The sequence below is a fragment of the Elgaria multicarinata genome, chromosome 8 (genome assembly GCF_023053635.1).
Source record: "Elgaria multicarinata webbii isolate HBS135686 ecotype San Diego chromosome 8, rElgMul1.1.pri, whole genome shotgun sequence".
Taxonomy (NCBI): Eukaryota; Metazoa; Chordata; class Lepidosauria; order Squamata; family Anguidae; genus Elgaria; species Elgaria multicarinata.
In genome coordinates, this window is record NC_086178.1 from 72,319,810 (window position 1) to 72,463,676 (window position 143,867).

The following is a 143,867-nucleotide window of genomic DNA, read 5'->3' on the forward strand; positions in this document are numbered from 1 at the left end:
GGTGGCCATTCTGCTTGTCAAGTTCAGCCCTTGCCCCTACCCTGCATTCCTCCACTTACCCAGAGCTATGTCCACTTGTGGATAAACTGAACCAAGGTCACCAGACACAAGAAACAATGTGGAGACCTTGGAGCAAATCGAAAAGTTGTGGTAAATCGACACCTTGAAAATGCACAGTTTGGGGTTGAAAAGCCCAATGTGGATGTGATATGGCAGCTGTGTCATATAAATAACACAGCTCCACTGTGCAGCCACTACGGAGTTAATTGGGCATACAGACACCCCCTCAGAAAGGTGCTGGAGAGGAAACAGTTCCAGGTAGAACATGTAAGAAACAAGCAGTACATTTCAGAGAACCCAGAAATCTGACCTAACAGATTTTGTTTTCCCTGGTTCTAAATTTGGGAACCAGTCATGCCTGAATGTGAGTAAAATCTATTCATGAACATTTCTGGATTGTCCCAATATGGGAACTCCTAGGACTAAGAGTGTAACAGATAAAGCCAGTAAATATAAAACATAATTGCAAACTAGTCATTGGCAGTTGATTCATGAGGATGTCTGTTTTAGACTTAAAGGTAGTCAGAGGGCAAAGTTGCAAAGCATGAAAGCTCCTTCAACTTTGTCATGCTTATTCACGTCATACAATCCAATCATATGCATCTGAACGTCAATTTTCCCAAGGCACTATTCATGTTTACACAGCTGCATGTAATGTTCTAATCAGAAAACCTCTCAATCTCCCATCACACCACCTTGAATATTTCCCTTGAATATCCACACAAGTGCGTGTGTTTGCATGTACACACACACATTAGCTATTGCAGTTTAGTTCAGAACTTGGGTAATAACGCATCTGTGGTTCTAGCAGGCTAATTGGTTAGCGTTACGGAAAAATGAGTAAAAATTATCTTTACTATCATAACAGTGTTCTCCCTGCAACACCAGTATTCTTATTGCTTTTTTCTTTAGTCTTTCTTGCCTTTTGCTCTTGATTCTTTTTCAGTATACTTGTAATCTCTGGTATTTCATAGATTTGTTGTCGGTTTTGCTACTTTTTTATGAATTCAATTTCCCCCTCACTTCTTGTCATTTATGGCCACGTTGTATTTTACACACACGCACTATCCAAAACAGCTTTTGTGTAGTGGCAAGGGCAGTGGGTTGCACTGTGATGCTTGCAAACCTTTTGCAACTTGTGACAGCCTGGGTGCGTACACAACACCACACTTGTCAGTGGCCATAAAGGGTATGAGCAATGCCATGGAGATTTTCCACAAGATGGAAGTGGCAAATGGGGAGAGGGGCCTACAAACAACAACAACAATTCTTGACCACTTTTCAGGGGCTTTTGTAGCCCATTGTGTGGAGTTCCACCATGAAAAAGGAAGCCTTCAATTGCATTAAATCTATTGTAATCTTGTAGGCCTTACGTCAAATCATATACAACACATACAAGATTGTGAGTGCTGCTACATAAACAGTATGTGCTAATGGGAGTGATAAGGGACTTCAAAATCCAATATAAACTTCTCCTGTTAACCTTCAAAGCTTTTCACGGTCTAGCTCCTTCCTATCTCTCCTCTCTCATCTCACACTATTGCCCCGCTCGTGCTCTTCGCTCCTCTGATGCCATGTTTCTCGCCTGCCCAAGGGCCTCTACTTCCCTTGCTCGGCTTCGTCCATTTTCTTCTGCTGCCCCTTATGCCTGGAACGCTCTTCCAGAACACTTGAGAACTACAAGTTCAATCGCAGCTTTTAAAGCTCAACTAAAAACTTTTCTTTTTCCTAAAGCTTTTAAAACTTGATGTTGTGCGGACTTTATACTGTTAGTTTTACCCTACCCTGTACCTGCTTACCCTACCCTGTACCTGTTGGCATTCTCTTCCCCTCCTTATTGTTTTACTATGATTTTATTAGATTGTAAGCCTATGCGGCAGGGTCTTGCTATTTACTGTTTTACTCTGTACAGCACCATGTACATTGATGGTGCTATATAAATAAATAAATAAATAATAATAATAATAATAATAATAATAATAATAATAATAATAATAATAACCAATGAGGGGTGGGGAATAAGAGTCAATTGCATTGTTCTTTTAATGCCATGGGAGCACAGGAGCTTCAGGATAGGCATGGAGCTCCCCTCATTCACAAGATTATTTCTGTTCTTTTCATTTCAGTGAATTCATGTTAAAACAATATTAAAACTATTTTCAAACAATTCAACCTAAAATCTAAAATATGCAGAACAGTGGCAGTAAACAGCAATTTAAATATGGCAAGCAAATCCATATCATTCGCTTTCAAAGGTTCAGGAGAACATCAAGATATTTTCAGCTTGGCACTAGAAGATTACAATGTCAGTACCAGGTGAATATAACTGATGAGGGAATTCCATAACTGGGATGCCACCAGAAAATGCCACAAGGCAGGAGTACCAGTAGCAGATTATTTTCCGAGCGGACAGGTGGCTTCATACGGGAGAACCCTCAAATGTTTGCTCTTGAGGATGTAGGTCATTTGTCCAGCCATAAAATTCCGGTGGCAGATGCTTATACCCCTCCTGATTCTCTACTGTCCCACCAACTGTGTTGTGCAAGCAGAATCCGCTGCTTGAGCAACGGATTCTTGGTTTATGGAAGGAGGCAGATCAGCAGAAGGAGCTCTAGTGAAGCGCTAAATCTCCCTTGCATAAGTGGTGGGTTCTGCTCGCGCAATGGAATTGGTGGGACCCATCGCTTGTGGAAGGGAATAGGTAGGGCAGAAAAGAATCAGGGGTGGGGGTGTAAGCACCCCATTGGATCCTGTCCAAGTTCTGTAGACAGTTGGGACAAGCATTTATAAAACTATCTGCTTATTCCACTCACTGAGCAAATATATAGCTGACTCAATACAGCATGAAACACCTGCAGCTTTCTCATGTATATCTCCCACTTAAGCTCAAAGACATTTCCAAAGATTACGCAAACTGTCATAGAACCATGTGGACTGGGATGATTACAGAATGCATAGAGTTATAAAAGGACCTGAAAAAGTGGCAATCCATTTTCATCAAAATGAAAGCATTCAGAGGATGTGTTTTCTTGGCATTTTTCTTTGGTTCGATTCTTGCAGAAAATAACCTGGTAGAATCTCAAGGTATGAATACAATACATGTTAACAATTTAAAACTAGGTATCATTAATATGCAACTGTTTTTAAATCACAATAATTGCTTAAGACATTAAAATATTAGGGCATGCCTAGACACAACTGATTACACTGGGAGTGATTTAAGCGTGTGATTTACTTTCAGATTGATAACAATGGAACCTAAAGTTACTTAAGTTCAGATGGATCCTAAGATGTTGTATAAAGGGTAACTTGGGGAATAATATCCAACTGTTTATATTTCATGTATGTTAAAACTTAATACTTTACTTTGGCTTGAAAGCTTATGCCACAATAATTTATTAGTCTCTAAGGTGGAACAAGACTCCTTTTCGTTTTTGTTGCAAGAGACTAACAAAAGTATACCTTTGGGAATTAAAATATTATGATTTATTTATATTTAAAATTATTTTAGGCTACCTTTGAAGGTAAAACTCTCATTTTAAATTTTCAATCTTGATTGTATTTTTCCCAAAGTTTCACAAAGCACGCCAAAAATATAAAGTAAATTGCCAATTTGGAGAGTTATGCAGTTATACCCAGGAACAGGAAAAGCAGCTTAAATTATACTTGGCTGCAATAGTCCATAAAGATTTTGTTTAGAGGTGAAAGCCACAAGGATGGAAGTACTACTGTTTCATTCTCTAGTCTGAAACATATTATAACATTTGCAAATCAAATAGTTAAATGGTTTTTTTTAAGATCTGTGAGATCTACCTGTTGTGTTCTTATTAGTGATTGGTTTCTAGATGGATTATGTCACGGCTCATCCATAAAATCCCACTAATAAATCATTGCTGATTTTCCAAAAACAGGGGATACTAAATGTGGCACAAAACTGGAGAGCGACTATAAAGCACTGATCCTTCCACTTGATGCCAATGCAAATTGTATCTGGCAAATAGAGAGAGACCTGAATGCAACTGAGAATAGTGGAAACCAAACAATCCGGCTAATCTTCTCTTATGTCCGGTGAGTACCTTTTAAATGGATTTTGGACAATGTAGCAGTAAAATCATAAAATAGACATCTGGGATTTATTTTTTTATTGTCAAGGAAAGCCTTCAAATACAGCCGAAGATACTTTGTGAAAATTGTGTGTAAGATTATATTGACATGGAGGCCTTAGCTAGACCTAAGGATTATCCCAGGCAAATGGAGGGGTCGTCCCTGCCTGCTCCCAGTATCCCTGTGTGTCAGTTGGATGTACAGGGATGATCCCGGGACAATCCCAGGATATAGGCCTGGTCTAGCCATGGCCGGAGATAGATTTGGAAGATATGCTTTGAAAGTCTGGTTTAGTCCAACCGCAACTGGTTTAGTCCAACCGCAACTGAACAAGCAAAAGAGAAAGATGGTTGAAATAACATAGAAAATTTGTTTACTTAAATATTGCTAGATTTTATTAATATACAAACACACATTTTCAATAGTTGTCATATATTATTCTCATTGCTGATAGAAACATATATCTTCAGGTGTGTGAGAAATTTACTCCATTGCTGTTGTGTTTGCTTTTCATTATTTTTTTTACAGATTTATCAAATTCACACCTTCTGGACCCAAATGCAATTTGCAGATGGAAATCCATACATTTCCAAGCTTGCAATGCTTTTCACAAAACAAAAACAAAATGTGTTCAACAACATGCACACATTTGAAAAAATGTGCAATGAAAAATGAATACATTTCCAAAATGTACATGCAAACCTTTGACGATGGGTGCATGTGTTTAAAGATTCATGCATTTAAAAATGCCAGCAAAAGTTGTGTCAATTAATGCGGATATTACAAAAAATGCATATGTTTCAGTGGTAATTTTTCTTTTAAATGGCAAGTTCATGCAGAAATGGGATGGACCAAGCTTGATCTCAAAAACCTATCTTGGCAAGACTGAGATTCATAGATCCATCCAGCCCTGCTTCTCCAAGAGCCAGTGTGGTATAGTGGCTAAGGTGTTGGACTGGGAGTCGATAGATCTGGGTTCTAATCCCCACTCAGCCATGGAAACCCCACTGGGTGACTTTGGGCCAGTCACAGACTCTCAGCCCAACCTACCTCACAGGGTTGTTGTTGTGAGGATAAAATGGAGAGGAGGAGAATTATGTATTTGGGATTATGCCTTGGGTTCCTTGGAAGAAAAAAGGAGGAATAATAATAATAATAATAATAATAATAATAATAATAATAATAATAATAATAATAATAATAGGAAAAATGATACAGCTGGCCTTTGTTTACCAGTTTATTTCTAACTAGACTGTGAATCAACAAGGTAAAGTTCTAAGCAGGTTTGTTGGAAATGAATCTTTGAAATATGTCTGTAAAATGTGTGCATGGTCCTTTTATTGCCTGCTATATTGTATGAGAAAGCAGGCAAACAACAGATGAAATGCTTTTTTTCACTTCCTGGGTTGGATTCAGGATCTGCTTTCATTCAGAGGAAGGGTTCTGCTCATGGAAGGTCCCTCTGCCTGCTTTTTGGGGACCCTCCGACATCCTACATAATTTCCATCCTGCCTGTAATCCATGTGTAAGATTGCCCTGTAATGCATAACTTTATGAATGCAAGTCAGATCCATTGCCATAATTGTACATATAATAACTAGTGAGGTCCTTTTTTCTGCTAGATTTAATCCGTCATCTCCATGTGCAAGAGAAAATATTGAAGTATATGATGGTCCTTCAACTAATGCACCTCTCCTGGGGCGAGTATGCAATAACGACAGCTCTGTTCCAGTATTTCACTCATCCTCGAGAACTTTAACATTCCGCATATCAACAGACTCCGCAGTTTTCTCACGAAATATCTTTGCATTTTATTACTTTATTGCACCAGAGTCAGGTAAGTCATCATCAGACAAACTTCCCTCACAGAACCACTCATCAATCACTTTTCTGGAAATAAATGAAACTTACTTGAAAACTAATCAGATTTAAAAAAAAATTAAAAAAATGCTCTGGTGTTTGTTTTAAATAACTTTCAGCATGGGAAGTGTAAAAAACTAAATAGCTGTTACAGTGGTACTCAAATTTTGTCTAGCACTTATTCATTTCTTGAGGATAAAGTAGTCCAATACTGGAAATTGAGCCATCTACCCAGAATTTAGCTAGACCTCTGACTATCATTATTGTCCTACCATTGTTTTCCACTCACATACAGGGGCAGCCATTACATAACATTAGGCAGAGTGAGACAATGGCCTCAGGTAGCAGATGGTGGGGTAGTGGTGGCAGCCTCCCAACTATTTCTCCTGAACTTCTCAGCTATTCCCTTCTGAGGACAGAGCTGTGTATGGCACACAACCTGTGCTGGGGCTCCTGAAACTAACCTCCTGCCTCAAGTGTGTTGGAGGACATTGTCCCATTGCCAGTATTGAAGAAAGATCCAGCTGTCAGTCCAGCTGGCTTCTGTATAGCATATGGAAAGGAGGCACCATCTTGTCCATTCCCTCAGGCAGCAATATATCGTGGGCTGGCCCCACTCACATACCGCTGAAGAGTCTAGTTTGTCATGTTTGATGTGAAGGACTAACATGGCCACTCCTCTGAAATTTGTACATTTCAAGTGAGACATCACATATATGTCAAGTATTTAGGGGTTATGGGTTGTTATGATGTTATGCTAATGAAGAATGCCAAAGCAAGTTTAACAAAGGTAACTATCATGCCCAATATCTGTGGGTCACAGAAACTCAGGAGAATGGCCTGCTTCTGATCAAAGTTATTTTGTTTTCTTGAAGATAACAAAATAACCTATTACTTATTACATATACAGATGCTATGAGAGCTTCTCTGTATATGAATCTACAAAACAGTTTAATATAGTACAACTTCCTCAAAGTACCGATTTTAAACTAAAGAAAAATCTAACCTGCTTATGAGGCTTTCTAAAAACTCTGCCTCAGGGAGCAACTTCAGAACACAAATTAGGAGTGCCAAATTTGGGAGATTATATTCATTTTATTACTCAAATGTATATACTGCTTTCACAGAAGTATCAAAGTGGTGAACATAAAATGCATCAAAACAACAATAATAAAATAGCATCATACCAAACTTATCAGCAGTAAAACTGCAGACTCTGCTGTGTGTTACAAAGCATAGCTGTCTGGGTCACACTTCAGGGAAACCCTGTGTGGAGAGAAGGGTTTTAAGAAGACATCTAAACATCAGATCTGTGTCTAAGGTCAATTGGTAAAGGGTTCCATATATTGCCCAAAATATGTTGTTCTTGGGCCTTAAAGGTACTGACTCCTGTGGTGACAGCTGGCAGAAAAACAGCTCTAAGATAATACCTCACATGTATATTGCACATACAGCAGTTTCTTTGTGATTGTGCCATCTTATCCAAGATGGCTCCAACCTTGAGCATCCAGTCTAAGAAGCCTGCACATAACACATGCGTGTGAGGGGGGAGGGACAAAGAGAGAGTTTTGCTGGTGTTCTGTGCTGATTACACCCTCATCTTCAGTTTGCTGTGTTTGTGACATGTAGAGCAGGTTCCAACCTAAAAGAACTTCAGTGAGCGTCTATGAGGTCTAACCTTTCCTTCTTCACATTAGCTACTGGAGTCTAAACCCTTAGGATTAAGGAACAGAGCACTGTGGATAGATGCCATGGTCTCCAAGCAACTGTGAGTCCCTGCACTGGCCAAAGGTGGGGATGGGTAGGAAAGTGAGCAAACCAGTTTGGGAAACTTCTCGATTACAATTGCTGTTTCTGCTCATTGATACAGCCTTTTAAAAAGAAAATGACTTTTCTTTTAAAGCCAACATTCCAAACTGCGGGGGCTACCTTACTGGATCAGCTGGAACATTCACCAGCCCCAACTACCCCCAGGCACACCCACCATTTGCCTATTGTGTCTGGCACATAGAAACCGAAGCAAAATCCATGATAAATTTAACCTTCAGTGACATTTTGTAAGTATGTTTGTGTATAAAAACATTTTTTACATTTCAGATTCACTTAGCTACTGTATGATATTGTATAGGTCAACAAGCAAGGGAAGAAAAAGTGGGCAGGGGGGAGTTTATTATTAGTTTTTCTGTTAAGAAAAAAACAAGATCATAAGATGAAATTTCAAAATACTAACGGCGAATGCAAAGTAAAAGTATAGCCATTGGTGTCCAAAATGCTTGGGTGTTGTTCTTCAAAATGAGTAGGACAGAGGGTGGAGCGGTCCGTTTCTGACCCTCTTGGGCTTCTCTAAATGAGCAATTTATAGCACACAAATGGAAGTTTGTGGGTCGATTAGATGGCATCATCAACAGCCAGGACGTTTCCAGTGATTTCCCCTGGAAATTCGGTGTTTTTAAAAACACAGAGATAATTCAGTACGTATGTAATTTATGATAGATTTATTCCGCCACTAGATGGCGAAGTTTCATTGAAAAGAATAGGCTGCAATAGCATTCCCCTTTCAATTCAAAACCATGTGGCCACTGCTGGTTGCTGCTATTGTAAATGCAAAAAGATCTGAGACCTGGTAAGGGTATGTTTTTTATATATAATGTAGAGAAGCCCCTTGCCTCAGAAATGCCTTGCTGAACCAGCTTCTGATTCCAACAGTGACCAGCCAGATGTTTCAGAGAACTGGCAACAGGGCATGGAGGTCACGGCTGACCCATGTTGATTGTCACCAGCATTTGGCATATCCCTCCCACTGAGGGCCAAAATGGATGCAACATGAAATGCATCTTTTCATGTATTGTTGCAAGTTTTAACTGTAAGGGTGCAAACCCATACATGTTTAGTCAACATGGCTGTGAATGCTGGAAGGTGTAGAACTTTATTTTTCTGTCAAAATGTACATAGGATTGCTCCCTTGGTCACTTTGGAAACTCAATTTGGCAGAAAGGTGACTCATATATTTTATAAATAAATAAAAAGTAACATTTAATAAGCATAGTTTGTTTTTAAAAATGTAAATAAACATCTGCCAGGGAGAAGCACCAATGAGGGAGTAGCTCCTAATGAAAACTGCAGCTTCAAAGGAGGGATTTTTCTCAGGATCACAGCAGAGGAGGAAACTATTAAATTCCCCCTCCACTGCTTTGATATCCATAACTATCATACTCCCCTGGACTCCCCTGTCCAAAAGATGCTATTTACATTTTTAACAGCTGGGCATATTAGAGGGAAAGACACATCATGTCTACATTGGTCCTGAAATAAGTGGAATTTAAAAGAGATTACATCATACCCTTAGATTCCTCGATAAAAACTCATGAGAAAATAACACCTGCTGGAATGGGAGCACATGTTTACACTTTCCATGGTAGTTTCTGTGAAGACATCACCTCTTATGGGTAAATTCATTATTTCTGAAATAAAGGCTAACATCCAAGGGCCTAAAGAATGATTCCACGAGCCCAAGAAAGCTTTAGATTGGTCTCCCCCACCCCTCTCCCAACATGGCAAATTACTTTGCAAGTGAGCAAACATGCAAAAGCAGTTTGTGACATGGAGTTTCCATGGAATGGAAACCACTTGCAGAACAATTTCCCCTCCCCGTGCCCTTGCAAATTCTAAATTTTATTTTTGCATAAAGCTCTCACTGCCAGTAATTATGTCTTAGGAGAAGCATTTCAACCTTTTAGAATGGATTAAAAACACACATGTGGACAATAGCATCACAATATAACAGAGAGAGAAATATCCAATGCATTACAAAAGTAAAAGAGAACAAATTAAATATAGATCAAATAAATCTATTATGACTTGCCCCTTCCCTGGGTGCAAGAGTGGACACATCTTTGAGAGCCAGTAGCCTGGTTCAGGTATTCCACTTGTTTGTAGAATCAACATATGACAGGGGAAAAGAACGTGACTTGGAGGGCAAATGTCTGCAGTTGGGACGCTTTTTTACCCATGTAGGTTGCCCAAGTGATTTAGACCTCTGATTTTCCAGGCTTCTAAATTGCACAGGGCATCTCCATGAGTAGAGATATCGTCCTGCTGCAGTTATTTACCTCTAACTTGTGGAGGGAGACCAGGACAGCAAAGGAGGGATAAAACTAACAAGACTCCTCATCCCTGTTCTCCCCTACACATAAGCAGAATGCCTGAACAGGGATGGTGTGGTGTGGTACTTAGAATGCCAGACTAGAACTGGAGCGATCCAGGTTCAAATCCCTTGTTAGTTAGAATTCTTACTGGGTGACCTTGGGCTAGTTGCTCTTTCTTAGCTTAAACTATTTCATAGGGTTGTTGTGAGGGCAAAATCAGGTGGAAATAATTATCTATGCTACCCTGCATCTATGCTATGCATATAATTGTTTTATAATTTGGAGGAAGGATGGGGAGGAACATAAATTTGGCTATCAAAAATTATTCTTTTTTCTCTGCATCTCTAGTCTAGAATTAGATGAGAATTGTCGATTTGATTTTCTTGCCATCTACAATGGTCCAACGACAGACTCTGGCTTAATCGCACAAGTGTGTGGCCGTACGAGCCAAACATTCCAATCTTCTTCCAACGTTATGACCGTTGCATTGTCTACAGACTATGCCAACTCATACAGGGGCTTTTCTGCTCGCTACACAAGTATACCAATATTGGTTCCAGAACCCAACAGTAAGTCTCATTTCTCTAGTGTATTGTATTGTATTCCTTGATCCAGAGGAAGAGGCAGGTAAGAAATAAATAAATATATTATTATTATTATTATTATTATTATTATTATTATTATTATTAATTAATTAATTAATGTGATATTTGACTATTTTTCATCTGTTTGCTGAGAGGCTGAAAATTAATTACATGGAAGAAATGCCAGCCTTTTCAATGGTGCAAGATGCACAGAAGAATTTGCTCACTGCATCTTCTCTGGCCTCTAAAAAATGGCAGGCAGTCCATCCTCATTTCCTCTTTCATATTCCCCATTCAAAATGGTGGATTACATTCTATCCAATGCTGTTTATTTTTACAGGAAGTTAAGAAGGGGTTCCCTCAAGTGACACAGAAGAAAAAGAGAGAGAGGGAAAATAAACTAGACACAAACAATAAATTCTCTGATGCCCTTATATTAAAAGGATGACATAGATATAATTTAAAATGAGTAAGCGTGCCAATGAGAAAGCTGTCCAAAAGATGCAGAAAGGTCCCCAATTGTTCTCGCGCTGAAGATTTGAACAGTGGGGCAGTGCAGAAATTGATTTATAACTGCAGAATATTTGTGCAACCTATGAACACAGTTTACTCATTTGCACAGCTGCTTATTCTTATTCCTTTAGTAGAACCATAAGAAGAACTCTTCTGGACCATACGAGACAGAGTATTATGAGACGGAGAGAAAAACTTCTCTCTTTCCACTTTTTCCACAGCATGCATATAATACACTGAAAACACATTGTATGCATTTAGGCAGTCCGCCCCCTGCCTCCTCCTCACCCTTCTTATTTAACAGATAACCACAAAAAGTATTTACTTGTCCTTTTTTCAAGGAACGGGCTTTGATCCTGCATCGAGGTCCCAGCTTTGTCGACACTGAAAAGGGAGGCAGTGCTGGTACCCACTAAGAATAAACAGGACGTAAACGGAGTGTTTGTGTTGCACCGGTCTGTATTGCTTGCATGGTTATTCTTTGCTTCCCCTCTTTTTATTGTCAGCATCCCTCAGTTGTTCTTCAGACATGATGACAGTTACTCTCAACAAGTCTTTCTTGGATTCACATGGCTATCATGGAAATGACTTGTCACTAAATGACCCAACTTGCAAACCTACTGATTTAAATCCAGTGACTTTTTATTTTCCACTCAACAGCTGCGGAACAGAAAAAAAGGTAAAAATAAGCAAACCAAAACTGAAGCCAATCCAACCCAAACCAGAGGGCTGTGAATCTTTCCTTCAAGCCTCCAGTCTGCCCAAAATCTTGTTTCCTATCCTGTCTGTCTCCTGCCAGTTTATTCTACTATCTCTGGATCTGAGCCTATCTAGCCCAGCTCATTCTCCCTATTTCCTGATCTACCTATACCAAATCTGCCAATAACACTCATACCAAAGCTAGCCAGACATGTTTTCATCTTGAGTATTGTGGCCTCAACTTGAGTATTGTGTCCAGTTCTGTGCACCACACTTCAAGAAGGATGCAGACAAGCTGGAGGGGGTTCAGTGGAGGGCAACGAGCACGATAAGGGGTCTGGAAACAAAGAACTGGGCATGTTTAGCCTTGAGAAGACTGAGGGGAGACATGATAGTGCTCTTCAAATACTTGAAAGGTTGTCACACAGAGGAAGGCCAGGATCTCTTCTCGATCACAGACTAATGGGATCAAGGTACAGGAAGCCAGATTCCATCTGGACATCAGGAAAAACCTCCTCTTAGACCAGTATGACAATGGAACCAATTACCTAGGGAGGTCGTGGGCTCTCCCACACTAGAGGCCTTCAAGAGGCAGCTAGATAGCCATCTGTCAGGTATGCTTTAAGATGGATTCCTGCATTGAGCAGGGGGTTGGACTTGATGGCCTTATAGGCCCCTTCCAACTCTACTATTTTATGATTCTATGAACTTCTCTTCATAACCATTCTCATACAAACACACACACAAATTATGCAGTCATTCTCTGTATTTGGGGAAATCACAGGTGTCTACACACTCAGTTCTGGCTGCTTAGAAAAGAGCAGTATTGTAAGAACTGTGGGTAGGTAATAAGAAAGTATATCATGAAGAACACCATAAAGATACTTGAGAAACATGAATGTCACTGAAGAGATGGAGCTAAAAAATACTCCTTTCTTTTCTTCAGTATAGAAAAGATGTTTATGAACCTTAAGATGTACATCCAAGAACATTTACAGTAATATCCACTGATATTAATCAGACTGAAGTTCTAAGTCCATGTGCTTAGGTTCCCAATGTTAGAGACTTAGGGTGTAGCTGGTTTACTGTGATAAGAGCTTTCATTGTTAGCAACAGCCTGCTTCAATGAATGCATTAGTGAACACATTTTTAGTTGTTTCTGTAATATTCAAATACTGATTTTCAAGAGACCTTCTTTGTCTTCAAATGCAGAAATGGCTAAATATTCAACAAGGGGCTAAATTTAAAAAGGCTAGACCATTCCTTAAAAAATTAACAAAACATGTGTCTAAATAATGCTAGCTTCTCCAACTTAAGCTAAGGCCCATTATATATGTTTAATTTTTACAACATACTTTCTTCTTCTAAAATGGAAGATACTACAATATTTACATGTTTTACTCCTGTCTTATGCAGAGTGAAGATAACACCATCACTTACAGTAACACTATCAATGCATCCCCAAGGGGTGATGTGATCACCCGTCAAAAACATGTCAAAATTACTGTTAAGTGTATAATGGAAAACAATTCAACTGTAGAAGTCATGTATATAACGGAAAGTGATGAAGTGCATAATGCAACTGCCATAGGTAGATACAACCTGAACATGTCCTTCTACGAATCCAGTACTTTCTCCAAACCAATAAATCAGTATCCATACGAGGTAGATTTGAACCAAACTCTCTATGCACAAGTCAGCCTACATTCCACTGATGCCAATCTGTTAGTGTTTGTGGATACCTGCACAGCATCACCAAATGCTGATTTTGGATCACCAAAATATGAATTAGTAAAACATGGGTGAGTAATTTCACTATTCAGTAAGATTCTCTTTTAGCATTAATAGAATTCTGGGTAAATGATAATAGAGAGAATTGACATAGTTTCTACCCACAGAGAAAGAGAGGAGAGGTGGACAAAGGAATAGTGGGAATAGCTGACCGCAGAGGAGCAAGCAAAGCAAAAATACGAAAGTCCAAAAAAAGACTTTGTTACGGAAGTCATTTTGAAGTTCCGTGGAAGAGAGAAATGGCTTGATGAATAGAGGTGGCTGGGGCCATTTTGGCTATTGGAAGCAGCATACCAATAGGCATGTAAAAAATATGGGTTGGACAAGGAGACAAATGGGGTTGATTCTAGATCAGGGGGGACAACATCAGTGGGTCTAGTACCCATTAGGGATTGCACCCCTCTGCCCTGCTGCACCACCAATTTGGTGGAGGTACTAAATAATTATTCTGTGTGCACTAATTGGGGTTGTTAATTAGAAGTATTCATAATTATCAATAATTGGGATGAATTACTTTTATCTCTAATAGAGAAAGCAGCATTAGGAGAATAGTCCATTAAAGTCTATGTTCTTGTAACAGATTCCTTTATAATAGCAACATCATTTCCAGTAAACATCTATTACTACTGGGAATGGACTCAAGCTACTGTTGATCCTTGAAAAACAACCTGGCCCTTCTATTACAGCTGTGCTAAAGATGACACTTATGTGGCCTATTCAGTCCTTGAACATTACGGGAGGTTCAGGTTCAATTCCTTCAAATTCCTGGAGCATGAGCCATCAGTTTACCTCCACTGTGAGGTTTTGATTTGCGACAGCACCGATTCTAATTCTCGCTGCACTAAAGGCTGCATCACTCGGAACAAAAGAGCGATTTCTTCCTACAAATGGAAAGGAGTTGCTATGGTGGGACCTCTCCGCTTGAAAAGAGACCACAGTTCTAAGGATCGCTCAGGTAGGTAGAATACAAAATGACCGCTTTCTTATGTTACTTTGGGAGGGGTTACATCTGCAGATTTCACTGATTTTAATAACAATTAAAATGATTTAGAAAAAAAACGGTAGTCAAAAGGATGGTTAAGATAATGGGCCAGCTCGCACAACTGGCATCAGTATGTGATGGATGCCATTGTGAATATTCAAGCTGTGGCGGGCGAGCATGTGGCTTAATATGATGTGTAAACCTGGGTAAGGTGGCTTGTTGCTGTTATGGGTAATAAGCCACCCAGAAGCCATGGGCTGTTCTTGGGTTCTGGGGTGGGTTGTAAACCATGGAACAAGCAACCCTGCCCAGGTTTGCATATCACAATAAGCCACAATGCTCACTCACCGCAGCTTGAACATTCGCAGTGGTGGCCAGAACCTATCTTGTGAACTGGGTCACTATCAGGCAACCAGTGTTGCTTCCCCTCCACAAATTCCCAATCAATCCTAACAAGCTGATGAAATTGAAGGGGATGTATTGCCAATGATTATTCAGATTTTAAAAAGTTAAATGCTAGTATATAGCCATGGAATCTGTGACCCACACTCTAACCCTCCATTTATCTTCTGCTTTATATGTTCAGATTCTTCCATTGAAGTTTATCCTGAAGAAAGCCAGAACACACAATCCAACAGCCTCTATGTTCTTACATTCATTGTATTGGCTGCAAATGTTGTTGTTCTGGCTGGTCTGGCAGCAAAGCATCTCATCAGTCGAGAACCAGGATTCAGATACCAGAAACTGTAGAGCTCGCAATGAGGATCTCCAGTTAGCTGTTTGAAACCCAAGATTATGTAGACTTGAGATGGAAGAGTATGCTTTTAAAACTCTTTCCTTTAAATATTACTTATTTCAAATAAAACAGGTAAACTTCAATGTACAATAACATCACAGTGGTTTTGGCTGCCAGCAGTTTTCAGGGAAATTGAAGATATTTGGAAGGATAATTGAGCCAGAAACTACAAAAAGACTTTGGCTTGGATACTAAGAGAGCAATCCTATAGGTCCTGGGACAGCATCCTAAGGATCATAGGATTCTTGTAAAAACGTTTCCAGAAGTGGGAGTGGGAAATCCAACTTCCTCCCCACTGCCCTCTGAGGTTGGATCAGCGACCTCAGAGGAGGGGGAAAGGGAGTGTTCCAGTGAGCAAGGGAGGAGACCAGAGAGGCCAGGAATCTGCAGGTCAGAGCCACAGAAATCCAAACTCATTTGATTCCATTGCAGATTTCTCCAACATCTTTAGTAATAATAAATAAGAACATAAGAAGAGTCATGCTGGAGCAGACCAAGGGTCCATCTAGTCCAGCACTCTGTTTAAACAGTGGCCAACCAGCTGTCAACCAGGGAACTACAAGCAGAACATGGTGCAACAGCACCCATCCACCCATGTTCCCCAACAACTAGTGTATACAAGCTTACTGCCTCTGATACTGGAGGTTGCACTTAGCCATCAAGACTAGTAGCCATTGATAGCCTTCTCCTCCAGGAATGTATCCAAACCCCTTTTAAAACCATCCAAATAAAACACAGATGGCTGCAAGGGGAAGGGCAGGACAAGAAACTTTCTTTCCACAAACTTTCTTACATTAAACTCATTTTAGGATCTAAGGCAGGGGGTGTTCAACTTCTTTCAGCCTGAGGGCTGAATTACATTTCGGAGCAGCTTTCGTGGGCTGCCTTTCAAAGGTGTGTGGGGCTGAAATTAAAAGGGGGCGGGCCCAAAATACCAACACATTGTAGCTTCAAGTTCTTGCTGCCAATAATTAAGCCTTAGAAAACTGCACGAAAACTGGGAAACCACCAAATCGTAAGTTATTATTATTATTATTTGGAGTAAAGGGGGAAAAGCCAATGGAAGGGGCATGTTCCCCTGGGGAACCCCAGAAGATGCATTTGGACTTATGGGCCTGAGGTTCTGCACCCTTGATCCCAAAACTTTATCTTGTGCATTAATATACGGGAGCCTGATCTTCTAAACTTCTAAATGGAGTGTGAATTAATGTCCCTAAACACAGAAGAATGAAGTATCTTACTCTGGCAAACTCTGGAGGTACCTGTTACTATTTTGCATAAACTGATATCAACTTTCATATAGTATGAACTCTGGAACAATGTCCTCAAACATAGAGGGCATATTGCAACTCTGGGATAAGAGATGAGTGGATACAGAACAAGAACTGGGGTAGAAATCTGTAGGAATGCTGCGTGGTGGACAAGCCAAGCTAAATAGGAATGTATCCATAACTGAAATACACTCTTCCTTTCCCCTACCGCATCTGCATTTCTTCAAAGAACATAGGCCAGTAGTATCCAACAGGGTGTTTACGCTCCTGCTGATTCTCTTGTATCCCGCTAATTCTGTTGCACTTCTAGAGGCAACCTGAAATGAGCGGAAATGCACACTTCTGGAACTTGCATACAAGAGCTCCACTGACCTGCCTCTTTCCAGAAATGAGTGTTTCCATTCATTTTAGGGTTTCCTCTAGAATGAGCTAAATCTCCCTTGCGTAAGCAGTGGATTGCATTTGTGCAATGGATTTGGCATGACCAACAGCTTGTGGAAAAGAATCAACAGGGGAATCAACACCCTGCTGGATACAGCCCATAGTCTTTTTACAAGAAAAACCCCTCCCCACAAAAGGATGGAATTTGATTCCTCTCTGTTACATTAAAACCTTAAAAACTGGTCAGATACTAATAAAGCTGTGAATTGCTTTATTTAAAGTACTTCTCCATAATTAAATATGAGAATAACATCCAAAAAGGTAACATCTTTTAAATGTTTATGAATAAATAAGTTATATGAAGATGTAAAAAATTATCTGAACTGTAAAAAATATTGGTTTGGTATTTTTGCAAGTTACAGATATACAAACACTAACATTAGTGTACAATACTGGGAAAATTACAGTAACAGGTATAATTTTTGAGGTTTTAAATACTTACAAGCTTGTACGCATACAGCTTTCAAAAACTTGCAAAATAAATACTTGCCCTTGGAAAACACATACGTTGAGGTTTTCCATTTCTCAATGATTGTCTACCTCTTCCCATTTGAGGTTTCTTCTCTTAAAGGATTATGTTCTTGTGAAACATTATTGGAATTCTGAACAAAATCCATTATTGCAGCAATTTTATTATCTACGTGTTCCTGAAGTTTCTGCATATGCAGATCAATATTCTCCATTAATCTCTTCTCCATCAGTTCCATGTTTTTGGAGATGAATTTTTCCAAGTAGAGGCAAACAGGTTGCTGTTCTGCACTGCTGGAAACAAATACACAAGAAATAAGCTAAGCTGGCCAAAATATAATTGTGCACCTTACTTAGCTATGAGTTTAAAAATGCCTCAATAGAAAGTTCGGCACTGAAAAATCAATGAGTTCAAGAAGTACGTTGTGAAACACCTAATGTTGCTTAGTACTCTGTATGCTAAGTTAGAAATCATAACTATTTGTCTCAGCACCAATTAAGCACAGGTTTCATGAACTCACACTGGAATCAAACCATAAAAATGTAAGATCAAATGTATGCTGGATCAAACCAAAGATTTATCTGGCCCAACACCCTGTTCCTACAGTGACCAACTAAATGGCTCTGGCAAGCCCACAAGCAGGACATGAAAACAATAGTACCTCCTGCTTGTGTTCCCCATCAACTAGTATTCAGATGCATACTGGCTTTGATGATGGAGGTAATATATAGCCATCATGACTAGTATACAGCAGTAACCTTATCCACCATCTTTTCATTCCAGTATCATATACTACATGGCAACTCTGATAATTAAGATTAGGGTGCAAATATAAATAAAAGGGACGTAGTAGGTATTTATACAAACAAGTATTTAAATGTTAAAATGGAAACATATAAAGCCTGCATAATGATGCATTTCCACCTTCAGTAAGTACAGGTATGAGTCATGTTCAATCCTTAGGCTATCAAGAACAACCTCCTCTCTACGGTCCTTAAAGGATGCCTTTAACTATGGCCATAATGCAGCCTTTCTGGAGTCCTTGCCATCAGAGAGAGATGAATTTACTAGAATGATTCCTGTGAGCCTGAGTTGGACAAGTCAGCATTTTCAGAGTCTGATCAGCCAAATAAATGAGTGCCCTTAGTTCCAACATGTTCAAGAGTAAAAAATAAAATAAAAAATCACTTGTAAGGGGGAGGGGGGAGTTGCGACCTATTAGTTATCTGGTCCACTTGCCTGGTGAGGCCAGATATATTTTTCCAAGGAAACTATTGTCAGGGTAAAAGAAGTTTATAACATAATCCAGCCAGAACTCACCTAACAGTTTGAATCCCCTGATCTTCAGATACAGAATTGTTCTCACATTGTTTACTCCTTTCGTCTATTCGTAGACGATTGACTTGACCGCATACAGTCTGAAGCAATGGAAGCAGCAGCGTGGAATTGGGCATATCTGAGTTTTCTTTTCCTTGCTGTTGTAAAAAAGACGACACCAAGCCTTTAAAGTTATTTTGAGAAACTACAGCACTGGGCTGTGGAGTCTGAAGCCCTGGAGGCTCAAACATAGGCTCTGTACCAGGAGCCTGTTTGTTCATATCGGTGTGTATCTTTAAGTCTTGTAGAAGTGTTCCAGCTGCTGAATTAGCTTTTAGAAAAGAAGGCCCATTGGGCACGTGGTCTAATCTCCCAAAATCAGGTGATTTTTTCAATCCATCAATGGCATGGTTATTTTCAGATACAAGTCCATTTCTCCCGAGTATATTTTGTAACTTGCCTCCAAAAGGAAGTCCATTCTAACGGAAATAAAATGTATGGATACATTAATAAGTTATATATAAAACCCCAACATTCAATAAGCATCTCCATGGACCTGCCCATCTTGAACTGGCACCTTGGGGTTGATTACCATTTCCCTTGCTGCCGTGGCACCCTATCTTACGCTGCCATCACTACCATCTGCTGAATGCTCTGCTCATTTAACTATATCATACTGAGCTCAAACATGCGCTACTCATTGGCTCCTGGCCGCCTATTATTGTTTACAGAAATGTAGACTCCATTCATTATAGTTTTATTTTCAACATAATAATTGACACAGGGAGACCAACAACTACGTTAGGAGCTTCTAGGGGAGTAGAGTAAATGTAGGAATGAAGCAGAACAGTGCCCTGAATATGGGATTGATGAAGGCAAAAGAAGAGGAGACAGCTAGGAAAGAGGAGAATATATGGCATTTTCACTGCAATTTCCTTCATTGTCTATTTGCTCTAGGATCTTAGAGGTGTTTTAAAGAGGTAACACAATTCAGAGTGGCACAATCCCACCGTGACTACACATACAATTTATCTATGTGGGCCGAGCACGGAAAACTCACAATATATAGGCCCTCCCTTCACCACCTTATACCCCAGAGGCCCTCCAGAGCTCCCCAGAGACCACATCCCTTCCTCTGGCCCTATGCTCTTTCCCCTGACCATCAATCATGTGGTAGTTCCCCCAGTTTTTCTGCATTGCTCCCCATTCTAAAAGGTTGAAATTCCTTTCCTAATCTTAAATTACTTACAGTAAGAGCTTTAAGCTAAAATATGACAATATTTTTGGCCCCACCCACCATAGAATAAAGCCCCCGGGGGTTCTCTGAAATGGGATTTGGCTCTTGAGCTGAAAGAGGTTCAACACCTCATTATACACCATAACAATGGTCATTTCATATAGTGTTTTATAAACAGTAACTCACCTTCTGTTGAAAACGAACCATATCCAGAAGCTGTTGAGCACCAGGTGATAGTTTTGATCCCATGGATTCCATTATAATTTGTACTTTGTCTAGGTCTATTCCTGATCCTAGTCCAGCAAAGGCTGGCATAGGTTTTGTACAAACTAATTTGACTTGGACTATGATTTTACTGAGGAGTACTCTTTCTTTTTCACTGATGGACAGTAGCTAGTGAAAAAAATAAGATGATAATTATGTTAATGTGTTAATTATTCTGACAAAATAGTATGAATTCTGAGTATGAGACCTGGTATAGAAAAATCTCTTTTTGAAAGGTGATTATTAAGGAGCTGCAATATCTGGCTGCATTTGTATGATGGCTAAGCGATAATTTAGTGCGACATGAACAACTATAATTTAGTGCGACATGAATAACCCACAACAAACCTTGGGCTCATGCACTCCCTACAATGTCTTCCACCTGCGCAAGTGGGAGGAGATGTTTGGAAGTGTATATTCCCATGTATATATTGAGGAGGAGGAGGAGCAGTTCCAGTTCCTCCTCACAGCCTGCCTTCTGTCACCATGAAGAGCAGGCAACTGACATTCCTCTCTGATTTCTATGCCTTTCATAGCTCATGCTACTTCCTGGTATGGAAGTGGGACTGAGAAAGAAAGTGAACACGGTAACATGAAAGCGGGAGTAGGCCCTGGCTGCTGCTGCTCTTGCTCCTCACAGCTGCCTAGCAGGGCAACAGGGTCTTTATTCATATAGAGCTCTCAAGCTTGAGGGGCAGAGTGGTAAAACACTGCATGCAGAAGGTCCCAGGTTCAATTCCCAGTACCTCCAGGTAGGGCTGGAAAAATTCCTGCCTGAAATCCTGCAGAGCCGCTGCCAGTCAGTGTCAACAATACTAGGCTAGGTGGACCAATGGTCTGATTCAATATAAGGCAGCTTCCTGTGAGGCATTCCTTTAGGAAAAGAGACACCCACACACACAATTGAGAAAGGGCTCAGTTCCTTGTTTCAGGCCTAACATCATTGGTCAGCTCTGGTCAATAATTGGCCCCCTTGTTAACAGACTGGAACCCGCCAATTTCTGACCATACCAGTTATTGACATCAGGTCTGGCACAACTACAAACATGCAGGCATTTAAGTGCTATATTAAAGACATTGCTGGGAAGACTGCAGTTTTGAAAGTTAGCTAAGAAATGCATTTAATTTAATAAATAATACTAATGGATCCATCGTTTTAATATCTGTTAATGTAGCACTAGTATGGTTTTCCAAGTGTATTCTGTGACAGAACATGGAAATATACATCACGTCAGCAAACATGGGTCTCCAACCATGTGTCTGCTGAATGAGGAGAACATCTCTCCAGACCAGATTTACCCCAGCTAGGTTGATCTGGTTTCAAAGCCCAAAAATGGGGGACTAAATAGTCAAGCAGGGGTTGGGGACTAAACACTGTAGAGGGGTAAATACCCACCCAGCTTGCCCGCCATTTACTTTCTTTAGGAACCTGTGCTTGCAGTAACCCCTATTTGGAATCAGGAAGGAATATTTCTTCAGAACAGACTGCTTGGAAATTCTGAATATTATCTATCTCTCCCTGCAGCATGTCTTGCTTATACTATCTTGTTCACTAAACTTTAATGAAAGTACTTTTTGGTCCTACCCAAATTCTCTGATTTACAAGAGAAAAACTTCAATTAAAATTCAGGGTTTTTTTATAGACACAAACACATACACACAAATCTATTTATTTTATCAGCAGGAATAAGAGCTCCATTTGAAAATGTACCTCCTTACTACATTTCCTCCTTTTATTTTTTACAATATTCAAACTGAGCAAGGCATGGTGTTTTTTTTTTCTTTTATTGATCACCATCTTTTTTAAACAACAACAACAAGAATAATTTAAAAAATAATTTGACTTCCTACCTTAATCTTACAAGAGGCTGTGGAGCACTCCAATCTAAGATATTTTTTGTATAAAGTAACTTGGTCATTTTTGCTAGAAAAATAAAATAAGTGAGCTGTGAAAATTCTATATAACAATGATACATAAACTTAAAGAGCTTTTTGCAAAAAGTACTAGATAGATAAGTCCACTGGTCTCGTTCTGAAAACACTTGTCTAAGGCCCAGTAAAAAGGCAACATTTACAAATGCCTAAAAATGCATTAGGCCAGATGAGATTTAAACATCATAGAAAAAATTATTTACTTAGGCCACAAATCCAGAGAACCCTGTGCATGTGAAAAGCACTTTCACAGATGCAGACTGAATGTTGCCCATTTCCCCTTCCAGTGGCATCCCCTCGTACCATGTTGAATCCTGCTCTAGAGGGTCCGCTGACCTTCAGGAGCAATTTTGGGGCAAGGAAGGGAAAGCCCCAGTGTACACACAGCACTTTGGGGCCCTGCCTTTGCTTACAATCCTGATATTCAACTCAAATTCATGTTAAGAACACTTCAGCAGTATAGAAATCTAATTAATAAATCTAGGTTCTTGAACTGGTCTTCTTTGTGACTAAAAACTAACTTGAGACCTGACCTTAAAAATGATCTCCTTCCAAAGTAAAATGCCAGGCTTGTGATGCACAGAAACTACCTCATGATCAGAAAAGGAAAATTGTGTGAACTAGATACACAGTTTTTTCTTTGAGCCTATCACTGTGCCACAGATGATGAACATATGGAAAATCTTTGTGAACTAGTAATACCTGGAGACTTATTTGCAGGCCTGACTGTCCCATCACTAGTTCGTAGATTGATTCAGTGATGTTGAATTCAACAAAAAGGACAAAACTACTGACCTGCCATGTTCAATGGTAAAGATTTTCTCTCCCCTCCCAGTTGCACAGTATTCTTCTCCTATGTAGACTTCCATGTTCCGCGCCTCACTCACAATACCAAGACCAACAATTTCTTCAGATCCATGGGGGTCACAGTGCAAGTACAGTAAACATGGAGCGATACTGTCATTGTTTAAGCGTCCTTCAAGAAGCACAACATTCTCACTAGATGAGGTGGGGGGAAAGCTCAGTTTACATTATGCACTTTAAAGCATCAATAACTCCAGGATAGTAAACTTGTTAAATCTAATTCGCAACAAATAGACTGTATATGACAACAGTCTGAAAATATTTAACCAACAGCTCAACATTTACACGTATTTTAAATTATTCACCTTCCAACGGTTAACTGGTGGGCAGTGCTGTATTTTAAACTGAGATTTGAATCTGTGTGTCTCAACTTGACTATGGGCTCATAGTAGGAAGTAAGTCCCACTAAAATCAGTACGATTTACTCCTAAGAAAGATGGAGAAGCAGTGGGAACATGGGGGATCCATTATGTCATTGTCTGGACCACCGTAAAATTCCACGAACGAGGCAGTGCAATTAAATGATAAAGGTCTTGTCTGGAAGCACCCAAAATCCAACTATTTTTTGAAAAAGATGGAAGAGTAATGCAATCTCCACACGTGTAGATGTCCTTAGTGCTATTCTTTCATCTTTGTTTGAAACCTTTGTTTCATAGGTTTGCACAGCTATGATATGTGCAAAACTATCATAGCTGAGCACATATTCAGTATAAACCGTTGCAATTGGTGCCATTTTTTCAACTCTTTATTGGTTTTTCTAATTGATCTTTCAAGTAGCACTAAAACAGTGTTCTGGCTGTATATATGAATAAAATATTAAAATAGCAAACACTTTAGTGTTATAGTGCTTTAACCCTATAATACACACACAGACACCCCCATATAGCCACCAGCAAGTTGGCTAATGGTAATGACCAAAAAGGTCTTTTAAAACGATTTTTTTAATGCTATGCCCCTATAATGCTGGCTTTTTCTTTAAAAAAAAATTTTTTTTTAACAAGTCATTGCCATTAACCACCTTGCTAATACAGCAGTGAACTGAAATGGCTGTCCTTCCACACCATCATTTTAGATTTATATATTGCTTTGTTGAAGCAGATTCAATCCATGAATCTTACACATGTCTACTCAGAAGTAAGTCCCACCAAGTTCAATAGGACTTACCTCTCAGTAATTGTGCTTACGACAGCAGCCAACGGGTTGAATCCAATGGCTCCCATTCATTTCAATGGCTCTACTCTAAGGCTAACATTGGATTCAACCGTAAAACAGCTAACCTTTCGGGGGAGGGGGGGGGCACAAGACCCTGCGGCTCCTTTCGCTTTGCATTTGCTCAGTTTGAAGGGGGAGACGGGGAGGGGCGAGTACAAACCTTTGGCAGGGCAGCGTCGCCGTGGGGACGAGGGCCCTTCACCTGGCTGCCATCCGCCAAGGCAACCGAGGGCATTTCCCACCCCGCTCCCTTCCACCGAGCGCCACACTGTGGCCTCCTCTCCAGCCGCCTGCGCGCCCGCTCACCTGGGTTGCCAAAGGAACGCAGGCCCTGATCCTGTGGCGCCCCCCCCTCCCCGCCCCACATCTCCTCACATCTTCCCCGGCCCCAATCCAGGGCGCCCTCCTTCCTCACCCGTCCGGCGGGGGCCCCAAAAGCTCCCAGGCGCCGCCGAATTCCTCTTCCGAGACGAGGCGCACGACGCTCGCCAGCTCCGCCCGACATTCCCATGAGCAAGCGGCTGAGATCCGGCGACTGCCAGCGACGAGAGCTTCTTCGCCCTGAGAGGTCGCCGTCAAGCCGCTACTGCTCGCCATCGCAAGTAAGAGCAGCCCCGACCCTTGGTAGGAAGCTGCCGCTTGCCTGGACCAAGGTCAGGCAACGAGGACCTTTGCGGAAAGAGGGAGGTGGAACTTAACTTCGAGAGAGCGCGTTGCTCGCCGGACGCTACTCCCGACTGGAACTTCCGCCCTTCTGCAGCTTCAACCATAGATATTTATTTAATTCTAGTTCCCTGCCAGAGACATAGGAAGCATTTGGCTGACCATAGAGAGAAGGACCCGTTCTTCGTCACTTCTGCAGCCTGGATTTCCTGGTTGTTTTTGTTGCCGTAAGGAAATGGCACCAGGGCTTTATCGTAGCAGTGATTTGGCAGCGGCGTGTTCCCACCTCCCCACCCCAAAAAAGTAGAAGCAAAGACAGAAGTTCTTTCAAACTCAGGTCTTCTTGTGTGGGGAAAGTGTGATTCGTTAATTATTTTATTTTTAGATTTTAATGTTGTTTTAAATGCGCAGCAAATGCTTGCTGCGCTAGGAGGGAAGAAACAAACTGTTCAGTATTACTGCCGCCCCCCAAAACGGGGAATGAGAGTGCTTTATAACAACCCTACAAGGTAGTCCAGTTTTATTACCCTTCCCCCCATTACAGGTTGAATGGGGAAGACTTGGTGTGAGCTAGAGAGGACCTATTCAGGCAACACACTAAGCCATGGTTAGGCTGCTTACCCTTTTGCAGCAAATGGTTCGTGAGCATGTTTAAACCGTGATTATTTATTTTATTTATTTATTTAAGGATTTTTATGCCGTCATTCAGCCAACAAAGGCTCTCACAGCGGCTTACAAAAGTATTTCTTGACAGTCCCTGCCCACAGGCTTACAATCTAAAAGACATGACACAAAAGGAAAGGGGATTGGGAGGAGGGAGGAGGAGGAGGGGGAAAGGAAAGCAAATTCAGGCACTACATTCTTAGTTGCAAAGTTCAGCAGTGACAGTTGGTAGCAGGAGGGAGGGGGCTCTCAGCTGGAACTGGACCCAGGCATGATGGAGAGGTGCCTGGCTGCTGCTTCCTCCCTCATTGGAGGCCTCTGCAGAGACAGTTGGCAGCAGGAAGGAGGGGGCTCTCAGCTGGAACTGGACCCAGGCACGGTGGAGAGGTGCCTGGCTGCTGCTTCCTCCCTCATTGGAGGCCTCTGCAGAGACAGTTGGTAGCAGGAGGGAGGGGGCTCTCAGCTGGAGCTAGACCCAGGCATGATGGAGAGGTGCCTGGCTGCTGCTTCCTCCCTCACTGGTGGCCTCTGCAGAGACAGTTGGTAGCAAGAGGGGGGCTCTCAGCTGGAGCTGGACACAGGCACGATGGAGAGGTGCCTGGCTGCTGCTTCCTCCCTCACTGGTGGCCTCTGCAGAGACAGTTGGTAGCAAGAGGGGGGCTCTCAGCTGGAGCTGGAGCCAGGCATGATGGAGAGGTATATGTAGCCACCGTGGTTAGGAATAGTTCACACAACACACCATAATATTTAGCTCAAAATGCTTAACCACCATGGCTTAGCATATTGTCTGAACAGGGTCAGAGAGAGAATTTGGCAGCCGTCTCCAACCCTCATGCCCTCCAAATGTTTTGGACTTCAGCTTCCATCAGTCCTAGCCAATATGACCAATATTCAGGAATACTGGATATTGTAGTCCAAAGCATATGGAGGTTAGTAGGTTGGAGAAGGCTGGGCTAGGTCAACCCTGTAATGTAATCCACTGTTAAACATCTCTTTTGTAGTCAGAAGTGTGGATTACAACAAATCTGTATTATGAGTTTGAGATTTCAGATGAGGCACTGCTGAATTCTCTAATAGAATCTTTAAAAACTCCACACTATATCTATTTATAAATACATAGTCACTGGTAGAGGTCGGCGCTACAGTACACATATTATAGAACAATTGGAAACAATAGAGCAATTATGTGGGATAGTTTAAGTTAACTCATTTTGCTAATAGTGTTAGAGGCTATAATCCCATGGACACAATTACCTGGGAATACGGGTGCTTCCAAGTGCAGGAGCCCTAGTGCTAACATTTAGAAAGAATTCTGTAGCTCTTTCATCTTTTTCCCCTTAATGGATTTCTGTGGTAAGAGAAAATGGAAGAAAATGTGGGAGAGTTACCAGGGGAAAATGACATCATCTGGACAGCTGCAGTAAAATTCTTTGAATCAGATATGACGATGTTGCAATAAAAGCTTCCTCTGGAAGTCCCAATGCATTTAAGATGACTTACTTTAACTCAGCAGACTAGCCAGAATTTATGCTATATGAATCAACGGGAATCATCACAAGGTCACTTTGAAAACAAGCTACAGTAACAAAGATCCTCTACAGAAATACTCCTCCAATTTTAGTAAAGTGAAATCAAAACTGTCAAACATATCTTGACCAAGGAGCCCAAAGGCTGTTCATTTGGCTTGAATGTCAAGAGATCTGAGTACATTGTTACACAGCAATGGTGAGGCATTAAGCATTGTGACCCCAATCCTCAGGTTTGTCTTCACAAGATTTGCACATCTACCTAGTGCAGGATTGGGAATCTTCAGCCTGCAGTGGTTTCTTATCTGACCTTTCCTCAGATCTCCTGCAAGGGAAAGCTCATATCTCTGATCAGAATAATAGTTGTTCCTGCTGTGCATCAAGAATGGTAGCCTTTATCAGCTGCTGGTTGGAGATAACAGCTTTTTCTGCTTATATCTGAGAAGACGTGTTGCGCATGCTTACTTCTGAGTAGACATGAGAAAGTGCTGCTGAGTAATTCAGTCCTGCTTATTTCTGAGTAGTCATGCAGAAGCCATGCCCTGCTTATTTCTGAGTAGGCTTAACAGCATTAATAATAATCACATTTTGGCCCTCTCCACTCTGCCTTTGGTCATGCCCACAAACAAAACGCAGACCTGAGACTTTTCTCCGATTGGAATTCAGCCCTCAGGATGAAAAGTGCTCCTGACCCGTGACCTAGTGTTTCCCTTAAGTTTTCCCTTGATACCTCCCATCCTCCTCTCCAGGATCTCTTGCCTTGCACTCTGTTGAGGAAGGAGTGAAGGTACTTCCAGACAGCCAACTCTCAGCACTACCAATCAAAAGGCATTGTGCAGCTATGCCATCTCCCCCCCCCCCAACAGATTTATTTTTTCTGGTAAGAAAATTTGTGGAAAGTGTTGGGGTAAAATGGGAGTGTTACAAATTGAAGACTTCCTGAAAAAAATCTGTGAATGATGCATAGCACAATAAAAAAACTTATCCAGAAACGCCATGCTAGTATTAGAGCTTCATGTGTTGCACCAGTACACACGTCAAACTGGCTTGTTGCCTCCCATTCCTTCATGGATTTGATTTTGGATGTCCTCTTTACACACATTGTTCCTATAAGAGTGCAGGAAGAAAGTGTTATTATTGTGCTTCCAAACGTAAGTATACATAGAAAAATAGGCACTTGCCTGATACTCAGGACAAGTGCATATGTTTTCCCTACAATTGTGCATACCTGCATATGAAAAACAGCACATCTAAAGTGGGACATTGTTTTCAATGGTGCTAACTTCATGTTGGCAGTAATTCTACAAGGTAGGAACCATAGCTATAGTATTTAAAGTGGAAGGTTATACAACCCACATGCCATTGAAATGTAATGAGCTTGCATTTCAATTGGATTGCTCTTTTGTTGCTGGCAATAAGATAGTCTACAGGTGCTTCCAGACCAGGCTTTTACTGGGCAATTACCCTAGTGCATTCACAGAATTTTACAAAGGATCCAGATGACGACAACCTCCATTTATAACCCTCCTGTGTTTTCCCACTACTTCTTCAATCCTTTGTCTTACTATAGAAAATCTGGTAAGGAAAGAAAGAATATTTTGAGTGGTAGAGCTAGAAGTTTTCTGTCTAAAAAAAGGTTGGGTCTCTAGAGGTTAAATTTCAGAGTTCAAATACGGATGCATTTTGGTTATAGTGTACATGCATAAAATGCCAATGCATGGCTTGCCTTCCACTTTATTTATTTATTACATTTCTATAGCCGAAGCTTATTTGCTCCCCAGTAACCAACTATCTAGATTCTAGATAGTAAATGTTGCTGACTCTGTTTGGGGTTGCAGCTGTTTTATAACTTGATACATTGTTACATTAAACAATGTTATTGTTTTTGTAAGCTTCTCTGGAAGAGGTTTTTTTTTCTTTTTGGCTGAAGGGCAGAATAAAAATACTATAAATACATAATTCTGTTAAGACATTCTGAAGTCTTTTGTTATTTTGAAGGCAGTTTGGGTCAGTTAAGGGTGTAGTCCTATGTAGATCTAGACAAAAAACAGTCCATGCTGGCTGGTGAATGATGAAAATTGTAGGACTTTTTTTTCTGCCTAAATGTGCATAGGATTGAACACTTAGCGCACCATCCTATCCAGATGCCAATCCAGCATCCAGTGCAGAGTAGGAGGAGCATAGAGGTGATTGTTGCCTCCATGCTTCTTCCACACTGCATTTTAGTTGAACAGGTGTTTTTTGCCTCTATAGCTAGGGCTCTGCAAAGGGGGAGGAAAGGAGGCTGGGGACAGCTCATATCCCTGCCCACAGTACTGCCCCTTTCCCTCCTCTCCAAGGTTGCTTTTTACCCAATAGTTACAGCAGCATGGAACTCCGAGAGGCAGCCAAGCCCAGTTCTCTCCACATAACCTGGAGGAGGAGGGGAGCTCAGACTCCTGGGTCCAAGGTCAGACTGCTGCCTGCGAGCTCAGATCCAGGATTCCAAACTATCCTGTGGTCCCCACCCCCACCCCCTGTCTAGGGCCAGCCATAGGATTGAACTCAGCTATGGGGCAAGGAGTCTGTGTATTCCTGTTTTCATCTTTGAAATATTGGGCTGCAGTCTTAAACACCCTTACTAAGGAGTAAACCCCATTGAAGATGGTAGGATTTACTTCTGAGTGGAATGCATAAAATTGCACTGTTACGTTGTAAGGTATTATGGCTGCCTTACACTCTTACTGCTTCCATATCATATTCTTGTAGTAAGCTGGAGGTTTGAGTGAGGCTTTCTTTTGCTGTGTTGTTTCTTCTGCTGTGCTTGTATCAGACTATATATCTTATTTAACTAGTATGTGCTTTTTAATTGTACTCAAAGATGTGATGGTTACGCATTTTATAATCAAATCCCCACTCAGCTATGAAGCTCTCTGGATGAGCCTGGGCCACCCACTCTCTCTCTTTCAGCCTTACCTACCTCTCAAGGTTGTTGTGCAGATAAAATAGGGAAACAGAAACCTTATAAACATAAGTATAGATGTACATTCTTTTTTCTTTTCATTTTTGAAATGTATGTTTCATTTCCCCAAACTTGGTATAGTCAGGGAATCAATAAAAAATAACAATGGAATTCTTAGTAGATTTTTGACTAAAGCTACCACATATTAATAAGATGTTTTGTGCTAAGAAAACTATATACCTTTTGTTCTGAAATTCATTGAAATATTTCCACTTCTCAACCATTTTTCTGAATTATACTTACAAATAAACAAAACAATAAATTCTGGACAAAAGGTTTTGTCCTTAAAAAATGTTACATTCTGAAAGTTTGGCATTATTTTAGAAAACTTATGAGATCAAAGGTTCATCTACTTCTGAGTAATTGAGATGTTATTTCTGTCAAACTTGTGGTTAGCAAACGGAAGTAAGAATATTCCATGCTGCTGAGCTATTGAGTAAAAGTCTCTGTTTGCATCTTAAAATACTGGCAGAAATGCTAAGTACGTTAATATGCCTGGTTTTTGAATCACAGTGAAAGTGGGTGAGTTGATGTCACCAAGTCTTTTGCTGTACCAGCTTCTACTGTTGGTTCCATGTGGCTACAATTTGGAAACCAGGTAAGATGGAGTACTTGGACTAAAATTGCCTTAAACATACTCCAGTTTGCCAAATATATTGAGCTACGTGTCTACATATGTTCCAGTTGTCTTCATTTACCACAGATAACCTTTGTTTTCTAGCAACAGTTCCCAGTAAAACATTGATTGGTTTTGCACAATCAGTGGAGGAAAAGAAGCCAGTGTGGTTTCTTTCCCCCACCCAGCGCATGCTGCTTGTTTGCCTCCTATTTCCCTAATTACTCTTGCCATGTTGTGGGTTGTCGTGTCATCTAGACTCAGTGAGGTGTGCAGTGGAGGTGGTTTCCAAACCAGCCCATCACCCATACAACAATCCTTGGTTTGCAGGGCAGTTTGGAAGCCACTCCTGCTGCACATCTTATCACATTAAGACAACATCTCAACCCTTGCTGTGGTGAGGGTAATTAGAGAAATGGTTGATACGAGAGCTGGATGTTGAGTTATGGCTTTAGAAGCTGATTAGTTATGGCACAGACTGGGATTCTGGCACATAACCTTTTGTGTTAAGTCTCTGTCTGGGCCTTCCAGAGACTAGCAGAGGTTGCAGCGGTTCTCAGCCAAGTCAGCAAAGACGTGAATTAAGACAAAGATTCATGTAGGTTAAAATAAACCTTTTACTGGCAAATAAATATATAATTTAGTTATGGCAGTACAGATACAAATACTTACAAACAGTCAGTCAATACAGCTCACATCAACTTGGGTAAGGGACATGGATGGAATGAACATGAAAACACATTTACTTTTATAGACAACCTGTACAATGATGCAACTCCTTGCAACCCTTAATTGAAGACAATCAGTTAGACAATTATTCAATTATGACACTCAATGTCCAGGTGTAGAGTTGACCTTTAAGTTTCTGCTGAGTCTTCTGTTCTTCCAGATCCTCAGCAATTAACAAAGCAATGGAAAAAATAACCAAGATCCATTCCAGGATCCAACACTTGATGGCTTCTTTCCCCCTCTGATTTTCTAAACCCAGCCACTGTCTATATGTTGTCTTTATTGCACCTCTGGGGAAGATATTGGGACTCTAAAATTTAAATTTTAAGCCTAATGCACATAAAGCTTTAAGATGTAAATGCACAAAATATCAGTGTTTGAGAGTTTTTTCCTTCCCCCCCACAAAAAAAACCTTGAAAATATGCAATCAAAAGTTCATCTACTTCTGAGTAATATCGGTGTGATTTTCTTCCAACTTGTGGTTAGCAAAAAGCGAAGCAGAACTAACTATTCAGTTCTGTCCTGCTGCAGCCATTAGGTAAAAGTCTTTGTGTCACAAAACGGCAAAACAATGAAGTTTTCCAGACTACTCGACGCCCCCAGCAATCCCTAGATCTCAATGGGCAGAGAGGGGAGGTTTAAACCATCCCACCCCTTCATGCTGAGGTATGTGTGTGTGTGTGTGTAGCGTTGGAGAGTGTGTGTGGGAAGTGTATGTGAGAGAGAGTGAGAGTGAGAAAGTGAGAGAGATTGTGTCTGTGTCTGCATGTGGGAGAAGTGTGTGTGTGTGTTGGGGGAGAGCGTGAGTGTGGGAAGAGAATGTGTTTGTTTGCATGTGTGCTTCTGCAGCCCCACCTGCTGCTGGATATGGCCCTCAGGGCCAAAAAGGTTGTGCATCCCTGCTTTAGGGAGGGGTGCAAACCCCTTCAGAACAGGTTGAACACGACTTGATTGGACAGACTCACCACCCTTATCTTGTCTGGACTGAGTCTCAATTTATTGGCCCTGAATCTACTGATTCAGAACACTCATTACCTCACTTGGATTAGACAAAAAGGAGAGGAAGAACTGAATGTCATCTGCATATTGGTGACACTTCAGCACATTGCAGCTCACATCCCCAGATAACCTCTCCCAACAGTTTCTTATCCAGAGGTGCCTTTGAACATAATGGCCAAGGTACAGAGCAATAATTCCCCACCACTACCTTCTAGAACTGGCCATCCAAGTAGAAGCAGGACCACTGCAATACAGCAGAGGTGGGCCAAGGGAAATCTGGATCTCTGGGTGATTTGCAATGGATCGACAAGTATTTATGACTCCCAATTGCTTAACAATGGTAGCAACAAAATAACTCTCCCTCTCTCGCTGCCTTCTTGAGGCCCTGAATTGTACTGCTGAATTGAAGAAAGGAGTGGAAGGGCTGTGAGATCTGTTCAGACAAATTACCAGGCTAAGAATTCTTTGATTCTAGATGTATTTCTTTTGTACCATGGACTGGTTGGTGGATTTCGGGGCTCTAGTAAAAGACACGCACACGCACACACACGAGAGAGAGAGAGAGAGAGAGAGAGAGATGATCCCATAAACCTGAAGTCTGCCTACCCTTGCAATATGTTATCCCCAATCCAAGCAGCCTGTCTGGAAGGATGCCCTGGCTGGTGGTATCAAAAGCGACGGAGGCTACCCATTGATACCCTACTACTGTATCAAAGTAATTCATGAACCTGTTGATAGCCATCAGATTCTATGCTGGCCCTTAGAAAACACTGCCGATGCCTCTTTCCAATCCAAATGTAATTCCATTTTATTGTCTGTAGTTGGTGCGTTAGTACTGTTAACCTGTCAACCAATTTCAAAGTTCCTACCCTCAGGGAAACCATATTCCACATTCATTTGTTGGCTGAAGAATCCCTGTACACTGCTGAGGATTCTGGGGGGAAGTGGTGGGAGGGGGAACCCCAGTTTGCCGTGCACAGAGTTTCCTGTCAGGCTGCTGGGCAAATGGTTGTCCTACGTGAAGTGACAGCGCACCAAATAATGCTCTTGCCTCTCCTTTTTTTCTGTGCCATTGCAGCTAAAATTCAGTAGTGATGGGCAGCCTCTTCCTCAGACCTCATATCAGCCATGATCAGGTTCCTCCTGAGTAGACTTTGAAATGCTTCTAAGAAGCCAGGTTTTTTAGAAACACAGGTTGAAAAATGCTATTGCTGTTGTGTTCAAGTGGTTTTCTGCATATATTAATGTAGACTTTTAGTCCACGTGAAGTTCCAGAGCAGGAAATAAACTTAGAAAAGATATATATATATATAAAACCTAATGCAAAATATATTAATAATAATCCTCAGCCTACTTTTGGCCACTTATTTCTGTGTTGCAGATATCAAACTTCCAATATCAAATCTTACTTTTCAAAAGAAGAAAAAACTATATAATAAGTAACGGGGTGGGGGAAATTTCACACAAATGAAATCATTCTGAGGCAATTTGTGCTCAGCTAGGCACTCCTGCTATAAATATTTAACCTTTTACAGTGACCTGAACAACAGTACTGCTGCAATACCTTGTTTACTTATGTCATATTAAAACGAAGGCTGCTGGGACTGGAATGGTGGCCTTTCAACAAAAGCCCTCTCCACAAAACAATGTCGTGTTCCTGTGTTTCGGTTTTGAAATATACATTGGTTGGATATACTGTTTCTGTATAAATGGCTCTTTTTCATTTGCTTGACTGCATTTACAACAATCAGAAGTGACGCATTTCAGACTAAAAGGCAGATGTTTTGAGCTTTAGATTTAAAAACACCCTAAGGATTTGTAGAATATTTTCGAAGGATCTAATTTTTGCCCTGTCATTTCTGCAAAGAGGTCAACAGACAGCCGGATGTCTTTCTCCAATCATAATGCTTGTATGTGGTAATTTCCAGAGGGGTAGCCGTGTCTATAAGTTGTCTAACCAGTTTTTGCAGGGTTGGCACAAATAACACTTCCCCTTTTCGGGGCCGTGTTATCTGCATTCCTTTGTTACTATGTCTGTCATTTGGCTTTCTTCGATTCAATGTTGGTGTTTTCTAGCCTGTTGCTGAACTTGCTGTGGCATTCCGGGTTGTAACATCTTTGCCAGTGAAGTTGGAGGAACACACCATGCTAGAACTTTACCTATATTTAGTCATGTTGGGACTAACCGGCACTGGAAAACAAATGCTGGCAATGGGTGAGTGTTGTTTATTTCCCTTATTGTTTTAGAAGCCCAGCTCAGGCAAGCCAAAGTAGTGGGAGACCATCTTAAGCACTATAACAGGGAAGGAGGTTCCAGGAAGAGGCACTTGCTTCCAAATAAGCTTCTTTCAGATCAGAGTATTAAAAGTTTAGATGCAAATATTTATTTATTTATTTATTTATTACATTGCTATACCGCCCAATAGCCGGAGCTCTCTGGGCAGTTCACAAATGCTTTTCTTTCTGTCTGTGTCTCAAATGGAGTTGCGAATTAGTCATTTACAGCACAATCCTAAGCAGGTCTACTCAAAGCAAGTGCCATAGAGTTCAGTGAAATGGTAGGTGGGTATAGGATTGCCGCTGTAAGGACACTGATTCAGTTTTCCAAATTGAAATGGGCATAGTCTAAAAGGGGGGAAAGACACAGCAATGTAAGTTCTCTTTCTCCCTCCCTTCCTCCCTCCGTCTAGGTGGCCAGTCTTTTCATGTGTTCATCACTAAGCAGTGTGAGATAGTGATTCCAAGGATGAAACAGATGAATTTGGTCCTGGTCAATTTTTGCAATGTGTATTGAATAGTGGATTCTAAAGAATCACTTTATTCAAGTTTGGCATTGGTCAAGGTGAAACAGGATCAATTAAATGGTTCTAGTTCTGTTATAGGCCATGCTGCTCCTGAAGAAGGGGAGGGGAACCAAATGGGCCTCCAGTGAGAGGTGACTTAACTTAAAATACTGGGACATTTTGATAATTTGATAATTTGGGCTGTTTATCAGAGACATTTGGGCTGGTTTTCAGAAAAGTGACGTTAGGATTAATTTAGGGCCGGGCCGGGGTGGGTGGGGATCTCTATGTACAAGAGAATATATGTGCCAAAATTACAGTCTTTTTTTTTTAAAGTATGTTTTTTCAGTGTCAGTACTCATCTATAAAATCGGTGTGTGTGTGTGTGTGTGTGTTTAAATGAACCTTACTGATTCGTGTATGCTCTGAGCCCCAAAGTGACAATGTGGAATGCTGTGCATAGTTAAGGGGGAGGTATTTTCTTTCATGCAGTGGACCCATGAGCATAACAAGTGTAGACAATATGGGAGATAGGTTTTGTATCAAATTTGAGGTCTTTGGGAAGGGCATTTTGGAGGTCAGTTCAAGAAGAGGTGGAAGAAGCTCTGTTTATTTTAATTTACTTTTGTAATTATTTACTCAGGTGGGAGCCTTTTTTCTTTTCTTTTTTCCCTTTTTTGGAATGCTGATGAGCAGGCTTTATAGAGCACCATAAAGGGGGAAGAATTCTTCAAACGATGTTGCCTTATGTTTTAGCAAGTACAGAGGCCAGTGAGTCAGAGCAGTAATTCAGTTACAATGTCCTTCCTTTTATCAGTAGGCCACACACACACACACACACAAGAGGGAGGAATTATGTGCAAGAGGGAGCCCCAAATTGGTAGAATTATCTCCCTCCCCTAAAAAAAGGCTTTAGAAAAAATCTAAGGGTGGAAATCCCCCCAAAGACCCCAATGGAGACAGCCCCCATCTTTACGGCGGTGCTTTGGCGCTGTGAGGGAACTTGCGCCTGCACTTGCATTCCTTCCTGACATCTGCACAGGAAGGCACGCAGGTGTGAACTTTTCCAGTCCTTAAAAGTAAAAAAGGGGGGGTAGTAGAGGAACGGGGCTGTTCCTCCCCCCTTTTTAAAATTTATTTTATTATCTGTATCTCTGCAGGTGTGCAGATACAGTTAATAAAAAGAAAAAGAAATGGGAAGGGGGAGTGTGACGCCCACCCTCCACTGGGTTTACTTCTGGATCACTTTACTTCTTTTGTGACTCCAAAGGACCCAGCTCAGGTGCACTCCTCAGGGCTAGAGATGCCAACTCTGTCCCTGTGGCACGCCTATTATTATTATTATTATTATTATTATTATTATTATTATTTATTTATTTATATAGCACCATCAATGTACATGGTGCTGTACAGATGCTTAGGCCCCCACAGCAGCACAGATCAGCACCCTTCACCCAACCTTCTCCCTTCCGCTGCCACCATATGATTCCTGTACCCTTCCCCAGGTACTCCAATGTCCACAGCAGGTTTAAATGAACATTATTTATTTAATAAGATGATTATGCAGGTTCAAAGCTTTTTGGTTTCTCTCAGTGACAAGCGTATGGTTTCAGAGCACAAAGCGTAATGGTTTCTTAGGTTACTTCACTTTAATGTTTCACAATATATAATTTCAAGTACTCCTACCTACTCTACCCCTTTCTAAACTACACTGTTCTCATTCCCACACTCTAATCCACCAAAACAACAAACACGCAGACCCTTCCTATCTCTATCCCAAAACATTCCATTCTTTCTCTCCTCAGAAGCAGCCTATATATTCTCCACAGTCCTCCAACTCCTACCTTTCTCACAGCCAGTCCAGACACTTTACACAAACATCCAATCAGCACTCTCCCTCCATCCAGCACTCATTCTCCTCTCTATGGTTCATACTTACCAATCTGCAATGACCATACAGTGAGTACTTACTTAAAACTTTGCAAACCTTAATAAATTCTTATATTTTATACTTAATAACATATTCATAAGCAATAAAACATCACTGGGAGGAACCGGCAGCCAGAGGAAGGATGCAAGGAGAGGGGGCAGGGACTCGGGGTGAACCTCCTTTCCTCCCTCTGGCTGCCCATTCTTTCCCCACATTTCTTTTTATTTTTATTATCTGTATCTGCACAGCTGCGGAGATACAGATAATAAAAATAAAAGTGGGGGAGGAACGGCCCTGTTCCTCTCCCCCCGCCTTTTTATTTTTTACTTTTAAAGGTGCAGGGCCACCCATGGCGACCACTCAGGGGTGCCATGGGCTCCACTGCCAAAAAAAGTTGGGGTAAGTGACCAACTTTTTTGGAGCAGAGTTTCCAGGGTATGCCCCTAGATGGCTTCGCAATGGCGGCTGCATCATGTAGATGATGTGCCGCTACTGGGAAGCCACCCTGGGGCAAACCGTTCATGTAGACATGCCCTGAGTGTAATCAGCCATCATGGAATACTGACTGGTTGGAGGGGCAGGGGAGGGGCCAAAACCAATGCAGTGGCTGGAATGCGGTATAGCAGTGCCATTTTCACTGCTGTGGTTTCTCACAATTCCCACCTGAATCAATTCAGAACCACAGATGTTGTTTTGACAGGTCTTGCAATAACAGACTGAGGGTAGGGGCTGCCTGGAATTGTTACAGAAACCTAGGGAAGGGTTTTATTTATTTATACATATATGCATACATACTATATATATATATCGCTTCGTATCATAAGATCTCTAAGCGGTTTACATAAGAAATTCATAAAATGCAATCTAAAAACATTATAAAATAATAAATACATTAAAATAATACATTTTATTAAATGTTTACTACATTTACTACTAAATGAAGTAAACATTTAATTTACTAAATGTAATAAATTAAATGTTTACTACAATAAGAGAGCAATCCTATTGTCCATGGGTGAGAGTTGGTTCAGAAACACCTCATGGTTGGATACAGTGCTCTTACCTCAGATGGGGGAGTTGGAGATCCGACCCCAAAGCCCCTCCCCCTTGCAACTGGTGTGGAGAACCATGCCTGCTGCTTTTCCAAGGTTGGAAAAACAACCTCGGAGAAGGAAGAAAGAGGGTGTTCCAGTTGGCAGGAAGGAGAGTGGAGAAATCAGGATAGGAGTTATCCTGAGGTGCCTCCAGCTTCCTTCTCTCCCCTTCTGAAGCACCCTTGCTTGATGGGTGGATCAGTGCATACATGAAGGAGCTGATGAGGCAGTCTACTCAGCCCACCTGTATTTTACAAAGGTCTAGAGCTGTGTTGCGTTGGCAGAAGATGAATGATATCTTAATCCCTGGGGACAGTGATTGCTTGCCTCCCATCACAGCCTAAGATCCTTTTCCCACCAGAGAATTCTTCCTGTACGGTATTCTATGTTTTAAACACACTGAATGGCTCCAACAACACTGCAGGAATACAATTGTGTTGGCTTCTGCTGTCCTGATGCTAAAAACATTCACTTGGGAGCAAACACCATTTTGTTATAGAAAGTGAAAATATATTTCTAAAGTAAAAATAGTAAAATAAACATCTAGCTATACAATGTTTTTAAAAATGAGTAGAAGCATACTGTGACAACCAACATCAGCCCTAGTGAGCTCTGGCAGGTCCATGCTGACCCAGGTGCTGATGCCTGGCCTGTTTGCCACTACCCTCATCATCTGCTGCTCCTTGGGTGTTATTTGGGGCTCCTTCGGCTGTGTGGGGCCCTGGACCTCTGCTTAGCGCTGGCAGCAGCAGCATGTTGGCTGGGCTTGAGCTCATGATCTTCCCTTTCCACCTGTCTATCCATCCTTCTGCTCTGCTCCTCTTCCTTCCTCCCCTTTCCTCATGCAGTTGCTAAAACATTAAGAGAGCTATGTTATGATTCCTAGGCAAGTGTCCCAGGAACCATAGGATGGTGTCATGATCCCCATCACCACCTGGGGACTCCTTTTTACCTTTTCCTTAGAAGGTTCCCAATGATGAACATGATCGGTTTACGGCTGCCCACTCTGTGAATTATTTTTCCCCCAATGTCCTTTTTTCATTCCCACCTCTGGGCATTACGATTTACTCTCTTACTGATACTGTGGCCTCTGACCCTTTTTTGGGCCTACAGCATACAGCTTGGTGCTTCATACACAACTAGTGTCCCTTTTTCACTGATCACACCAGTGTCACTTGATGCAGCGTCTCACCTGAGCATCTAACTCTTTTAGACCCCAAAGCTGAGCACCCCTACAACCAAAAGCATTTTGGAATTCACCTTTCACTTCACCACTGCCACCATACAACTCAGTACCTTCCTCCTAGTATTCAAAGAATCCAGTCCAGGGAGGGGGGAATAACTTTTTATTTACAAGAAGTAAGTTCATTAATTTTATCAAGCTTATGGTTATGTTTAGTTCAGTGCTTAATTGTTGCAACAAAGATCTCATACCTCTCTGCCTACTCTACCCCCTAAAATCCTAATCTACCTCCTCCAGCTCCCTCTTATTCCCAAAACAATAAACTGCAGACCCTACTCTCATCTATCCTTTTCAGCAGACTAACTCCAACTGATTTTTACTGTCCTTCTCTTTCACACACTCAAATCCAACAGCCAATCAACATTCACTCCAACATTCCATTCACTCACTCCCCCTCCCCACAGAATTATCCACTAACCAGCCTTATCATACAAAGTCTAAACAGCCTTTACATAACAGGCAAACAGCATACAACAGTAAAACATCACAGATGGCTTATAAAATCCCCTCTGAGGTCGGAGCCAGCGCTCCAACTTTGTAAGGGAGGACTCTGAGATCTGTCCCCTCCTGCTCCCACGCAGTGCAGAAAGAACAGCACCAGCTGCCCTCCGTGGTCAGAATAGTGACCTCGGAGAGAAGGGAAAGGGGGCCTTCCATTGAATGGAGAGGGAAGGAGACCAGAGAGGCCAGGATATGAGATATCCTGAGCCTCCTCCTGCATCCTTCCCTCCCACTCCAAAGCGCCCAAAGAATCACCCAAGACTGAGGACAGGGAGGCAAAGATCGCCTCCATTGCACCTCCCTCCTTGTCTGCTTCAGCCCATCAGGGCATATGAATCTTGGAAGCCTCCAATAGGATTGCACCTTAACACAATTTTGAGGACTCCAGTTGTTTGTGGGGGCCCTGTTAGTGCATGAGTCTTAACAGATGCCAAACTTTGCTGACTTTTGATGCCAGGTCAGGAGTCTGAAGAAAATTCCCACTTACATAGTAAGCATGTAAACATTTTGTGTATTTTCTGAGGGAGTCCAGTAAATCTAGTGTTGTTTTCTATAATATATTTAAAGGAAAATTCCAGATACCTTGGACTCATATGAAATAAATTTCATTATGACATCATTGGAAAATCTTTCTACAAAAATTGAAAAAAAAATAACCTTACTTTTAGGCGGGTCTGCTCATCAGATCTCCAGGCATTCAACACATGAGATTATAATTCCGCGAAGACTGATAGACAGGGAGAAGCGCTGGACACTTTTTCATGAGGTTTGTTTCTGTCTCAGATTTCTCTTTGATGCTCTTAATATGTTATCCTATCCAACGAAGTCTCCAAATAAACAAGACAGGCATTTTGGATTAGAGATCCAATCTATGGCCCACTGTTCTGGCAAAACATAAAATCAGATTAAAGTACGGCTGCACCAGCATAATATCATTATCCAGAGCATATTGTTGGTGTTGCCAGCTAACTTGGGGCGTTTGTAGCACAGAGGCGTATTTTAATAAAGCAATTGCCCCTTTTGCCTGATACTGTGCTGTGGTCAAGTGATAAGTAGCCTCAATGAGTGAAAAATGATTGGTGAGTAAATGTTCTGTGTACTATTCTGATGGGTTTACAGAGCCAGCTACATATCCCACAATGGAATTTTAGATGACAAAATAGCTAAGCTGAAATGGCCTGCCCAGCAGAACATGCTGTTGTAGCTGTGTCAACACAAGCCACACTGTACACCAGTCACAGCTACGCAGGTTTGGGATGTAAAATTCCTCCCTCTTTTTTTTTAATGCAGAAGATCTGTTATAATGTGCATAGCTGAATAACTATTTGGTAGGAGTTCTGGAAGAGTGCCAAACAGCTGGTTGGATTGAGGTCTGTGGATTTGTTCTTTGTTCAAAGTCTGAACAAAGCTATAGCAGCATGTTTTTGATAAGAGACAACACTGATTTTAGGATGAATTAGAGCAGTGGTCTTCCACTGGTCCAGACCTGAGACCCACCTTGAACTCCCAACCTGCAACATGGGACCCATTTTCACAATTTCACAATTGCGCAACATGGCAACAACAGCTTTGCCGCAAACCATCTGGACTGATCTTGCTACCCGCTTTAGGGTTGCGACCCACCAGTTGTAAACCACTGAATTAGAGCACTGCATGTCATATGATGTATATGGTTTATTTTTCAGGAACATTCAGATAACCAACTGTCTTATTTGATTCAAACTGGAAATGGAACACATATTCTGAAGCTAAAGAAAAATAAGTATGTTATATACCATTCAAAGATCTTTGAGTTGATCTAATTTTGTTGTTTTAAAATCTAATTGGTATAAGCACTCTAAACGAAGGAATGCAATTGAGGGGAAGGTTTAAGGAATAGCACTTACTAAAATGGGGAGGGGGAATGTCCAGCTATCTTATTCTGAATGAGACAGAAGGAGTTGCAGCTGAGAAAATTTTATTCATATTTGTAAGAAATACAGTAATATAGAAGCAGACGATGGCTGTCTCTGCATGAGCGATTCATTGCATGCTTGTGATTGGCCACTCACAGAAGTATGCAGGTCCATTACATGACATCTTCAACCTCCAGGATGTCTCCCATGCCTTCCCCTGGTAATCCTATTCTATCCACCCCCTAATATCCTGATTCTTCTGAAATATCACAGATTTCCTATCATGTGCAGCTGAAGTTGCACTATAAAGCACATACTAGAGGGGATGTCCCATTCAAGTATATGAGCACTGAGGGGAGAGGAAATTTTCAATTTCACACTGTCAGCAATTCAAACCACGTGGTCGCCCCTCTCCACCTGTGTAATGCAGCCCATTAGAATCATGCAAAAGAAGCAGGAGTAACAAAGCCCTGGTAAGGCAACACAATTTCCCCTTAATGTAGAGACACTCAGTATTCTTACTGATGGATATCTTAGTCTTATTTTTAATTAACCCTATTGAAATGCCCATTTGGCATTCCAGGTATGGTAGGATATTGTAGATCTTGGGAGGGGAAAATCTAAGCCCCCACACCCCCTCACAACTGCCATAGAAAGCACTACAATTACTCTTCCTCCAAGGTTGCAACAGTGGCCTCACAAGAGGTTCAAGGAGGGAGAAAAGAGGGTGGGGCGATGCAAAGGGATGGGAAGAAGAGATGTGGATCCACTGCATCCACAAGTCTCTCCAATCCGATTCCTGCCCACCAAGAGGTAAGTGTATTACACAGCCTCAGAGGCCTGCCTAGCTGAAAATAATGAAATAGGAGGAACTGGAGGTTACAAAAACCTTTTCCTGTTCCTGCCCTGCCTGGCTCTTGCCAGCAGGGTGTTGTATAGATGGAGAGCCCTGAAGCACTAGGTTGAGGAAGACTAAGAGGATGCTAATGTATGCTCTTGAGTGATATATTGAATATATTAGGGTGAACATATGGAAAGGAGGACAGGGCTCCTGTATCTTTAACGGTTGCATAGAAAAGGGAATTTCACCAGGTGTCATTTGTACGCATGCAGCACCTGGTGAAATTCCCTCTTCAGTATAACAGCTAAAGCTGCAGGAACCCTGCTGTGTTTCATATCTGGTTAAGCGGGCAGGGCTCCTGCAGCTTTAACTGTTGTGATGAAGAGGGAATTTCACCAGGTGCTGCCTGCATACAAATAACACCTGCTGAAGTTCCCGTTTCTATAAACTGTTAAAGATACAAGAGCCCTGTCCTCCTTTCCATATGATTACCCTAGAATATATACATACGCTTTTGGTAACTATTAAGCAGTTCAACCAATTTTTCTATTTGTAGCTGTTAATGTAAGAAAGAAAAATGATGCATTGGATATGAATTGTGGCCAGGATCCAAAGTGCCATGCACGATGTTCAGCCCATAGAAAGGAGGCTTTTCATATACTTCCTTCCAGAAAGAGCATTATTATTATTATTATTATTATTATTATTATTATTATTATTATTATCATTATTATTATTATTATTATTATTATACACATGATAAATCATATACATAACATAACATAACATTCCTCTTATTTCTTAGCTATACATTCTACTTCTTAACTAACTCAACTAACTCACATTAATAAGTGCCCCCCACCCTTGGGATCTTATTCTAGTTTCCAAAATTGCATTGAATCTTCTGGAGGTGTTCTTCCTCTCCCTTTTAATAATACATGTTCTAGGAACAATTTCCATATCTCTTCAAAATCTTTGTTTTTTGTTATTCCCCTTCTAAATCTAATATTACATGTTAATTTATCATTTATAGCAGTATCCCATATTTCTTTATACCAATCTTCTATATCATAATCTCCTTGAACCTTCCAATTTCTGGATATCATTAACCTTGCAGCTGTTAACAGGTTCGTTATTAATTCTTTTTCCATCTGATTACGTTTGAGATTTCCATACAGTGATAATAATGCTACACTTGGTGTTTCTTCTAAATCCATTCCAGTCATTTCATTTATTTCTCTATACATCATTTTCCATAATTTTTGTACATGTTCACAATTCCACCACATATGTATATACGTTCCTTTCTCCTGACATCCTCTCCAACAAAGTATCGAGTTCTCTTTATTTATTAAGTTAAATTTTATTGGAGTTAGATACCACCTCCATATTATTTTATAATAATTTTCTTTTATCCTTACAAACACATTTTTCAACACTCTTTGTTCCCATATCCTCCTCCAGTCCTGTTGCTCTATTTTCTCATTCAAATCTGTTTCCCATTCCATCCTAACAGAATCTTCTTGAGTTTCCATTTCCAATAATATCTTATATATTTCACTCATTAATCCTTTTATCGATTTATTTTCTTCTTTTTCTTTCTCTTTTTGTAAGATCAAATCCTCAAATTTAGTATTCTTTCTGCAATCTCTATTATCCTTTAGCCATTTTTTGGTCCATTGTTCCATTTGGATACAATTGAACCATAATATATTTCCCCCTTTTAATTTTTCTTTTATTTTTTCCTTAGTTCCCATCTTCTCCATCCAATCTCTTATTTTAAGTACTTTCTCATATTTTAATTTCTTTACCAACCCCTCTTTTAAATTTTCAGGAAACTCCCTCATTACCACCACCGGTGTTATTGGGGAAATGACTGGAACCAATTTCTTTTTAGTTATTCGCCATATTTCTAACACATTCTTTAAAAGAGGGTTCTCAATTCCCCTCCTCCACTTTGAATTATGGTCCTTAAAGAATATATTTTCTAACTTTCAATCTAACTCTTTCCCCTTTTTTTCCTCTACCAATTTAAATCTCCTATTCCTATTATTTTCTCTATTACATATCTCAACTGATTTGCTACATAATATAATTTAATGTCTGGGAACCCTAATCCCCCTGTTCTCTGCATTTTGTACCATATTTTCTTATTAATTCTTACTTTTCTATCTCCATTACAAAAATTGTTAACCATAATTTGCCAGCTCTTTATTTCCTTTTCCAATACCTTAACTGCTAACATTCTAAACAAAAAATAAAATTTTGGTAAGATCCTCATTTTTATCAATGCTATTCTCCAAAACCATGATGGTTTTATCTTTTTTATATTCCTCTAACTTTCCTCTTACTTCTTGCTTTAAACTATTAAAAAATTTCTCTTCCATATCTTCCCAATTTTTTGTAATCTTAATTCCTAAATATTTAATTGTTTCTTTTAATTTAATATTTATTTCCTCTTCCCCCCCCCCATTCCTTCCTTCCAGAAAGAGCTTTCAGTGCTCTTGGGAAGCCTCTCATTGGGAGCCCTCCAGAGTAGCAACCATGAGGAGCGAGGGGCTCTGCCAGAATTTTTGCCCCCTGGACCTCACCAGGGGCTTCACACACACTCTCTCAGCAAAATGTCTGCCACTGTGCTACCGCAATGGTGCAAAGTTTTAGTGGCAGTAAAAAAATAAAACACATTTCTGCTTTAAAACAATGTTTGTGGTGCTCCATGGAGACCCAGAAGAGTGACAGTTGGCTATTAAAATAAGGAGTGTGCACACTTTGATTTAAAGGAGTAAGGCATCTTTTTGTTGTCACTGTCCTGCCAAAATTTGGCAGTGTAGTGAAAGCAGGGCAGTGGCACTCTGGGGGCAGTGATGGTTGCAAAAACAGAAAAGGCTGGAGCTATGTTGTCCACCTCTGGTGTAACAGGATATGACTTTGCTGCTGTCTAAAATTGGCTACTGAGTGACATAGAAATAAAATAAATAAATAAAATATTTAATGTAAATGAGGTTTCATATGAATTGCTGAATAATCTGCTGGTTGACGTAAATTTTAGTTCATGCCCAATGAAATAAAAAAAATCTTTCAGAAACCTCTTTGGTGAAAATTTCAGAAGATATACCTACAGCAAAGATGGTAAATTGGAAACCACTCCCTTTGAAGCTAAGGTATGGTGTCAGTGAAAGACCCCTTTCCAAGGGAGGGATCCCTTGTGTTATTTTATAAACTAGATAGCTATACATTGCAAACTGGTTGCTTTAGAGGAGTCTTCTCCAACCTGGATGGGTTGGATGACAACTCACATCATTCACAGCCAACGTGGCCAATTGGAACATGACCAGCACGGCCAACCTGGTGCTCTCCAACACACCTAAAGGGCACCAGGTTGGGGAAAGCTGAGAGGATGCTGACATCATCCTATTCCAGGAAACCACAGTGCTGTGGGGCGTAGTCTGACACTCTTGAAATACACTATCCTTCCTCCTAAGCTAGAATGATTTATACCCATTTAACTGTGATAGATAAGGAACATGTTTGTCTTGACAAGTAATTCCTTTCTTCTCCATGTAATTACCATACAATTCACATGGGCCACTTTCAAGGATATCTTCCATTGGCCAATCCAAAATTGGTAAATGAATCCAAATCCCCCAGGCCTGATTGGCCAGGTCTCCATCCCCCAGAGTCTTCCTTTGACATTCTTTCAGTATAGTTTCCAGTACAGATGGTGGGCCAGACATAACCCATCTGAATTTTATGTCTGGCCCACCACCTATACTGCTTTGATTATTGATTGATTTCAATACTATGAACACTGACTTAGAAATATGTTTGCACCAGAATCCATATATTTACATAGTAAATGTGTTTAAGACTAAGGTGTCAATTTGAGTAAACATGGCATAGTTGCTTCTGTTAAAGTACATCTGAATCTGCAATTTTCACAAGAAAGCTGAGATTAATTATTTGGTTTCAGAACCACTGTTATTACCATGGCGTTGTCAAAGGGGTTGAGGACTCCCTGCTTGCTCTCAGTACCTGTGATGGGCTTAGGTATGATCCTTCCTTTTCATTCTGTCTGTGACTTAGCTGACTTGTACAGCATTGTGACGTAAGGATATGAACTGAGTGCTGTAGGAGCAGAGCTTGGGCAAAGAAGATAAATCGTTATACTGGCATATTATTTGAGTGCTCTTCATCCATATAAAAGTATATGGGGATTGGGGTAGAGTAACTGGCGTTTCAAAATTTGTGTGCATGTAGATATTTATATCAGACATGACTCTGATATTAAAAGTACTTCATCTTATTAGCCTGTTGAGAAACCAGCAGTTTAAACATATAGTTTTACTAAAAGCTAACTTAGCTAAATGCAAAGGCTTTTGCTTAGCAGTAAATTCTCAGGGTTATCTTTATTTATTGGGTGGGGCTTGATAACATTTCTTGCTTTTATGGTTTAGGGGAATCCTCCATATTGTTGGCAAGAGGTTTGGCTTGGAGCCAGTCATTGGATCAGATAAATTTGAGCACTTCTTCTATGCATTAGAAAATTCTCACCAAGACCCCTTTTTCTGTGGAGTGCCAAACAACGACCCATATGACGAGCAGAGCACAGAGACTTTTTTGAAATATACAAATATATCACATAGTGCCTTCAGTAAAGATACAATTTTAAGGGTAAATGCATTTCTATCATATTTTTCAAAAGTTATATGCCTTTATTAATCTATTTATTCTACCTTTTAACAATTATCCCTTTAGTTTTTAACAAAGATTTATAACTTCTTTCCAACTAGGGTTCTCTCTCTGTTACTTCTGTAGTTCCCTGACTGTTGCTTTCTGTAGTTAAACTAATGCCAAGAAAAAGGGACTAATGATCAAATTAAAACTGACTTGCTCATCTTGATCTGTCCTCCCTGAAGTCAACTTCAGGTAATTTAGTTCAGAAAAGTTACAGGCTCAGTTCAGACAACATGTTTCTTAACAGTGGTTTTTGAACTCCACTGCGGAGTTTTTATACCACCGTTAAGAAATATGTTGTCTAGAGGAAAAACTCCACCCCATAGTGGAGGTTTTTTTTAAGAAAACACTCCACATTGAATATCCACACTGTGCAGAAGAGAGTTCCTGCACAACCACTGTGTTGTGTGGAGGGCTCTGTGGAGTTTCCGGTTGCGTTGAGTGGACTTTTCCAACTGGCTACAGAGTTCTCTGGCAAGAGTGGCGAAAGGAGTGAGTGCCACTCTAGGAGAGCTGCAGGGATTGTTTTTTTTTTTACAGCAGTGGCTGAAGGGATACCATCAGGAGGTCTAGGGGATGAGAGAGGGTGGAGGAACTGTTAATCAAAATCACGTTGCCTTTTACTCAACTCCACGGTAGCCCACAGTCACACAGTGGTGGAATTAGAGCATGCTGTTTGGTGAGCATCCCCTACAAACTCAACCGTTGAGTGTAGTTTTCCCATTGCGCCAAGAAATGTGTTGTCTGAACTGAGCCACATTATAGCCTGACAAACCCCAGTTGAGTCAAGTTATTTGATGTGAATGGGATTTAAGGTGGGATTTATTTATCTTTTATTTTTTCATACAGAGGACCATTGAATCTTTTGAGAACATGCATGAGTTGTTAATCATGTAATACAAGTTCAGCTGGTAAATTGTTTTTTTTTCCTTGGATGCCAGGGAAATTCTTAATATTTAGTTTGACATTTTTCATTGAGCTTATCTATTGGAAGTAATTCAGAATGAAACAAATATGAGTAATGTGGTCTATTTTCCATTTTATAGAGAAAACGAGCTGTGCTGCCAGACAAAAGATATGTTGAACTGTATATGGTTGCTGATAAAAACAGGGTAATTTCTTTCAACCTAATGCATTTTGCTACAGTATTTGAATTTCCTGTCCTAGAACATCTTTTGTTTTGAATTGTTTCAGTATTTGCTGAAAAAATCTGATGCTGAAGCTGTAGAAAAGGAAACGGTTGAAATGGCTAATTATATAGATGGGGTAAGTTGTCTTAGAAAAATTCATTAGACATTTGTTAGTGCTTCATTACACTATTTTGTATAAAATGTGAAAACAGTGCAATAATGTTATCTTTGATAGCGTTGTAGCTGGATGGCATTGATGATCATATTTACGTGTAGTGACTAGCTTTTTGGTCTGCCTCAGCAAAACCAGGTTGCTCTCATGTTCGTATTGTTTATATTCAGACTTCGCTTATTATTGGTTTTGCCAAAAATTGTGCCTGACAAACGAACACGCAACTGTAAGCCTGAGGTGTGTGATCTTCTGGAATGTTTTATGTAAGAGTGTGCACCAATATGGAATATAGGTGGAAATTAGTCTAGTTAAAATGTCCCTTGGAAAAAAAGATCGGGAGTTGGTGTCCTCCATTAAAAAGATCCGACTAGCATTTGGAAATGTCACATAAGTTATTATATGCAGGCATCAGGACTCCAAGAGAACCCAAATACAGAACTTGGTGTGGAGCTGGATAAAAGTCTAATGCCAGGACACATGGACCTCAGATAGATTAGGTTTGACAAACCAACACTGTTGGCTCCAGGTTTTTGAGGGCCCTTGGCAAGACACCCCCTTCCTCAATGACTCTACCTACTCACCACCATTGTCACCAGCTGCTATTGCTCCTCATCCTCTTTCTCATCATTGAGCCAGTGAGTAAGTCAGTAGTAGCATATAATGTTTGTGCTTCCCTCCACTACTGTTGACACCTGCCCTGTCAAACCCACTCCATTCCACCTCAGCCCACCAACTCCGTGCTCCTTTAATGGCATTGCTGAGCCACAATATTTGCTGCTGCCTCGTTACATTGGATACCCTGTGGTTTTGTACTTTTGGTCCAAATGCCACTGTTGCTCAAAGATTCCTTGCTGCTCTCAGGATTACCCCTCTGCAGTCTCGTGTGGTCTTAACAATCTTACAACTCCCATGATCTCTCACTATTGGCTATGGTAGCTAGGGCTGATAGGAGTTGTAAGCTCAAACATCTGGAGGGCCATAACTTGCTCATCCCTGATTTAGTTAGTCAGTTTTGGGAGTCCTAGTACTTTAAGGTTTCTGTGAATGCCATTTTTCTTGGTAAGAAGGTGGGGTACAAATCAAATACAAAAATAAATAATGCAGTTTTGGATGGGGAGGTGTGTTTATTATACTACATTCCATTATTTGTTCCCCACCCACCCCAAACACTACAACAGTCTAACACATATGCAACTTACATTGAGGGTGGTATTTTTTGGAGAAATTCTTAAAGGTCAGGATGTGTATTACATGAAAGTGGGATATGTATTCTATGTATAATCAGGAACTGAATGACACAAAGGCTTTAAACTTGAATTTGTATGCACACTGGGGAAGACCATCTATACAAAAATATGTGGTCTTCAGTGTGATTAATGCATATCCAAAGGCAACAGGTGAATCAGAGTTGTTCCTGCCACCTTCCTATGGCATGATGCCCTGCCCTAATTTGGTGCCAGAAGTGGAACAAATACCAAAGGTTTGGGGGGATGGTGCCTAATCAATTTACTAATACTACATAGTAACGATAACTGTGTATTTGCAGATGTTCAGTCCATTAAACATACAAGTTGTCCTAGTTGGGGTGGAAATATGGACAAACGAAAACCCCATAGATGTGGATAATGGTTCAGCTGGAGATGTGGTGGGCAGATTTGTGAAATGGAGACAGAATAACCTTGTGGGGAGAAAAAGAAATGACATTAGCCACCTCATCATGTAAGTATTGTTCATTTTCATGAGGGGTGAGCAGAAAGTAGATCTCCAGATGTTTGAAACGTCACTCTCCAGCATTCCTGACCATCGCCCATGCTGGCAGGGGCTTCTGGGAGTCGAAGCCTAAAACGTCTACCTTCTGCCTACTCCTGATCTACATCAGGGGTAAGCAATATGTGGCCTTCCAGATGTTTTAGCCTACAACACCCATCAGCTCTAGCCAGCATAGCCAATGGTGAAAGATGATGGGAATTGTAGACCAACACATCTGGAGGGCCACAAGTTGTCCACCCCTGCTCTATAGAAACCAATCAGTGATTACAGTTAGGAACACTGGAATCCTAATATACGGTGGGGGGACGGGACGACTGCAGCTGGGCTAGTGACAGTGAAATTTAGGAAAATGTGGTTAAATGACACTTTGTAAAGTCATGTGTGGCAGGGTGGGGGTTTCAGAAATTAGAATTTTGCATTCAAATAATTTGAGTGGGGAGATTTTTTTTGAATGGGGGATCTTCTTTCTTTCCTACTTTGGTAAAATTAGGTTGGCAAGTGTTTGCCACTCAAATCCAAACCCAGTTTTCTGTATGTCCTTGATATTTTAGCAGAAAGTAAATAGCAAACATGTTTGCAGGCTTACTTCTGAAACCATGAAGATTCGATTCTCTTTTATGTGGAAGTTGAAATTCCTTTTGGTTCTACGCCATCTGCTAGATTCCACATTAGGTCCAATACATTGCACTCCAATAAAAAGTAACAGCCGCGAATACAACCATGAATTGCAAACATATTGTCACATTCCACTCCTGCATTGCAGAGGGAGAGGACCTTATGGTTCAGCAGTTGGAATGGCTTTTGTTGGGACAGTCTGTAGTCCAGATTTTGGAGGGTCAATCAGCGCTGTAAGTATACTACATTATCTTAATTGTGAACATATTGGTCTATTACAAATATTATTAAAAATGTAATAAATAAATAAATTATTAAGTCAAAAATACTTATTCTACTATATTCAGGCAAGTTGATAGGATCTTGGAAATTTGCCCTGGAGTTTGGTTATTATATATGTAGCCTTTAATCACTTTCTGATTACATGTTCCAGTCCTACAAGTATAGTTTCATCTTAAGGTGTCTTAGCAAAGGAACATCTACACCATACACTGTTGGACCAGTTCTTGATGATGATAAGAGCTTCAAAATGTTTAGGAGGTAGTGGGAAACGTTTGCCTCGATGAAAAATTTAGCATTAGCTTTTCTACATGAGAGATTTCTTTCATGCTTGTGATTGGTCACTCACAAATGTTAGGGGTCCTTTTACACAATGTTGTCAACCTCCAGGATATCTCCCATATTTTCCTTTGTCCCTCTTTCAAAAAGATCGGAGATAATGTGAAAAGGGACGTTATTCCAATCTAGTGGCTGTGTGGAGTGCCAGCTTAGCACTATAATGACAGTGCCATTTATGGTTCTACATAGAAACATAAAGAACCTGCTGAGAAAGGGCTTTCCTCGATTCAAACCACATGTCCGCCATGTAAAGGACCCACTGTAAAAAACTGAAAACAGAAAGCCCTGCTAGGGATGCAGGGTTTTTGCTTTAATGTAGAGGAGCTCTTACAGTAACCAGAAAAATAAAATGAGCAGGTTCAGTAGATGAAGAGGTTCAGAGTAAGTGGATGGATTGGTTTTTGTGGAAGGCATCTGAGTATTTTGCAGGGACAAGGCAGGAGGTGGGGGAGAATCCTAATTTTGTACAATAGCAATCCAAATTCTATATCAAAAAGTCATCTGGAGGGCTTTGGGTTGGGGAAAGTAGGTGGAGGGGTAGGGAAGGCAAGTGTAGGGTTATTTATGACATCATGAAAAGCTGTAGAACCTGGACTTAGGTGATGATATGAGTACCTATAAGACAGTAGTTTACTATAACATTTGTTTTAAGTATTATTTATTTTTGTTTTTATTGTTTATATACTGTGTTGCGGTTGTGCATGGTACTTAACAAAGTCATATAAGCTAGCTTACTGGCATTGGCAAAAAAATATTCTCTCCTCCCCCCCGCTCCGCGGGGAGAAAGATTGGTCAAGTATGTGAAAAATAGGCTGCAAAGTGAAGAATGGTGATGGAGAGCTCAGTTGCTCCCACAGCATAAACTACATTCTCCAAAGATCCAGGTTGGGTGGGGGGGAGGATTGGGTTCCACAATACAGGATTTCCCTGATAAGCCAAATCTTGCTGCTCCAGGTAGTAGACAGATGTATAGGTAGTTTGTAATTTAAATTTTGACAGTGGGCAAGGTGACAAAACTTGGGAAGGGAAGATAGAAAGACCCGCTATAAATGTAAGAAATGTTCTCATTCAGATAAGCCAGGGCCTGTTGTTGCTCCAAAGGTTTTAGCGTATCACATCCTGTTAACAATGCTGATCTCTTTGCCAGTTTAATCATGATTCCGTGCTATATCAAGCTACAATTGTTGCACATGAGCTGGGACATAATCTGGGTATGAACCATGATGACAAAAATTGCCCAGGTAGCTACATTATGCACAGTTCAGCTAAGTAAGTGCTCTTAATTTTTATCTTTTTCAAATTCTGTTTGTTTTTTATTTCTATATTGTGGCCTAATGTGCTAATCCTATGTTGGTAATTGATCTACCATAGTGCTTAGGATCAAGCATTACAGTCCTCAACTGGTGTGGTGCTGCAACAATAATGTATCATGCCTTGTCAGCGCCACCCATTTCCTAAACAGGTTCTGAGACAGACTACCCAGAGATCCTGGCTTTGATCAAACATTTGTCACTCCAAACTGATATAATTACTTGGTTCCACTTTACTTTGAAAATTGTGGTTTACACAGTTACACTCTCACAACAGTCTTCACTTTCAAACTTTGATTTTCTGTACTAGCAGAATATTTTCAGCAATATCTTGTGTTACTGCATGTCTTTGATCACGCAGGAACCAACATCTGCAAGTGAATGCTTGTCCATCTGTGTCAAGGTCACACTTTGCACCTACACTCAGGGAAAATTAGCGATTGAATACAGCCTAGACTTAAAAGAAAACTGTGTGTGTTTTACTGCAGACTGTAGAGATTAATTAATGCACAGCTTTCACACAGAATGGAAGAGTTGGTTGTGAACTGCCCAGACAGCTTTGGCTATTGGGCGGTATAGAAATGCAATAAATAAATAGATGAACACAATTAACTTGGACCAAAAGGGTTCTAGGTTGAACTTGACCCTTCACCATGGTTTTCGTGTACAGTCATTGGGTGGAGGTTCCTATACTTAAGGGCTGCTAATGAGGGCTGGTGTATTTACTGGTAGTGGTGGTGCTTCAAGAATGGAGTGTTTTTCTCTTCCTGGCTCTGGAATAGCCCATTCAGTATGTACTTTGGATAGTTTGATTAGTGACTCAGCGATCTGCAGATTCTGAGTTTCTCATGCTTTGTACACTAGTGAGGGTTGCTCCTGGCAGTTTAACTAGGTTAGAGGTTAGCAAGTGTAAATTACTGCCCTGGCTGATCTTAATCCCCTGCCTCCGGAACAAAATCGAGATTCTGGAGTCAAAGATTTGTGAAACTGTGCTGCTCAGTAACAACCTACAGTACCATGCAATAATCTTTGTCTCTCTGGGTTTAACATCTCTTGCCTTTCTTTTTTTCTTTTCTTTTCTTTCGGCTTGTAAAAAGCCCAGTGCTCTTACATGTCTCTTTCCTTAAAATGGAAAATAGATGATCTTTATAAGATAACAGTTTGCAGGCACAAAAGAGGGGACATGCTACTTTGTAGACTGGGCAAATAGATATGCTAGATAAAGGACATCTTTTGCCTTTTAGTGGGTCTAAGAACTTCAGTAGCTGCAGCTCCAATGATTTTGAGCGCCTCATCTTGAGTGGGAGAGGAACCTGTCTTAGAAATGCTCCAAAACCAAGTGATATTTTCACAGATCCTGTCTGTGGCAATAACGTTGTGGATAAGAATGAAGAATGTGATTGTGGCACTCCAAATGTAGGTAACTTTTAACATCATTTTGATTTAGCATTCAGTGCATTCATTTCTTCCTCTCCTTTCACCTCTGCATTGGCCTATTAGAGCAGCAACTTAGTTAAGTTTTCAGTCCACTGCTGCTCCTGGCTGAACAGAGGAGCTGGATTGCAAAAGGGTCCGTATCTTATTTGGCCACGCTACCGCTCTGATAAAAATAAAAGTCGCCCCTGCACTGGGACACATGCACTCTCCCCCCACTTCTTCACATCTAATTAGGCATAGGGAGATGATTGATATACAACTGATACAAGTTAGAATTTCAGTAATTATATCAGTGGGGGGAGGGGAATCATCATCAGAACTTTCTCCCGGCATGTGTTAAATATATGTATTTCCCTTTACATCGTTAGAAAAGTATACTTTAAAATCCTGGATTAAATCGAAAAGTAAGACGTTGTACAGAACTACGTAAAAACATTTTAGTCGCATTAGGTAGAGGGAGTTTCCAGAGAGTTCCTAGTGCTGCCAATCAAAAAACATTTGTGCTGCTATTCTGTCTCTTCGTCCTTAACTTTTTCTTTTTTTTCTGGTAAGAAAAAAAAGTCTGAAGAAGCAGTGGGAAAACACGGGGGGCGGTGCAAGTAGAAGATGTCATCATCTGGACCCCTATAAAATTCCATGAATGAGGCAGTGTGATTTCATGATAAAAGCCTAATCTGGAAGCACCCACAGCCTCACTAACATACATTTTTTCTGACAGTGTTGCACTGGATGACCAAATAAACTCATTTTCTTAACAGGAGTGTACCAACCCTTGTTGTGATGCTGCCACCTGCAGACTAACATCCGGATCAGAGTGTGCTGAAGGACTGTGCTGTGAAAAGTGTCAGGTGAGTTTGATTACCCTTTCTGTACATATGTAGTACAGACCTATGCATGTTTACTCACAAGTAAATCCCATTTGGTTGAATGGGCCTTATGCCCAGGTTTAAGAGTGCATAGGATTACGGATGCAAGGGTGTTTCGCTTAAATGCTCAGTTTGGGTTTGAACTGAATTCTCCATCATTCATGAGCATTGCATTCTAGTCATTTCCAAGAATCAGCATGCCACCATTTAAATAAAACTGTGCATTGTCTGTGGCCCCCTTTAAAAAAAAACCCTACATTCTTGGAAGGAAGGAAGGAAGCAAGGAAGGGATTGCCAAACTCACATACATGGGAAGCTATTCAGAAAAGCCAAATGCATGAATGCAAAATTATTAAAATCTATGTTCAGCAGTGGCTTCCCCACTAGTGTCCCCTCACACCCATTGTAACTCTTCCTTTGAATAGGCTCTCTTTTAATATTTAGCAATTTAGCACTAGGACCTGCTGCAGGGAAAATGCAGAAGAAAATCCCAAGTGCATATGGAGTTCTCTTTGTATGTATAAAGTGCTTCTGCAATGTTACCAAATTCAGTATAGGAGAGACCCACTCTGCTTTCAACACATTTTGCAAATGGCTCCTTGTATTATATGGTTGCAGCAGCAACATGCCATGGAATTTTGCCTTCAGTACAACTAGCAACCCTAGCTACTGAGCCCTTTGTTGAAACTGGGCACCAGTAATTGTACTTTTTCACAAGCTGTCACCCCAGGGATGTTTTTCTCCTCTTTCTTCTATGTCACTTCATGTATTAATGTCATAACATGTTTGTGCATTATAAAACAAATAAAAGAAATACAATTCTGTTTTCTAGTTCAAAGTAGCAGGAATGGACTGCAGGCCAAAAAGGAATGTCTGTGATCTCCCTGAATATTGCAATGGGAGCTATCCTGACTGCCCAGAAGATGTGTATATCATGGATGGCTACCAGTGTAACAATATGAAAGCATACTGCTATAATGGAGTCTGTCAGAATTATGATTCCCAGTGTGAATACCTCTTCGGAAAAGGTATTGTTAAATGGATTATGGCCTACGTAACACAACTGATATTGACATAACATGCCAGGGCTCACTGTGGGTTATTTAAGTCATGGTAAGCCATGACACATGCTGGGTGTGATTTGAATAAGCCACCCTTGACCGTGGTTTACTGTGTCATGCAAACCCAGCCATCAGAGGTTATGGGAGGGTTAAGCAACACTCATGCAACACTTTAACAAGGATAGGGTTATAAGAGGGTTGTTTAACCCTTGCATAATCCCCAATGGCCAGGTTGGGATGACATGACGATTTTTCCTGTATAATATTGCCAGGATTCGATCATTTTTGTCTGTCTCTTCCGCCAAGACGCTTGTTCATGCACTGGTTATTTCACGGTTGGACTACTGCAACCTTCTTCTCTCTGGCCTTCCTTCTTCTCACATCAGTCCGTTGGTTTCTGTTCACCACTCTGCCGCAAAGATCATCTTCTTGGCTCGCCGCTCTGACCATGTTACTCCGCTCTGAAATCTCTTCATTGGCTTCCAATTCACTTCAGAATCCAATATAAACTTCTCCTGTTAACCTTCAAAGCTTTTCACGGTCTAGCTCCTTCCTATCTCTCCTCTCTCATCTCACACTATTGCCCCGCTCGTGCTCTTCGCTCCTCTGATGCCATGTTTCTCGCTTGCCCAAGGGCCTCTACTTCCCTTGCTCGGCTCCATCCATTTTCTTCTGCTGCCCCTTACGCCTGGAACGCTCTTCCAGAACATTTGAGAACTACAAGTTCAATCGCAGCTTTTAAAGCTCAACTAAAAACTTTTCTTTTTCCTAAAGCTTTTAAAACTTGATGTTGTGCAGACTTTATACTGTTAGTTTTACCCTACCCTGTGCATGCTTACCCTACCCTGTGCCTGTTTGCCTTCTCTTCCCCTCCTTATTGTTTTACTATGATTTTATTAGATTGTAAGCCTATGCGGCAGAGTCTTGCTATTTACTGTTTTACTCTGTACAGCACCATGTACATTGATGGTGCTATATAAATAAATAATAATAATAACAATAATAATAATGACAATCCCCTGATTAGGGGTTACATATTCAAAATGGCAGCTGTGTGATTAAATAACCCATAATGGGCTGTCATGTCATATGAACCAACCCTTTCAGGTGGCAACAATGGCCATATAGAAAATGCTTACACATTGAGCAAAAAGATTGTGTGTGTTTTTCAAATGATTTGTTTTTGTTTTTATAGGAGCAAAAAAAGGACCAAACATTTGTTTTGAAAGAGCCAATAGCAGAGGAGACGGTTTGGGCAATTGTGGAATGTCAGGAGGAGGTTTTGTTAAATGTACCCAAGCGTAAGTAATCAGGAAGTTATATTTGTACTCTGTAGTCATATTGAGGCTGCAATCTATGCATACTTATTTAGGGATTAAATAAGGCTGTATGCTGAGTTTGACACTGAGATGCTGGCTTGCACTAAGTCAGAGTTCCCCTTTATGTCTGAACCAAGGAACTTTGGCTTAATGTTGCTTAGCAAACTAGGATAATACGCTAGGATATCATTCTGGTTTGCTTACCAGTATTGAGCTGGAGTTCCCTGATTTGGACATAATGGAGAATTCTGGCTTAATGTAAGGCAGGAGGTTGGCACTGAAGCTGGCATGTGAGGAAGAGAGGAGGAGGAGCATGTGTCCATGGCGCATATCCACTGCTTCATAAATCAATATGAAGCTAATGATAATCATCCAAATGCAAGCAATATCACTTACTACTAATTAAACCTGCACAGGATTAGAGTACAAGTTGTAGTGCAAGTCTGCACTACAAAACACTTCTTTTATTGGGGAACTAAATTTATTTTATCAAGTTTATTGGTGATTTAAAGAAAGAGCTTCTAACTGCTGGGAAAGTTGTTCTAGCAAACTATAATTTTAACTAAGAGGAGCATTGTTAATTGATAGTTTGTGCAAACATTTGGCTGGCAGTATATTCGGAATGGAAGCAGACAAAAGTATTTATGTTTGTATAAATATTGACCATGGGTGGAATCTTGGTATTTATCCTTTAGTGCATCCCACTTCCTTTCTTTTGTAACTGACTCATTTTTTGCAGTAATAGTCTGTGTGGCACAATTCACTGTACATCTGTCAGTCCAGAGAATCTTCCATCCCAGTTTTATGTCCAGAATCAAGATGGTATTTCATGTGTGACTGCTGAATTTAACCAAGGGTCAGATTTTCCTGATCCAGCTCTGGTTAACAGAGGCACAGCTTGCGCAGAAGGGAAGGTAAGAAAATCTCCTGCACATTGCTAATCTCAGTGTCAGAGAATTCAGATTTCTTCCATGCAGCCTCTGTATGCCTATATTTCCAGCATTACTATTTTGTACTTATGAGTCTTCTTCGTGGTCTCTGTGCATCACACATATGGGCTCTGTGCCTGCATGGAGCCTCGCTTCGGAAACTTCTATAGCTGAGGAAACATTTTGGGTGGGATCCCTCCCCCACCGTCGTACTGTGCATACTCCAGCGTTCCCGCCCTAATCCCTAGTTCCTTTTCGACCACTGACTCAGTTACCTCGCTGGAGACTTCGTCGCGGAAGAGATCTGTTAGTTCAAAGTTTTTGCTGAGGACTTCTTTCCTTTTCATTTCTTCTGTTTGACTTTCTTTATGTTTCTTTCTGCTCAAATCAGGCGCATGGCCTGAAAGCCCCTTTCTCTAAATGCGCCCAGTGTGGCAGTAAATTGCCACCCTTCGATGGTCACACTTTTTGCCTTTTGTGCCTCGGAGAATTGCATGTGATTGAGACATGTCGTTTCTGCATGTCCTGCAGCTGCAGGTGTTCAGTTTCTACCTGTCTTACGTTTAAAGGCACAGGAAAAAGGCACAGGTAGGAAAAAAGATTGAAGAAAATACAGGAGAGCTATAAATTGAAGATGATGTCATCAGGACCCCCTCCATGAACGAGGCATGGCAGTTTCACAATAAATGCTTCATTTAGAAGTACCCCATGTGTATTAACTGTGTCCTTCAGTTTCATTTGGTTCAATGGGATGTAAACACACTGCGCTAATTCAGACATAATGTTAAACCGTGGTTTAGTGTTATGTGCATGAGCTGTGGCATGCCAGGTTCACATGCTTCCCCTCAACCTTTGGTGCACACCAGAGCATGTGATCAGAAGCATCCACTTGCAGTTTTAAACTAATCAGCATTCTCTCTTATGTCCAAATTCTGGTTAGTTTAAACTAGTTAGTGAACAAGTCAGAATCACAAACAATGGTTTGATTGTGGTCTGTTTCAACTACCTAAGTTTATGCTAGCTCGAGTTCCATGAGTTTGGATTAAACAGGGAACTCTGGCTAGTTCAAAATGGAATGATCTCCCATTCTCGAATGCAAAAACAAGAGTAGGGAGGAGTGTGTTGAGCCCAAGCCTTGCTGTGGATCATGCATTCAACAGTAAGCTATGTTTAATGTTAAACCAGAACCTCCCCACCATCTCTGCATTGCACTTTGATATGTTTAAAAATGTTGCATAGTTTCACATTTTATTTTAAAACTGGTTTCATATTTTTTCAGGCCTGTGTCAACTCCAAGTGTGTGAACGCAACTCAGCTTGGTTACAACTGTGATGTAAAGGGAAAATGTAATGACCGTGCAGTAAGTAAGAAGATGATTATGATGAATAGTAATTTCAATAGGAGAGCAGAAAGACATTATATAATATCCAAATATCATAGAAGCAGTTCAGTTACTGAGAGGATTTTCATGTAATTGCTATGGCCACAAGAACCAGTCACTAGAAAGGAGTGGGCAACCTATGGAATGAAAAGCTGCTTCCTGCGTATTGCCACTTCACAGCAGAGCAAAAGGTACAAAAAATGGGGGCAGGAGGGTTCCAGGATGGAGAAGGCCAGTGGTGGATGGGGAAAGAGAAGAGTCTATTCCTCAGGCCATGGAGAAATTCAAGTACTTATTTCACAAATGCACTATTGGCATGGAAACTCTGGGTGAAAAGAATATCGCAAGCCAACCAAGCAGGCTTTACTCATTTATTTACCTTCCTTCTAGTAACCATTGAAGTAATGTTCTAACCTTATAAAGCCAGTCTGATGGTGGTGCTCATTTTCTTCATGCCATTCCGGTTGTGTCAGGAGATGGATAATCATGTCAAGATTTCATCCCTCTCATAGTTGGTGTAAACATTCAAATGAAACACAGTGCTTGTGCTGTCACATGGTGGCCTTTTCATTTTTCATTGTAAAATTGATACTTGAAACAGCTATTAATTTTCAAATAATTTGTGATGCATGGATCCCACTAAGGCAATGTGTGATAGCAAACATTTTTAGTCCAATATCCAATACGGTTTATATATTAGTATACATATTTACTCAGAATAGATTAGTATAATCCTTCCCTCATAGCATTTTAAGCCATGAAAAAATGTTTTCTTCTGTATTTCAATAAAATAAGTTTTGTACTTCATTTACAAATTTAGTTCCAAATTGTGTCTGCTCCCTAATGATTCATCTCCATTATTTATTATCCAACTTGTTTATCTTTATTTTTTATGGATTGAGATGGACTGAGGTACCAGCAATATTGTTACTTGTAGTAGTTCATATATATTATATATGCCCCAGTGTTGGGGGCTATGGTAAAATCCAACCTAAATCCTACTTAAAATAGACCCATTGCAATGAATGGGATTTTCCCACTCATTTCGATGGGTCTATTCTAAATAGGACTTTGGTTGGATTTTACCCATTATACCACAGCCAAGGACAATCTTATCTGAAATATCCATACATTTGCCTCTGTGTGGTTTATTCTGAGAGGCATCCATTTTCATTAGGTTGTTTCCTACCTTTTGATTAGTAGTTCTTCTACATTATCTCTTGAGATTAAACTTTGAAATCATGTCTTTTCTCTCAAAGAAAGAAATAGTTTTTCAAAGAAGTTTGATAAAAAATGGAAGAGAGGCCTAATGCCTCCCCTAGCCTCTATAACCTCTTCAAATGTTCTAATTCCATCTTCCTGTCGTATCTTTCTTCCTTTTGGTAGGTATGTAACAACAATGGCAATTGCCATTGTGATCCTGGATGGGCACCTCCTTTTTGTGACAAATCTGGTTATGGTGGCAGCATTGACAGTGGCCCAACTCATATAGGTAAGAATCACAAATCTTTATTTCATTTTACCAGATGCAAGAAGTCATTTCTTTCTGGAAAATGTAGTTTATTTAACGTCTTCTTAGGATGGCTATGTGTCCTAGTTTTCAGAGGATTTTCCTCTATTTAAAGGCATCCTCTATTTGAAGGGTTGTCCAGTCTGAGTCCAGTTTAAAAATAAAGAATCATAAGAAGGGAGACCAGGAGCTTTTAAGTTGTCCATGAACTGTTAGCACTGAGACAGCAGACAAATCAGGCACATAAGTCACCTGATCGGAGTCTTTCCTGCTATGATGAGATGTATTGTATTTCCATTTAAATCAGTCATTATTTCCCAGTTTGCACCTATACGTATAAATTAACATAATTACATTGTATGCAATCAGCATGCTCTTTTTTAAACTTAGTTTTAATTGTTGTGCATAGTACAATGAACTTATAGTTATCAAATACAATTACACTCTACATTCAAACAAAAAGTAGAAGAAACTGTGTTCCCATTCATATTTGTGTTACATTAACAGTAGAATGTTCTTAGAGCACCCCTGATTTAATTAGATCCCTCCAAAATCCTGTTTGGGGTATGGGAAGCTTATAGACCATTGTCCCTTTTTTTACAAATGTAATGAAGGGAAACCAGATTTCCATGAAGTGGTTCTGTTTGGCCACCCCTCTCAGAACTCTGCTATGGTGGGTTAGCCTCTCTGAAAGTGCAGTTTTCCAGATATGTGAGAACTAACCCTGTATCATGCAACCAGCAGGTGTTTTTCAATGTCTTCTTTCTTTGATTGTTTATTTCATCTTTTTGATGATGCATAAGTCGCCACCCTATGGCTTCTACATAATTTCCTCTTGAATGCCAAGGAGTCATATCCAGAAAAAATCATGTTTCTTCCATCTGTTTATTACTAATAACAACTGTAATGGTTCAAGTTTTATTTTAAATATAGGTATTCTGGAATATGGATATTTTGTCCTGTTTGAATGAGGCTGCAATTACATGTTAATGTTTCTGGGAGTAAGCTCCATTCAGTAGTTAGACTTATTGATAGAGGTGTACAAAATTATGCATTCTTTGGAGAAAATTTTTCTCCCTCTCTCATAATACTAGAACCTTGGATCATCCTACAAAGCTGGTTGGTGGCAGATTCAGAGCAGATAAAAGGAAGTATTTCTTCGCGCAGTGCATAGTTAAACTGTGGAATTCATTTCCACGAGATGTAGTGGTTGCTTTAAAATTGGATTGGACAAATTCATGGAAGATAAGGCAATCAATGACTACTAGTCTGGATGGCTATATGCTACCTCTAGTATCAGAGGCAGTAAGCCTACATACACCAGTTGCTGGAGAACATGGGCAAGAGAGTGCTGTTGTACACACATCCTGCATTGAGTTTCCTGTGGGAAGCTGATTGACCAGTGTGTGAACAGGATGCTGGATTAGATGGACCCTTGGTCCGATCCAGCATGGCTCTTCTTATGTTACGTTCTTAATTCTAAGTGAACATGCATTGGATCAGGCTTTATGATTACATCCCTATGTACACCTTCTTAGAACTGAACCTCGCTGAACAAAATGAGACTTAATCTCATGTACATTTCTGAGTAGCCATGTATAGGGTTGGGTTGCATGTTAGAAAGAATACAGATCATTTCTGCTCTTCTTACTCCAACAAGGAATCCATCTTAACTGTTTTAAAGAAAGAAATTAATTTCTAAATTTCTTTTAAAAGCAGTTGCAGGGAGTGGGGTGAAGAAATGGCTCGGGGATGTGGAAAAGGCATGCATAAGTTAATCTGTATATACCTAACAAACAAAATGGGGGTGGCAGAAATAGATTGAGAAAAGGGTGGGAGGTTAAATTTTCTCTCATGCAGCACCACAATCCTAAACCTCAATTAAAAGCAAAACAAGTAATTTTCATTTCTTCCCTCCCTTAGATACATCACTTCGAGATGGGCTGCTTGTGTTTTTTCTGCTTGTATTGCCTGTGCTAATTCTAGTTGTGGTTGCATTTATCAAAAGGGATGCAATTATGTGGCGTCTCTGCAGAGAAAGGAGAAGACAACAGAGGTATGAAATAAATAAAAGGAATGGTGAATGGAATGGGCCCCATCTATGACAAGGCCCCCGTCTTTACGGCAGTGCTTAGGCACCGTGAGGCGGCTTGCGCCCACACTTGTGTCCCTTCCCGCCATCTGCACGGGAAGGAACGCAAGTGCGAACTTTCCCAGTGTTTAAACATATAACAACAACACGGGGGTTGGGGGGAGAGGAATGGGCCGTTCCTCCCCCCCTTGTTTTGGGTGGGTGTGGGGCTTGGTATTAAATGGGTATCATATCATGTAGCTTTCTTCCTCTCGAAGTGGTATCAATCAACTTTTATTTTTTCTTCTTTGTATATTATACATATTCATATAACTGTTGGTTTGATATTAATTGTTAGGGGATTGTTTGTATTCATTCCTTTTTTTGTATCACTTTAAATAAAATAAAATTTTATATATAAAAAAATACCATGTAGCTATCTTGAGTTTTGCCTCCCCTGATATCTTTCTATAGAGGAGTGTAAATCCCTTTAGGTAGTACTTGGGCAGGGCTTCTTGTAGGAGCTCAGTTCTCTGTGAATGAGAGTTGGTGGGTGGCCATGTCCATTACCAAATGGGAAGCACCGGTCTTTAAAAAAAAAGAAAAAGAAAGTAAGCACCCAAGTAAAGGCAGATGTCAGTAGTGAGATACTGGGAAAGGAAGTAATGATCAAGATCATAATGCATGAATTCAATGAGTCTAATGCTGAAAAATAATAAAGTTATTTTTATCTCCTCGTTTGAATTATATTCCAAGGGCTAGAGAGGCACAGCTAGCGAGACAGAATAACACTGCAAACAGACCACAGCCTAATGAAGTCAATAACAGGCGGGTAAGAATGTTTCTTTGTTTGATCACAATGCTTCCTTTTGAGTAACTGCCACTAATGAAGGAGTTGTAGGTCTCCATAAACCCTGAGCATTTTTTTTCTTTTAGTCAATTATCTTCCATTCAGAAATGCAGTTTTGCAGAACATTAGGAGTGCTTCCAGACAGACAGCTCCTAGCGCTACCAGTTATTGTGCAGCTATTCCATCTTTCCCTCCTTAATAGATCCTTTTGCTGTAAGAAAAAGGATAGGAAAAGTGGTGGGGAAACATGGGAGGGTTACTAATGGGAGGTGACAATGTCTGGACTACCTGTAAAATTCAGTGTTTGAGTCAGTAAAAGGCAATAAAACCTTGTCTGGAAGCACCCTAGATCAGTTGTCATGAACAATGCATGGTATTTTGCTAGTATGTAAAAATGGAATGGTTTCACTCCATAGTAAACATGATTCCTTCTTATATTTATATGTATTTTCCTCCCCAGCCGGCAACATTAAATTCTGCAATGTTTACAATATCTCACTTTCCTGCTCCAAGGTTTGCACTTTTCAGTTTATCTTGTCAATTTTACATGTCCTAAGAATGGCTTTGAGCCCTGTTTGCGGCCCAGAGGCATTTGTGTGAAAGGAAGATGGCTGCAGCAAGAGAATCCAACTTTTCCTTGAAGTAATCCCAGCTGCCGCTAAGAAACTTTGTTAATCCAAAAAGATGTGGGAGGAGGAGGGCACCTTGGCAAGCACCAGGACAGGTTTCCAGGGACCCCTTTCCAACAGCATTCTAATAAGAAAACAAAACTACTTAGCGTGGCCCTGATAACTGTGAGAACTGGCAGTGTTTTTAAATTAACTGAATTTAGCCAAAACAGACATGGATAGAAACACTGTCCTACTTGTCTAGCGGTACAAGCAATGGCAGTGCTAATGAAGTATTTTTCCAGAGCCCTGCACTGTAAAAAGTCACATTACTTTGCTTATGTGCTGCGGCTGTTGAGAAGGACAAATAAGTAGGCCTTGGAGCCTTTTTAGTGCTTCATAACTAATTCACAATTGTAAGTTTTAAGGCTATTTAGAAATTAAATCTCAGTTCAGAATATATTTCTCAGAAGTATATGCTGTTGAAATCTATCTATGGGGCTTGGGTCAAAGTCATCAGTAAGTATATTTCTAGAGGGACTATTAGCATTGACCCCAATCTCTGAAAACTGCAACCAGGCACTAATATATATATTTTATTTCTCTTAGGCCACCTGCACAAAGACCTCCTTTACGGCCACCAATTCCAAGCAGACCTGTTTTCTCAAATGAATTATCAAAGATTTAGATCAACACCTTGAGTATACCCCGGGGGGTGGGATTACAATGCTAAAACCAATGAAATGTTTTTAAAGTATTATTTTTTTTATCACTATACAAGTAAAGACCTCATTTTAATTTCTAAAAGACTGCTAACATTTAAGTAAAGAATAACTTGAATTTTGTTTCTCAATCAATATAGGTCAGTAAGATAAGACTGTCTTAGTTATTTGATTACTGGATACTGCTTGTGTTAGCCATATTGTCCTCAGAACAATGGATAAGGCCTCCCCCTGCTCCCCAACACTAGTTGTGACATTAAACATGCCATTAGAAACCCTGTCAGGTTTTAAAAATTTAATAGCAGGCATGGTGTGTGTGTGTGTGTGTGTGTGTGTGTGTGTGTGTGTGATTTTCATTGGGATTGCAGCACATGAGGAGAGGTTTGACCCTTTCTTCCCCAGCCATGATTCCGAGGAAAATAGCACCCCTATGGGACTATTAGTTGCCTTGAGCTAATATATCAAATGAATAAAATAATACTAGCCTTGGGGGGGAAAGCTTCCATTTGTGCTGATGGGAATTCCTCCTTACCCCCACCCCTCCAAGGCTAATAACCATGGGTGGAGGTGATTTTTGTTGGAATCATGGTTGAGGAAGGAAAGGTTTGACCTGTCCTCTCGCCTCCCCCCATACACACCCACACTGTGAGAGCAATGAAAATGGTGGGGGGCGCACACCTGCTGTCAAAATCTGTCTTGGTTTCTAATGGCATGCTTAGCATTATGTCTAGTTTGATCCTGGTTTTTTTTACATAAACAATTGTTCCTTTTAATTCAGCTGCTCTAAATATAAACAAAAAATGTGAATGATATATAATGAAGGGGTGGAGGGGAACCTTGAGACTGATTATATAAATAAATCAGTCAAAGAGGCAATGGCTGTTTTAGCACTTTTCCAATGCAATTTCAACAAGGGGTGATCAATGGAGTAAAATAGGTATCCATAGATAGATTGCTCTTCCGGATCAGGAGCTTGCAAAGAAAAAGAAACAGCCTGGGGTTGGTGGAATATTTTCATACACCCTGCATGTATCATCTGTCACATGGTTGGCAACGTCAGCTTTAACGTTGCTAATGTGACAGCGGAAGTGAGCCAATTCCAATCCCCCCTCTTCCTCAGTAGATGATTTGCAATCCCAAAGCTCACCACTGTGTGAGCATCGGTACACTGAAGTACAGCCCACCTGCTGCACTGAAGAATTGGAGGACTGCAGCTACTTGTGGGTTAGCCATTCATACTTTTGAGTGATTAATTTACAAGTGTTTTTGTATCTCTGTTAGACAGATATTTCTAAAACTTCTTTCATGTTATAAGACAAACAGATAATAGTTTTATATGCTTGATTTTACACTGAAATGGGCAAAGCACTTATAGATGGATGACCTGGTGTCTTCCATTCCTGTATTCTAGTCCTGTGAAAACTCTGAATCCTCATTAACTGCTTTAAATGTATAATAGTTTAGTTCTTGGTGGCAGTATTGTACTAAGGTGAGGCAGAGATTATATATTATATTAAATCTGTAGTATATAGCTGCTGCTTCTACTTTTTACTTACTCTCAACTAAGCATGCAGGGCCCCAATCCAGATCGGGACCACTGAATGTGGGGAGGGGAGGATTAAACCTTTCCTCTCAGCCACTTCCCAAATTGGGGTTTTAATTGGCCAATGGAAGCTTTTAACCTTGCTTTGGAGACTTTTTAAAAACTGTGAGGGAAAAGGCAAATATTGGGAGGGAAGCTTTAAACCTTCCTGTGTGTGGTAATCTGTATTGGGGTCCCACAAGCTTACTTGTCAGTGAGGTAAAAGGAGAGGGGCAGCTGTATGCTGTAGAGTTAATGTATTGTGTAGTTTGGCCCCAAATTGTACCTCTACGTACCCCTTCTATAGTGCCTTTATTTAGCAAGTGAAGACTGTATAGTTTACTGTGAGAATCAGGAAACCATTTCTAAGGGCATTCATCTGAATAAATAATGGTATTTTTCTCACTCTACCTGGGCAATCGTATGTATGTTTACTTAGAAGTAAGTACTACTGGGTTAAATGGGCTTATTCACAAGCAGGTTTGTATAGGATTGTAGCCTAAGATACATTTGATAAAAATGTAACAATTTGATAAAATGTAACAATGATAAAGTGTCACAATGGGCCTGTTCAGACTACACCCTGATAGCTCCATCCGACAAGTATTTTATTGGGCACTCAAGGATTCCTCGGAAGTAGCTCACATGACGTCGTCTGCCTCTCTCGTGCCTTCCGGTCTTCCTTGCATCACAAGAAAACTGAAGTTGCTGCTCTCTCCTGCTGTGTGTGGGAGAAGCAGCATGTTCACAATGAGGGACTGAATGGCCCTTGTGCACTTTGTTTACTTCCTGTTTGAAAACAGGAAGTAACTGAATGTCCACGGAGAAGCGACAGTAGCCAGTGTTAGCTAGCGTTTCTTCCAAGTTGTGATGGAGCTTTAAGCCATGGTTAGGCCACTAACCCTTTTGCAGCAAATCATTAGTGAGTCTGTTTAAACTGTGGGTAGGTAGCCACCATGGTTAGGAATGGTACACACAACACGCTAAGTCATGGTTTACATGGCACATTAAGCCATAATGTTTAGCTCAAAACACTTAACCACTGTGGCTTAGCGGGTCCTCTGAACAGGGTCTATGTATGCTGATATCTAATCCTACAACATTTCAGGATCATTAGGGTAAAACTCAGAAGATCATTTGTAGCACTCATTATTCATTAAACTATAAAACTGACACATTTCTAGCACTCCTCAAGGCATGTATGGCAGAAGAGTATGTAGCGGGACTGTTTCCTACTGATTCACCAAGTAACTGATTGAAGAATAATCACCTTGTGGTGAGGCAGAAGGAATATGTATCCTTACAATGTTGCATCCACCTTAAACAAATCACCAAAATCATTATGTCTACTAATTATAATTATTGCTTGTATGTATGATGTGAAGGAGATGAATATTTTGTAAATGCAAGAATGGAAAACGGTTGTTGAAGTAGTATATGGATTTTCCTTATTTAAGTTTTGGAATGCACACAGTATGTATTACTAACTAGTTACGGGCATAGGCCTGCCCTGTGCCAATATCTTCTATCCAAAGATCATTTAAAAGGTTTTGGAAAAGTTTTAATAGCAAATCTTATTTGTATCACTATGTATAATAACAAAAGGATAGTATAATGTTGCATACGAAGGATGTGAAAGAATTTACTTTTATTTTTTATGTGGCTTGAATGTTGCTGTTTCTATAATGGTACTTCTCCCCCTTCCTTGCAAACTTCAAAAAGTTTATTTGTATTACTAATTCAGGGAACAAGAGGTACCAACAAGATGAAAGTCAATTGCTATTCTAAAAGCATTTTTGCTCCATTTGGCTGCTTCATAGAATACAATCTTCTTACGTGAAAAAGATCCAAGCACAAAATGATTGTAATGTTTACATGTCTGAGAAATTCTATATTTACATTTTAGCTTGATTTTCTAAGATTGACGCTAAGGTATAGAGAATCAAGAAGGAATCAAACTTATGACGGTACTGTTTTATCACTAGATTTTCTAATATATAACCATTTTACTTGCAGTTTTACATAAATCACCGGTAAAAATATTTGTTACTACATTATCTTATTTTTAAATGACAAACTCTGTGAACTATTTTATATAAAAAAATAAAAAATCTTGCTATTTAAATTGCGTGACTTTCTCAACACTAGCTACTGAAAAATCAGTAATAGAAGTGCAATTTGTTGTTGTTGTTTCATAGTACTTCTTTCAGTATGTCTTCTCAATCAATAATGAGTGGTGAAGTTTTCATTAAAATACTTTAGAGAAATAAAAGGAAGCTGCAACAAGGTAACCATTACTGACATCTAGTGGATATCTAGTGGAAATGAAAGAAAGGATTCTGATATTCTTACAGGGCTGGCTGTCCTTTAAGGGGAGAAGCTCCTACCTCAGGCGACACAGCGTGAGGAGCAATGAATTGTGTTTTCCCGCCCCTGCCAGGAAGGCCCACCACCTCTAGAAGGTGCTTTGGAGAGCCTCGCCAGCCCTCTCTTGTCATGACATTTTGGTGGGCACAGAGTTCTGTTTGAGTGTGTGTGTGTGTGTGAGTGAAACCAACAAATTGGAAGGAGGGGAATGCAATGCAATATCCTGGAGGAAGGCATGGCTGGTTGGTTAGAACCCTGAACAGGAGCATTCTACATTGCACATTTTTGTTGCAGGTCCAGCTTGTGTTATCTTTAATAGTCATGTAGCAGAGTTTAAAATATACAGGACCACATCCACAGTTTTACACAAGTCCTGGAAGGGGGCAGTAGTGGGACCAGTGCTTGGTTTCTAAAACTACCTGTCACCATTCAAACCTAATATTTATTTATTTAAAATATTTATATACCGCTCCCCATTAAATTCCGAGCGGGGTACCCAACACTTGCATGTCAAAATCCCTTCGAGTTGTTACCAGCTCCTGTTTTCTCCCCCTCTGGTGAACATCCAATTGAAGCTCAAAATTTTGTACAATCCAATCCCTCTTACCACCTGCCACTGCTTTACCACCAGAAGCTGCTTACATGCAAAAAGAAAGAAAAAAGTTCCTCTCTCCACACATTTAATTATCCCTTTTTTCCAAGTCTATTTTTCTACTGCCCAAGCCAAGGCCACCACAAACCATTTCACAACCTGCTACATATGCTGGAAAAGTGGTAGCTCACACCCTCCATAAACCTAAATATGAACCTTCCTTATTTACAGTGCAATCTACTCAGAAGTAAGTCCAAATGAGTTCAATCAGACTTGGTTTGAAGTAAGTGAATATAAGTGGAATGGGTGGGGCAGGCAAGGCAGATGATGTGGCATACAGTTAGCATTCAATAGTAAGGTAAGCTCTTTGTTGTATAAAGGGCATTGGGTTCCTAGTACTGAGGGTGTTTGATTCGTGTTGTAGGCGTGCTGTGTGACACTTTGTGGGGAGGGGTTCCCTAAAAGGTGTAAGACCCCAGGGAGCCTTGGTACATTTGATAACCCTCTCTTTAAATTATAGCACTCCTTTTGTATCTGGCCACTTTAGTAAGAGAGTGGAGCAGTAAATCAGGATTCACTCAGCAAAGTTAGCAGTGCTGACCTAACAAATCAGACAATGAGGCAAGTAGAACCAGAGATAGCAAGAATTGAAGGCTGGAAATCTAAAGTTCATCCAGATGATTTATACCACATTTGGTGGTTATGTCTCAAAGCTCAAGCACATTGGATTTAAATAATATAACATTATTCAGTAGATAACTAGAGTAATTATGAATCATGGAGCTCCAATTAATATCTTAAATGTGTTTGCCTTTAAAGTGCCACAAGATTTCCCACAACCACTAATTCAGTAACTTGATTGACAACAAATAACTTGCAAGCGACAAATGGCGCACGGACCTATCTCTTAGCAGTTGTCTTTCCTTTTAAATCGCAGTTAATTGCTTAAAGCAGTGGAGGCTGGTGGCTCCGAATTTGGTGGGGTTCTGAACCCATTCTGGGGGCTCATCTACACTAAGCAAGATATTCCACTATGAAGGAAGGAAAGGAAAGGAACCTCTTGTGCAAGTACTGAGTCATTACTGACTCTTGGAGGGACGCCAGCTTTCGCTGACGTTTTCTTGGCAGGACTTATAGCGGGGTGGTTTGCCATTGCCTTCCCCTATGAAAGCAGTATATAAAAGGCAGGAGCTGCTTTGTAGAGGTATTGAAGTGCACTGACAACTGTTGGGGCCCATTGACACATACAATATGCAGCTTTCATTCCCCTTTCACAGTATAACCTGCTTGGTGTAGGTTATACCAGAGTGTCGCTCTTTCAGCGTGTCGGCTAACGGTAGCTCGTCCTCCTCTTTTCCCCTTTCAGTAGGGGTTCCGCAAGGCTTGGTGCTTGGCCCGTTGTTGTTTTCTTTATACATGCTGCCCTTGGGTAAGCTTATTCAATCTCATGGCCTCCAATATCACCTGTATGCCGATGATACACAATTATATCTCTCATCTCCGGAACTTTCTCCTGATGTTCACGATCGTATCTCGGCATGTCTCTCAGATATCTCAGCCTGGCTGCTTCATCGTCGTTTGAAACTTAATATGGCAAAAACTGAACTGCTTGTTTTTCCTCCTAAACCTTCTCCTCACCTCTCATTCTCTCTTACTGTCAACGATGTCACGCTTACTCCGGTCAAGAAAGCTCGTAGTCTTGGCTTTATATTTGATTCCTCCAGAATCAATATAAACTCCTGTTGACCTTCAAAGCTTTTCACGGTCTAGCTCCTGCCTATCTCTCCTCTCTCATCTCACACTAACTTTTCTTTTTCCTAAAGCTTTTAAAACTTGATGTTGTGCAGACTTCTACTGTTACTTTCTACTGTTAGTTTTTCCCTACCCTGTGCCTGCTTACCCTACCCTGTACCTGTTTGCATTCTCTTCCCCTCCTTATTGTTTTACTATGATTTTATTAGATTGTAAGCCTATGCGGCAGGGTCTTGCTATTTACTGTTTTACTCTGTACAGCACCATGTACATTGATGGTGCTATATAAATAAATAAATAATAATAATAATAATAATAATAATAATAATAATAATAATATTGCCCCGCTCGTGCTCTCCGCTCCTCTGATGCCATGCTTCTCGCCTGCCCAAGGACCTCCACTTCCCTTACTCGGCTTCGTCCTTTTTCTTCTGCTGCCCCTTATGCCTGGAACGCTCTTCCAGAACACTTGAGAACTACAAACTCAATCACAGCTTTTAAAACTCAGCTAAAAACTTTTCTTTTCCCTATAGCTTTTAAATATTGAGTTTGTTCTGACTCTATACTGTTAGCTTCACCCTACCCGGTGCCTGTTTACCCTACCCTGTGGCTGTTTGCATTCTCTTTCCCTCCTTATTGTTTACTACAACTTTATTAGATTGTAAGCCTATGCGGCAGGGTCTTGCTATTTACTGTGTAATCTGCACAGCACCATGTACATTGATGGTGCTATATAAATAAATAATAATAATAATAATAATAATAATAATAATAATAATAATAATAATAAGTGTAGATGTGTCATGGGCCCCAACAGTTGTCAGTGCACTTCAGTACCACTATAAAGCAGTAATGTAGATCCTGCAGTGCACTTCAGTATCACTATAAAGCAGTAGTGTGGCTCCTGCCTTTTATATATTGCTTTCATACCACTTTCATAGTGGAATATCCTGCTTGGTGAAACTGAGCCCTGGGTTTCAGTCAGAACCAGCCAGAACTCTAACAGAGCTATCTGAAGTGCTGAACCCAGTTTGGGGATAGGGCTCAACACCTTGGATAGCTCCCTTAGCTTTCTGGCTGGTTCTGACTGAGAATGGATGCACAGCCCCACCGGAATCTGAGTCACCAGCCACCACTGGCTTGAAGGCACTTTCTCTTCCGAGGCGTCACACTCCTCTTCAGAGGCGAGAGCCGAAGGACCGCCGAGCCTCGCGCCAGCAAATCTCGCGATAAGCGGGATTCACAGGCTATCGCGATATTTGGCTGAGTGCGAGTGGCCCAGTTTCAGTTTTCATGTGGTAGACGGCGAGAGAGGGGCGAGCGGCTTGTTGAGGGGAAAGCGGCTGGTGGGTGGGTCCCGCTTTGTCCTTGCGGCTGCGTCTTCGTTGCGCTCTTGCGTGCAGGTGAGTAGCGGCCGGGGACAAAAAGGCGGGTGAGGTACTGGGAGATGGCCCGAGGGAGGGTCGTTGATGAGGGCAAACGGTTCCTTTTGAGGGAGACGAGGCAGGGGAGGGGGTCGTGCGGGGTGTCCGGCCACATTGGCGTGAGAGGCCTGATTAGGCGCCGAATAAGAGGACGGAGGTTCCCGGACAAGCAGCAACGTCGACCGCAGAGCTACAGTGACGATAAAGCATCCCCTCCACCCCCACGCGGGCGCGGGTTGCCTCACTGACAGGGCTTGGCTGAAAAAAATGTTCCTCGACTAAGGTTTGACATCAGACGAGGCAGTGGTGCAGCTAGGTACCTTGGAGCCAAAATCCAGGGCCCAGGCTCTCTCCCCCCGCCCCTCCCCATCCACAGAACAGTGGATGATGAGGGCAGCAGGACAGCAAAAGCAAACACCATATTATTCCTGTAATCTTGATGGTGCTTGATTTAAATGAGTTGGAAATGCAAAACTGCACATGCTCAGAGTACTTTAAAAAAAAAAAAGTTGGCAAATACTTTTGTTGTTGTAACAAGTTTTAAAGCATGAAAGGACTGTTGGAATTAAGGGGGAGGGGTAATATGCTCTGCCATCTAAGGAGGGACGGTATAACTATTAAGTCCAAGGTGTAAAATTATCTGGCTTTACCACTGGTATGAGCAGCTTCCTACCTCATTAGCCCAGCAAGATTACAATTGCAATACATTGCCCTATGTTGTATATTCCTCCATCCTTAGGCTAGTGGGATGGTTTAACAAATATTTTATAAATATTTTTATAAATAAAATATTTTTTATATATTTTAACTTTTTTAATCGCTTTGTTAAATAGAGTTTAATAAAGACTTTAAAAAATAAAAAAAAAACTCTGTTCTCAATTGAGAAAGACTAATGGTGCCTCCAATATTAGTCTTTCAGTATAATTCTAAATCTCCTTGCAACACACCAAGTCCCAGCTACTTCTAGCTTCGTTCTACTTCTCCCAACATTGTTGGAGGTTTGACTTGGATGTTCCTTCTGCATGTTATATTGAATTAGTCTTCAGTGGGCTGTCTTCTACAGATTTAAAGCCACAATGGCATCGTTCCTTTAAAACCAAAACCAAAAAACCCTCTTACATTATTGTAAAGTATGATTGGACTACTGGGGGTAGGATGAACCTGGAAGATTCTCCACATCCAATTCTATTCAGTGAATAATATTTGTCTTATTTAACAACTTTTGGTTTTTTTTAAACTGGGGTACTGGCATGCTTCAAAACAGTGTTGCCCTCCAACCCCATCCTGATTTGGGTTAAAAAGAATTGTTTTGTGTTTTGGAACTCAGACCCCACCTCTGCCTCATATGTAGATTCTTGAGCAGGTTACTTTTATTTTAGTCTCACCAGTTTGCCTACTGGGAAATGATTATTTTGTGTCTGAACAAGTCCAGTATGGTAGCCATTTTATGAATGAACAAGCCCCCCTCCCCTGTATCCACAATACACTCTCATAATTTCAAATATGCCCACAAACCCAAAAGGGTCGGGGAGCCCTAGTTTAACAGATATGCAGTTAATTTAGTAGTCTAACAAATCTGTCTTTTCTTTCCATTTTTTGTTAAGTTCCTGGATTTCTACAAAAAAAAGTCACTTTCATCCTTCTAGCAAGAAGCAAAAAATACATCAAAAGCTTCCAAGAAATCTGGTGTCTGGACAAAGTTATTCACTTCAGTGCTGTGTGTCTGTGATTAGAAAGGAGAGTGTAGCCCCATTCCTAAATGCACAACCACAGTGCTAGTGGGCAGAATACATTGAGCATGTGTAGAACTTTATGCCTTCAGTTTCTTTCTGTCGCAGAAGTGGAAGCTCCACAAGACTGCAAGACCCATGGCACATCAGCTGCAGAATGACAGAGATCACCAGCTGGGACTGTGTGTACTTTGTGGATTACCAGCAGTGGGTAAAACTACAATGGCACAGCAGCTGAGTCAGTCCCTGAGGAAGTACAAGGGATGGTGGTGTGTTCTTCTCACTTACGATGATCTCATTCCCATGGAGACATTCAACCAAATAGAGGTAAGCTTTGGACAGTAGACATTGTCAGACTTCTGCCTCCGATTGGCAGCGCATATTAGCCATTTTCATTGGTCATTGAAAGTTCTCTGCCTAATGGGTGGTTCTTCTGATGTTAATACAGTAACTTGACTGACAGCCGATAGTTAGCAAGCAGTTTATGAAGCCTAAGCTTATCTCCCAGCCTCTGTATTGCAGTCCAGTTTGAGGCAGAACTTTGGTATATAATCCAATACTTTCCCCTTTAAAATAACGTCTCCATTAGCTGCTGTCCAAATTCGCAAAAACACCTTAATATGTTTATAAATCCATATGCACTGGAAGCATGTTGGCTTATCCATTGTTAATTAAAGTAATCTAAGTCATCTTTGTTTCAACCTTCTGAAAATTTCTGTGTGTTTTTTCTTGCCACTGAAACATTTAATCAAATACTTGGTATTCAGCATAAATAAAATGCCAGGAAAAGTCGAGTTTTAAAAAATCAGATTTTTAAAAATAATAATAATAGGGAGATAAGAAAGCAGCCAACAGAAAGCTCTGGCGTGGGCTGGTCCATGAAGTCACGAAGAGTCGGAAACGACTGAACAAATAAACAACAACAGGGAGATAATACTAGCTTGCATATTTTGAAGTTTACAATGATAATAAAACCCCTACTGACAGTAGCTCTCCTTCTGAATCTACCAACTACAGAGAGTCCAGTCTAGGCATCTGGTAGTGCAGAGCAGGGGAACATTAATCTCACACCTAGAGAAATGACAAGGAATTTTGTGGTACCTTGAAAGTTATTGTGGTATAAGATTTTGTGGAAAAACTTTTTTGTTTTTCTAGTTCAGAAAGCTTATGCTGCAAATAATATGGTAGTCTTTACGGTGCCACAACTTCCTTGATATTTTTTTTGATGCAACAGACTAACATAAGTACCTTGTGGAACTCATTCCTATTGTTACACTAACTAGGTTTGAATTCCAGAGAAAGCAGCTGTGTTAGTCTGTTTCAACAGAAACTATAGTTATGTGGCTCTTTGGGGAAGAAATTAAGAGTTTTTTTAGCAAAAGGTTTGTAAGGGAAGAGGGGTTTTGCTTAAAGTGGAATGAGTGGGTTATACAGGGAGAAAGTATAAAAGTGATTGATGCTCTGAAAGTATTGCAAATGATCTAAAATGTGAAGACGACAAATGCTGTCCATTTTACACTGAAGCAACTAGCAAAACCTTCATTGTTGATGACAGCAGCCAGAACTTTGTAATCTAACCATGAATAATTGTCCTTTTATTTCATAGACGTCTCAGTGGCGATTGTACCGGCATGAATTATTGTTGTACCTTGAACACTTCCTTCAAGCTCTTATTAAAGGATGCCATTATTCTCCTCCTCCAAACAGAACTGAAACAACATGGAAAAGCTTTATCCGCTGTTTGAAAGAGCAAGGATTAATATCTCCAGGAACAGAAGACTCTGCATCTTGTCAATATTTAATAGATTTTACCCCTCTCAGACCAATATATTTTATTTTAGATGACAACTTTTATTATCGCAGTATGAGATATGAAGTGTACCAGTTAGCTCGCCAGTGTAAGTTTGATTTTATATTTTAAGCTGGCAGCTCAACATTATGCAAATCAGCAGTGCAAACCATGACTTGAGATGTTAAAGCTAAAAGGAATTTTTAACCTGGGTGAGCAAGGCAGAACTCTTTGCTTGTATCTCATGTGAAGTCCTTCATGGCTCCCATCTTCTCCAAATCTCAATGATGTTGCCATGGTTCAGGTGTTCTGTGTAGCACATTAATGGACAGCTACTGAGGGTACAGGACTGCCAGCATCTGTTTTCTTCACAGTCCATATTTTGGTTTCCATCTATCTGATCCTATCAATCCTATGGTTTTGGCACATAAACCGCGTAACCTTTGCCAGGAGAGGGTCATGAATCACTGAGTGATGTTATCCAGTTTTTTGGAGTTCAGTGTCAATATATGCTGATTCATTCAACTGTCTCCTTACATAGAATTCTAGTGAGACCATGAAAATGCTAAACAGGTGGATAATGACAAGATTGGTACTTTTGTGATGTTGGTTTTCTGGAAAAAAATTCCAATGCAAATTAGATTAATTTGCATGGGGAAAATCCATTTGTATCAAAAATTTCCAATATAAATTAATTTAATAGGGCCATTTGAGTAGGAACATTTTCCGTTTGCATTAGAAAATGTTCTGTTGCCCTAGAGCGGGAACAGGCAACTTGTGGCCCTCCAGATGTGTTGACCAACAACTCTCTCAACCCTCACCGTGGCCAGGGCTGATAGGATATTGAGGCCAAACCATTTAGAGAGCCCACACCTTCCCTAGAGAGATTTAACTTAGCATGCTTATTTTACTTATATTTACTAAACAAGAAAGCTAAAAAGCTCTGCTAATATTCATGTCAGGTTATTGCAAAGTGCTATGGGTTGGGCTACCGTTTGAAAGCAGTTCAGAAAATACAGTTAGTTCAAAATACAGCTTTTAAGTGGGACCAGGTATTGTGAGCATGTCTTGCCAGTGCTTAACTGGAATCCAGTCTGTTTCCAGGCACAATTCATGGTGTTGGATGCTACATAAAAAGCACTAAAAGGTTCATCTGCCTTTGTATCAGCCTTCCCAGACAAACCCCTATTTTTCCCCAGGCCTTAATAGTTTTGTTTTCTCTTGATAACTTTATGCTGTTTCTATTATGTATGTTGGATCCAGGATTTGCCTTCCATGGACAGAAGGGCTTCACTCACAGAATGTGCCTCCACCTGATTTTCAAGGACTTACCCCCACCTGCTGTAGCTCTCCCTATTCAGGAGGGTCCCCTACTCTCCATGTAGTATTTTCAGGGGGCTGTGGAGAGGATGGAGCAGGAAAGATAGCTTCAGTTGTTGCTCATCCCTATTATATGCACCTAAATCTAGATACAACTCTGTTTATTGTTCTGTTTTATTCTCATTTATGTTGTAGGTTGTCTTTTTGAGGAATGAGATATAAGTTTTACAAATTCATTGCTCACATCATGATGAGTACAATAATGTTGAAGAAAATGATTTGATATTGACTTATAGTAGTTAAGCAGATGTTCTTGCATGGCTACACTTACTAAGGCACAATCCTATGCATGATTATACAGAAGAAAATCCTACTTGCTGGGAGTTACAGGACTTTCTTCTATCTAAACATGCATAGGATTGTGCCCTATGTAGCAAACTCTGAAGTATTTAAATTCCCCCCCACCCGGTGCTACAGATGGCTTCTAATTTGTGCAGTGTTTCTGTGCATGTTATACACAGTCTTCAGAAGCTGATGAGTTTGAAATTTTGATATTTTGTTAGATACACTGGGCTTCTGTCAGTTGTTCCTAGACTGTCAAGTTGAGGTTTGTTTGGAGAGAAATTGTCGAAGAAAACAGCCGTTACCTGAAGAAATAATCTCTGCAATGGTACAGAAAATAGAAGTTCCAAATCCAGAGAAATACACATGGGAGCAGCATAGCCTCATTCTGAAGAGCACAGGATATTCATTCGAAGATAAGTATGTAGTCAAATTGAAGCAAGAAATTATAATTAACTAATGGAGTTCACCTGGAGTTCCATGTGAGTAGGAGAGTTAGTGTGGAACTTTAGATTTTTACAGCACTTCCCTTAGAAGTTGCTTCATAGTAGCACAGGGTATCTGTTTGAATACAGAAGAGCCATGCTAGATTAAAGCAAGGGTCCATCTGGCCCAGCACTCCATTCACACAGTGGCCAATCAGCTGCCTGTGGGAAACCCACAAGCAGGACATGAATGCAACAGCAGCCTTCTACCTCAGCAACTTGTTTATGTAGGTGTACCACCTCTGATAGTGGCGGTAGTATATAGCCATCAAGTTTAGTAGCCATTGATACCCTTCTCCATGAATTTGTCTCATCCCCTTTTAAAGCCATCCAAATTGGTGGCCATCACATCTTTGGGTAGAGAATTCTATAGTTTAACTATGTGCTGTATATTAAAAAGTACTTATTGTTATCTGTAATGAATCTCCCACCATTCAGCTTCATGGGAGACCCCATTGGGCTCTAGTATTAAGAGAGCAAGAAAATGTCTCCCTAGCCACTTCCTCCACACCATGTTGTAAGTTTTCTTCATAAGTGAGTTCATTTTAATTGCCCTTTAAACTCTTTCAATTCTACAGTATCCTTTTTTATGTTCATTAACCAGAACTGTATACAGTATTCCAAGTGTGATCACAAATAGGTTTGTGTAAGGGCAGTATATTTGCAGTTTTATTTTTGATTCCTTTCCAAATTATGCCTAACATGGAATTTGCTTTTTTCACACTTTTCAACATTTTCATCAAGCTGTCAATCTTTTTCTTAACCCATCAGCATATATGTGAAGTTGGGATCAATGTTTGGTAGCCCCCATGGTTGTATTAGCTTGTTTTGCCTTGCTCTTGCCCACAAGTTGTAAGTACAAACAACCCTAGCAGATCGTGTCCTTTTCTCCCATTGGATGGCACCAAAGGAAATTAAGTCAGTCAGAAGAAAGAAACTTGAGTGAGAAGCAGCTTTTAACAACACCCTTTCCAGATACAAGCCATCTGAGAGAAGTTACTAAACCCTTTTTGAGAGAGGTGGGGCACGTAAGATATCTTGCCAAAGTCAAAAACCAAAGAGTTGGTGGCTGAATTGTATTTGAACATTGATCTCTGAACTCACTGTCTGGCATTTTATTGTCTAAGGCTTATTGCCTTCAGCAAGTAACAGTTCTGTTTATTTATTTTTATATTCAGTCTTCAGGTGCTTGGTTTGTTATCTACCGCTTTGGAAACCCCAGTGAAACCCCTGGAAGAGAATACAGAACTAAAGGTATTAGAAAGCCACAACTTACAAATAAGTTCAATAGTGTTGCAAAGGACAGAAGGCCAAGGGTGCACCTTGAGGATGGGTATTTGACTCTGGCACGTGGGATGAAAATAATAATTAGAATTGGAGAGTTATCTGCTCCAAGTTATACCCCCAGGAGCAGAATATTTTCTACACAGAAATCTGATTCCTTTACTATTCAGTTTCTGTCCCAAAGAATAAATAGTACTGTAAAGGAAATGGCTATAACCCAGAAAACTGCTATCACTATCAGATCCCATTGTCAAAAACATAATGCAAACAAAGCAAGTATAAGCGTTTCCAAGTATTTCACTAAGCGATAATTGTAATTTTAAAATATATGAACAGATACCTTTTGGTTACTAGCTTTTTTGTTTCACAACATGCTTAGTAGGCCTGTATTCTCCTTGCAGAGAACTGACTGTGACTTGCTTAAGGCTGCAAGTTGTTTACCATTTGGTCTATTAGACTATACTGTATTGCTGATTTCAAGGGAAAGGTGTAGCAGCTGAATTGTCGTCTGTTCAGTTTCATGCTAGTCTGAGTGCAGAAATGTGGCTAAAGACCAATGTAACTGAATATCCCCATCCTTTTATAGTTAATATTGGTAATTGAGGGACCATCTATTTTCATATGAACCTACTCAGTCATTGAGATCATCAAGGCCCCGATTCCAGCTCTTTCCACTTTCGCACCAGCGCCTCAACTTTGGAACTCCATACTTGCTCACCTAGAACCAAATTTGATGACATATGGGGGTACTGGGGGGGGGAATCTGTTTGCAGTATTTTAATTGGCTCTTTGTGATTTTTAACCAAGTTGTGAGAATTCTGCTGCTGTTGAGACATGCTGTTTTATTTTTGTTAGCTTTAAAATGTGTTGTATGCTATATTGAGAAGTGTGATTAAATATACTAAATGCATCAAGCCAGTGAACAAAACCTCTTGACTTAATTTAGACATAATGGCAAACCATGGGTTGTTACAAGGAGGAGCAGTGACAAGCCTCATGCTCATACGCAGCCTTCAGCAAGCCCACTCACAACAGGCCAGGGCAGAGAAAGGGAGCAAAAATGCTTACAGAGGGAGGTTGTATTACAGCAGCCAAATTAACCTGCCAGAGAAACGTGGAGTAGATTTATGGGGTAGGATCTATTCTTTGGTTCTGAATAGCATCTGCAATAGTTCTTTCCCTTTCTGGGAATGCTAGTGATCTGATTGGTGGGCTGAGGGAGCAGATTTAAAACTTTTCTACATCACTTTATACCAGCGGTACAAAAAATGCAGCGGCCCGCCTGATCCCTCTGTATCTGCTGCCATCAATTTTTATTTTTATTTTTAGAAAAATGCAGCGGCACTGCTTAGGGGTTCCCACGCTAGAAAGGGAATCCCTTATATCTGATCTTTCATCAGATACTGGCGATGAGGAGGGGATTCCCTTGCTGGCACTAGAAATCCCAAAGATCATAGAATAGCAGAGTTGGAAGGGGCCTACAAGGCCATCGAGTCCAACCCCCTGCTCAATGCAGGAATCCACCCTAAAGCATCCCTGACAGATGCTTGTCCAGCTGCCTCTTGAATTCTGTTGGAGAGCCCACAACCTCCTTAGGGATTTCCTTGGTAGCACTAGCAAAAGAAATCTCAGGTTTGCGTACATGTGCAGCCCCTCAGGGCCAAAATGTTATACACCCCTTCTTTATATTACAAAATATCCAAAGTGGTGTACAAATAAGAGAATGCAAAAATCAGTTACAATGAACAGAAGACTTGCATCTCCTCCCGTTGTGCATGGGGGAAGGCTGGAAGGAAGCACATGAGCTCCAAAGCTCACCACTGATGGTGCACATGCTCATAACTGTAAAGCATGGGTTAGCATCATGTCTAAATGCACCCTTTTAAGATTTACAACACAGTTTTATTTAAATACAACCTTTTATTGATCTTGGCCAGGCAATGGATCGAGCTATTTGTGCTGCCAGTGTTCTTCATCAGGCTGACCAGGCTGTCAGGCGAATGATCTCGCAAACAATGCAGAATGCTAAAGGTATGCTTAGCAAGGTTTAGTGTTTTGCTTTGTTACTAGCTTTGAATATACTTACATTTCAGAGGTGCAGTGCTTCTGAGCAACGTAACAAAACCATGAATTTAGAGCATAGTGAACAGGTTTGCCATGGGAGAACTCTTTAAAGACACTCCTTTCACAGATCCACCTCCCAAAGAGGCAAGCCACTGTTCTGTCTCCCAAAATTTAAGAGAATATAAAGATTAAACCACAGCACTTCATGTGTTTTGTTTGTTTCCCTAGACAATGATCTGACCCCAAGTGAGATGAAGAGCTTGGCAAAGGAACTAAACAAGCTGAAAGTGGAGTTCTTAGAAGATTTAAGGCACAAGTTTAATGAGAAAAATCACTGTTTAGAAAATAATGCATTTAACATAAATGTAACATGCTTATTCAGTCAACAGGCAGATGACATTGTTAAGAAACATTTAACTAAATAGTAGCATGTTGCTTTGTGAAGGGGATATAAAGCTGTAGCAGGTGGGTTTGACAAGAACACCAAAGCTGTATGCCATAGGCATGGTTTCTGTGCATGGAGCTGGATAGAAGGAGCTTCAGATTAGTTCTTCTGAATGGGGTTTATTGCGTTATTTCTCAGATTGAAACAATTTATTTCTGGCTTGAAGATATTCTATAGGTGGGATTTCATGCTAGCCAACTGAAAGAGGCTCTCTTATAGTTAAAATGTCAGTGAAAGCGGAAGGCAAATTCCCTCACTTTCTCAGCCTTAAAACAGCCAACCGCTGTCCCCCAGTGCAAAGGTATATTTGAAACATTTTACTGTTAGCTACAATCTGAAACATTTAGGAAGCCAGAATTTGTGGCTCATATATAGCCAAAAACAGAGGGAGGTAAGTAAAGCAGGTCAGAAAGAGAAACAGGTTCACAAGATACCAAATATATTTTCAGGAAGCCCGACAAGTTTCAGTCTGTCCTTTATTCGAAGGGCTTCCTCAGCGGGTTGTTAGAAGGAAGTGTCTGCAGAATTTTTTTAGCAAAAGATTGTCTTCTGTGGTAATCTATGGTGACTGAGGATGAGCCGAAATGTGCTGGGCTTCTTGAAAATAAATATTTTGCATCCTGAGAACGTACTACACATAGAGCCAAACCTTGTGCAACTTCATTATGATGTGAATAGTGTGCCCATAAAGATTTGCCATCATCAAGATCAGGAGGATTGTGCCTTTCCCTTCTAAGGAATAGTGTTCTGATTCTCTACTATAAATTCACTATACTTCTGACCAAAACTGCGTGTGTGTGTTTTTAATCAACAGGTCAGAGTCATAGTACTGGGTTTTAAAAAGGTAATAGATTACACATGGTTAAGTGTAAAGTGATGCACGTTGGGGCAAAACAACAACAACCCCAACTTCAAGTATAACCTGATGGGATCTGAGCTCGTGGTTACCAATTAAGAAAGTCCTCCACCTTACTGACAAATTAAAAGCAAATAAATCACCAGGCATGGATGGTATCTATCCTAGAGTTCTCAAAGAACTCAAATATGAAATTGCTGTTCTTCTAACCAAAATATGCAACATGTCCCTAGCTCAAGCTTCTGTACCAGAGGAATGGAGGATGGCCAATGTAAAAGCAATTTTTAAAAAGAGATCCAGGGGGATAGGACAGGGCAATTTGTTGATGTCTGTTCCAGGTAAATTGGTTGAAAGCAGTATTAAAGGCAAAATAATTAAATCCTTCTGGGGGGAAAAATCAACGCGGCTTCTGCAAAGGTAAGTCCTGTCTCACTAATCTTCTAGAAATCTTTGAGAATGTCAATAGGCATAATAGGCAGTGGAGATGTGGTGGACATTGTTTACTTGGACTTCCAAAACGCTTTTTGATAAAGTCTCTCACCAAAGACTCCTGAGCACACTTAGCAGTCATGGAATAAGGGGAGAGGTCCTCTTATGGATCAGCAACTAGTTAAAGAACAGAAAGCAGAGAGTAGGAATAAATGAAGATTCTCCCAATGAAGAGGAATATTTATTTACTATAGTACTTTTATCTTGCCCTTTAGCCAAAAAGGCTCTGAAGGCGGCTTACAAAAATATTTCTTAAGTAAATAGTGGAGCTCCATGGAGATCTGTATCGGGACCAATTCTTTTCAACTTGTTCATCAATGATCTGATGATGAACAGATCAATGAGTGAGCAGTGAAGTGGCCAAGTTTGCAGATGACACCAAATTATTTAAAGAGGTTAAAACAAAAAGGGATTGTGAGGCGCTCCAGAAGGATCTCTTCGAGCTGGGAGAGTGGGCATCCAAATGGCAGATGTGGTTCAATGTAAGCAAGTGTAAAGTGAAGTATAACCCAATGGGATCTGAGCTGGCAGTGACCGGCTAAGAAAGAGATTCTGGGGTTGCGGTGGACAGTTTGATGAAAACGTCAACCCAATGTGCAGCCGCTGAAAAGAAGGCAAACTCCATGTTAGGCATTACAAAAGGAAATGAGAATAAAAGTGCCACTATCATACTGCCTTTAAACAAATCTATGGTGCAACCACACTTCGAATACTATGTACTGTTCTGGTCACCACACCTGAAAAAAAGATATAGAGCTGAAAAAAGTGCAGAAAAAGGCAACTAAAATTATTTAGGGGCTGGAGCATCTCCCCTATGAGGGAACGTTACAACAGCTGGGACTGTTTAGCTTGGAAAAAAGGCGGCTAAGGAAAGACAGAGGTGTACAAAATGATGCATGGTGTGAAGAAAGTGGATAGGGAGACATTTCCCTCCCTCTCTCAAAATACTAGGATATGGGATCATCCCGTGAAGCTGATTGGTGGGAGATTATAGACAGATAAAAGGAAGTACTTTACACAGCACATAGTTGAATTCTATAATTCACTACCACAAGATGTGATGGCTAGCAATTTGGACGGCTTTTTGGATAAATTCCTGGAGAAGGCTATCAATGGCTACTAGTCCTGATGGTTAAGTGCAACCTCCAGTATTAGATGCTGTAAGTCTGTATACACTTGTTGTTGGGGAACATGGGTGGGAAGGTGCTGTTCTGCTTATGCTTCCCTGGTCAATAGCTGGTTGGCCACTCTACGAACAGAGTGCTGGACTAGATGATCCAGCATGGCTCTTATGTTCTTAATCATGCTTAGGGCAGGCATGGCCAACTTGCCGGCCAAAACATTTGGAAAGCCAAAAATTGCCCACCCCCAGATTCTGTGCTTCTAATAGCTGTAATAAGGTATCTGCATGCTGGCAACAGCTTCACCTCTTATATATTTGCCTGTCTTTCGATTGTAAGAGGTACAGGACCCCTTCCAAAATAGAAACTGGTGACATATCCTACACATGGTCCTCAGTTCAAAATATATTTAGAGCAAATGTCATCTTCAGCAGCATTCAGCTACCAACATTTGCCAAGACACTATAATGAAAAGGTGAAGATGTCCCCAATAAAGCTCCCCCAACTTACCTCAAGATGGTCTTGTGGGGAAGCCCTCTTCCTTGTCACATCCACTCATCTCCCCCTTACCTGCTCTGTCGGCCAGCATGCCTGTCTTTTCTCCTCAGCATAGCTGCTTTTTCACAGCCAGCTGAGAGTAGATCTGTATCTGCCAAGGGAAGAAATCGTAGGAACAGGGTTGGAGGGGAGATGTTAACTAGTTGATTATTGCCCTAAAATGTTAATACAAATCAGATTGACATACAGTTCATTTATAGAAATTTAATCATGACCCAGCTAGAATATATATGAAGGGAGTGGGCGCGGTTACAGCTTTAATTTAGCTGCATTAGTCAATTCAGCATCTCCAGCTCTGTATTAAAACATATATATATATATATATATATATAGGTTGTTTGGTGTCATGGTATACAATCCCAATCAAAGAAAAATAATGGGAATTTTGTTATTAAGTTTCTATGTGCAACATATATGGCACTAGAGAGCTGCAAAATGAATCTGGTGATATGGCATTTTAGAAAAACAAGGGAATTCTAAGGTTATTCTACTTAAAATACATCTATCAGAATGCAAACACTGAGTAGTTACACAAAAGTCTTAAGATACTGAATGTTAACTTAGAGAAAATGAAAATTAAGACCCCATACATTGTTGCTTCAGAAGACTTTTCCTCTAAAAGTAAAAAATTAAATGAAGGAAGAGTACTTTTATCTTTATCTGCTTTAGCCACAGTAGTGCCACCAGTGGCTTATCTTGCCCAATTCTGTTGTTTACCTGAGTACATAACATATTCCCTGCCTTTTATTAAGCTTTAGGGTCTTCATGGTGACCTTGTATAGTACAAGCATTTCAAAAAAAAGCAAACCCCCAGAACTCAAAATCTGGTCACTGTCAACAGTGTTACGATCAGAAATCTAAATGACAGCATAATTATATATAGGGTTGTATACAAACTTGCATTAATCCACTCTGAACAAAAGGGCTTTCCTGCCCCTTTCTCCTCACTACGGCCTCCTGTGCCTACCTCCCAGGTATTCAAATTGGACTTCAGTTGTGTAACTTTTGGATACAGTTATATGCTATTTGTGGGGGGAGGGTAGAATTGTACTCACCAGTGATGATTTAAGAGGGATTTTCTAACTCATGCTTCTATTTCAACTATTAGAGGGCTGCTCATCTACCAAAAATTCTGAAGATGAAGAGTTGTATACCGGACAGTTTTTCACACAAAGGCAAGTAGTTAGGGATGTGAAACAATTCATTAAATGCACTCTGTCATATCTGAAATAAATTGTATGTGCAGATTTACTTGTTATGTAAGAGAGCAGTATAAAGGCTACTCTTGGTTCTTTTGAAATAAAAAGATATACAATAAAAGTGCATTTCAAGGTAAGTGTTTCCCCCTGAATATTAAGGATTCATGTGCTGTAAAGCTAGCACTATAGCTTTTGCTAGCATAATTTTGTTTAAAGTGCCTATTTGTTTTCCTAGACAACAAGTTGGTTTTTAAGAAGGTTGACTACCTATGAATCTTATATCCGCTGCAATTAGTGATTCTTCATATTCACTTCTTGCTTTGTGAAATCCAAAACTATTGAAAACTAAAACATGGAATGTTCTGTTAGCTGCTGTTTACATTATTAGAATACCATTTTCAAAAGCAAATGCATTCATTGTTAAAATAACCCATGCTAGAAATGAATGGATTATCATAATCTTATAACCTTGCTGCTTCATTTCCATCAAGACATTGGTACCAAAAGGCAAAGGCAAAAACAGTACATACATCAGTATTTAAAGGCAATTATGTTATTTGTAATGCACTGCAAACTAGGCATGAAGATTATGGTACATCATTTTAACGTATTACCCATTTTGTTCTACCATTTTCTTTGCACAGTTTGTATAGATTTACAGACATTTAACACTAGGCACTGCTGCTTTGTATTTCTTAAAACAGGTCAGTATTACTGGAAGGCAGGTGTCTCTGTACCCTGTTTCACATTCTTCTTCTAGCTTTCCACATTATTAGTTTTACCACAGGAGCTTTGTTTTACTGCAACTACATTTTTGCTAGATTTCGGTTTTATTGTAGACATGAATTATTGGTTTACTTCTTATAAAAGATTTTGTATCATATTAGGGGACAATCATAGCTTCTACATTGATCATATTTGGGTGCATTATATGTGGCAGAATTACGTTGTGTGGGTTACTTTGCTGCACAGCTTAATGTAAAGGACTATAAGTTGTACTTGGACAAGTATAGGTCCAAAGACCCACATTATGTAATATTAGTCCCCATTTTGTTGCACATAACGATAATTTTGTTTTAGAACAAGTAATTGCATTACAAGCCTCATTTTAAGAACCAGATAAGGAATGCCAGCATGACTAACAAGCACTTCCCCAGCATGTAAAGATGTTTGCTTCCAATGTTAAATTGCTTAATTGGATTCCTCAAAGAGGACAAGCAACCTCCCCATTAGCAAGTAAGAGACAGACAACAATGTGTTTAAACACACACAAATAAATGAAAGCATACTGTAACTTGTATTCAATCAATGCTGGTTATGTTGGCCTCTGGCAAAATGGCAAGCAAAGTCATATTTGTTTTTACATTTGCAACCACATATGTTACACTGGAAAGGGTTTTCAAATCCATGACATCCCATGTGAATAGTATAAAGGATATTGTCAGCAAAATACATATCACAGTGCTGGCAGTGATGCAGAAGCTGAGGATCCTGAACTGGAAGAGTTGGTGCTGGAGTACTTGGCTGACTGTTACTTATGCTTGGAGTGCTGGCATGAGCACTGTGGTCACTGCTGGGACCTGCCACTGGACTATAGTTTCTTTGAGAATGTGCAGGACGAGGATCAGGGCTCGTAGGGGACGAGCTCTGAGGAATACTGGTTGACACAGCTGGAACAACAACTGGTGCAGCCGGTTGCTGCATCATAAAAGGCTTTTCATCTTGACATGGTACAACGTCAGGAGAGGGTGGGTTCTGGTTTTCAGGGGGCAAGCTAGACAACTGTCCTGCTAGGGTAGATAGCTGGTTTAAAGGGTTATCAACCATAAGATCTTGTGGGTCTCTTGGCAACCCACCAGTCTCTGTTGGTTTTGTCATACTTTCATATGCTTCAGTCTGAATGTTTGGGATTTCATGAGTGAAGTCGTTAAGGTAGTCTGGCTTCTGAACCACCATGGAAGGTGGACTCAAGTTAATTAGTGCTCTTCGGCTGTACCCCAAGTTACTGGTCTTCTTCTGCAAGACGCCCCACATCTTCTTGCTACTAAGGGAAGGCCTTGTACCCTTTATAGGCACCATTTTATGTTTGCGCCTGCGATGGTGAGACAAGTTGCTTCTGTCGCTACAGCGGAAGGAACACAATTCACATTTATATGGTTTTTCGCCAGTATGAGACCGCATATGAGCTTCCAGGTGACGTTCATAGGCTGATGCAAAGGGACATAAGTGGCATCTGTGTGGCTTCTCACCTAGAAGAATACAAAACAAGATGTTTTAATCATTGTTTTGTTTGGATGCTTTCTGCAACGAAGTAACTAGGGGTGAGTCACAGACTGAAACAAGGCACTGCAATCTCTAAAACTGATTCTTAAAATTTATCAGAGAAAAACTGATAACTGTCAAACAAAATGAACTGTCAAACAAAATGAATTTTCAAGTCTATATCTTGTAATCAGTAAGTGCTAGCAGGAACTTATGAGAGGACATTTGGCAATGACAAGTGCAAGAATCAATAAGATCAGAGATCAGGTGTCTACAGTGTTCTTATTTCTAGAACTAACAAAATCATTTCCCTAGGCAGTGCCACATAAACTATTTCATATGGCAGCATTCCCCAACCTGTTGTCCTTCAGATGTATTGGACCACAAGTCTCAGCAGCCCCCAGCCAGCTATGATAGCTGAGGGATACTAGGACTTGTAGTCCAATATATCTGAAAGACGAGGGTAAACCCGGTTAGGAACGCTACCATGTGGTTTCGTTTTCCTAGTTTTAGTTCCACCTGAACGTTAAAGGCAAGATCTACACCAGTGCTTTAAAATGGTTTATAACAGTTGGGGCCCAGGACACACTCCCTATATACTGTTTTCAAACTGTCATATCCTGTTTGGTGTAGATCTGGCCAAAGTTTACCAATTTCATTGTTGGAAAAATAAAAAGGGAGTGGGTGAAACTCCAACCTGGATAATGTAATATATGTCTGATGCAATAAAAGTTATGTGACCATTACCACATAAACACAAAATGTGCAGAATCAGTCATACCTGTATGAATTCTGATATGTTCTATGAGACGTGCTGTCCCTTTGCTGGCATAATTACAATATCGACACTTTAATTTTCCATCAAAAGTTCTTTCAAACCCATCTACTAAAACTCCTGAATTTTCATCCAGTGAAACTTCAACTGAAGGATGATCTAGTCCATTTTGATCACCTTCTGTTCCTGCTGTAAAAAGTAACAGTGACATCAATATGCACACAGAAATTTCTTGCTGTGTCTTGTAGTTATCCCACAGATTGGGAAAGGTTAAAAGTGTCGCTCATTGAAATAATTAAGCAAAAGTTTTAACCTACCTCCTTGAAGAGTTTCTGCTTCTTTATCCCCACTAACAGAGCCTGAAATCATGTTCACATGATGAGTTTGCTGAGTCAGATATTCCTGAAAATCTTTTACAAAATCCAAAGGTTCTGGTTTCTTTTCACCCATATTCACACTACGACTTCACAATGTTGCAGGCCTAAAACATAAAACCAACTTAGGATTCACACAGAAATAAAACAGTATTTCAAACTGTTAGTGATTTGTTGCTTAAAGATCATTTTTTAGCATTGCAACTACCCAATGGGTTAGAATGAGATAGTGACTTTGTTCACAATCAAATTAAGCCACTGAGGCTTAACAGCCATGCTGCGTGGGTTCAAATGACACAACCAGCTGAGCCCAGGTGAATAGGAAAATGGTGGCCAGCAGGTACTCACGATTAAAACAAGCCACGGTGGCTTATTTCAGTTTGTTTGATCATGCGAACCAGCACAGTGACTTCTTAAGGCCAGCCAGTGAATTTAAAAGTAGAGCTGGAAATTGGCCAGGGTTCTCATATCAAGTCTAATCAGAATGGGTTGGATCCAAACTGAGTCATGCTTAGAATAGATGCACTGAAATCAATAAGACTTAAGTTAGGCATTAGCATGGCTTAGTCTGGATCTAACCCTATGCCAACATATCCAATGGATTTAATAAAAGCCCAATTCCTATACAGTTCATGTTAAGATCATGTTCTACTCGTGTCACAGAAGTCTTTAAATACCAGGATGTTGTTTTTCCAGAAGTCACTCTACACATTATCAGTTTAAGATTTCTGCGAGTAAAAAAAAATTAAAAATTCTGAACCAAAAATACAGAGCCCCAAGAAAATATTTTGGCATCTAGAACTTGATGTTTTACAATACAATTAGAAGGAAAAGAAAAGATACGCAAGTACTGAAATCCACAAATATTCAATCTACTAATCACTAGAAGCTTTACTAAGATACATTTCAGTCCAGCTCAGGTGGCTCCTTTTTAAACACCCCCCCCACACACACACATAGAACAGTAAAAATGGCAGGTTGTGTTTTGAGTCATTAGATTTATTTATGAAAATCATTTCACTCTTCTGGTCAGAGAGTATGCTCAGAGCAGCTTGGAAACAACATTTAAACCAGTATAGCAGAAACATAAACAACACTCAACAGCAATAAAAGATTAGGTTAATATTAGAAGCCAATTTTTACAATATTCACAGTCTAGCAAATTCCTAGCTCCCACAACTTGCTTTCCAGCTCTATTATATAAAAAGGAACCCAGTGAGTAGACTATCCACATCTGCTACTGGTTTTGTGCAATTTGTAATTATTTGGTTGCCTTTTATGACTACAAGGATTCAATCAGCATGTACTTAACATCTCTGGAATTTTGTTTTATTGACTACCGTTAAGAGAAAGGACGCAGAGACTATTTGCCCAATGATTAGACCTGGATAAAAGCTTTTAAAGGCAAGATCTCTAAGAGCAACAGCCTTTCCGTAAAAACAGTCACAGGTCATACCTGAATTTTTCTTTCATGTAGAAAACATTCTGAACTCTTCTTCCTGGCATCAGACAGGAGACATGGGAAAGTGCAACAAATGTGCTCTAACAACAAAAAGAAAAAGCACTTAACTACTTAATAACAAATTTAGGTATATCTAACCTTTAAGATAGTCCAATACCATATATAAAACTAACAGAAGCACTTCAGTTACTCATTTTACAGGCTTATTTTTGAGAACAGCCCTTTTATCCCAGTCCTTAAATTCCTTTATTTCTTTCAATAAAGGCTTCACTAGTCATCTCAACAATCACTTCTGAAAGTCATTTTTTTCTAAACACTACACAAAACAATTCTACCAATAGGTACCTAGTCACTTGAAGTTTTAAAATCTCAGACATCTGAGGAAAGTGATTTGCTGACATGCATACTTGTTTTAATCCCATTGATTTAATTAGGACAAAATACATGTAGTTTACGGAAATTTGCAGTGAGCATTCTCCAGGCAATTAAGATATACAAATTGCTTTGCTAGACCTGATCAAAGAGGCCCATCTATTCTAGCATCCTGTTTATAAATTGTGGACAAGATACCCTAGCAAGCAACAAAGGTACTCACACAACTCAGGGACTAGTGATAACAATTACCAAATTATCACAAATGGAGGATGTTGATATATGCCTCTAGAAGTTTCATTTTTAGCTTAAAATGCCATCTAAACCTGTTGACATCACCACATCTTGCAGCAGTGAGTTATTTAAGTACTTTTTTGTCTGTTCTTGAACTTGCTGCCAATCATTTTTGCTGGAGAAATACGCATTCTAGTATACAGAGGAAGAAAGTAGTTTTCTTTATTTACTTTGTAAATTTCATTAATCTCTATCATGTCCCCTAACACATTAATTTTTAAAGGCTTCCTTTCAGGTGTCAACTTTTTTGTTGAAAGACCGACTTGTAATGCTTTATAACAATGCTTTATTTTCCAATGAGGAAAATACATGCTTTTGTAGGTCTTATCATGATGCATCAATTATTTCACTTACTACTGGTGTTGCAGTAGGTGGAAACATTTCGCAAACATATCCACAAATAGCAAGAATTTCCATTATATTGCCTACTATAATGACCCCACATCCAGGGACAAAGGCAACTATGTTAAGAAAGATTAGATTATGTATATAGAAAATACCATTTTCATATTTCCTCAAAAACTCTGGATGCTCATCACTATTGCAAGATAATGCCTCCTACTGTCTCCAAAGTTGTCTCCCAGTTCTCTGAAGGCATGATTGGAAAACACTGGGGGGGGGGGGGAAACTAGCGGGACTTGCTTATTTCAAATATAATTTTCACATTCTTTTGAAATACAACTTTGAATCCAGTTAAAACTAAGAATGACCAATTAGAAATAACATTAACACAATGTTACTGTGGTAACCCCACTGTGTAGGTGTAGATATTGGGGTGTTAAAACCATTTTGTGTGTTTCACTGACAATTACCCAGGGTTAACACACCCAGAGTATATGAGGAACTATGAGAACAAGTTCACAGTAAACCTAAGTCTGAGATGAATGCAATTAGAACTAGTAATTTCTTAAACTGAATACCTCCCAACTAATCCCCTCTATCCTCCACCCCTCTCCCAACTATCAAAAATGCCGCCGCCACCCCTAACTTCTCCAGCCCATTCACATTAACTTTCTTGCTGAATTCCCTTCAAATGCAGCCCCAAAACAAGGGTCATTACAGCATAATGAAGAAAGAAAAATATCCTTAAAAACATATACAAAGTAGATTTACCTTAAATCACAGAAACAGACATAAAAAATCCACTCTTGAAATGTATGTTCCATCATATACAGAAATATGCTTTTCTGATTAATGCCTTTCCAGTCAGTCTGCAAGGAAATGAAATTAGGACACATAATTGTATTAAAAACTAAATTTGCTTTATATACTTTAGCAGATTTATATTCTACCTTTCTACCAGTTAAGTGGAAGTCCACTTTGGAACATGTTTGTTGTCAATTTCAGAGTTGGGGGTCTTTCCACATTGACATCTTCTACTCTAGAAGAAACAGATCCTGTGCCAAATGTTTATGTAATGGCCTAGGAGCAGTAGCAGAACATGGAGCAAACCCTTTTCAGAAATACACCCCCGCCCCCAATACACAGACTTTTGGGAGCAAAGCAGATAACTCCTACCACGCAATTCTTCCCACTGAGAGGTGGCTTCATGGCTTAATATATGAATTAAAATATTAAAATATATTTTACAAAGTCTCCCTTCCCCTCCGTTTTATCCTAAGAACCTATGAGGCTGGCAAGGCTGAGTGCGTGATTGGTTTGACATCATTTAAAGATCTTCATAACTTCCCTTGTTTAGCTCATCTGATAAAGGGAATTCAGACCACTCCCTTCACATGTGCCTTGAATGCATAAAATGTTTTTCAGGGCCACATGGGGCTCTACATACATACCTTTGTATGCCTATGGAACTCCTCCACAAAACCGGGGAATTCTGATTGGTCCAGGATATCCTATCTCATGAAACTTTACATGCACACACATAGGGCCTCTTCTCTTACATGCAAATACAGAGGCCTCACCAAACTTGGACTTCCATCAGCTTCTTAGAGGTCAGTCAGGAGTGGGCAACCTGTGGCCTCCAGACGTTTTGGCCTAAAATTCTCATGACCCCTCACCACTGGCTATGATAGCAAGCGCTGATGGAAGATATCGGACAAAACATCTGGAGGCCACAAGCTGCCCACTTCTGGTTTAACTTGACTTGGATTCCATTAGTCAAACATTGCAATGTGGAGGGGGGGGAGTACTTTGCACACTTACTGTGCAATTCTATGCATGATTACTCAGAAGTAAGTCCTACTGTGTACAACACACGCGATACATCACAAATGAAGAAGTTTAATCATTCAAATTTCATGTTGGTAGCATAATTTCATATCCAAAATTCCTATCAAATTTAATGCAGAAAATTTGGTTTCTCTCAAATATTATATCAACATGAATAATCCCATACATTCTCCAACGAAAAGATGCCCATGCCTAGGAAATTTGAGGTTTTTTTCAAGCCTGCTCACATTAATACCTTAAAGTCTTGGAGTGACAAAACAGCCAGCATGCAAAAGCCTAGATATGTACAAAAGGCAAAACAAAAGTGCACTAGGGAGAAGATCAACATTTTGCCCATCAGTAAACCTCCATAACAATATATTTGTTGCCTTATTTTCACCAGCAAACTTTCATCCTCAGTACAACAGCAGGGTTAGCAATGCTGCAGGGTCTATAGCATTATCACTGTTTGTTTAGAGAAGTGCCACTGTTTCTCTGGTTCTACTAATGCATGATAACATATTATACATAGCTAACAGTGACACACCAAACAATATAAAGCACTTAAAATTCAGATAATCACATTACAGAGTCCATAGCAAATGCTTAACTCCTCTGTACTGTTTTACTGTATTAATTACAGAGTAGAGGCAATAACTACCACCTTATATTGTTACTCTTGTCTTTGCTGGCAACACCTAACCCATTTCCCCATCCTTACAGATCAGGTCAGTAAGGCTGAGAATAAGATGTGAATAAGAAAGACCCTATTTGGAAGTTTATTCCTAATGCTGTTAACCTCCCAGAGAGCTTCGGCTATGGGGAGGGATACAAATGCAATAAAATAAATAAATAGCCCGGAACATTGCACTATGAATAAGACCAACCCTATCAGAAGATATTACTTTGTCTTCTCCTCTCTCAGCACTTGTTCACAGTTACCTTGCCTATATAATCCAACAGTTTTACTGTCACTCAGTTCAGAGGATAACTTTAAATAAGAACAAAGATAATGATAAGGGGTAACCAGTGTTCAGAAGGCAGTTGGAATAGAACACAGATTTTTCACTCAACAGAAATCCGGAGATGGGCCACTCTGTTTGGCCTCCACCTCTTCAAGCCCCTGCAAAGCCTGCCTCCTGGCTTGCTGCTTTTTCTTCCTACCATACCAGTCTTCTCCAAACAATACGGAATGCTTTTGCTAAACTCCTACTTCTCTGCTTACTATGCCTGCTCTGGTCTGCTTGCACTGGCTGCCTGTATGTTTCCGAGCCCAATTCAAGGTGCTGGTTTTGACCTTATAAAGCCTTACACAGCTTGGGACCACAATACCCGACAGAACGCCTCTCCCGACGTGAATATACCCGGTCACTACGTTCAACATCTAAGGTCCTCCTCCGGGTGCCTACTCCGAGAGAGGCTCGGAGTGTGGCAACGAGGGATATGGCCTTTTCAGTGGTGGCCCCCAGACTGTGGAATGATCTCCCTGATGAGGCTCGCCTGGCACCAACGCTGCTATCTTTCCGGCGCCAGGTTAAGACTTTCCTCTTTGCCCAGGCATATGGTGGCACATCCTAATTACCCACATGTTTAGTTTTTAATCGGCTTTTAATGCTTTATGTGTGTATGTTCTGTGTTTTAGTGTTTTAAATTTTGTATACTTGTTTTTACCTCAATTTTAGAATTTCTGTAAACCGCCCAGAGAGCCCTGGCTATGGGACCGGTATATAAGTGTAATAAATAAATAAACTTCCTACGTATCAACTACAAGGTCCTATTACTCATTTTTAAAGTTATCTAGTGCTCCGCCCCTGTGGGCTGCTTCACGTTACATTTTTATGTGTACAAGGTATTTTACATGTGTGCTTAAAAATGATATGTGTATGTGACAAATATAGGTACACCCGTTATGGAATTGGCTGCCCTTTTATTTTTTCATATACAAATTAGGACAAACCTAGGTCTAGATCTTCTCTATGATTGCCCTTCACACCCCTTTCCCATTCTATACAAGCTCATCCACAGTAAGGCATTCTGTTAATCTCCCTTTCCAGTCACTATGCCTTTTTGTCATGCGGCGCTTGTGTCTAGTGCAATATTCCTTCTTCTCCCTATTCCTTATTAAAGTCCATTCCTCTAATGCAGGTTTCCTTGAACCATCAGACCTCAGCTTACCCACAGCCCACCACCACCTAACTAGACATAACCCCAGCTCCACAAGTCAGATGTCTCCCACCCCTATTTCAGTCACTGCTGATCACGAAAGGGACAGGGAGAGCCCTACCACTTTTAAACTGCGGGCAGCAATAGTAGCACTAAACAAACCATAACATCGAAAGAGCCACGCTGGATGCAGCATTCTGTTCACACAGAAACAGAATGGCCAAAACAGAGTGGCCAAACAGCTGGCTGTGGGGAGCCCACAAGTAAGACATGCAATAACACCCTCTGATTCATGTTCCCCAGCAAGTGGTGTACATAGGCATACCGCCTCTGATATTGCAGGTAGCATATAGCCATCAGGACTAATAGCCATTGATAGCCTTCTCCTCCAGGAACTTGCCCAATCCCCTTTAAAAGCCATCCAAATTGGTGGCTGTTACTACATCTTGTAGTAGCAAATTCCATGATTTAATAATGTGCTGCACAAAGAAGTTTTATCTGTCCTGAATCTGCTCTTATGGGAGAGGGAGAAAAATGTTTCCCAGTCCACTTTGTGTACATCATGCATAACTTTGTACACCTCTAGCATGTCTCCCCATTTCCCCGCTAAGCTAACACTTTGCACTAGCAGTCAGTCCTCTGTCCAAATTTCAGCATTTTGAGGGAATGCAAAACAGCTCAAGCGTCCACTTTTTCTTCTTCTTCTCTCTCTCTCTCTTTGCCATCTCCACACACATCCCCAATGTTCACAGGAATGCAGTCTTTCTAGATGGCCACCAGGGTGACGAGATGCATCGGAAGAGAGGTGTGCCTGGCTTTCACAGTGTGGAAGAGGGAATTTCAGGTGCCCGCACTCCCGGGGCAAGGATGATCTGCTGAGATTCTCCTTTTTGCAGATGCCGACGAGGAAATACAGCAGGCGCCCCATCCTCCGCTGTGTGGGGCACCGTCTTCCTCCATTGACCCACAGGGAGCGACGCTGCAGACCCACCTCGGGGCAGTGGTGGGTGACAGACTCTCTCCTCTGTCCACGGCCGTAAGAGACCCACCCAGCCCTCCTGGGCAGCGAACGAGCCCCTTTCCCCTGGACTCCCGGCGCCATTCCTGGCACGTTACCTGCCCTGCCAACCTCCACAAGGTGGGCTTGGCCGGTCTCCCTCTCTCCCCAACTCTTAACTTAGGCAGCGAAGAGCAGGAGTAAAGAAAAGGCACCAAGCAGGTCCCCTCCCGCCGCGGCAGACGAAGGAAGGGCCTCCCCGGAGTAGCGCTGGCTCTGTCCCTGACTCACCTCCGCGGCACTTTGCAGCCTCCGTTAGCCCCGACTCCTGTCGCGACCGCCTCCATGTTTGTTGTGTCTCCCGGAGCCCCGACGTAACCGCCGTCCTTTCCTTGTAAAGTCCCGCGAGAGTTTAGCCAGTCACTCACCCGGGCGCGCGCGCGAGGCGTGCGCGGCTCTCGTGGAGAGTCCTTTAGATGAGAAAGATTGCTCCAAAGAGATAGCCGTCTTCATGGTCTCGTAGTGACATTTCCGGTTCTCAATTGCATCCGGCAGGCTCTCGCATAAGCAGGACAAGAACAGAGGAAATACAATACGAAAGAAAAAAAATTAACCTCTGCATAATACTATCCAAATGGGATAATTTAAAGTTTCACAGGTGGGCTACTTGTTGTGCCCTCCGGATCTTTTGGCCTACTATAACTCCCGTCAGCATTAGCCAGCATAGGCACTGGTGAGGGATGATTGGAGGTGTAGGCCAAAACATCTGGAAGGCCACAAATTGCCCACCCCTGACTTAAAGCAACGGTTTACCCACTGTTCAGATAACGTAATTTGCTAGAGAGAAAGAGAAACGAAAAAGTGGCTTGCACTTCCACCACTCGTGCAACGCCGCTGGGGGTTTCTAAGGGGAGCCAGAAGTGAGTAGCGCAGTAAGCTTTTCGGTTTTTTAAATCTCTTTGAATTCACATAACAAGCTGGGAGGAATTCTTCTGGTTTAGCCCTGGGCGCTGACGGGGACGGCGATGGCGGCGCCAGGTGTGCTGTCTTTGCTGAGGCGCTGCGGGAAGGTGAGTAAATGGGACTCTGCTTACCTGGTAGACGAAGCCCGGGTCTTGTGCCTTCAGCGGCCGCGGATGAAGAAGAAGGGGGCCCTAGCATAGTGGCAGAGAGCACATGCTTGGCATGCAGAAGGTCTCAGGTTCGATCGCCGACATCTCCCTCCCGTAACAAGGAACAGATAGCAGCAGGTGATGTGACCTCTGCCTGCCTGAGACCCTGCCGAGCCACTGCCAGTCAGAATTGACAGGAAAGATGGGCAAAGGGTATCTCCTTCTGTCACCTGTACACGTGAAGTATGTCCGAGCATAGAGGTGGCAAGTGTATTTGTTGGAGAGGGTCAGGTGTGTGTACAGGTGGCTTCCGGGTCTATTAGGATTTAGGGGGCTGGCTTTCCACATCAGATCATATGGCTACTGGGTGATTTTGAGTCCTGGCACCTGATTAGTTGAAAGGGGTGGGAGAAGCCAGGTGAAGGGCTGCTCGCTGAAAAGGAGGCTATGTCACCTGCACCTTTAATAGCTGTGTAGAAGAGGGAATTTCAGCATGGGTCTGTGCAAGCTACACTCTGAAAATTCCTCCTCCTGTACGATTACTAACAAATAGACCTGGGTTGGAATAGGCTTTAGTTTGAAACACCGAAGCCTTCAAGCAAAGTTTCACAGCTGTTAGCATTGGATATGTTGTGCTTGCTGTGCCTTGAGTGAAGCCATGCCCACTGGCACACACCCTCCCAGTCATCCAAGATATATGGGTGTATCGCTATAGTTCCCCGAAGGAGGGGTCTGTCCACTCACCCCCAGGCTGCTCCACCGCAGTGGGAGGGGCAGCCGTGTAACCCACATCACTCTCTCCTGGCTTCAAACTATGGTCTGCAGTGCTAGGCAATGTTTAGGGAGACCTGCTATTTGTGACTGATGATTGTACTTCAGGCTTCAAAAACATTAAAAATTAACTGAGGGTGCAAACCTATGCATGTTTAGACAGAAAAGAATCCTACAACTCCCAGCATTTTAAAAACCAAACAACATTGGGCCTGTTCAGACAACACACTAAGCCATGGTTAGGCCACTAACCCTTTTGCAGCAAATGTTTAGTAAGTGTGTTTAAAACGTGATTTATGTAGCTACCATGGTTAGGAATGGTCACACAAACATGCTAAGCCATAATGTTTACTTCAAAATGCTTAACCACCGTGGTTCAGCATGTTATCTGAACAGGATCACTGAGTGCACACTCCAGTTCCAGGGTCCCCTTAGTATGCATGCCAAGTTTCAGGTGTCTAGATTTCATGGCCTTGGAGATGTAGTGCTGACAGGCAGACTGTTTAAACCAAAGAAGAACAATCAGAATTTAAAATCTCAGACTAGACAAATGCTGCTTTCCCCTACCTTTTTGGTATGAGATCTAGAGCTGGTTCACATGTATGCTGATCAGCACAATCGCAGTGGGGAGAAGAAGCAGATCCACTGCCTCATCTGAAGCCCTGTTGGCTTGTGCCAGCCAGGGCAGAAGGTGGGAGGTGCTGGGTTTTTTGTCTTTTCCTCTAGCAGTGTGGTTTTAAAAAAGCAAAAATAAATCCGCCCTCTTTGCTAAAATGGGAAATTTCTATGCCAGCCTGGAGCAGGCATAAGTGAGGGGCCTGATCCTGGGGGCCCTCAGGGAACAGAGGGGTTTTTGAAGTGGTGGATCCAAGGCCAACTCTCCCCCAATTAATTTAAAATAATATAAGAGAATACAAAAGAGAATTAAAGACAGCAGACAAAAAGTTCAGAAGCTAATGAGCTGGGGAGAATCAAAACATTAACATCTTGAAAGGACAAAAGTCTTCACATGCCAATGGAAGGCCATCAAGGAGGGAGCAAAAGTAACTTTCCTAGGAAGGGAGTTCCAAAGCTTGGACATAGTTTTCCACTCCATCTTCTCCTTCTACAGCATCCTATATCATAACAAGCCTCCTTCTTTGCAGCCCGGGCCTAGTGATGAAGAGTTTATTAACCACATTTACTGTGCAATAAATGTGTACTCATAAATAAGACCCAGTGGGCCTGTTCAGACAACACACCAAGCCATGGTTAGGCTGCTAACCCTTTTGCAGCAAATGGTTAGTGTGTATAAACCGTGGTTATGTAGCCACCGTGGTTAGGAATGGTTCACACAACATGCTAAGTCATAAAGTGTAGCTCAAAATGCTTAACTGTTGTGGCTTAGCATGTTGTCTGAACAGGGTTATTGAGTTCAATGGGACTTATTCCCAGGTAAATGAGTATAGAATGAAGTATTACCTGAGTCTACCATTACTCTCTGTAGAACAACAGATAGTCTACAACAGAGGTGAGAAATATGTGGTCATCCAGTTATTGTTGGGCTGCAGGTTCCATCAGCCCTAGCCAGCATAGCCAGTGGTGAGGGATGATGGGAATTGTAGTCTACCAACAACTGGAGGGCCATGCCTGATCTACAGAAATGTCCTCTTTCTGGAGCCTTCAAAAGAAGTTTGTTTTCTTTAGTACTAGTCCTTTCTCACTCTTAAAATATTTTTTGCCCACAGCTAAGATGGAATATTCCTCGGTATACAGATCTTTGGATGACTCAGCCCTGTGTCTTTAAATCTTCCAAATCAAAAGCTTTACCAAACCTAGCCAAAAATGATGTGAGTTGTGCTCCACTTCAGACATTTACGGAAGAGGAGATAATGATTAAAGAAATGGGTAATGTATCCCATTTTAGTACACATTTTATTTACTTTCTTTGGGCGAAGTCCACTGGGCAAAGTCCACTAGTGTTCATTGCACCTACTTTTTTTATCCAGTTTTCATCCACAGTTTTCCCCTCCATTGTTGCATTGTTTCAGTTCATGTATCTTTTCACCTGGAGCCCCGCCCCTTGGGAAAGGTTTACAGGGGAGGAGGAGCAAAGGTTTGTTTTGCTAGTTTCAAGGGTGGGTAGATGAACAATCATTTTAACTTCTTTTGTAAAGGTGGTCAGTTCCCCTCCTTTGCTCCAAGATAACTAAAATGCTTACATCTGCATACGTTTTAAAGATAAAGAGATCAAACTTGGCACAGTGGTAGCTCTTAAGAGGGCTTTCAGAATGCCGAGTTTGAATCAGATTGGTTCATCCCTTGATTTTTAATGATTTTTTAAAATCCCCCCCCTCAAACCCATTTTCCTGGTAGTCCACAAGTGTGAAGGATTGATCTTCCTTTCCTTTGATAATGTGAAGCTGTGCATCTCTAGGTTTATAAACTACAGATCTGCTGTTCCCTTACTCAAGAGTAAATCCCATTGATTTCAAATGCATTTATATCGAAGTCATACTAAAAACAGATGCATGCTTACCTCTGAGTAAACCCCATTGAACAGAGAGAGACTGACTTCTGAGTAAACACATATAGAACTGACTTTTAACAGTGTGGTCACTCAGAAGCTTTTTTTAAAGTCTAAAACAGCAAACTGGAAAGAAGTGCTCTGCAACCCTATGCTTACTTCTGAGGTCTTACTTCTGTTTACTCTCTGTTCAATGGGGTTTACTCAAAGGTAAGCATACATTAAAAATAATAAAAGATCAAGGGGTGAACCAATCTGATTCAAACTTGGGGTGGCAAAAGCCCTCCTTAAGAGCTATCACTGTGCCAATTTTGATTTCTTTATCTTTAAAAATGAGGGAGCTGTGGGCAAGGAGGGTGCATTTTCCGCATTTCTTTTAAGGTGAAAATGCCTACTCAGGGGTGAGAACATAGATCTAAATGGGACTTCTCTCCTTCCACGGTTGATCAGAGAACCGACCCGCCCTCTTTTGTTGGCGAGACTGCCCTTAGACACACTCGCCCCCAACAAAGAGTGGGATGGTCAGATAGAATGCAACAACAGCAATACAGGTGAGGGAGGAGCGCATTTATTTTGCAGGGAGGGAAAATAATCCAGACTTTCCCCACTTCAAAAAGAAACCAAACATGGAAGGGAAGAGGCAAAATGAGTGTAGGATGTGGACAATGTCATGTGAAAAACTGCATACCAGGCATGGCGAGTGTGCGATAAATCACTGGTGTGATGGAGCTCTAAATCTGTTTTTGTCAACAAGGTTCGCCAAGGAGCAATGTTTATAATAATACTTTGAGGAGCATAGTTCCCTTCTGCAAGCAACACTTTCAATTTTCTTCACAGTTGTTCTTTCAATTTTTAAAACGTTTTTGGGGGTTCTAAATGTCTTTTTTTTAAAACAACAACAACAGCAATGTTCACTGTTTTCTGTTGCAATGTAGAGGGAAGGGATCAACCGTGTTGCTTTTCTCCCTCTACACTGTGTAGTACAGGCCACTCTCAATGGCAAATTTCAGTCCAAAATTCCAAAGTCAAACTAATGCTATTGACTTAACCTTCTGAAATGTACATCAGTTAGGTTTCTGGCTCCAATGCATCTTGTAAGGTCTCTGCACTAAAAGGCATCCTAACTTATAAGAATATACGTAAATAAGGTTAATAATTAAGTTCTTTATATCTTTTTCTTTCTTACAGTAAAAAAGTTTGCCCAAGAACGAGTTGCACCATTAGTACAAAAAATGGATGCTGATGCAAAAATGGATGAATCGTTACTACAAGAGCTATTTGAACAAGGGGTTTGTACAGGTTTTTTTTTTTTTTTTTTGGCGGGGTGGGAGGGGGTATGTTTTAAAAATGGGATAAGTAATGTTTTCTCTTTGACCATTATGTACGATGTGAAGATACTGGCTCCTGTTTAATGTGTGTATCTGTGTAGACATGCATAGGTGTGAATACATCTATATTATATGGCATTATAATGCAACGGATGAATGATATTATTGCAAAGTGGACATAGAAGGCGGATTGCGAGTTTTATTTGGGTGGCTTTGTGATACTCATAGCTTATCTTTTACTTAGATAATTTATGCGGTCACTGCAGTGAAAGTAGATGTTTGGGAAAAATATTTGCTGACTTTGAGAAGCATTCTGATTACTCTTTAATTAAATAGGATGTTATTAATGGCAAGAATAATTTCAGTATTGTGTCACTCTGATTTCAAGATGTGCTTCCCTACAACAGCACAAACAAACTCGTAGGATTGCAGTGCTGGACTAGCTCTTGCTTCTGACTTGCATTCTTTGGGATGGGGGTATAGAGTCCCCATTTGTAGACTGTTCCCCACTTCCTAACAATAAATAGCTTGTTCTCTCTTTCTCAGTTAATGAGCATTGATCTTGACTCAGAATATGGCGGAAATGGATCTTCTTTTTTTTCCGCCATTCTGGTGGTTGAGGAATTAGCCAAGGTGGATCCATCTGTATCACTTGCGTGTGAACTCCAGAATACATTCATCAATAAAATGTTTGCAACGTATGGCACAGAAGAACAAAAAAAGGCCTATTTGCCCAAGCTGGCAAAAGACATGGTAGGTGAGGTGTGCTGGTGAGTAAGTTGAATATAGAGTTGCGTAATTTTAAGGATTCTCGTCTTATGTAAGAATTAGGGTGCAATCCTGTTACGATTGTCAGCAGCCTCTGAAGTTGGAGGCTGCCAAGTACCCAGTGTGAGGCGGCTGGAAAACAGAGGCGATCCTCGCTTTCATGCTCCGGTTGCCCTGCATTTTCTCAATGCAGGCGATTTTGCCTGTCTAGCTGCAGGGCTTCCGAACAGGAGGAAAGGAGGCTGGACTGTGCATAGGAAGCTGTGTAATGCAGCTTCCCCTGTCTCCTCTCTCCCACTGGGACCTGGCCGTTTTCCATATCACCATGTTTCATTTCTAAGCACGGAGACGTAGCCGGCATGGAGAGAACCGCACAAGCTATGCTGGGGTGGGTGGATCACAGTCTATGGGCTTCAAGGGCAGGGTCCCGATTCCAGCCTCGGATCCCAGAAACTGAAAAATCCAATGTCCCCTCCAGATGCTGTTTAGGGGATTGCTCTTTTAACTGTATAGTCATGTGCAAGTTTACTAAGTTCCAATGAGTTATACCTTACTTCCAAGTAAGTATGCATAAGATTGCAGCCTAAGAGCCTGATTCACTGGGGCATTTGTGTTAAGGCTTTCTTGTAGGTCTCAAATTAGATTTAATCAGCTCTTTCACCTTAATTGGGGTATATTATGTAGTTATTGATTTCTTAGACACCAAACAATCCAATCTGCTTAATCTGAAGTGGAACTGTTCATTTTCATTAAAATCAGATTGGCTTACATCAAAGGCTAGGTGCAAAGACATCTATATATTTCCTGTTACCAGTTCATTGCATGGTAGTGTTATTGCTGCTCTATCAATAGTTCCCCCTTGCCCCCTTTGCAATGCTGGGCAAAAGTAGACATGTGACATTGGGTTCACACAACATGATAACCCACACTCAAGGGTTGAGTATGGGCTGTTGAACTGTGAGTTGCTGCTAAACCGTGAGTTGTGCTGTCTGATTGTGGGTTGCCATGCTGTTGTCTGAACCCAGCCATGATAACAAGCCATGGTTTGTTAACTACAAGCAACCCATGCAGAGAGCCAATGGTTTGTTTTGGGGTTATGAACTGTGGGTTTTTCATGGTTAACAATCCATGGTTTGGTATCATGGCTTGGTTCAGACAACACGATAACCCATGTTTCAACAACTACAACCCATGCTTTAATGACTACCCACACTAAATCCATATCAACCTTTGAGTATGTGTTATCGTGTTGTGTGAACCCAGTCAATGTTTAGGGGAAATAAGAGAGCTCTATCTATGTTGGATTCTAGAAAACTGAACCAATTAAATAGACCCAACCCTTCTTTGCTTTCCAACCATGCCAGTGCCATCCAACAAAAGGTTTTGTTTTTCATTGAAACGGTACACAAATGTTTGAGAGGCAATCTTGTATAAATATTTGGACATAATTGGTTTGTGGATGGTGCAATTAAACATGCCATTAAAGTAACAATATAAAAACTTGGTGACAGAAGTTATTTGAAAATGTGAAACTTTGCATTATATGTAGCATTACCAAATGGAATGCGAAAGGTTTTTACGGTGTTCACATGACTGAGTGAAGATATATGAGTATGGATTGGATCCTCTTTGAACCCAAATCTTTTAATCCACAATTGCCAGATGCCAGCACACATTGTGAAATATGTGTGATGGTATCTGGCGATTGTGGAATAAAAGACTTTAAAGCTATGAATTTTAAATTTTAGTGTTTTTTTTAAATTAAATCTATTAAAAAGTTATAAACTGGATGTATTACTTGTGGTCATTTGTTTTGTTTTTGGAGTTAGGAAACATTCTATTACTCTTCCTGTTGGACTATGGTTACACAACATGCACATCCCAAAGATGTTTAGCTAGAAAAGTCCTATAACTCTCAGCATGCTGGAAGTTGTCAGACTTTTTTTGTGGGGGGGGGGGGGCGTTTCTATACATGCTTTGGATTGTGCCCTTATAGTGCTTTGAACTGTGGCCTTACAGTGCTATCTCATGCATATGTACTTGGAAGCAAGCCTCAACTTCTCTTCCGCTTCCCTTCCCAGTGCAGTACTCATTACAGGCATTGTAGCATGACTTGAAATTCAGGGAACAGTGTCTGATAGTTTAACTGTTCATACATCTCAAAGAATGTTACAGGAATGTTTGATACCACTTTATTGGAGTGTTAACTCTCCCATTCCAGTACAGTAGTTTTGTCCCTAGTTGGGAATGCCACCCACTATATTTAAGGACTCATTGACCCAGAATTCGCTTAGAAAACAGATGGAATTCTAAGATTCTGTATTTATCACAATATGATAATCTTTTATACAGTCACTGACTCTCAGCTCAACCTAACAGGGTTGATGCGAAAATAAATTGAAGGAGATGAAGACCATGTAAGCCACCTTAGGTTGTTTGGAAGAGGGGAAAAAGGCAGGATATAAATGTAATAATTAATAATAATAATAATAATTCCCAAGTCTAATCAAAATACAGTCTTGTGCACAGTGTCTACTGGTTACCTACCCTCCCTTAGCATTACATTGATAGCTAATTGTGTCAAACTGTTTAAGCCCATTGTCTTTGCATCTTACATGCTGTCTTGAGTCACAGAGGATGTCAACACTGTTGGAAAAAAACATTTCCTTGCTTACCTTGCTGTACCTGAGTTTGCAAAAGCCATTACATAATCAAAATACCCGGTGTTTTGACTTTATCTTCAATGGTAGATGGGCAGCATCTGCCTTACAGAGCCGGGATCTGGCAGTGATGCATTTTCCTTGAAGACTCGTGCTGAGAAGCAGGGGGACAACTATATCATCAATGGATCAAAGATGTGGATTAGCTTCGCTGAACAAGCAGGAGTGTTTTTGGTGCTGGCAAATGCAAATCCTTCTGCGGTAAGTTGCCATTTGGTTTCCTGAAGGTATTATTGTACCGAGATTAGTGATGGGGGGTATAAACCTAGCCTTGCACCTTGCTTATACTGGCTGTCTTGCTTCTCCCCTACACACCCTCAGTTTATGGAATTTCTTCCCCTGCTTGGAAACTTCCTAGCAGCGGCAGAAAAGCAAGGTGAGAGACTCATTTCCCCCCAGTATTGTGCCCTGGAGTTGTGTCCTCAGCACTTTGGGAGCAGGTTGCAGGCTGAGCTCGGCTATGAAGCCGCTATCAGAGGCAGCCACCACCAAAGGGGTTGCTCCAAAGAAGGCTGTTCCTTAGTGGTGCAGCAAGAGTGAGGGCTGCCTCTGATGTGAGGGGTTTGGGCGGGGGGCTCATGGTGGCCCTTGGTTTCTTGCTCCATTACTATATTAATCTGGGTGTGTCCAATTTGAGCAGGGGCGGGCAACTTGTATTTTGGCCTACAATTCCCATCATCCCTCTACACTGGCTAGGGCTGATGGGAGTTGTAGGCCAAAATATCTGGAGAGCCACAAGTTGCCCAACTCTGGATTAGAGGGTCTTCACCAGTCTTGATATTTGAGACAAGTCTCCTCAGACGTAAACAGGAGAAGGTGAACCGTGTCCTCAGAACACTACAGTTGAACAGCTTTGGGAGGAATCCATGTCCTAGTCATTCCTGTTGCAAGAAGGTCCCATTGATTTGAATGGGACTTGCATCTGCTTCTTCACAAACTGACTGAAGTGGGTTCTTAAAATGTTTACATATTTGTTTACTTTTATGGAAAAGTTATATACGCTTACCAGGACAGTTAATTTTTTATATTTCCCCCACTTTTCAGGGTTATAAAGGAATTACTTGCTTCATAGTAGACCGTAGCACAGAAGGCCTACATGTAGGAAAGAAAGAGGATAAGCTGGGAATCAGAGCAACATCTACATGTCCTGTAACATTTGAAAATGTAAAGGTAGAGTAATCCTTTTAAAGCGTCTTGTGGAATTCAGCTGTGTCACTGTAATAATATGGAACATTTAAGTGGGCTACGGTCACATAGGTTAGCATGAGTTTGGAAGTAAATGGCATATTGCAGGCTAGGGGTTATTTATGTTTCGTTCTTCTGTTTTGGGCTACTTACCCTGTGCCTGCTTACCCTACCCTGTGCCTGTTTGCATTCTCTTCCCCTCCTTATTGTTTTACTATGATTTTATTAGATTGTAAGCCTATGCGGCAGGGTCTTGCTATTTACTGTTTTACTCTGGACAAGCAGCAGCGTAGGTTTAACGCACTCCTGCAGGGACTGGACGGAGGTGAGAATGGCTTAGGTTGCAAGTCCCGTTTCTGGACAAATCCCCTCAGAGGGCATACCCTTACTGCTGTCTGTGTTCTGAGACGAGAGCAGCCTGGGCTTTGGGACTTGACCACATGGGGAAGAGCGGACAAGTCCCTACTCTCTGCTGTCTCCCTTCTCAGTTTGGAGATAGCAGCTGGAATGTGGGGTGGCCTTTGTCCATTTCTCTGTCATGGGAGGAAGCAGAGTTTCGTGCCGTCTTCCAGCATGAAGAAAAGAGAATAGAAAAAGAAAAAAATGGGGGATGTCAGGGGGCGGAGCCACAGCCACGGCGGGCCTGTTGGGGGGCAACCCAGCCCCCCATTACTAAACTGTTCACCCCTTTTTTAAGCCTTCATAACTGACCCAAATGAAAATTTTTGTCAGCTAAAAGTAACACACTGTTCGCTTTCTTTTATGTTCTTGTACGCAACATCTTTACTTAAATGTATGTTTGGCTTTGGGGAAAAGGAAAAAAGGGTGCAGATTAATTGGCTCATTTTAATTCTTCAGGTTCCTAAGAGCAATATCCTGGGGCAGCTTGGGCAGGGCTATAAGTACGTAATTGAAATGCTCAACACAGGAAGAATTGGGATAGCTGCGCAGGTGAGTAACACTGCAAAATACTGAAGTGCGGTGCATACATCACGGAGGATGCGTACAGGTCTCATTGCCTCAATACCCCCTCTCCGAAAGGATCCCCTGAAACTCTAACAAAACATCTTTTATAACTGCTGTTAAAGGGACGTTGGATTGTCCACTCACTCTGTGCATGTGTCAACCCAGTAATGCCTTTCCCAAATGCAGTGTTACGTATTGCTGTTCAACCAGAAGTGGGACAGCTGCAGCTCAGATATAGCCTTGGCTGCTTTTCATACAGCCTGTGGAACCCATGGCAGGTTCTGCCCAAGCCTTCTGCACGCGAGTAGGAAGAAAAAGGGTGTTTCTTGAAGCTTTCCCTTCCTTTGACATTGCAGAGGGTTGGACTAGATGATCCTTGTGATCTCTTTGAATTCCAGCGTTCTATGATTCCCCACCCAGGAACATAAGAACATAACATAAGAAGAGCCATGCTGGATTAGACCAAGGGTCCATCTAGTCCAGCATTCTGTTCACACATTGGCCACTCAGCTGCCCATGGGGAATCCATAAGCAAGAACAGCATGAGTGTAACAGCACTCTCCCACCCATGTTCCCCAGCAACTCATTTGCATTGGCGTACCGCCTTTGATACTGGCGGTAGTAGCACATAGCCATCAGGATTAGTAGCCATTGAGAGACTTCTCCTTCATGAATTTGTCAACCATTGTTTAAAGCCAAGGGAGAGAAGAGTGCTGGATCTGTGCTTTCAAAAGCCATGCCCTCCTCCACTGCGGCTCCATCCCTTTGCCTTGCTACTCAGCTGTTCCAATACATCCGGGATTAGAAATAAAAAGGGGATTCCTCTCCCCATCTCCTCCCCAAGCCCCGGGAAGCCTCCAGGCTTGAAGACAGGAGTAGGCAGGACCTGCAGAGGGACATCCGCGGGCCGGATTAAGCCTGCAGGCTGTGGGTTCCCCACTGCTTGTAAGCCTATGCGGCAGGGTCTTGCTATTTACTGTGTTATCTGTACAGCACCATGTACATTGATGGTGCTATATAAATAATAATAATAATAATAATAATAATAATAATAATAATAATAATAATAATAGTTCCAATAAGCCTCAATGCATTTAGTGGGAATAATGCCCAGTTTTTTTTAGCATGCCCAGTTCAGTTTAGAAGCCTGGAGTAAGGCTTGCTTTAGCTTTAAGAGGATAGTAATGTTTGTGTTGTTGTTCGTTCACAGATGCTGGGATTAGCACAGGGGTGTTTTGACTACACAGTTCGATATACAAAGGAGAGGAAACAGTTTGGAAAAAACCTATTTGATTTTCAGGTACTGATTGATTGGCATGTTCTGTGAAATGGGTCAAAACATAAAGAAGAAAGGCTGATCACAGGGGACGATGTCCTCTAACACAGCCGAAATATTGTAGACTACAGTATTACAACTGCTCTCCCACAGCCAATTCTAGCTAGAAGGCTTTCCCATGAATAGTTAATTTGAAGAACATATCCCAAGAGTTAATACATTTTTTGATATCGGTGTAAGAAGAACCTTCTGCAACTTGAATGAGAGCAGCGGCTTCTCCGTCAGTTATTTCATCCATCAGGACAGAATTACTACATCATTAATTTGCTATTTAAAACCCTAGCTCTAATATAGGTAACAACTTTAACACATATATTTAAATCACTTTATTATATACTGCAGCACCATAACATGCGTTTATAAAGGAAAATGATAGTAATGCATTCCCCTTACTTTTTTTGTTAATTATTCCTGGCTCTGTCTTCCAGCCATGCAGGCTGCAATCCTATGCACACTTATCTGGAAGACAGTCTCATGGAACCCAATTGGACTTACATCCAAGTAAACATGCAAAAGGTTGAGGTGACCCTAACTCATAGCATCAGAAACTGAACATATTGTTAGTGGTCACGAAAGGAGGATTGAATGTGTAAGTTCTTCTTTTCCTTTTCCTTTTTTTAATGTGGGGCTTGCTTCTTAAAAGGGAATGCAACATCAGATTGCTCACGTGCTTGTACAGATAGAAGCTGCAAGACTGCTAACCTATAATGCAGCCCGACTTGCAGAAACTGGGAAGCCATTTATAAAAGAGGCAAGCATGGCCAAGTATTACACAGCGGAGGTAAGCTTGTTTTTATTTAATAATAATAATAATAATAATAATAATAATAATAATAATATTAAAGCATAATTGAAGGAGAGCTATAACTTTATTTTTATGTTTACTTTGTAAGTCTGCAGACATGGTTTCCTCCAGTACTCAGCTTCTCTCTCTCTAATTAGGAGAGAGAGAGAGAGAGAGAATAACTGAGAGAATATATTACATCTTAAATGAATTTCATTAGGATCAGCATTTAACAAGGAAGGAAGGAACTAATTCCCATTCTGCAGAATAAAAATAGGATTGCAAGGCTAGGTTGGAGCATGCTGTCACTTCAAAATTTGCTGGCTTGAGAGTGAAGATGCAGTTTTCCTTCCTCCCCTCCTGCAATAACATTCCCAGGTACTCTAGAAAATTGTCCATACATTAAAGTAGATACTGACTTGGATTTAAAGGGCTACTTTAAGCACACCCAATGGGTTTGTTTGTTTTTTACTTGAAAAGCTATTTCTTCAAAAGTGGTTTAACATGAGAGGGTGAGTTTGGCTCCAAGCCTTAAGGCCTTTCGCTTTGCATCACTGATTGCGTGGTGCTCTGGTTCGCAGCCACTGGCTTGGATGCAAAAAGCCCCCTCAGCTTCCTCTATCCCTTCCGATGCAGAATTAAGTGCACTTAAGCCCATTGGAATGCCATGGGGCTTTTCAGTCTGGATTGTGGCTGTTGTGTTAGGAGCCACTTCCAGTAATCTCTTGTATGTTGACCGCAGTCTAGATGGGGGATCTGGAGCCTGAAGTCCCACTGCATGCATGGAAGCTCCCAGCGACAGCCCTAAGGTTAAAGTCTAAGGAGCATCTAGATGTGAAAGCCACTGAAAGGAGTAGCTCAAAAGTGGGATGTTGCTACCTTTCTGCAAACAGGCCTTCTGGCAGATGCTCCTACAATTGCTGTTGCATCCTCTGGCAACGTTAGAAATTGTGATGTTTGGACTGGGGCTGATTTTTGGACTGGGGCTCTCTCTGCCCATTTTTGAACTTTGGATAGAAACTAAGGCAACAGTTGATTTAGTATTACATTGCCTTTCTCTGCCTGCCTTCCACCTCCATAGCTTCTCAGTGACCTCTCTGCTTCTTTAATCCACCTTCAAAGCCAAGAGGTCACTGAGAAGCTATGGAGGTGGAAGGCAGGCAGAGAAAGGCAACGTAATACAAAATTAACTGTTGCCTTAGTTTCTACCCAAAGTTCAAAAATAGGCAGAGAGAAGGAAACAGAAAACAAATCAAGTCTCTAGGTACTGCTTTTTAAGTTCTTCCTAAAAAGCAATTAATTACTTTTCAATACCAACAAAGCCATTTTGTGGGATGGGCATAGCCTGCATACTGCTTAATGCTTTAAAAAGGGCACCATCTGGTTCTGGGCCTTCTTAAGAAAGATACAGGCATTTTGCAGACTACAGGACTTCTTCCCACACCCCTCTCTAACCAGCTCTTAAGTACTTCTAAGTGTTTTCGGCAAGAGTTCGAACACCACTGATGTACAGCGCAACCAGTGCATGTTTACTCAGACTTAGTTTGCACTTAGTGTTACGTTCGCAGAGTTTTATGTTGTTTAAGTTGTTTAATGTGTGCTAGGTTCACACATTAACCACCCATGCGCATGTGAACCTGGTCCTTGTGTATGCATGTTGAATCATTATAATCAAATGCTGAGTGTCTGTGTACTTTTCCTTGCTTCTCATGATCTGAATAGCAGAATCTAAGATAATTCACAGCATGCCTTCTGCATATTTTATAGGTTGCAACTGTAACAACAAGTAAGTGTATTGAATGGATGGGTGGAGTTGGCTTCACGAAAGATTATCCTATTGAAAAATATTACCGGGACTGCAAGATTGGTAAGTAGCACTTCCTTATTTAGTATCTGTTGCACGTGAAAATATATTTTCAAGTTGAAGGATCAGGAAAATTATCACAAAGGGTCATTTCACATTGCTCATCTCTCTCTGATACAGTTGTTCAACGTTTGTCAGTTTTGATGTATATCCTTAGTCACTACTGGTTCTTCTCCGTTTCCCAAGTTATGATGTACAGGCAAACTTATTACATACCACATTTTGTTTTGCGCAGAATTACAATGCAGGTCAAATGTTGTGTCCTTCACATGCAGCTGTGTGGGCAAACTGATGCAATCTGCATCGCCCATGTGGCTGCATTATTCACCTATAGCCTCCAGCTGCATGGGATGGCATCACAGGAAAGGAGGTTCCATACAACTGGGGGTAAAGGGTGGTTAGCCCATGCACTAATAGAAATATCAATTAGGAAATGCATTGCGATACATTGAGTACATTTTGTATAACCTGACATAGGGCTAATTTTGCCTATATGAAAATTGCTGTTTTGTCAGTTGTGCCTTCATTCAACAGTAATGCATACAAGGGGATTTAAAACTATTTATGACAGTCATTTCACACATACAAGTAACTGCATTTGTGAATTTGCCCTTAAATGTTTCTTTGTGATAAAACTTCATCACCACACTCAAATGTTCCTACTCAATGGGTAATATGCTGCACTGATCACAAAAATGACTCCCATTATAGTACTAGGAGACACATTATAGAATGTTGAGCTGTGCCTCAATTACATATTGAATCTTTGCTTCATGGACTGGTGTTTACTGAAAAGTGCTTTAATCACTGTTTATATGTTTCCTTGATTCATTTCCCCCCCTTATGATTTGTTTCAGGCACCATATATGAAGGAACTTCAAATATCCAGTTGAACACGATTGCAAAATGCATTGCTCAAGAATACTGAAATTCAACAGATTTAATGACTGTTACAGTGATTACTTTATAGAAAGTTAGAAACAGCTTGCCTTCCTGATGGGATCATGGGTTACCTCTTTATTTCCAAGTTCTAAGACAAAAAAGGCCAAACGGTAGTAATTTTAAATCCTTGTACTATATTGCAGTATAAGCAACCGCAATGCACCAATAATGCACTGTAGCACTTCTTAAATGTTTCCAACTATAATGAAACAGGGAGTTATTACCTCACCTCCCCCTTGCTTTTTTTTTTATTTAGGTGCTTTTGTACCCACATGCTAGGAGACTGTAGAACTACTAACTTCAGTTGATTCTGGGCTGGTGAAACAAACCAAGGCTGTTCTGCTTTACCATATGGTCTCCTTGAGCCTTTGCATCTGCTTTAATTTGGGGTTTGTTAAAATAAACACAAAAAACTTTAAATATAAATTGTGATAAATAACTAAACTTCCAATCAAATATTTAATCAAATATCCAATCAAATTTTAGAGAATGGAATCTCTAAAATTCTATTACATTAGAAAGCCGTAATGAAGCCATGTTCAAAACACTCTGCAACACTTGCATGTCAGTGGACTATGCTAATATTGAGAGTAATATTGACTAAAAAGGATGATAATCTCCCAAATAATTAGGGGTTGAAATGGAGTAGATATTTCCCCATAATTGTTAAGATGGAAACTAGAGGAAACTGATAACGTGCCTTTCATATAGAGTTCCTGATGGTTAGGATGGTATCCAAAGTCCACAGAACAATATTACTCCCTGTTTTGTCCTAGGCATCCTGTGTAAATGTGTGCAATTCTTGGAGCCAGCAATAATCTAAATATTTGTTTCTGAATAAACCTGTTAATTTTGGCATATAAAGTGTTACAGTATGTCCTGGAATAGATTAACTGGGTGCAGACAGGAAGCTTTCCTCTCAGAATACTTTTGTTCAAGGTGATTTACAGCTCAGTACTTAAGATTTGGAGCACTAGGGCATAAAAGAGTAAAATAGTGTATACCAGCATCTGGGCTACCATGGTTTTATGAAACAGTGTGCATAAATATTGCCTGCATTGTAAACATTTAGGTAAGTAAAGGGTGCAAGTTCCACTGAGATCAGTGGGGTATATCAGTTTCGATTAAAAACCCTTTGTCTTAATTGGTTTATAGAATGCAACTTTAATTCTTGTGCCTCAGTCCTTCCTTTCCCCAGATATGTAAAGTGTGATCTCCTTGCTTCCTTGCCTCAGTGGGTGGAATTGTTGCCGACAAGCACACGGAACTGAGGTATTGGTGTCTGGTTCAAGGAGTGCCATATTTGAAACTTGAATGCCCATGTGCCTCTTGCCATGTGTATGTATCACATTTGGTGTTGTACATGCTACATTTGCACAGACCATTTTATTAGTGCAGGAAAATGGTCATTTGAGAAGTGCCCCTCTGTAACACAAGAGACAAGCCCAGTGCAGACAAGGGGGAAACATGACTCAGCCGGAAGTAGGGGGCAAGGATTGCAGACACGGCTACACAGTCATTACCATGCCCAGGGGGTGGGGTGGGAAGATGATAATACAAATATATTTCCCAGTTTTTATATGGAGTGTCTAGTCCTTGTCAGATTTTCTGGAATTAATCAGAAGTAGTATTAAAACATGACATACTGGCCCAGGCCTTCTTTCAGAAGACAGTGAGAGTGAGAAAGCACTCAGATGAAATTCTGGGACAGACTTCTCCAACCTCGTGCCCTCCAGATGTTTTGGGCGACAACTCTTGGAGTTCCTGACCATTGGTCATGCTGCCTGGGGCTGATGACAGTTGAAGTCCAAAACATCTGGAGGGCACCAGGTTGAGGAAGGCTGCTCTAGGACTTCCCAAGTGCCCCTCCCTCTGTGACATCTCAAGAACGACACATTCCAGATTGCATTGTGCCTGCTGGTATTTTCTATGAATGGGCTGGAGGAGTTGTTGTTGGAGTCCAGCAGCAGGAGGAGGCCAAACATGAGCATGCAATAAATCACTCGTGTAGGGAAGCTCCGTTTCTCTTGCTCTTTTCTCTCTGTTTCTCTTTCCTTTTTGTAGATGTGAATATGGATGGTGGCCCTGTATCACAATCACAAGATGACATTCTTTAGTTGGAAAATGACAAGAATTTGAGATTGTCACCTTTCTCACCTATTCCTGTGTTCATTTTGTACATCAAGCTGCTGCCAAAGGGTTCAGAAGTTACTTATATAAATAAAACCTGGGTAGGAGAATCTTTTTTTTTTCTTTGATGGTCCGTTGAGCCATAGAAAAAGTCAGCCAGTGCCTGAAGCTGATGGTAGATGGAGCCTAAGCAAAAACTGGGCAGAGCCACCCTTTTGTGTTATTATAAGAGGTTGCAAAAGCACCTACTTCCTATCAGGTTCAATACAAAGACAAGATTTTAACACACTCTTCTATTGTCTCCAATAAAAGAAGAAAATTATGTTGTTTTTGAAAAAAAGGGGGGAAGCAATGCTAATATATAGCCCAAGTAATCATAGTTTCATATCAAAACAGCTGGACAAGTCTGTGGTCTTGGTCAGAATAAGAATCTATGCAATGATAATGGAAATGGTGTTAGTAATTACATTTCCTTCATAGAATTTGTCCAGTAACCATGGTGCATTACCATGCCATTTTGTTTCCACTGCTGTGGCATTAATTCTAAGAGGTGAAATAAATGTGTGCCTGCTGGTTTTTTAATTGGCATACAGTAGAAATAGAAAAGGTCAGAACTGTTGGGACAACTTCCCCCTACCCTTTCTGTCTCCTCTCTTTAAGAAATGAGTTGAAATAACAAAATAAATATGAGCAACGATTGCAAAAATAAAAAGAAATCAGCATTGGTAGCAATATTTGTTATAATCTGACCTGATTCTGACATTCTTATGGAACCATTATATCTTTTGTAAAAGATAATAACTTTCTAGAAAAGACACCAAATAATGTATGTTTACTTACTGCTTGTCAACAATTGCCGCAAAATTCTTTTTGCAAATTAGCAAAACACAAAACCAACCCTATTTAGTGCTAATTTTGAGCATGTTACAGAGTGGTACATTATGTACTAGCAGATGATTATCTGAGTCATTTTTTTTATGGAGAGAGCTCCATGTTCCTTTTTTGTGCCTTTAAAAATGCAAGCACGTTTTACATGCTTGGGGAAAAACTTTTTTGCTGTAATGAGAGTAAAATTGTTTTAGTTGAATTATCTCACTTGTGATCACTTTTGGGCAGAGTACTATGGTTACTATTTTCAAAATGCATCTAAAAATTGAAAGTCCTTGTGAATTACCAGTATGCAATTGTATTATCAACAAGTGAATAGATTTAATAAAACCAGCAAGAATCTACAAAAAATAATAATCAAGGATTGGGATGGCCTGATCAAAGCTAATGTTAAAGTTTCATAGAGGAGGTGAACCTGTATCTGAACTGAATGACTTCACACGGCAGACTGGGGCTCATATGACTGAAAGTTCCTCTGTATGAAAGCATTCCCCCACCCCACCCCTCTCTATCACACACACACACCATTTCACATTTGGACTTCAACTCAGCATTCTTGACTATTGGCCATCGTGGCAGGGGATTGTGGGAGTTGAAGTCCAAAACATTTGGAGATCTTCCTTTTTGCCCACTCCTGCTCTATAGTGATAAAGCTCCAGACACGGGTTTACCACCCTCAGGGTGAATTTGGCCTAAGTGACAGTACAACAACACCAAATTATTTAAGGTTGTTAAAGCACAAAGGGATTGTGAAGAGCTCCAAAGGGATCTCTCCAAGCTGGGAGAGTGGGCATCCAAATGGCAGATGCGGTTCAATGTAAGCAAGAGCAAGATGATGCACATTGGGGCAACTTCAAGTATAACCTAATGGGATCTGAGCTGGTGGTGACTGAACAAGAAAGAGATTTTGGGATTGTGGTGGGCAACTCGATGAAAATGTCCACCCGGTGCATGGCAGTTGTAAAGAAGGCAAACTCCATGTTAGGCATTGTAAGAAAAGGAATTGAGAATAAAATGGCCGGTATCATATTGCCCTTATACAAATCTATGGTGTGACCGCACGTACAATACTGTGTACAGTTCTGGTCACCACACCTAAAAAAGGATATTCTAGAGCTGGAAAAACTGCAGAAAAGGGAAACTAAAATGATGAAGGGGCTGGAGCATCTCCCCTATGAGGGAAGGTTACATCAACTGGGATTGTTTAGCTTGGAAAAAAGGAGGCTAAGGGGAGACATGATAGAGGTATACAAAATTATGCATGGTATGTGGATAGGGAGACATTTTTTCTCCCTCTCTCAAAATACTAGAACCTGGGGTCATCCCATGAAGCTGATTGGTAGGAGATCCAGGACAAATAAAAGGAAGTATTTCTTCACACGGTGCATAGTTAAATTGTGGAACTCACTACCACAGGATATGGTGAGGGCCACCAATTTGGATGGCTTTAAAAGGGGGTTGGATAAATTCCTGGAGGCAAAGGCTATCAGTTGCTACTAGCCAGCCTGTGTGCACCAGTTGCGGGGAAAATGAGTGGGAGGGTGCTGTTGCATTCCCCTTGTCCCTTTTCTCGATAAAGGTCATCCATCAAGGCTACCAAAGCTGATTCAGTCCTGTCATTAGGTCGAAACCCAGATTGAAATTGGGTCTACATAATCTGGGTCCTCCCAAAACTGCTTGCAGTTGTTCTGCCAGGAGCTTTTTGGAATGCGGCCCCCGAGGGTTGCTCCAAAATGGAATTTGGCCCTTGGCCTGAAAGTGGTTCAACACCCTGCCTTACCTGCTGGTCTGCTGTCATGATGTCTAATCCCTGACAAGGGTGCCAGCCAGGCCCATCCCCTCTAAGTGTATCTTTCTTCTCTCGTAGCAACTCTAGCCATTTGCTGGCAAAACCGCAGGATAAAATCTATTTTGCACTTCTCTTTAGACAGTTCTATAATTCCAATTTATTCCCAACTTGCCTTTGGGCTCTAAATAACGCTGGCTGTTTTTAGGACTGCTTATGATGATGTCTGGAAGTGGGGTTATTAGGAATGTTCCTATTGCAGTTCTGTCATTTGGACTTATTGTTAAGTTAGTTTTATGTTGGTTTTAAAATAGGGTGGAAAGTCGCCTTAAGCTTATAGAGAGATGGGATTAAAAATATTTTAAATAAATACATTCCCTTCCCCCCCCCCCCCGCGCCCCCTGTGTTTCCCCAAACCCCAAAGATGTCTACTTCGGGGAAAAATTGCATCGATAGCCCATTCCAATGTAGCATTTCCATGCTCTTTCTCATGGGACGATTTCTAAAAGTTATGGCATAAGCATGAAATGCTGCACTGGAATCAAGCCTGGCTTTTTAGTTTCTGCAGAGATTGCATCGCTCCCCCACCCACCCTTCAAAGCAGCCACTAGAGGGCCATCCATTTACCAGTAAACAGGCCGAAAATTGCCGAATCTATACGGTAGAGGGCACAGGAGCTCTTCCATAAACGCCGGGGGGGGGGGGGGGGGATGCTAAATCACTATCGCATCCAAGAGACTGGAGGGGGGGGGGAACTAAGACATGGGAAAGCGTGCCAAGAAAGCTTGCCAGTCTAGGAATAATTAAACGTATTCATTTCCAGAGTTAACTCTTCTTAAGGTTAACAATAACTCCTCTTTGGCACTGGAGTGAGCTGACTTTTCATATACTGAAGTGTTCATTCATTGTGTGTTTTTCTTACTGTTTGGCTTCAGATTTTCATTAGGACCAAAATGCAGCTGTCTTCCCCACCCCCCACCCCCTGGCCCTCATGTGGAGAGCTAAGCGGGCTTCCCTCCTCCTCCTCTTCTCCCAGAGGAAGCTGCCTTAAACTGAGTTAGACCATTGGTCTATCTAGCTCAGTAGTCTCTATACCAGCCTTCCCAACCTGGTGGCAAGGGACATACTGGCTGGGGATGATGAGAATGGTTGTCCAATACATCTGCATGGCATCTGCAGCGCTCTGCAGTTCCAGGCAGAGGAGTTCTTCCAGGGGATTGAACCCGGGACCTCCTGGATGCAAAGCATGTATTCTACTATTGAGCTACGGCCCCTCTCTGACTAGGCAATCTCATAAACTTCTAGGACAGGAAAAGACGTGAAGGCCAGCCTCCCCTTCACCAAAGCATGGACCTCTGCAACAAATATTCCTAAAAGATTGACTTGCCTCTAAGTGGCTTAACTGCCATTCAGTATGTTGTGACAAGATGTGGGTTTATCTGCTCTCGGTGGCAACAATGAGCTGGCCTTGGGAACTGTTACTGAACAGCCTTCACTTTAAAATCATGGCTTGCTAGAGACCGTGAGTTAACAAAGTAATATTGAAACTGTTGGACTACAGATGGAGTGGATGGGTGGTGGCCCATAGCCTGATTCTTGCTCTTTGGGTCACTGCAAAACAGTGGTGTAGTGGAACCAGGGCTCACAGGGCTGAAGCACCAGAACTTTTTTATTGGCAGGGGCACTGACATGATCTGCCTCTGCTGCCCCACACTCCCTCATACTTTCCTGTTCCCCCTGGGCTTAGCTGCAATCGTTGCGGGGAAGGGGAAATGAATTTTCCAGCAACAATATATTGTTCCATGTTGTAACGCAAAGAATTTGGGGGTGGCACAGTCTTGAAAAGGCCATTAAGACCCATTATGCCAAAGACCTGCTCCCCATGGTGATGCAAACTGCTAGAACTGTTTGGTTGATATGGATCAACACAGCTGCCTAAATGTTTGGACTCTCTTTTTTTGTGTGTGGGGGGACACGTAGCTATGGAGGTTGTCATGATGAGAGCCTGCACGTCAACATTTGCTACAAAATTTTAATTGAGTAGAGTCATAAGCACTTTTGTTTATTTATTTATTACATTTATATACCACCCCATAGCTGAAGCTCCATGGGCAGTTTAAAAAGTTAAAAACAGTGGACATTTTTTTAAAAAAAGTATACAAAATTTAAAACCATCAAAAATATATAAAAACAACAGTATAAAACAGTATCCATTTTAAACAACAACAGTTCTGGGGTCCATTAAAAAACAAACAAACTTAGCAAATGTTGTTAAATGCTATTAAATGCCTGGGAGAAGAGAAAGGTCTTGACTTGGTGCTAAAAAGATGACAACGTTGGTGCCAGGCGAGCTTCATCGGGGAGATCATTCCATAATTGGGGGGCCACCACTGAAAAGCCCTCTCCCTTGTTGCCATCCTCCGAACTTCCCTCGGAGTAGGCACTCGGAGGAGGACCTTAGATGCTGAGCGCAGTGTACGGGTAGGTTCATGTCGGGAGAGGTGTTCCGTCAGGTATTGTGGTCCCAAGCCGTGTAAGGCTTTATAGGTTAAAACCAGCACCTTGAATTGGACTCAGAAACGTATAGGCAGTCAATGCAAGTGGGCCAGAATCGGTATTATATGTTTGAACCTTCTGGTTCTAGTTATCAATCTGGCCGCTGCATTTTGCACAAGCTGCAGCTTCCGAACCATCTTCAAAGGCTGCCCCACGTAGAGGATATTGCAGTAATCTAATTTGGAGGTTACCAGAGCATGGATGACTGAAGCTAAGTTATCCCTGTCCAGATAGGGGTGTAGCTAGGCCACCAAACGGAGTTGGTAGAAGGCACTCAGTGCCACTGAGGCCACCTGGGCATCAAGTGACAGAGATGGTTCTAGGAGAACCCCCAAGCTATGAACTTGCTCCTTCAGGGGAAGTGCAACCCCATCCAGAACAGGTTGAACACCCACCATCCGGCCAGAAGGACCACCCACCAGCAGCATCTCAGTCTTGTCTGGATTGAGCTTCAGTTTATTAGCCCTCATCCAGTCCATTGTTGCAGCCAGGCACCGGTTCAGCACATCCACAGCCTCACCTGATGAAGATGAAAAGGAGAAGTAGAGCTGTGTGTCATCAGCATACTGATGACGACGCACTCCAAAACTCTGGCTGACCGCACCCAATGGTTTCATGTACATGTTAAGCTGCATGGGGGACAAGACTGACCCCTGCGGAACCCCATACTGGAGAATCCACGGGGCCGAGCAATGTTCCCCAAGCACCACCTTCTGGAGCTGACCCGCCAAGTAGGAGCGGAACCACTGAAATACAGTACCTCCCATGCCCAACTCAACCAGACGTTCCAGAAGGATACCATGATCGATGGTATCGAAAGCCGCTGAGAGATCAAGGAGAATCAACAGAGTCACACTCCCCCTGTCTTTCTCTCGACATAGGTACAGGGCGACCAAGGCTGTTTCCATGCCAAAACCAGGCCTGAAACCTGACTGAAATGGTTCCAGATAATCAGTCTCATCCAAGAGTGTCTGGAGCTGTCCCGCCACCACCCGCTCAAGGACCTTGCCCAGGAATGGAACATTTGCCACTGGCCTATAGTTGCTAAGATTTCCTGGGTCCAAGGAAGGTTTCTTCAGGAGTGGTCTCACTGCCGCCTCTTTCAGATGGCCTGGGGCCACTCCCTCTCGCAGAGAGGCATTAATCACTTCCTTGGCCCAGCCGGCTGTTCCATCCCTGCTAGCTTTTATTAGCCAAAGGGGCAAGGATCCAATACAGAGGTGGTTGCACAAACCTGTCCAAGCACCTTGTCAATATCCTCGAGCTGTACCAACTGAAACTCATCCAAAGAAACTGGACAAGGCTGTGCTCTGGATACCTCACTAGATTCTCCTGCTATAACACTGGAGTCTAAGTCCTTTACAAATTCCCTTGCAAGAACATATGCAACAAACCTCTAAGTGTAGCTTGTATACAGCATGAGCTTTCCAGCAGCACTTCGGCTTGCCAGGTCTTTCCGCAATCATGGGTGACTTTCCGCACAGGCATGCCCCCCCCCCGCCTCGACTCCCGAGCAAGGTCAGATGGCAGAAGAGCTGTGGTTGCTTCACTTAGCGGGAAAAGTTGGGATAAGTCCCCGACTTTTTCAAGGCACAGATTCATCTCTTTGCCTTGTAGTGGCTGCAAATCGGCAGCTGCATCATATAATCAACACAGTGCCAATTCACAGCCACCGTGGGACAAAGATGATATCTAGACAGCCCCTTACCCTTGTGTTTTTAATTGATTTATTCCTCTTTTATGTTTAAACTGAGATTTTGTTTTTAGCTGCATTTTATTATTGTTAGCTACCTTGAGCACCATTTTTGGTGGAAAGGTGAGCTATTTTTGAGAGATGAATAACTAAACAGACTACATGGCTTTTTGCACTACATGGATTTATCAACATGCTCAGGTAATGCCTGTATAGCATAGCATGCCTTACACACACACACCAGTCTGGCTTGTGAGATATGCAGGCTTTGCAGCCATTACTCTGCTATGAATGACCTAGTCCATGCAACTCCCTCTCTTGCAAGGTTTAAACTGTGAGTAACTGTGCCTTTTGAAACCCACCGGGAAAAACTCTTATGTCTGTAAGGAAGTCTGGAGTGGAGAACTTGCCAACAGTCAAAGGGTTAAACTTTGCTGCTTCTCTGCTCAAACTATGCGTCCATTAATCCCCTTAAAATTCTGAGCAATTTGCTCCAGTTTCATCCACTGGGCCTTGGGAAACCATGTGCCATGAGTACTCACTCACCCTAAGAGAGGAGGGGACACAAGTTACCTCAGCTCCTGTGTTCTTATCTGAGCCCAGTTGTCCATTTGCATTCTAGAGCATTTCCTTTACTTAGCTGAATTTCTTAGGAATTTTGTGACATATTCAGGATATATTTAATTAATAGGGAGTAAGGCCTAATTTCACAATGCCTATCTCCTCTCTCTCTCTCATCCCTTTTAAAAGAACACCGTAATAATTTCTAAACAGATCATGAAAGCCTTGCCTGTCTTCCTCAACTGGTTGATTTATGTGCTGTTTGCTGTTTTTGAGAACACAAAACAATTAATTTATGTGTGAAAAGAACAGTGAATTAATCCTACTGAGCCCTGGAGCCTTTAAAGACCTGCATCGTATGTTGAGCTCGTTTAAAACTTGCATAAGAAATTAATGTAGACTCAAGCCCTTTCATTTGAAAAGTGCAGCTATAGTAGCTGTCCCTGGGATATCTACAGGATCATTATTCAGAAAGGTTAAGGGGACTTTATTATTATTTTTTAAAAACCATATTCAGTATGTATTTTCCAGTAACAGCTCAACGTGGTGCATTTCAACTTATAAAGAGAGAGACTTTTTTAAAAGAGAAAGAAAAGAGAAAAAGAAAGAAAGAAAGAAATGGGAGAGCTTTTTATTCACCTTCCACTTAATTTCCTTGCTGCCATGCCAGTCCTGGCTTAATGAATGTAATTGCTACCTTTGATGAAAATACTATTATCAAGATCACACATTACATTGGAAAACAGTTTTTCTTTAAACACAGCTACTGAGGTCTCTAATTATGCATGTAACAAGTGGCTCTCCAACAAAAGACCATGTTGTCTACAATTGCTAGGAATTGGAGCAAGGCAAATTTGAACAAAGGACAGATTAGACGTGCTCCCAGCGCCACAAAGCCCATCCCCTGATTAATTTCCTGCAAAAACTAAAACAATTCTCTCTTTAAAAAGAAACTAACCCTCAGCTCCAGAATGATCCATATGCCGTTTGTGTCGATCTATAGGATGATAATGGCTGCAGATTTTAGCCCGGTCTAATAGTTAATAATTTAAAAGAGGAAAGCTCTTTTATAAACTTCTCTTTTCATATGTAAATAAGCACTACAAGCTCTTCAGGAATAACGAACAAAGGAAAACTGACTTCTCTGTAGAAATCAGGAGGCAAGGAGCACCTTCACTATCTAAAAATCGGTATTTCTCTGCATATAATTCAATTACTTTATCAATTTATTCTCAAATATAGATCCTGCAGAGACATCAGGATAGAGTACTTGCTAAATTTATTCTAATGCTCTCTCAATAGTGACACATTTCAAAACTGAGTTTCTTTTATTGTAACTTGTAGCCAGTAGAAAGCATTGTGGTCATTATTATTTCCCTATGAGCATTACCTAGCTAAAACTAAAATCTGCATTAGTATTAGTTTTTGTTTTTGTTTTTCCTATAGCAAGGCAAGCTAAGGCAAACAAATGATGTCACGAAGGCACTGAAACTAGCAATAACAGGGTAAATGTAATTAGCAAGTTAATTTTGTTATTTCCATTGGATCCAGATTTAGACATACTTAGAGTAGACCAATTGAAATAAAGAGATTTAAGTTAGTCATTACTAACTTAAGTCCCATTGATTTCAATGCGTCTGATTTAAGTATGACTAAGTCTGGATCAAGCTCCCTGGAATTTAAAAATCTGTTTCCCTCTCAGGTGTTTTTTTCTTTTACTCTTACCAATTAGAGAGCGTAGTGCAGTGGTTAGAGTGATCGATCTCAGTTCTGGAGACTCCAGTTCAAATCCCTTCTCATCTCACTAGGTGGTCTTGGGCCAGTCAGTATTTCTTAGTTTAACATACTTCACAGGTCTGTAATAGGGTCAGGAAGAATAGAGAAGAACTCTATATACTACATTGAGTTCTGTGGTGGAAAGGTGGAGTATAAATGAAATCTACAAAGATCTAGGCAGCTGCATAGGGATTGGATGAAGCTGTCCGTTTTCCTTTCTAACATATTCATTTTTTCCCAGTCTCAAGTTTTTTCCATAGTGTATATGAAGAAATTTGAGAATTTTTTGTAATTCCTATCAAAAACGTTCCAAAACGAAATTCTCACCCATCTGCACCATCCACATTCAAAAGACTCAGCTATTCCCAGCATAGCAAGGACCATGTTATAGCTGCCTGACATATAACTATTAATGATTAAAAGCCTGTCAGAAAAAGATGTCAACCCTAATTCAGCACTACCACAAATATGGTGAAATACTGAGGGATTCAAACCCAGGCTTTGAAGAGCTAAGCACTCAAAGCCATAGGCCTGGATAGACAAATCTGCCTATTGGTTTCTTCCACATTCAAATATTTTAAATCTCAAGTTCTTTTCATCCTGGTTTTGAAGAAAGTGAACCAAACAAAATTCTTACCCATCCTTAGCTGTGAGAGAGGCTGTATAGTTAAGATGGAGATTCCTGCTTCCTGCACCCTTCACTCAATCATGTTGTTATTAGTGAAATACCCTGTAAATAGTAGGGCTGCGCACCACCACCCTCAATTCACTTCAGAGGCCAATTCAGAGGTCTGGATTGGCCCTGATTCAACACTGGATGCTTTGGGCCCGGGCCACCCCACTTCAAATCTGGATCTGAAGCGAAATCTGGACATCCTGAAGTGTATCAGTCATTGTGGGTTCCTGGGCTGCTCAGCAGGCACCCAGGAAAACCAGGTGCTAGGCTGACTGGGAGTCCATTGGATTCCCCTTCCTCCTCCCTCTCCCCACTCACCCCGGAGCCACTGGCCACACCCACCCATAGGACTTACCTGAGCCATCCTGCAGCTGTGTGTCCTCAATGAGAGCTGCCATTTTGAAGGAAGATAGGGGCTGTGGAGTTCCCTACATCTTAGTTCGCAAACTACAGTGCTGTAAGGGGCGGTTTCTGTAATTTGTGACATTGGATATAGGAAACCACAGAGACCCCACTTTCTTTTAAATGAGGATGTGCTGCAGGATGGCTCTGATAAGTCCCATGGGTGGGCAGGGGCAGGGGCCTACCATCACACCAGATTTGGCCAAAGTGGTCTAAGGTGCATCGTGCCCAGACCACTCTGTGCCAGACCATCTCAGCCTGATCTGGTGCCAATCTAGATTCGGCCCACTTTGGTTCAGATTTGGGGTTTGGCTCCAAGACGGTCCACAGCCTCGTAAATAGTGGGAAGCTGCATGTGTTATCATAAAATTGGGGAGTAGCTTTGTCTTACCTTTCTTTTCCTGTGTTCCTTTTGTCATCTCTTGAACCCTTTGCCTCTTCTGTCCTTCCCCAAGTCTTCCACACTCACTCAGTCTGATTCCACTCAGTAGCTGTTATCACCCCTATAGGGCCACATTCATTCTTTAGCCCTTGCTTCCCGCTCTCTAAGCATGGCTCCTTTGCTTAGTTATTCAAATTTAGGTGTATGTAATTGGGAGAAATCTCTAGTAATGGTTACAGTGCAATCCTATACCTGTCTACTAATAACAAAATCCTATTGAGTTCAAAGGAGCTTACTCCCAGATTAGTGTCTTATTGAGTTGGTTCTATAGGTAACTGGCTTTTGGATATCCAAATCTTCTTACACTTTTGTGTAGAATCCAAAAAAGATTGTTAAGTAGTAGTATTTGAGAGAGAGAGAGAGAGAGAGAGAGAGAGAGAGAGAGAGAGAGAGAGAGAGAGAGAGAGTCTGCCTAGAAATACCTAGTTCATCTCCCAAATTGGAGACTGCAGATATTTTTCCCCCTCAGCCACATAAATAAAAATATAAATCAGTGTAACAGTACCTTGGGTATGGCATTTGCTCATAATATCACAAATTTGTCCAAATTTGGCATTTGCTCACACTATGACAACATCCCAAAGGTGTGCGCGATGCCATGCAGGTGGTTCTTCATTTTCCTAGTTATCTCTTTTGCTTCTGATTTCTCCACCGCTGAATGAAGTCACTCAACCAGAACTTCTTTTGCTCAGCCTCACACAATAACTATCCTAACCCCCAGGGCAAGAGAGAGGAAGACAATGAGGGAAGGTGAGAGGAGGCATTCAGAGTGAAAGCGGGGAGAAAACGGCTCTGATGGCATCATCAGGGTCTGACAGGATGGTGTAATTTTAAATCGCTGCCCTCAACTAGTCTGGGATCAAAGCTGCTCAGATACTGTTTCATAGTCAGTGGCTCTTTTAGACAACAGCCTTTTTTTGGGAGGAAGACAAAAGGGATCTATGTTTTAAAGGATAAAAAAAAGTGTTATGCCCTCAACTGCTGTTAAAAAACCTGCTAAGATGTCAGAGCACAGGAGCATCTGTGCCATTCACAAATGGTCACTGTTAATGAGATGACAAAAAGGATTTTTTCACATTATGAGCTAAGCAAGGCCTATAGGCCCTGCTTCTCCTAGAATTGTAGAGAATCTTAACACAGATACGGACCCAACTCTTTGACCTGGTTTGCATGTAACAACAACTAATGGTATGGCATGAGTATGGGTTGTCACTGAATAATATTTTTTGTTGTTGACTCATGGGTTGTCATTATGTGCAAACCCTGCATTATGGTTTAACTATGGATTGTTAACCATGAACAACCCAGAGTCCACAACCCAACAACCAATCATGTCTTCTCTTTCTGGGTTTGCCCATCGGTTAAATGGAAAAATAATAATGATGACCAATCTTATAGAGCTGCATTGATGATGCAGGTCATGAAAACTCTTAGTCCACTGGACAGGAATAAAAGCTGAGCAAATATGATTTTGGAAGCATAGGAAGCTGACTTATATTGAGTCAGACCATTGGTCCATCTAGCCCAGTATTGTTTACACTGACTGGCAGTAGCTCTGCAGGGATTCAGGCAGGCATTTTTCCTGCCCTACCTGGAGATGCTGGTGATTGAACCTGGGACCTTCTTTGTCCAAAGCAGGTGCTCTACCACTGACCCACGGTCCCTTCTATAAGTTACTTTCATAAACATACTGCAGTTATCTCAAATGCCTGCCAGTAAGGAATCTTTATCTTTGTTTTGCTAATATGAAAAATGCGTACATAGCGTTAAATTAATACAGTGAAAAGAATGTGTTTCTGCCATTACCCAGCCTGCACCTACAATGAAGTGTCTGAAAGCATTAAGTCCATAATATAATTCAAAGCAAACTTGTCCCCATTGCTTTCAATGTTGTGTAGTTGTAGACGTCAGCCTAACTCATTCACTTTGGTACCCAGGTGAAAAGTAAGGAGACAGTGGGGTCATAATGATTTTATTTTTTTTAGTTTTTGTGGATCATAAAAACAGAAAGGCCTTTGGTGGCTTTCATGTACTCTAGATTAATCAAAGACATTGGGTTGTGAAGGAGCAGCTCAATACTCCGCTATCAAAAGCCCAAATTGAGTGAATAGTTTGGAATAAAAGCACTTTGTCTGAAATCCATGATGTGAATGCTGTGCTTACATAAGAGGAGCGGGAAAGAATATTACAAAATGTGTTGATGAAGCATGGCTTAGCATTCGCCTTTATTTTTCAGATTTATCTTTGTCCTCTTATAGTTACCACAGATCACTTCTAAAGGCCTTTCCAGTTTATAGCGCAGCAAATGCGCTGTAGTTTCTCATGTGTGGTCTGAAAGCCAGCTGCATGCTTTCAAAGAAGCCCCTCTGCTTCAAGAATATCTCATATTGGCAGTACACAAACCCCAATAGATCTTTGCTGGGGATATGTGGGTGAACTCTCATCTAAGATGCGCTTGGGGGACATTTTATTACCCCAAACCATTTTCCAATGTATCCTGGGGAGGCAAAATGACCCACCACCAGAATTGAGTTTGTGGTTGCAGAAGTATGTTTAAATTCATAACTGTCAAGTTAAACTTTTAGGTAAAACTTTATTATTATGTGGAGCTAAACTAAACTTTCTGTCTAGCCTGCATGTTAGAGAATGTATGCTTTACCTCTAAGTAAGCCTATGTGGTCTTGATTCAAATTGGGACTGTGGCACTCTGGGAGTCGCTTCATCCCACCCATTTTTTTTGGATGTAATTCCATGACTTCCACAGGATGTCTGAGGGATATTAAAAAAAGAAAAGAAAGAAAAACCATTGATCCCAATGGAGCTTCCCCCCTTTTAAAATCCCCCTCATGTTGGGGGAAGGATTAGATAGGGTGGAAAAATTTATCATCACTCCTCCCCCAGAGTGCCACAGTACCAATCTGAATTGGGGGCCATGCACACTAACACTGATCTAAAGAAAACTACCACACATAGCTTCATCAAGTGTGCTAGAGAGAACATTTATTTTGGCCCTAAGAACTAATATTTTTTGTCTTTTGGGGGTATTTTTCTAATCCCATTAAAATCTGTCTCTGGTGATGTAAATGTTTCCCAATTAAATCCCATAGTTTGTGCCAACCTACTGACACACAGTGTATATAAGTCTTACTCCTTCGACCAGTTTTATTTGGAAAGCCCATGTGGGGACATTTTATACCCACTCAAACGTAGTTTCATTTTGGGGACATAAAGACACCCCTGTGGTAAAATCAGTAAATTCTGAGGATATTTTTTGCTCCAAATTGTTGTTGTTTCCCCCCAGAAAGAAATCAGTAAGTAGTAAAAGGCTGGCATTTGGGGAGATTATGTAGGTGAAGAAAGGACAACAATGTCATGGGAGGACTACGTTGTAGGTCTACTGTGTACATCACACAATGTAAAGTGTGCTTTGGGGACCTTAGTATCCTCACCTGATTGGAGGAAAATTATATAGCAAGGCTAATTCATTGGAGCACCATCTAGAAAGCGGCTAGACAAATTTGGTTAATGCCTGTAACATCAACGATGATGAGTGATTCCAATCTCCCCAATGCTCATATTGTGATTCTAACACAATCAGCCTGCAAAGGAGAAGATTTAGACTGGAGCTGAAAATGATGCGCCTCAAGGCAAAGAACAAGTCCTGATGTTCATGTGGGTACCCCACAAAATCAACAGCGTCTTTTCCAGTGAGATTTAAGCTATACTTGCTATTATTATTATTTATTTATATAGCACCATCAATGTACATGGTGCTGTACAGAGTAAAACAGTAAATAGCAAGACTCTGCCGCATAGGCTTACAATCTAATAAAATCCTAGTAAAACAATAAGGAGGGGAAGAGAATGCAAACAGGCACAGGGTAGGGTAAGCAGGCACAGGGTAGGGTAAAACTAACAGTATAAAGTCTGCACAACATCAAGTTTTAAAAGCTTTAAGAAAAAGAAAAGTTTTTAGTTGAGCTTTAAAAGCTGCGATTGAACTTGTAGTTCTCAAATGTAGAACTATTATGTAGAACTGACTGCCTTAAAGTGAACAGCTTTCCGTTCCAGTGTAAGTTTGGGTAAGAGGGACTATAGCTTAGTTGTAGAACACATGCTTTACATGACAAAGGTCCCAGATTTGATCAGGTAGCAGGTGGTGATGTGAAATACCTGTGTCAGACACTGGAGAACTGCTGCCAGTTAGTGTAGACAATACTGGACTAGATGGACAAATAGCCTGAACTCATGTAGAACAAGGTACTATTTTCATTGCATGCTACGGGACCATTCTCTTCCCTGTGTGCTGGAGAACACACTTTTGTACACAAGGCTGTTCATCTGCTGTATCTAATATCAATTTTGTTGCAGAATTGAAATCCAAGCACTACATGAGGAGCATTTCCTACTGTTCCACACTATAACCTCTAGGTGGCACTGTCATAGCAGAGTACCACAAATACACAAGTAAAATCTAATTCTTTCATTTTTACAATTAAATACTACACATTCTTTGTTCTAAAAATAAATAAATACCCAAAGCGTTCCTTAGAGACAGAAGTGAAACTGGAGGGTCACAACATCATCTAAAGAACGTGTAAAGAACCATGAGTATGTAATGGTGAGTGATAATAATAAATAGCCCTTGTGTAGAAAGTAGGGGTGTGCACGGACCCCCTGCTCCGCTTCTCTTCCAGATCTGCGATTTGTGGATTGGGCCACTTCGCTCCGCCCCCGCTCCGCCTATGTCCGCTCCGTTTCCCCCCCATAGGCTTGCATTAAGCTAAAAAAGTATACAACTTTTTTTCTGTTAAAGTTAGAAACCTCAAGTTTGGCACCATGACACCTCATGGATGTATACACACACATGCCAAGACTCAAGGCAATCCCATCATCCCCTGATTTTTTGGGAATTTATGAAAATTGGGCACCACATTCACACCCCTTTTGATAGCTCCGTCAATTTGCATGTTAGAAACCTCAAACTCGCCACCATGATAGCTTATCCAGGGATACACATGCACGCCAAGACTCGAGGCAGTCCCATCATCCCCTGATTTTTGGGGAAATTTATGAAAATCGGGCACCCTATTCACACCCCTTTCGATAGCTCCGTCAATTTGCACGTTAGAAACCTCAAACTCACCACCATGATAGCTTATCCAGGGATACACATGCACACCAAGACTCAAGGCAGTCCCATCATCCCCTGATTTTTGGGGAATTTATGAAAATCCAACACCCCATTCACACCCCTTTCAATAGCTCTGTCAATTTACACGTTAGAAACCTCAAACTCACCACCATGATAGCTTATCCAGAGATACACATGCATGCCAAGACTCAAGGCAGTCCCATCATCCCCTGATTTTTGGGGAATTTATGAAAATCGGGCACCCCATTCACAACCCTTTCAATAGCTCCGTCAATTTGCAGGTTAGAAACCTCAAACTCGCCACCATGATAGCTTATCCAAGGATACACATGCACGCCAAGACTCAAGGCAGTCCCATCATCCCCTGATTTTTGGGGAATTTATGAAAATCGGGCACCACATTTGCAGACGTGGACTGTTCTCTGACATTTGGACAGATAAAAAAAAGGGAAGTGGGCACACTCACAGATGCCATCTAGACCCACAATCATGCCAAGGTACAAGGCAATCCCATCATCCCCTGATTTTTGGCGGAGCTTAAACCTGCAGACAGCTCAATGGGGCCATTTCAAAGGAAATCCCAAGATGCCATGAATTGGGGAGTAGAGATCAACCTAAATATGAATCTTCTTCCACACTTGAAAAATGGATTTGGAACTTCCAAAAGTCTAATTGAGCGCAGGAAGGACTTTTCCCCTGAGTCAAAGCCAGACACAAACCATCCCTGCGAGGCGGGCAGGGGAGGAGGGAGGGAAGGCAGGCAGGCAGCAGACATTTCTGGGGGCATAAGGAAGTGAGCCAAGGATAAGCCAGTAATGCATATAAAATGGAATAAATAAATAAATAAATAAACAAAGGAGGGGTGGAATTAAAAGCAGCAGTGTTGCTGAATAAACAACAAGAAGAACTTTTTTTAAAAAGGCTATACCTGTCTTTTACCAGTAAAAGGGGTGGTGGTGGACGTGCCCAAGAGGAGGGGGAAGCGTCTGCCAATTTGACTGGTCCTGTCTAGGTACAAGTCTTTAAGAAGCAAACAATCACTTCAACTCATGATAGGCATTGCTTCACTGGGTGACTCTTTGGAGGGCTCTGATGGCCCTCCAAGTACAGGAGAGTGCACAGGACACGTCCACATGCCCTAGGGGAGCTCATCCCCTTGCACCACATCTATTCAGTTGTTCCCCAAAGTAAGGGTGGGTAGCAGTGCTGTGTTTTTTCTATCTCTTATTATTGGCTTAGTATATGATTTCAGGTTGTGTTTGTGCATTTGGTGGGGCTACTGTTTTAAAAAACACTGGGGAAAGTACGTTCAGACTAAGAAAGAGAAGTTCCCAGAATCCCAAGTTACCCATTTTGCCTATCCCCTCCTCCTAATTTTGGGATCATGTGATCATGACCGGGAGTTGACTCTGCCCCTCAGCCCTTCAAAAAGGTAATCTTTTTCCCGCCTTTACCCTACTTTTTATAAAATTCTAACAAGCGAACCGCACCACGCAGAGAGCTGAGAGTAGGCTCAAAATGACCCCCAGCCATGACTCTCTAAGCACAAGAAGTTTCAGAAAGATAGCTTCAAAAACAACACAGTTATCCCCTTTTCTTTTCCGCAATGCAATCCTATGGGCGAAATGTTTCAAAATGGCGATCGGATCGGTCCGCGGAAAGAGGATCACTCCGAAAATGGGCGCTTCTCTTCGCCTTGCTTCTAGGGGTCCGCGGTCCGCTTCTACTCCGCCTCTGGGCAAAGCGGAGCAGTCCAATTCGCTTCTGATTCTCCAGTTCTAATCGGAGCGGAGCACATGCCTAGTAGAAAGGCCCCAAATCAATATTTTTTTAAGGCTTTAAATCCTGGCCGATAGATAGATATAGATCAACCCATGACTGCAGCAGCACTGAAGAGGTGTTTCTTCTCTGGGTCTATTGCATCTCAAAGTGCTATCTGTTGTATTGTTGTGAACTGCCCAGAGATCTTTGGCTATCGGGTGCTATAGAAATGAAATAAATAAATCTGGTAGAAATGTTCTGATGAATCTAGACTGTCTCCACCAAGAGGCTATATTTTGCTGACTGTAGTGTGTGTGTGTGTGTGTGTGTGTGTGTGTGTGTGTGTGTGTGTGTTTGTTTCCCCCCTACTTACTATGCCACCAGCATTATTCATATTGGGTTTGATGTGGGAGCCACAAGTTCTAGCACAGTCATAGCTTGAATGAGGAGAGGTTCACTCTTGTCTCATCAATTTAGATCAGTTCAGCCAGTACCATCCTTCACCCAATGAAGAGGATTTGCTTGGGCAGGCAAGAGCCCTTCCTGGAATTGAGCTGGCCAAGAGGTGTCATCAGTATGATGATGATACCCAGCTCTACTTCTTGTCATTGGAGTCAGCTGGGGTGGTGAAGGTCCTGGACCAGTGCCTGGAGGCTGTAATTGGATGGATGAGGGCTAATAAAATGAAGCTGAATCCTGATAAAACAGAAGCTCTGTGGATTGGTGGTTCCCAAGTCTGGGAATTGGGTAAACAATCTGTTCTGGATGGGGTTGCACTCCTTCTGAAGTAGCAGGTGTGTAGCTTAGGAGTATTCCTAGATGCATCCTTGTCATTGGATGCCCAGGTGGACTCCATGGCCTGGAGTACTTGGGGTCAGCTTTGGCTGATCTGCCAGCTATGGCCTTTTCTGGACAGGGATAACCTAGCCACAGTAGTGAATGCACTGGTAACTTCCAGATTAGACTACTGCAATGCACTCTACATGGGGCTGTCCTTGAAGACGACTTGGGTAGTGCAAAATGCAGCAGCTAGACTGCTGAGCAGTGCATCTCACAGATGCCACATAACACTTGCCTTAAAGGAATTGCACTGCCTGCCTGTATGCTTCCAGTCAGAATTCAAGGTGTTGGTAATGATGTTTAAAGCCCTAAACAGCTTGGGACCTCGATACTTAGGCTCCACAGCCCAGCAACCTAGCCCTCGGTTTCCCATTCTGCTTCCACCATTAATTGTTCTCTCGTCAGTCACCCCTCCACAGACCACACCAGTTGGTTAAAAGTAATTAGTATTTATTAACATAAGTAAGAGCGTATACGTAAGCTTATTGGTTTTCAAAGTTGAAATGTGTATGGTGACAAGGTTCTAAGCGTATTGGTTTCTGTCAGTTCATTCTCTTAAAGGTCCCACTATATAAATCTACTCTCTATTCTCAATTATTATTATTATTATTATTATTATTATTTATTTATTTATATAGCACCATCAATGTACATGGTGCTGTACAGAGTAAAACAGTAAATAGCAAGGCCCTGCCGCATAGGCTTACAATCTAATAAAATCATAGTAAAACAATAAGGATAAGGATAAAACAAGCACAATAACCCACACCAAACCTTTCTATTCAGTATCTGCCTCTCACAGAATCATACACTTTAATTCTCTACGTCTCTTCACAGAATCTTAACCCCCACACTCTCTGTCTCACACACTTCTCCCACAGAATCCTACACTTCTGTCTCTTCTCATACCCCTTACTTAACTGTCTTGCTGTCAGCTCAGACGCTCTATATAAAGTTCTACATTTCTCCAGCTCCTCCCACTCTCACCATCCAATCAGCACTCCGGCATTCAACACCCCCCCCCCCTTACAAACCCAACCTGTGCATAGAAATTGTAAGTACATTGAGGTCTACTTACTTCCTGGAACTTTATGCATAATATAAACCATTAACTTTGCATATATTTACATTTAACGCATAATAGGGAGCTGAACATCACAGTCCAGTCACTTCTTTTAAAAAAATGGTTGACTACCTCAGCGGATTTCTAAGCAAGCTACCTTCCTGACTCCAACTTTACTTTTACAAGGAAATAATGTTAATTCTTCATCACAACTTCTGGATGCCAGAAAATAGCCACTAGATGCTCTATCCTACAAATTACCAGGGAGAATTTTAAAGGGAAAACCCCCTGAAACATTGTTTTATGGACAAAATGAGGTAAATTTGAATGAACAAACATAAACCTAAGAGAAAGGAAGGTTCTAGTTATGTAATATCAATGCATTTTGTAATGTTCTGCCACCTTTTCCACTTCCTCCTCCTGTAATCAATGAATTCACATCATGGATTTCAGACAAAGTGCCTTTATTTCAAACTATTCAGTCAATTTAGATTTTTTATAGTTGAATATTGACCTGCTCCTTCGCAACACCATGTCTTTGATTAATTCCGAGTACATGAAAGCCACTGAGGGACCTTCTTTTTATGATCAACAAATACTTCAAAATCATTATAACACTACTGTCTCCTTAGTTCTCAGCTGTGTGGCAAAGTATATTAGTTAGGCCAAAATCTACAACCACAGAGAAATGTAAGTAGTAGGGGCAAACTTGTTTTGTTGAATTAATTTTGACATGGGCTGTGATGTTATTTCATGGCTTCTGGCTCATCACTGTTGATGCATATCAATAAAAACAAGAAAGAACACTAGCATTAATTTTGACCGTGTGAGGACTTTTGTACATATTGCATCCTGGCGAAATGATAGTAAAAATTCAGCACATACAGATATCACGAAGCTGTTACTATTACTACTACTACTACTACAAATAGTTTTTTTACAAGTACCTAAATATGTGGGTACTGTACAGATTTTATTACACCTTTTTCACACAGTTCACAGTATAAATACTGTGGAAAACATCTTCTACGTTTTATTCCTCTTCCACATTTTGAAGAGGATTGTCAGAGTATTTTACCACGCTTAACTTTGCCATCAAAATAATCTCATGAGGGAGGTCATATTTGTTTCTATTTTTCAGACAGGCAAATGAGGTGCAGAAATACTAACTTTCCCAGCATTGTTCACACATGGCACCAATGTGCAAATTAGTCCCCCTCTTTTTCCTTCTTTCTCTGCTTTGCTTGAAAAGTAGTAAGCTCCATGGGCTCTGCAGGTCATCCCAGCTCATAGATCTCATGAGATCTATGAGTGCCACTACAGCCATGAGAGTAGAAACTGTGAAAGAAGTGTGGACAACCCTATCCTCAAATTACACCAATTAGGTGGAATAGAATTGCTTGTGAGTCTTGCTCCACTGGCAGAGGAGAGCCCAAAACCAGTGGGAGTTCATGGAGGAGGAAATTTACATTAGTATAGTGATACCCATATGCTGGCTGAACACCAGCACTGTCAGAAACCTTGTTGCAGCAGAGCAATGCCAGTGCAATTGGCCCAAAATGGAGGTAGCATGGAATATACGTGCCACTTTTCCACATAAATGTGCCCAAAGTGGCTCACAACACAAGGACACTGGTCTGGAATGTAGCAGCCAGACTGTTGATTGGAACTGGCTCCAGGGAGCACATGACTCCCCTGTTACAACAACTTTGCTGGCTACCGGTCTGTTTCTGGGCACAGTTCAAAGTTCTGGGTGTGACAGGTGAATCCTCAGACAGACACCTCATGGGGACAATCACCAGCAGAGTTGGGAGCTGGACTGGGCATACGAACTGGAGGAGCAGTCAGGTGGGAGCACTCATTCTCAGTCACTTAGTGAATGAACACTTGATGTTGCATCTACTGGTAGCATAACAATCTTTGTTGGCTCTCTGCAGGCAACCAGGCAGTCCTCTAACACTCACAGAGGAAGGGTGTTTGTGCCCAGTCCCAGAGAGGCCACCAGTGACGCTTGTAACAGCTCTGATGAGTGGGAAGCCAGTTGTGCTCTTGTTGGTGATTAACCTTTGTTTTTCTGTGGCTCTTGTGCCATTCGAGGGGGCTGAAAGATAGCTGTGTAACAGATGCAGATGCACCTTGAATGGGAAAAACTGTACCTGTTGCCCTGCTATCTGTCATGCTCTTGTCACAGGCATGCTATGAGAAGAGTAAAGACAATATCCCCAGTCCTATGCATTCTTAAAAGGACTTCCTCCCCCACTTGATCCCCCACTAGAATACTTCATCAGAGGTAGGAATCTGTATTGTAGCTGGGAACTCATCAGTGCCAGAGGGAAGGTCCTAACAAGACTGATGTTCTCTTGATCCTTCTACCCTGGTTACTGATGGTATGATGATAATAAACCAAGCAGTGTTGCTGCTGTGATGTGGAGGGGCAGACAGATTTAGATCAAAGTCCTGTGCAAAGAACATGGGGAGGCATGACTGAGAGGCATGAAGGTAGCTGGACAAAACGAAAGGCATCTTGAGATCAGACAGAATGAGGCATTGGTCCTTCCACCACTTCCTCTGATCGGCTATATCACCACACTGCCTCAGACATAGGTGTGGGTAGTGGGTCAGAAGTCTTCCCAGCACTTTCTCCTGTGGGACCATGGATAGAAGCCCTTTTAGTTCTAGGTTGTGTTCTCTGGGCGCTATACATAAAGTTGGGGAAGGAAGGAAGGAAGTCACAGGCTGGACTCACAGGACACTGCAGTGCCCCCACATAACCTTGTCCCCACAATATATCCCCCCAATTTTTTTGATGTCCAGAGATTTTCTCTGCTGATATGTGTTCTTGCGGTATTGGATTAACATAATAATTTGGGTAGACATTCTGATTCTTGCGCAAAACTTTTTTAGGGACTATTTTCAAAATGGCGGACAATTTTCTTTAGGTCACTAGTTTTCGTCAACCACAGAAGTAAGTATCTTGTGTTTGGTATCAAATGATAGGTTTTTAGGGTCAAGGAGTTCAAAGAATATGTTATTTTAATTGTCAGAGTACTCCTGCCATTTTCCAAGATAGCGGTGAAATGTCTAATTTTCTCAACAAATCAGCATACAAATGTGGTTTTGGCTTTAAACTATAGGTTTTTGGTGTTGAGCAGGTCAACAATTGTATTAATTTTGATGGAAAGAGAGTCCTTCCACCTGCTTTCTGTGGATTCTCACTTTTCTGTTTCCCTGCTCCATGGATTCTCTTTTTTTGGCCTGCCCTTCTGGCTCCTTGTTTGAGATTTCCTTCCCGTACATCCTCTCCTTTCTCCTTCTCCCCCTCCCCGCCCCCATGCCTCCTCTTCCTCTTCCTCCCACCTGCAATTTCCTGTCCCTCACTGCCACATTCTCCTCCCCATCTACAATTTCCTTTCCCCCACTGTGCTCACCTCTTCTTCTTCGCCCTCTCCCTGCCTGCGATTTCCCCCTTTCCCCCTTGCCACCATCACTGCTGTTGCCGCACATGCACACAGGCTTTCTATGAAGGAAGTCTCAGGTGCACCATCTCCAAGGATGTCCAGAATAGCAACGGCTGGGAGATATAATGGGCCAGGCCGAGTATAAGGAAGCTTCAAATAGGAATGGGGACCTGACTTTATTTTTATTTATTTATTTATTTATTTATTTAGAACATTTATATCCTGCCCTATATCAATAAGATCTCAGGGCAGTGTACAGATAAAAGCATACAGTATAAAATGGTAAATATACACAGCTAAAACCAAATTAAACCATTTTTATTTTTTATTGTATTTATTTTCTGCCTTTTTTCCTCCAAGGAACCCAAGGTGGCATACATAATCCTCCTCCTCTCCATTTTATTCTCACAACAGCAACCCTGTGAGGTAGGTTGGGCTGAGAGTCTGTGACTGGGCCAAAGTCACACAGTGGGTTTCCATGACCAAGTGGGGACTAGGATCTCCTGACTCCCAGTCCAACACTTTAGCCACTACACTACACTGGCTTTATAGCAGGAGAAAGAGGCCAAAGAAAAACTTGGGGTGGGGGGAAACACTCAAACAGGGTTATACTCCTACCCTCTATTCCTATTCAGCTGTCTTCTGGGGTGTTACGAAAGTCAATGGAAGATTCAAAACCCTGTGCTCAGGATAATAATGAATCCTTTTCAATAAGCACCAATACATATAGGAAAGGGAGCCAGTTTCTCAACAAGATGGTGTTCTTCTGATTAAACCTTGAAGCAGAGTGGATCTGTTATCTATGCTTTTGCTTACATGTATTGATTATTTACTTCACAGCCCGAGAGAGAGAGAGAGAGAATAAGAAGATATGTATTATAATGAAACAAAGGCAAAGTAGATCAGGTTTAAACCCTTATCGCTAAAGTGCGCCTCCTTGTGCATTAAAAAAAGGAACCCCTATCCAGACATCGTAATAGGAAAGGCTCCAGTCCTTGTGCCATAAATTTGAGTGTGTAGAAAGAAGACTTATTGGTGAATTTAGCAGTATTTTTCGTTGAAGTGGCAGTTGCTAACCATTACACCAGTATTTATTTGATTCTTAAAGAGCACAAAAGCATGGACTACAAATAAAGAAGATGGAGTAATAGCTTTTGACTGGGCCACTAGCTTTAAACTTGAAATGAAGTGTCCAGTTTTGAGTTACTGTGTCCAAATGCCATTTGTACAGTTTGAAAAGTGGGGGCATTTTTCCAGCTTGTCACTGTTAGCTGTAGTTCATTCCCATGAATGATATCACTGAAGGCACACGTTGCGCTGCTATAAGTACTTCACTCATGACTGGAATGTATTAAATGTATTAATCTGTGCCTCCGAGTGTAATTTAGGGAAGCCCTACGTTTGACACATTCTTGTACATCCTTGTTTTATGGCCCTATCCTGCAGGTAACCATGTCTCAAAAGCAACGTGACTGAATGAAGTTAAAATTGTGTGTCACAAACTATCATATGCACTTGTGTTGCTTATTTCACTGTCAGAATTATAGGTATTAGATTAAATGTGTCCACAGCTCAGTTTTATGTCACCGTTGCCAATATTAAGATCCATGCTGGGCAGCCCAAAATTCTAATGATTCTCCCACCTCGTGGCATTAAAATGACACCATGAATGTAAAGCTTATACACACGCACACATACCCCTACATCTTGAATAATCCAACGGTGTGACAAACAGGAAATAAAGTCCCAGCCATAACACCCAAAGATAAAACACGAGGGTAAGTTATCTTGCCAAATATTTGTCAAACCTATTTTAAGCCGCCTGAATAAAAAATGCATTATTTTTTTTTTGCAGCAAGGTTGGCTCTTGTGTCAACCTACTGAACTCATAAAGCATTTATAGGCCCCTTTTAGCCATTATCTCTCATAAATCTGAACTCAACTTCCCTCAGAAATGCATGATTTTGAAATTAATGTGACTTTTACTACAGTCACTAAGCTGCTACATAGATATATTTTGTCAGCATTTTTTTTTTTGCTGGTAATTAAGTAGTAGGGCTATTGTGTCACTAATCCATGTAGTTCAAAGGGGTGAGAGAGGTTGGGGGAAATACTGTGAACAGCAGCGCAAGCCTATACAAAGCCACTTACTCTGAAGTAATCTTATGGAAGCATATTGGATTGTAGTACATGCTGTAGATGCATCCTGTGTTGCAGATTCTGCCTGTGACTCAGCTAGGTGGTCAGCTGGTCTACTGAAGCTTCCTGTGGGCCAGCTTTGGGGATAATTAGGAGGTCAGGCTGGTGAAGGGGTATAAAGATGGAAAATGTGCCTTGGGCTAGGAAATGTTCCAATTCTGTTTGCTGGGCTGACGTTTTCTGTTAGGTGAGGAAAGAAACATTAGTGAAATAACTGAGCTTCTCTTCTGAGGCCCTGAAGGAACAGTCTTCTAGGCAAAGCTCAGGCCATTTCAGATGGCCTGAGAATGTTTGCTTAAAGGCCATTTGAGATGGCCTGTTTATAAAGTTGCTAACAGGCCAGGAAAAGAAAACTTGCCAGGCCTGCTCCTCGACCTTCAATGGAAATCTGATTCAGACGATGCTTTAATGGAAATCAGCAGACGATGCTTTTCAGAACATAGAACAGAGGTGAGCTCCGGCTATTGGGCGGTATAGAAATGTAATAAATAAATAAATAAATAAATAAATAGGGATGTCTGGATTTTGTGAAATCTGTCCCGTGTGTGTTTCATGCATTAAGCAGTGTTATTTGTTCTGACATCCATTTGCAGATGGATTCGATTCCCCCCTTATGCAAAATAATTCTATAAGAGGGTTCGCAATAATTTATATTAGTGCGTAAATTTCGAGAAAGTTAAAAATATACATCTGAAAGCCCACAGTTGCCCCCTGGCCTTAAGAAACCAGTCCACAGCAGATTCCACAGATCAGATTCTTAGAAATCGGAACTCACCTTTACAACGGGCTGGTTCAAAGGCTGTCAATGTTAAGGACCTAGGGCTGGGTCAGACATTGATGTCCATCACTCAATAAGTGTGTATGTGTCAGTGAGCCTGTCCAGTTCAAGCTTCACCAGTAGAACTTCCATATCATTTCACATCACCTCAACTCAGCAGCTCTCTTGATGGAATTATTTCACACATCCATCTGTAGGCCGTCTACTGTTGAGTGAGAGACAAGAAACTGAGGAATGGTGATACAATTTTAAACCAGCCCTTGGAAGTGATGTCACCAGGGTGGTGTGATAGCTGCTTGTCTGTAGTTTCTCTCCCCCAGGGATCTGGTGATCACTAAACACTGTTCTTGCATGGGATGGAGAGCTCACACTGGCTCAACCACTTCAGCATGGACTTCCCACCATAGGAGTGCAGCAGCAGCAGCGTTGTCCCTCTTCATTTGACTTGAGTATCATATTTCTAGACACTACTGATCCCTATGGGCGAAGAAGTGGCAACCAACTCTGGTTACATACAAATGAGCTCTTAGGTGTGCCATGACTGTCATTTTAATTCTGCTGCAGTTTAAGCATCAGGGATAAAAGCAGTGAGTTATTTCACTACATCTTTGGCTTTCTAAGCTCAGCTGGCTATGCATGCCTTGCTGGGAAATCTCTATCCCAGCCTTCACCAACCTGGTGAACTTCAACCCTCATCAGCCAAAGCTAACAGTGATAAGGAATGCTGGGTGTTGTAGTCCAAAACATCTGGAAGGCACCAGATTGGGAAGGATGCTTTATCCCCTGCCATACTATGCCTGAAACATGTGCAGCACTAATTATGCAAGTTTATACTAAAATATGTGCATCGAATCTTGCACAGGTGGACCATGCTCTAATCCAGCCTTCCCCAACCTGGTGCCCTCCAGATGTTTTGGACTTCAATTCCCAGCATTCCTGACTGGCTGGGGCTGATGGGAGCTGAAGTCCAAAAACCTAGAGGGTGCTAGATTGGGTAAAACTGCCCTAATTAGAGCCTCAGAAAGC

At 41.1% G+C, this 143,867-nt stretch overlaps 6 protein-coding genes across 8 annotated transcripts; 4 read left to right on the forward strand and 2 right to left on the reverse strand.

Annotated features, from left to right (window-relative positions):
- The first annotated feature begins 3,062 nt into the window (after positions 1-3,062).
- Positions 3,063-15,488, forward strand: CUZD1 (CUB and zona pellucida like domains 1). The gene is made up of 9 exons (XM_063133264.1): positions 3,063-3,144; positions 3,972-4,128; positions 5,787-6,001; positions 7,928-8,081; positions 10,518-10,756; positions 11,773-11,945; positions 13,382-13,767; positions 14,443-14,711; positions 15,325-15,488. Exons 1-9 carry the CDS (start codon positions 3,063-3,065, stop codon positions 15,486-15,488), a joined length of 1,839 nt encoding a protein of 612 aa, XP_062989334.1.
- A 1,952-nt stretch (positions 15,489-17,440) lies between these two features.
- Positions 17,441-25,207, reverse strand: C8H10orf88 (chromosome 8 C10orf88 homolog). Of its 2 annotated transcripts, none has more exons than XM_063131590.1 (6): positions 24,957-25,207; positions 23,261-23,464; positions 22,385-22,457; positions 20,456-20,662; positions 19,036-19,511; positions 17,441-18,005 (listed from the first exon to the last, which is right to left on the reverse strand). In XM_063131590.1, exons 1-6 carry the CDS (start codon positions 25,136-25,138, stop codon positions 17,783-17,785), a joined length of 1,365 nt encoding a protein of 454 aa, XP_062987660.1. In that variant the 5' UTR covers positions 25,139-25,207; the 3' UTR covers positions 17,441-17,782. The 2 variants fall into 2 exon arrangements, with proteins under 2 accessions (XP_062987660.1, XP_062987659.1); XM_063131589.1 differs by having other exon boundaries at positions 17,441-18,008.
- Positions 25,208-34,342: 9,135 nt separating this feature from the next.
- On the forward strand, positions 34,343-75,541 carry LOC134402887 (disintegrin and metalloproteinase domain-containing protein 9-like). Of its 2 annotated transcripts, XM_063132773.1 has the most exons (24): positions 34,343-34,648; positions 34,815-34,953; positions 40,958-41,055; positions 41,975-42,051; positions 46,108-46,186; positions 46,996-47,072; positions 47,480-47,696; positions 48,806-48,871; positions 48,954-49,025; positions 50,608-50,780; positions 51,595-51,679; positions 53,212-53,333; positions 54,619-54,790; positions 55,570-55,659; positions 56,510-56,705; positions 57,934-58,039; positions 58,797-58,971; positions 60,266-60,346; positions 61,754-61,859; positions 63,801-63,933; positions 64,705-64,780; positions 65,259-65,311; positions 66,016-66,121; positions 75,499-75,541. In XM_063132773.1, the coding sequence occupies exons 1-23, from the start codon at positions 34,643-34,645 to the stop codon at positions 66,092-66,094; spliced, it is 2,478 nt and encodes an 825-aa protein (XP_062988843.1). In that variant the 5' UTR covers positions 34,343-34,642; the 3' UTR covers positions 66,095-66,121; positions 75,499-75,541. The 2 variants fall into 2 exon arrangements, with proteins under 2 accessions (XP_062988843.1, XP_062988842.1); XM_063132772.1 differs by lacking the exon at positions 75,499-75,541 and having other exon boundaries at positions 66,016-69,835.
- Positions 75,542-75,711: 170 nt separating this feature from the next.
- PSTK (phosphoseryl-tRNA kinase) lies at positions 75,712-83,584 on the forward strand. Its single transcript, XM_063132776.1, has 6 exons — positions 75,712-75,902; positions 77,182-77,473; positions 79,248-79,446; positions 80,690-80,765; positions 82,733-82,826; positions 83,088-83,584. The coding sequence occupies exons 1-6, from the start codon at positions 75,714-75,716 to the stop codon at positions 83,282-83,284; spliced, it is 1,047 nt and encodes a 348-aa protein (XP_062988846.1). The 5' UTR covers positions 75,712-75,713; the 3' UTR covers positions 83,285-83,584.
- A 3,777-nt stretch (positions 83,585-87,361) lies between these two features.
- IKZF5 (IKAROS family zinc finger 5) lies at positions 87,362-98,782 on the reverse strand. Its single transcript, XM_063132775.1, has 6 exons — positions 98,687-98,782; positions 94,180-94,277; positions 92,395-92,480; positions 90,882-91,045; positions 90,571-90,753; positions 87,362-89,776 (listed from the first exon to the last, which is right to left on the reverse strand). Exons 4-6 carry the CDS (start codon positions 91,012-91,014, stop codon positions 88,833-88,835), a joined length of 1,260 nt encoding a protein of 419 aa, XP_062988845.1. The 5' UTR covers positions 91,015-91,045; positions 92,395-92,480; positions 94,180-94,277; positions 98,687-98,782; the 3' UTR covers positions 87,362-88,832.
- Positions 98,783-99,372: 590 nt separating this feature from the next.
- Positions 99,373-117,644, forward strand: ACADSB (acyl-CoA dehydrogenase short/branched chain). The gene is made up of 11 exons (XM_063132774.1): positions 99,373-99,465; positions 102,006-102,165; positions 103,973-104,073; positions 104,659-104,865; positions 107,631-107,801; positions 108,645-108,770; positions 109,644-109,736; positions 110,962-111,051; positions 111,731-111,868; positions 113,639-113,738; positions 114,593-117,644. Exons 1-11 carry the CDS (start codon positions 99,421-99,423, stop codon positions 114,661-114,663), a joined length of 1,302 nt encoding a protein of 433 aa, XP_062988844.1. The 5' UTR covers positions 99,373-99,420; the 3' UTR covers positions 114,664-117,644.
- Positions 117,645-143,867: the final 26,223 nt, after the last annotated feature.

Excerpts from the sequence above, each read along its gene's own strand:
- LOC134402887 (XM_063132773.1), top strand. Across the intron at positions 50,781-51,594 it reads GACATTAGCCACCTCATCAT|AGGGAGAGGACCTTATGGTT; the intron begins GTAAGTATTGTT and ends CCTGCATTGCAG. Across the intron at positions 58,040-58,796 it reads TTTGTTAAATGTACCCAAGC|TAATAGTCTGTGTGGCACAA; the intron begins GTAAGTAATCAG and ends CATTTTTTGCAG.
- IKZF5 (XM_063132775.1), bottom strand. The coding sequence starts at position 91,014 with ATGGGTGAAAAGAAACCAGAACCTTTGGATTTTGTAAAAGATTTTCAG. Across the intron at positions 90,754-90,881 it reads AGCAGAAACTCTTCAAGGAG|CAGGAACAGAAGGTGATCAA; the intron begins GTAGGTTAAAAC and ends TACTTTTTACAG. Across the intron at positions 89,777-90,570 it reads ACATATCAGAATTCATACAG|GTGAGAAGCCACACAGATGC; the intron begins GTATGACTGATT and ends GTATTCTTCTAG.
- CUZD1 (XM_063133264.1), top strand. The coding sequence starts at position 3,063 with ATGAAAGCATTCAGAGGATGTGTTTTCTTGGCATTTTTCTTTGGTTCG. Across the intron at positions 4,129-5,786 it reads CTAATCTTCTCTTATGTCCG|ATTTAATCCGTCATCTCCAT; the intron begins GTGAGTACCTTT and ends TTTTTCTGCTAG. Across the intron at positions 13,768-14,442 it reads TATGAATTAGTAAAACATGG|CTGTGCTAAAGATGACACTT; the intron begins GTGAGTAATTTC and ends CTTCTATTACAG.
- C8H10orf88 (XM_063131589.1), bottom strand. The coding sequence starts at position 25,138 with ATGGCGAGCAGTAGCGGCTTGACGGCGACCTCTCAGGGCGAAGAAGCT. Across the intron at positions 23,465-24,956 it reads TTGGGGCCCCCGCCGGACGG|TGAGAATGTTGTGCTTCTTG; the intron begins GTGAGGAAGGAG and ends CACCTCATCTAG. Across the intron at positions 19,512-20,455 it reads TGGTTCGTTTTCAACAGAAG|AATGGACTTCCTTTTGGAGG; the intron begins GTGAGTTACTGT and ends TATTTCCGTTAG.
- ACADSB (XM_063132774.1), top strand. The coding sequence starts at position 99,421 with ATGGCGGCGCCAGGTGTGCTGTCTTTGCTGAGGCGCTGCGGGAAG. Across the intron at positions 102,166-103,972 it reads GATAATGATTAAAGAAATGG|TAAAAAAGTTTGCCCAAGAA; the intron begins GTAATGTATCCC and ends TCTTTCTTACAG. Across the intron at positions 104,866-107,630 it reads CCAAGCTGGCAAAAGACATG|ATGGGCAGCATCTGCCTTAC; the intron begins GTAGGTGAGGTG and ends CTTCAATGGTAG.
- PSTK (XM_063132776.1), top strand. The coding sequence starts at position 75,714 with ATGGCACATCAGCTGCAGAATGACAGAGATCACCAGCTGGGACTGTGT. Across the intron at positions 75,903-77,181 it reads AGACATTCAACCAAATAGAG|ACGTCTCAGTGGCGATTGTA; the intron begins GTAAGCTTTGGA and ends TTTATTTCATAG. Across the intron at positions 77,474-79,247 it reads GTACCAGTTAGCTCGCCAGT|ATACACTGGGCTTCTGTCAG; the intron begins GTAAGTTTGATT and ends ATATTTTGTTAG.